This window comes from Aplidium turbinatum, chromosome 15 (genome assembly GCF_918807975.1).
Source record: "Aplidium turbinatum chromosome 15, kaAplTurb1.1, whole genome shotgun sequence".
In the NCBI taxonomy this organism is placed as follows: Eukaryota; Metazoa; Chordata; class Ascidiacea; order Aplousobranchia; family Polyclinidae; genus Aplidium; species Aplidium turbinatum.
The window spans coordinates 14,124,958-14,269,136 of NC_137486.1; the positions used below are offsets into that span (position 1 = coordinate 14,124,958).

The 144,179-nt window shown below is 36.9% G+C and overlaps 7 protein-coding genes across 9 annotated transcripts in view; 4 read left to right on the forward strand and 3 right to left on the reverse strand.

Annotated features, from left to right (window-relative positions):
* The first annotated feature begins 11,378 nt into the window (after positions 1-11,378).
* On the forward strand, positions 11,379-17,359 carry LOC145784349 (uncharacterized). Of its 2 annotated transcripts, XM_082596152.1 has the most exons (4): positions 11,379-11,652; positions 12,744-12,884; positions 13,738-15,103; positions 15,416-17,359. In XM_082596152.1, coding segments are annotated over exons 2-4 (1,599 nt in total). In that variant the 5' UTR covers positions 11,379-11,652; positions 12,744-12,882; the 3' UTR covers positions 15,647-17,359. The 2 variants fall into 2 exon arrangements, with proteins under 2 accessions (XP_082452278.1, XP_082452277.1); XM_082596151.1 differs by lacking the exon at positions 12,744-12,884.
* Positions 17,360-20,159: 2,800 nt separating this feature from the next.
* LOC145784112 (potassium voltage-gated channel subfamily A member 2-like) lies at positions 20,160-45,752 on the forward strand. Of its 2 annotated transcripts, XM_082595867.1 has the most exons (7): positions 20,160-20,271; positions 27,987-28,099; positions 28,446-28,648; positions 40,119-40,300; positions 40,915-41,587; positions 44,238-44,760; positions 45,671-45,752. In XM_082595867.1, exons 1-6 carry the CDS (start codon positions 20,240-20,242, stop codon positions 44,712-44,714), a joined length of 1,680 nt encoding a protein of 559 aa, XP_082451993.1. In that variant the 5' UTR covers positions 20,160-20,239; the 3' UTR covers positions 44,715-44,760; positions 45,671-45,752. The 2 variants fall into 2 exon arrangements, with proteins under 2 accessions (XP_082451993.1, XP_082451992.1); XM_082595866.1 differs by lacking the exon at positions 45,671-45,752 and having other exon boundaries at positions 44,238-45,525.
* Positions 32,042-36,377, forward strand: LOC145784111 (zinc finger MYM-type protein 1-like). Its single transcript, XM_082595865.1, has 3 exons — positions 32,042-32,171; positions 32,768-34,464; positions 34,686-36,377. Exons 2-3 carry the CDS (start codon positions 32,940-32,942, stop codon positions 35,312-35,314), a joined length of 2,154 nt encoding a protein of 717 aa, XP_082451991.1. The 5' UTR covers positions 32,042-32,171; positions 32,768-32,939; the 3' UTR covers positions 35,315-36,377.
* Positions 45,753-46,209: 457 nt separating the features above from the next.
* LOC145783989 (complement receptor type 1-like) lies at positions 46,210-88,094 on the reverse strand. Its single transcript, XM_082595749.1, has 41 exons — positions 87,995-88,094; positions 87,389-87,474; positions 73,881-73,976; positions 73,367-73,481; positions 71,800-71,931; positions 70,726-70,818; positions 70,154-70,291; positions 69,663-69,789; positions 68,572-68,769; positions 67,602-67,799; positions 67,172-67,369; positions 66,691-66,888; positions 66,313-66,513; positions 66,030-66,227; positions 65,172-65,372; positions 64,767-64,964; positions 64,312-64,512; positions 63,954-64,151; positions 63,254-63,451; positions 62,503-62,703; positions 61,422-61,619; positions 60,928-61,128; positions 59,935-60,132; positions 59,421-59,621; positions 58,933-59,130; positions 58,572-58,772; positions 58,258-58,455; positions 57,205-57,405; positions 56,592-56,789; positions 55,554-55,754; positions 54,967-55,164; positions 54,216-54,416; positions 53,561-53,758; positions 53,192-53,304; positions 51,188-51,388; positions 50,236-50,424; positions 49,653-49,838; positions 48,934-49,045; positions 48,520-48,671; positions 48,167-48,330; positions 46,210-47,060 (listed from the first exon to the last, which is right to left on the reverse strand). The coding sequence occupies exons 1-41, from the start codon at positions 88,092-88,094 to the stop codon at positions 46,875-46,877; spliced, it is 7,170 nt and encodes a 2,389-aa protein (XP_082451875.1). The 3' UTR covers positions 46,210-46,874.
* Positions 88,095-97,392: 9,298 nt separating this feature from the next.
* Positions 97,393-114,134, forward strand: LOC145784471 (lysosomal protective protein-like). Its single transcript, XM_082596292.1, has 11 exons — positions 97,393-97,697; positions 98,530-98,638; positions 99,412-99,549; positions 99,856-100,020; positions 100,593-100,772; positions 101,113-101,268; positions 104,541-104,674; positions 105,103-105,178; positions 105,457-105,549; positions 112,861-112,965; positions 113,197-114,134. The coding sequence occupies exons 1-11, from the start codon at positions 97,486-97,488 to the stop codon at positions 113,278-113,280; spliced, it is 1,452 nt and encodes a 483-aa protein (XP_082452418.1). The 5' UTR covers positions 97,393-97,485; the 3' UTR covers positions 113,281-114,134.
* LOC145783990 (uncharacterized) lies at positions 113,323-131,469 on the reverse strand. The gene is made up of 16 exons (XM_082595750.1): positions 131,305-131,469; positions 127,985-128,164; positions 127,247-127,408; positions 126,893-127,063; positions 124,272-124,379; positions 123,901-124,061; positions 123,512-123,660; positions 123,155-123,272; positions 122,009-122,110; positions 121,435-121,557; positions 120,789-120,852; positions 120,302-120,398; positions 120,087-120,123; positions 119,512-119,665; positions 117,930-118,267; positions 113,323-116,804 (listed from the first exon to the last, which is right to left on the reverse strand). Exons 1-16 carry the CDS (start codon positions 131,467-131,469, stop codon positions 116,105-116,107), a joined length of 2,829 nt encoding a protein of 942 aa, XP_082451876.1. The 3' UTR covers positions 113,323-116,104.
* A 3,058-nt stretch (positions 131,470-134,527) lies between these two features.
* The window catches only part of LOC145784260 (TBC1 domain family member whacked-like), a 12,291-nt gene continuing 2,639 nt past the window's right edge, over positions 134,528-144,179 (reverse strand). Inside the window, exons 5-9 of the mRNA XM_082596048.1 lie at positions 140,712-140,777; positions 140,302-140,491; positions 139,721-139,875; positions 138,947-139,126; positions 134,528-138,275 (exon numbers count right to left, since the gene is read on the reverse strand). Of these exons, the coding sequence (XP_082452174.1) occupies positions 137,955-138,275; positions 138,947-139,126; positions 139,721-139,875; positions 140,302-140,491; positions 140,712-140,777 (912 nt within the window). The 3' untranslated portion in view covers positions 134,528-137,954. The remainder of the gene's footprint in view (positions 138,276-138,946; positions 139,127-139,720; positions 139,876-140,301; positions 140,492-140,711; positions 140,778-144,179) is intronic.

The window sequence follows — 144,179 nt, forward strand, 5'->3', positions numbered from 1 at the left end:
GAAGCCAATCTTCGTGTCCACCTTCAGGCATGCCTTGCCAAAGACACAGTGGCATGCTCTTGAGCGGTGTCGAACCGGCGTCCTTTCGAGCGTCGTTCCAGGGCTCGGGGCCAGAGCTTAAAGGATGGTGAGACGACGCTTGTCGATAGTAGAAGTGCAGCGATCTGAAAAGAGTGGTTTGCGTGAAGTTTGCTGAACTTTCCTGGTCAAGGTTCGGTTTTTACAGCTTTGATTTCACATTGTCGTGTTATTACAGGGGTCGCTTGAAGGTGACTGTTTTCCCACCAGGAGTGAAAAAAGAACTCAATAAGACTCCAACGCTTCATCCGACACCGGCCCCACTCAATAGGAATGCTTCTGCAAGGAAAGGCATGGGTGCAACTCAATTGCTTGCACATTGACGTCGGACTAAATATTGGCGCCTACGCAAGTATCTAGCCAGAATCACTGCCAAAAAAAACAGAGCCCCTCGATCCTTGGAGTGGCAAAGAAGAAAGGTTCAAACAAAGACGAAAAAACATGCGATTGAAAATATTTTTTATCATCAGAAGCTGGCATTCTTAAAAGCGAAAATTTTATTGTAAAGTTTATTTAACCTATAACTTTTGAAACTTGCAGTCAAGTTTACCAAAATAAATTTTAGTTGGGCCATAATTTTTTTTTGTGACATCCACAAACATTTGGACGTTTTGAAAGATCTAATAATATTGACGTGTTCCAAGGTTCAGTCTGATTACTGATTAGTAGAGCTAGCTGGCAGTCTGTAAACAAAAGATGAGTAGAATTTTATCTATTTGTAGTAGCTTATTAGGCTACATGTTTGCAATTTTGAACTTGTAGGCCTACCCTAATGTATAAAAAAGCGAGGAAATCACCAACCAAAATAGGCCTATCCTAGTTGTATTAAAGTAAATTGTCGTAGCTTTACATGGTTCTAAAGAGCTATTGACGCCAAAAATGTCAAAACCGTTATTAAAATGGCTAAAATTGAAATAGTTTTTGAAAACATAAATTGTGACCTATGATATCAAAAGTAAAACTAGCACGTAAGCTATCCTGTAAACCAACTCTTGGATAAATTTGTTTTTTATCTTCTCAAGACACAGGCCTACTTTATAAATTGCCTTCGGCGATGCGAAAAGAGTGTTGCGACCATTCCAAAGACGAATTTACACACAACTCGAGATACTGCAAAGACAACTACCCGATGAAGCCCAGAAAGATATATTTGACAGCTGGGTCTGTTTTTTGTGTTTTCTATACTTTTCAAGTAACATTCAGATCTCTAATTCAAATTGATAAAAAATGCTCCGGTGTGAGCATAAGTTATAGACAAACTAGTCACAGAGTTGGATCAGTTTTAAGAAATACCAAAAGCAGCAATTTTGCCTTAAATTTGGACAAAGTCAATCAGGAAAGACAAATTTTTGTGTCAGTTTTGAACAGAACTAACTATTTTTCTTGTGGAGATTTTGATAAACTTCCCAATACCACTCAAGCTATCACAGAGAATAAGATTGGTAACCGAGGCATTTCTTTTATGAAAGTTCGTGTTGAAGGGATCGTTGTTTCCACAGTCTTCAAGCAAGCAAACAGGTGAATGCCTAATAATTCATTAAACTCACTAAGTCGTAATTTGACAAGTTCTCATCCAGAATTATGTTATTATTGTTGCGGAAACGTTAAAAAGATATTGCTCCAACACAAATATAGATTATGTTCAGCCTAGGCTATGCGTTGTAGCTACTACTAGATAGAAGTTACTAGATAGATGCTGTAACTAACTTTCTATTGTAGTCAACAGTCAACTGGTAATCAAAGTTACAATGAAAGCTTAACTTTTGCTTCCACATGATTGAAACCTAATCGGAACCTGTCATCGGTTCCACCAGTTTGCAAATGCTACGATTGTACGAGAACGTTCTAAGAAACGCCAGCCAATGTTGCAGCTTTGAATATGGTATTTTTTTAAACTTCGCCAGAGATAGCCTAACCTGGCTAAAACATGTCGGATAAACAAACAGCTAGTTAGGTTATATTTTTTCGGGTATAAACCTATATATTTAACAGTCTAAGGCAGGGGTTCTTAACCAGGGGTACGAGACCTGTGCCTAGGTGGTGCGGGGATGCTGAATAATTATCAAGGTTTGTTATAATATGACGTAAGAAGCAAAGTTGTTTTACCAGGTTTCAACAAAAATTTCGAACTGTAGGCGACTATTACTTTTCAGCCAATCCTAGGAGGGAGTATGAGAACTGGTTGGTAATTTCAAGGTGGTGTCGACAAGGCAAACGGTTAAGAACCGCTGGTCTAGGGCCTAGGCATTGGCGTAACTTCCTTCAAGTAAAAAGTTATGGCGAGGGAAATAATGCATTATTTTTGACTCTACTAGCTTATTAAAATACTAATAAACCGTTTTTAAATTTCTATCAGATACCCTCCTGGCAAGCAGTGGAACACGTTCGCGGAACAATATAAATTTAACACTGCAAAACGAGAAATTGAGTTTCTCATTAAACTACAAGGTTTACCTGGAATACCACGACTGTTTGGATTTTGCATTACTAACACCACAGCAAGGTAGTCTGGTAAGATAGTTGTAACCTAATGAGAATTTAATAAAACAGCTCTACTATTTCAATGACTTGTGTCAAAATAGTCTTTGCCGTAAAGGCTTGCGTTTGAATTTGAGTCAACAAATTGTTTTTAAATGGCTTTTCAAAATTTTTTTTGGTAAAGTTGGGCTTTCAAAATATTTCAAAAGGTTACTAGTTTTTTGGTCTTGTGTTTTGGTCGAAGTGTTGGTTTTTGCCTATTTAAGAAGATTTCATTGATTGAGAATCAAGCAATGCCAGACAGCAGAATGCATCATTTTTACATTGATTCAACGTCTGAAGACGTTCTGAGTTATCATCTGGGATGATAACTCAGCTGACCAAAGTGGTCCAGCAACGCTTTGTAAGACAATTTTTCATTGAGCGGTATCTAGGCCCAATAGATAAAATATTTTTCAAGAAACAACACTTTCAAAACAAAAACTTCACGAAGACCTTCTTCTTGTCAAAGAAAAAACACAGTGACCAAGTCTGCGCTAATAGCCCAGTTCAAAGTCTCTACAAGTAGCCTGTGCAAAATTGCAAGGGCTAAGCTTCCAAGATGCTTTCTCCGTACGAAGATTTATATTCCCACAATCAGCAAAGCTTTTGCATGTGCTTTTAAACCAATTAAAAAAACTAGATACCGTACTACAATATTGTTAAAACTTTAAGTTGGCATGACATTTGCTTTTACTGGGTGACGTCAGTCTATTTGTACTTCAGGTATCTTGTGGAGCGTATTTATGGATCCACACTGTGTAATGACAATGGTACCACAGTAAATTGTTCTAAAGCAGGATACTTGGTCAACACCGTAGCTGGGGCATCAAATCCTAAGCTGGCAGCTCTTAGGCTTGCATATACCACCACAAGGTTATTCAAACTGCTAGGTAATTATTAGATTCAACTCGCATTTGTGAGTGACTTTAGCAATGGAAACGCCAGCAGGAAAAAAAAGCTGAGCAGCAGTTCAATACGAAATTGGACTATAGCTTGCTGCAGGTTTGAATTGCACAAAAGAAAATACTAAGCACTAAGTTAATTATCGTTTGTCATTGGTGTCTTAATGAAGGACAGTTGTTTACTTAGGTTTGGTGTAGACTGTAGAACCTTTGTCCTATTCCGTGCTAGCTGAACGCGCTCACCGTTCAGGCACGGAGCGCACAAATAATAGTAGGGTTTAACATCGAAACGGAAATTGTAACACAGCCAACAAATCAGTTTTTACAGTTACTCAATATATGCAGACGTTGAATTAACATAAAAAGACTGATTTTCTGTTTTTGAACAAACACGATATTACTTTTTCAGAGGAACGAGAGTTGTTTTATGAAGATTTATCTGGAGTGAACTTAATGTTCACATCTGAATTTGAAGTTTTCATGGTGGATCTGGATTCTTTAGTGTATTACAATCAAAGAAGGTAGCCCAGTAAACATAGCGCAATACTGTAACAAGTAGTTTTGGCTAACTATACAAAAATATGTAACGTTGCTCTAAAATTTCTACTTTAGGCTCCTAACTACCTCTGTCAGATGGTTTGAACATGGCCATGAGCAATTAAGTATTTCCACCGTTTTTTAAATTATGGATGACCACTTAAATAAACAAAAAACTTACAATAGGCCTTTTTGTAAACTAGGCTTATATTGTCCATGCAGATGTTTGTTTATCTGTAATTTCAAGACATGACAAATCGTAGAATAACTTACGATATAAAATGAAGCGTACTGCACAAAGCGTATTGCACAAAGCGTATTGCATAAAGTGTATTGCACAAAGCGTATTGCACAAAGCGTATTGCACAAAGCGTATTGCATAAATGTCTATTGCACAAAGCACAGCAGCGTCAATGTTAGTGTGACGACAAATAACCAAGAACAAACAACTGCACAAGTAATGACAACGAAGTTTGCAAAATTATTGCTCAGATTAACGTCGAAATTGCGATGCACTAAAGATGATCACTGCTCTGGCCCGGTCGGTAATCTGTGGGTGGAAAGATCATTGAATGCTAGAATACACACCAAGTGCCTTGATTTTAAAGGTTTTTGCCAAGATGAAAGATGCAGAGGATTCGACACAGCGTTGCATGCATGTGGAATTGCTGATTGGTATATTTGCAAGTTAACAAAGTAAGTTGTATACAAGTAAAATTTGAAAGCAACATTTATTTCTGCCCTAATAATTTTTTTGCGTCTGTTTTTTCGTTTTCCGTACTGCTTGAGCTTGTATTGTGAGTATTAAAAAACTGGTAAACATTGCATAATGGAAGAGCTTACTAGGCTACACCTCTTCGTCGTGTTTCTAAAAAATCAATTCAGCTTTGGTTTTAGCCAAAAATAAATTGCTTAGATATTATTAAATTATTATTTTCGACGTGTTGTGCGCAGGGAGTCGAACCGTTTGATTTTTCCGGTTCGGGTCCGGTTCTGGTTCAAAGATTGTTTCAAAATTTGGTTCAGTTCCGGTTCAGGTTTGAAGAAACTTAAAACCGGTTTTATAACTTCCGGTTCGGGTCCGATAAAATTAGGCCTAGGCCTACTATTGCCCAACTACTAACTAGCCCAATTGGGCGTGAAAACCGCAAGGTTGGCAACACTGATGTCAACACTGCTTAGCTCAATTAACTTGCCTTTGTTGTTTGTTGCACAAGTTACAATCAAACTATATTGTCTATGATGTCACAGAACAGAAGTTGTTTACCTCAAAAAATTCCTCTCCAAAGCATCGTTTCTTTTTTTTTTTTTTTTTTTTTTTTTGCAAGCTGCTCCACAACTTTGGTCTTGCTTGTTGTGTAGCCTTCTATGTTGAGCTGCAGAATGGTGGGGCGTCTGAACTTGCTATCAATTGCCCCTTGCAGCTGTGCCGTCCGGGTGGAGGCTCTTTGTTGACAAATTTCGTTATCTTGTGTTACGGAATAGGCTATAATTCATCCGTACAATGTGGCCTCCAAGATAACAACATGCTACGTACAACTTCACTTACCACAATGCGAACAATGACGTAATGCTGGAGTGAACCGCTTTTTTCAACCGGTTCGGGTTCGGTTAGGGTTTAAGCTAACTCAAATTTTCGGTTCAGTTCCGGTTAAGGTTCAGACAAAATCGCACCAAAACCGGTTTACAAAAATCTGGTTCGGGTTCGGTTCGACTCCCTGGTTGTGCGTCTAGTTTAGTGCAGCCATAGATTCAATACGCCATTTTTACAACCTAATCAACATTAAACATATACTGACAAATTGATTGGCTTCAGTAATACAGTGCATTTAATATTATTAAAGTTTGGCCTACCACTTGACTGATCATTTCACTGATGCGTTGTTAAAGATCACTGGCAAATTGGCATGATTTTCAAAAGTCAATATACAATTATTAACTTCCTCTTATTAAGCCCAAGGTTTATAGGCTCACCCACTTATTGAGCCTAATTTGGTCCGTTCCGGAATTACTGACTGCATAAAAATGGCAGAGAATCGTCTCCCTCTTAATAGACCCACCCGCTTAATAACCTCCAAAGTCACCCGGTCCCGAAGTAGGCTTAATAATCATGGACTACTGTAGGCTACTATGTAGGCCTAATGGCTACATTTGAAAAGTAATATACTGTAGAAGCTTATCACTGGCTTATTTTAAATTAAGAACTTTATTGTTTGGAATAACTTGGTGTTTGTAAGGATACTAAAACTGTAGTTTGCTTTTTACGATAAAATGCGACTGTGTGACACGTACTTAAATTATGTTTTTTCCTGCTGTTCGTCTCCACTAATTACTTACAGTCGTCAGAAATTGCCTTCTTGCATCATAAAACGAAGTGATTTGTGATTACGGAGAACATGTTGTACCACAATGAAATTCTTTGCGTTTGAGAGAGAATTAGTTTGGTCAACATCCATGAAATCGCTTGTTTCTTTCTATGTTTCAATTCTACAAAAGTTACTGATAAACTAATTTCAATTCACACTACATTTTGCTCAGTTTTATTCTTAGTTTATATATGTTTACTTTCAGCGTTGATGTGTTTGTATCTTCCAAGCAAAAACAACATAGCGTACTTGCCTGTCATACTAAAGTTTCGCTCTCAGACTTTAGTTTTTTACCAAAACGTTAGAAGCTGTTTAAAGCATATGCCAAGGCAATAGTTGTTTTCTGAATAAGTAATTATGTAAAAAAAAAATAGTAGCCTTTCAAGTACATGTAGCTCCATAGCCTACAAAGTGAAATTTGCATGACTTTTGACTCTTTTTTATTTCTTTAAAAAGAATGTCTAAAAAGACATTATTGAAACTAACTACAGACAGTGGCCAGTGTTTCCATCTTCCGATCTCTAGATCGAACTCAAAAGTCCTGCATTTTCAGCGCGTTGCTTTTCAGTTTTATAACATTTCAAGTATTCTATTACCTTGCACTGACTCGAATAAAGTCTTTGACTTTTATAGTCAGATGTCGAGTTTGTGTTTGCTAAGTTTTAGAGCTAAGCATATTTTGCATATTTACAGGATTTTCCACGACTCACCAAAGATATTGAAGCAGTATGAGTCTGTGTGCAATTGCATGCAAACGCCCGATCCCAAACTCAGATGCTCTTTTGCTGAGGCTACAAAGAAACTCAAAAGTGTTCTTCTTTCTCATAATCCTAATGATAATTTAGCTAATGCAGATTAACAGAAACTGTATTGTACTGTATTTTTATGGGCTATATTTATTTGTGAGTGAAATGTTTACTTTTCGAAAGTTTTATCACACAGGAGACGTATTTAGACATTTAATCACTAGAAATGTTTGAAACGAAGTTTATTCGTTCAAGGCGACAACTTTTTCGCGTGAAGCATCATTCTAAAATAATTTGCGATTTAGCCTTAATGCGAAACGCTTAGCAGAATTTTAAATGATGCTCATTAATGAAAGACACCAAGCTTTGTTTCATGACAAAATATAAATAGCCTAAGTCAGTTGATTTTTTTTTTAAGCATAGACAAATAAAACCTAACAACCGCAGCATGCCGTTTGCTCCATGTCAAGCAAAACGAAATTGTTTCAACATGTTCTTAATATTAAAGTGTGAATACATTCTATTGTTAGATTCATTGCTCTGTAACACTTCTAAAATAAAAACATAAAACCATTTCGCTTTTCGGTTTTTATAAAATATCCCAACCAGCAAACTGGTTCATTTTTAAATAGATTCAACGACATCAGATGTTGAATTATTGTTAGCAGGAACACATTTCCATCTGTTCACAGAGCAGCGCTACCATACGTTGACATTTTTCTGCTGTCAAAAAAGCAAACGTCTACATTTTTTATAACATTGAGATACAATCTACCAGAAATGAGCATCCATGACAGATATCGGACTGTGATTTTCTTTACAATGGCGTTGAATTTCAGACGTTGCTTTCTTATGGTATTTTTGTTATTTTTCAAGTTGCTGTGGCAATGGTAAACAATGATTTGATCAAAATAAAACATAGGAAAAGTCACAAGAGTCTTTACACTAAAAGAACAACTGATATTTGCCTACTTGGAACAATTAGTACCTTCATCAAGTGTTGAAAGTATGTAACATATTGTGCACTTGTCATAAGCACAATTATACCAATTATGTTGCTCCAGCACAACAAGTAGGGGCTTGGAAGGCACTGCCCGCTTTCTATGACTTTCACCTGTTCAGTTTGGTCATTAAGCGTCTTAAAATGAGCTGATACAAAACGGAATTGTACCACTTCACAGTTTTTCCGCTTTTTCCTGATTGCTCAAGCATTCGCACCTGAGAAGTTAGCAAGGCAAAATGCCACCCTGTTTAACGTCTTGTGTTTAATTAATAAACATATTTTGCAAAGTTTTAAAAGATAAAGCTTTTTTTATCAAGTGTATTTATGAAATACAGTTAGCGGGATTGAACTACAAAGCATTGTCATGCGCATTTGCTCTCTAATTCGAAACTTTTGAATTGATCTCTTTGTCTTTATCTACCTGATCTTTTATTCTATAGAATAATATAATTAACCTCTTACCATTAAACAAATTTCTTGGGTTGACTTGATACTGTACGCCAGGGTGTACGGCTGTACGCTATGAGCACTTCACATGATGCTTGATCATTTAGAAATCAAACTTTTGCTAAAGGTTTTAACAGGATATAAGCTATGGATTTATTTTGTTTTTATGATTTAAAAATGTTGCGACTTATGTGTTTAAATTTTTGTATAGTCCCGATTACACTGAAAAGAAAAAAATGTACAAACTGGCCCTCACCGAAGAAGCGGCCAAACCAATGAAACACAAACATATGCTAAGACATTATTAAAACTTGTTTGGGTCACTGGTCAAACGAACCATCTTGATTTCAAGAAAGAAATCTGATTGGTTAACTAGTTAAACATTTTTATCAATCAGTTAAAACATCATACCTTTCCATTTTTGATAGTAGTCATAAAACAAGCGGTTTAATTTTTCGAGAAATTTATTAGCGTTTTGAAGCACTCTTGGTCATTCAGGTGTTTGGCAGCTGTGAGCAGCCGCTAATAGTCTTCAACAAGGTATACACTTGTAAAATATATCTTCATGGTTTTACTATACACAACGTTCACTTGACAAATTTTAAGCAACATGGCTTGTTGCGAAGAATGTGGAGTATGGCTTGCTTTACAAGGTGCATAAGACACCTAAAAACAGAATAAACTACAGTTGTGCTACGTTGAAAGACGTTAGTTTAAGTTTAACAATCCGTTGCGATTGCTCAGTCGGTTTAGCGACTTACCTTGTAAACGAAGAAACATTAACCAAAAATGGTTTGACTCTGGAGAACAAGCAAAATCATCCCTCTTGCAATCTTGGTGATCAGGTCAGCGTCAGCGGTTGAAAGCTTTTACAAGTGGTATGTGAATTTGGCAGAATTAAGCTTCTAAAAAGGCTTTGTCAGACCTAAGTAAAAGTCTCACAATTAATCGATCAATTAAAGCGAAAAACAAGCATATTATTACGGTCGCTCTGCAATGACGTCAATGCTTCACTATATAGGCCTTTAAAATTTCATGCAAACGAGGAAAGAATCTCTTAATCAGAGACGTCCAAAAGCAACTGGGGGCGGGGGGGTGGAGCAGAAGGTGGACCACAATGCTCGTTGATGTGCATCCACCGATAAGCATTTAGAACTACACTTTCAATTTAAATAAAATAAAAACTTGTTTCCATTTTTTCGCAAAGTGTATGCTATGCCAATGTGCTAGTAATAATTTTCGAAGTGACTCCAATTTCGTATTTTTTTTCATCGAACTCTGATTTCAGAGGAGCTCAAGCGTCATCTTTCAATCAGTCTCGGCAACGGAGGATAGCACTGCGATGCATTTGCTTTACAATTTACATGATACGCTTTGGCGTCATCAAATCATTCCTTGAAACATGATGTTTTGTTCTGCCCAACAACGCTATCTTGCGTTTTTATTGAAACTACAAACACATAAAACGATAGTGAAAAACAACTTATTTATCTTTCGCAAGAGGAAACACAACTGCTGTGCATTCCATCAATATTCGGGTGTTTCAATCCTAGACCAGCAAAACAAAACAGAATGACGAAATAGCGTGCCTATAATGAATGTGGCTGATCCTATCAGCTACAACACTTGTGAGTGACAATTACAAGACAAATATGTCGCGACCCAGCGTCTGTGTTGTTTTTTATGCAAAACACACAACAGCCAAATAGAACAATTGATTTTTACGGCTTTTCTTTTGCCGGTTAATGTTTTACAAAACGATTCATACGATTACAAAATTGAAGTTCAAGAAAGATTTTCCTTTTATTTTAAAACGGATTCGCGCCGTAAAATCAAAGCTGTTTGGAAGAAATTAAAGCCATAAAATCACACAACTAGCCGGAAGAGGGGGCCTGTTGTTTTAATTTCCAGTTCTTAACGTCACTCAGAATAGAGCAACCTTTTGTTGAATCGGCAGCCGTGACACGCGACATGTTGACACTTGTATTTAGCTCTCTTGTTGAAAGCATTGAAAAGCAAGTCGTCCCTGAGCCAAGACGGAAAATTTGGACAGCATCACGACCCCAAGGCAAGAGCCAAGATGATTTGTGGCATTTTTATGCTCCGGTTGTTTTGATAAGCCCGACTACCAGTCGGGAGCTAATATTGTCTGTGGCGAGGCATGTCCAATGAATATGTCACTTTAATGGAATGGAACAAGGGGATTGAATTGGATAAGTCCGCGTGTCCGGATTTTCACTTACGACGGCGCGATACCTGCATTGGTTTTGTTAGCTTCATAAAAAAGGTTAATAGATTCTATTGAATATTACTTTTAAGTGTCATTGTGCCTTACTACAACATACTTGTTAAAAGCTATTACTCTCGCTTCAAGTTTTTCTTCTGTTTCTGAATGGTCGTTCAAGGCAGTTATGAACGTAAATATTTCTGAATACGAAGTATTTTACCGCAGTTATGAAAAGCGTACCTATCAGTAGGGTTGACTAATTAAGGTTGCTGGTCTATTTAGCATAAATTAGAATTAACAAAAAAAAAGCGATAAGTTTATTTTTAGTATAATAACAAACAGAAAAACTTCTATGCTACGTATGGTTTCTTTCTGGCACAATCATGAGGGACAAAAGTTTTGAAATGGAAATTATACAATAGGGTGGAGTGAAAGAAAAATCTTGATTTTTCCTCTGTAATAGCGATTTTAGCTTTGCAAATTTTAGCTTTTTAAAATAAAGTTCACGTCTGCCCCAAGCAAGTTCAAGATTACAAGGGACAAGAAGATTAAATATCACGATCTGCTTCAGAATTTTTCCCAAGCAAAACCATCGCATGTGACGTCATAGAGGATGCTTCTTACGATTCAATTAGTCCATTCAAGCAACATAATCGTTAATATGCAAAGAACCATTAACCACGATCATTTGATAATAATTTGTGCTGAATGTCTCTTTAACTTACAGGGCAGATGTAGCTTAAGTTCAAAGTTGTTTAGTAGCAGATTACTGTTACCCCGCAGTGTAGATAATAAAGAAGATGCATTTAGAATCATGTTCATTTATGTAAGTTTAACCGTTACGCTATAGACTTATAGAATTTAAGTGAAAGTGGATGATTTTGCATATTTTCTTAATTGGGGAACCAAATTCTACCTATGTAGGTCATTTTGCAGTAAGTTCGGGAAAGGCTAAGGATATATAACCGAAAGTATATTAAAATTTTGGGCTTCCAATGTTTCTTCTGGTACTCTATGTGCCATTGGTTGTGATGGTGCAAACGTAAATACAGGGAGCAAAGGAGGGGTGCTGCAATTCTTGAAATGGGCCTGAAAAAGCCATTGCAGCGGTTTGTATGTCTGTTGCATTTTAATGAATTACCACTGAGGCACTTAATGCATTATCTTGATGGAGTTATACATTTGGTCCACAAAGTTTTTCTGACTCCATTGGTAAAAAAAAACTTGAAGACTGACAGTTTACCAGTCGCTGAGTTTGAGAGAAGGGAAGATAAACGATTTGAGTCTTATAAACGTTTCTTTCCTTATGAAAACGATATTTCAAAAATGTTTCTTATCTTTGGCCGATAATGTCTTTTTCATCTAATTTTCTTCTAAGTAATCCAACATTTTTTCAGGACTATTTTTTCGCTCTTTCGGCGCGAAATTATCGCTAAGTATGCCTTCAAAATATCTTTAATTGCAACGTTTTCGCTGGTGCCGCTCAAATTTAGCTTAAATTTCATAAATATACTTAGCTACGTTGCACTCTTTGCAGGTCACAAGATGAAATTTGGCTTGAAAGATGTTTTCTCCCCCCTGCAATTTTTCTGCCAACGCCCATGTATTGTATAAGCTGATGATTTAAAAAGCGTTTACAATATTTGTATGTGATCAAAAGTAAACAGGCAACCGAAATCTCACCATTGTCGTTAAAAAAAAACACTTTTCTACTGTAGTTTGCTTTACCTTCATTGCACATACTTGCTTAAACTGTGCTGATCAACTCGTGAAAGGAACAGAAATGTGAAAAAAATATCTTAAAATCTATGTTTTTTCTTGTCAGTTGATAGTATACATGCAACAAGCCTTCTACAAGACGTATTTTCCACTGCATTGCAACGATTTATCTGTAGTTTATAACTCTGATATTGTTAGATAGAAGTACCGAAGGTAGAAGTTAGATAAAAGTGACGATCTGCTAATTTTGATGACGTCATAGCTCCAAAATACCAGAGAAAACTTCAATCGACTTGGGGCAGACGTAAACGTTGATCAAAATCGGAAATATTTTAGCATGTAAATACACTTACCAGATCACAACTTTTAGTAACTATTATAATACAGATTAATTCTATCAAGTTAAATTTTTGAAAAATTCCAAAACAAAACTTCGTTCCTAAACTTTTCATCAAATTTTCCTATAATTCAACTGATGATCCACTGGGATGCCCGGTGTGACAAAACATTTTAATTTATTTAATTAAATAAACCGATTCTTCTGATTTGGTATGATATTGTTTACTTTATTTAAATTTTTGACCTTATGTTTCATTCCACCCTATTAGGCTATACAATGTGTGCATTTTTTGTTGTACATAGATAGTATTGCAAATATTACTTAATTTGAGTTAATGTTTCAGCATCAGTTACATATTTCACAGCTGTAGTATAACCATACTGAAGGAATAATGTAATACTTTGAGGTTTTATGTAAAGCTTGCTCTTACCATAGTGAGATTGGATAGGCAAAGTTTAACTCTAAATTTGTTCTACTTTAAGATAAATAAATTGACTTAAACAGCCGCTGTTTTTTTTTTTTTTTATTTTAAACTCTTAAAGTTATTCGGTTGCATCTACGGAAATAAACATAAATTTTTTTTAATTAAAAGTTTATTTTTAACTTATTAATTTGTTTATGGTGACTTTTATGGTTCTTATATTATAATGCAACATGTAGAAAATTAATATACAGTACTGTAAATCAATTTTGTTTCTAGGTTGTAATTTTAAGCAGATGAATTAAAACGCAGTGTAGTAATACAATTGAGTAAAAAAGAAATAGATAAATGTTTGGACCACTTAGCGGATTTGCTAACCCTCGCCTTGCAATACCTTCAGAAAGTTTAGCGCTTTCTTTGAACAATTGCAGGCATTCTGTTTGCAACTCAGTGAATAACTCAAACAGTGAAGGATCAATTTCCGGGTCATCTGAAACTGGGACGTCTCATCAAGCAACAATGCCACCTGGTAAAAAATCGATTGAAACTATGTCATCACAATTTAGTTTCCTTCCTCATATGGAGCATTTCGCTTTAAACTTGATGAAAATGAACGAAGGCAATTTAAAGTCGTTGAAAGATCGTAATAGTTCTTGGCCAACGATGCTTTCTCATAATTTTTCTCATAAACAATTTGCTGTGGCTTCCAACGAATCTGGGGTTCTGCCAAACTCTGAAGATGAATTTAAAGTCGAACGCGGATGCAATAAAATGGAGAGTCGTTCTGATAGCGTAAGAAACATCACATATCTTCCGAAAAGAAGCCATATCCAGGAAAACACTGAAAGAAAATGTAACAAACTTTTCACTACTGTACCTTTGCCGCAAGGAAATAAAGTTGATTGGAATACCCTTTCACAATACAATAAAACACCGCCACCTTTTCTAAGCCCACCGCTTGCATATCCATTTTCACTCCATTCTCCGGCTATACCTATCAATTCAACCGAGCTCAAAAACAAGAGTTTCTTATTTGCTGACCAACCGGCCGTTTTTCCGCCATGGTGGAAATTTGAAAGCATTATGCTTGCCAATCACATTCTAACCACCCAGTATTTTCAAGCTCTCACAAGGTGTAATCAGCTTCCAGCCAGTGCAGCTAATATGCCTTCCAACGTAAAAAGATATCACACCCCGAAAAAACAAACGTTTGAACGAAACAATGTTCCTTTGAAAACCGGTGAAAAAACAAGAAGTCAAAGTTATCCGGAATCAACTATATTGCCAGACGTTTGTGTGCCTTCAAGCCACAATATAAATTTTGGCCGAAGTATCAGTGAACAAACATCTTGTCCAAGAAGCTCAGCACTCACTTCCAATAACGGTAATCTAAATTTTTGGCCGGGAAATTTTCCTCATGAACGAAATGTCATGCAAGTCCAACAAGGGCACAAACTGTCCGCCAGCAATAACAAACTTGAAAAAAGAGATCATCCTTCATCTAATAGCGTTTTGACGCCCCCAGCAGAAAATAATAATTTTTTGAGTCCTTCCTTTCCTTTTTCGCAAAGCTTTGCCATTCCAGAACATTGCAAGGCATCACTTGAATTCCAACAAGGCCCTGCCTCACTGCAGGATTTCAAAGTATCCATCAATAAATCTCAACCGACTAATTTGAACTCTTTCAAAGAGAAAAGATCGCACAGATGCTTCTATTGCGGAAAATTATATTCACGAAAATACGGTTTAAAAATACACATTCGCACACATACCGGGTACAAGCCTTTAAAATGCAAGGTAAGATATTACTTTGTTTCTACAAAATATGTTTTGTAACATACCGAACAAAACAGAGTATTTTTTAAGTTTAAAAGCTGCTGTAGAGTACTGGCCAAATTTATGTGACTACATTTTGGAAAAAAAACTTGTCCGTTTCTAGAAAATGGAAGTCGCGGTTGAGCAAAAGCTATTTCATCTAAAGTATGAAAATCTTTTAATAAATCATTAAAATTTTATTTAAATTTGTTTAAATAAAGTCCATAGCTGCCATGTTTATATATTGCGTGATATTCGTTTGTAGCCTACGTCATTTTATTTTGTTTCTAACAGATATGCGGACGACCTTTTGGGGACCCAAGCAATTTGAACAAACATGTTCGCCTGCACGCCGAAGGAGATACTCCGTATCGCTGCCAGTTGTGTGGGAAGGTCTTGGTCAGAAGAAGAGATTTGGAACGACACATCAATTCACGCCATCCTGAAAAAAAGACTTCTTTTTTCATTGGCGACCAGCTCGAATGCCCGCCGGCTGATCCGCGTTTGTGGTCGGTCAAACAATGACGCACTTTTCCGATCAAAAAATTAAGATGCCAGGCTGGAAACAATGCCAGCTGAATACATGGGCTTAACAAATGACTAAATGCACAAATTATTCAAATATTTATATTTGAATTGTTGGAAACAAGGCATATAGGCCTAGCAAAATATGACACTACTGGTGTAATTATTATCTACGTTTTATTTAGGAGCAACATGGTTGGAACGCCTGGTTAATCTAATCAAAAAATAAAGAGCCCAAAATGTAGATACCAAACTCATGTTCAGCAAACAAACGTTTCGAAAACTGTACTGTCTTCATCTTCAGTGTTATAAATGTGTACTAACACTGAAGATGAAGACAGTATAGTTTTCGAAACGTTTGTTTGCTGAATATGAGTTTGGTATCTACATTTTGAACGTTTTATTTACATTTTTAAGTTCTGTAAACAAGGCATAAACCAAACGTTTTGCTGCGTTGCCTGAAACGGGGTAATACAATTATGGAAAATGTAAATACTGCAGTTGTTTCGTACTTTGTTACGCACATTTCACATGTGAAAATAATATTATAACCCACCTGGCAGTATAGCTTACAGCCAAACTTTTGGTCTTTGTCGTTTTATTGTTCAACACACAGAGCGCTGGTGAGCCATTTTTATCAAGAGACACTTTTCAGAGCGCTGTGTGAGTATTTCCATAACTATACGTTTACAATCCCTGTTTGTTTAAAGAATAGAATGTATTTTGCGTTTAAGTTAATATTCTATCACTTTGTTACAAAACTAAGTTTTGCAAATATTTTCACGATCTCCAATGTGTTATCGTTTTTAATTTGTTTGCGATTATCGAAGTCGTCTTGACGGACAAATTGCCAAATAGCCCATACAAGCTTACTGGAAGGTTATCTGTTCAATTCAACTTACAGTATCTTTCCCTGTGTATAAAGCAAAACTGGATATAAACTATACATATTTTGATTATTTGCTTTGCATCTTATTAACCACTTGTGCTGTCCCACACAGAAAATCAGACGTTTTTACATTGATTCAACGTCTTCAGACGTTGATTCAATGTAAAATATGGTTGATTTACGTCTGGGATTAGCTTAGTAGTGGATTTTTTTGCTATTTTATACGTTTACTTTTGGTAGTAAAAACCATTTAATCAGGATCACTCTCGATTAGTCTGTTAGCAAATGAAAAGCAAATATAAAGTGTACTAATATTCATCAGAACAACCCCGAAACAGAACAAATCGGCTACTAACAGAAAATTACGACCAAGTATAAAGGTTTAGTTTTGTCCCTACACAACAGCTAGCCCCCCAGTCTCCTTACCACTGTATCCTCCGAATGGTCCACTGCCAAAAGACTTCAAAATGCGCCCTTTACAACAAATCGGCTAGACAACCAGTGTTGGTACTGACTAATAACAAAGTTAATGTTGAAATGTATTTGGTTTTTTATGTTCTGTGATTATTGTGCGTTTCATTTTCTCATCGAGAGCACGACTTGCTTTGATTTCGAAATGAAATGAAATATTTTTACTTTGAAACTCAAATCGATTTCTGAAACGAAATTTCGACTCGTTTTGACTCGAATCCTTTAGTTATATTTTGCTTCACATTTATTTTTGTAAAAAAATCGTTTTATTTCGAACAAGTTTTTCCAATGTAAAATCTTGTTCAGCTAACCCACATAATTTTTTTTTCAAAACATATGCTTAGTTTGAGACATCCACGTTTTTACAAATAAAAGCTTTTTTGCGGAAAAAAGTGTTGTTTGCTAATTTAATTACACTTACAAATAGAGATTTAAAACTTTAAAACAATAAACTTTTTTTTCATATTTAAACTTTTTGTTAAGATTACATAACACCACGTCTTGCTTTCCAAAACAGAAATTGAAAAGTAATTTAAATTTTAAGTCACATCCGGTATCGCTTTCATTACAATGTTTGTGATGTGAAACAAAAACTTACTCAGATCGCAAATTAACCGTATTTTACATTGACTCAACGTCTGCAGACGTTGAATTAATGAAAAAACGGTTGATTTGTTGTCTGGGTAATTCTTCACGTTAAGTTGAGCTATTTATGGTACAAATGAAACAAAATGACGTTTTGCGACCAGGTTGGCACAAACCGTTTCCCTATTGATCGCAGGTGATCTATACTTGCTGGAGGTAAAAATTTGTTTGGCTCCAAAACTCATGAATAATGGACGTGGAACTGAAGTAACAGTTGGATTGCGTTGGGCACGTCTCGCATGTATTAAAAACTCTATTTTTTTCAACAGTTCAACATTTACATGTGTTTAATCAACACAAAAACGGTGCACCAGTTGTGCATCGGCGTTTTTCTACTCTTTTCCTTTGAACTTGTCCAAAGTTTTTTCTTCTTTTTTTTTCCTTTGCTTGTGTGAAACTGAAAACCACTATTTCAACTGTGGATGTTGAAACGCATTACGTTCTCCGCAGTCGCGCACGCACTAACATAAAAAATGAAGAAATCACAGAAATCAATAGATTGATTCTGAGGAGCAAAGATTAGACTGAAATACACGGTACAAGACCAGCAAATCTTTTGAAGCATCACGCAATAAGAATTAAATACAGATTATACGTAAACAAAGATCATAAGTTGTAGTTATAGCTCTTTAAAGGAAGGTGGTTATGAGCTGAAGGACCCCACTGCTACAGACTTGTGTTTTGCTAACAAACAATTTTCAAATTAACGATGTCACAAAAAAGCAAAATCAATCGTACTGGTTTACCAACTTGTAAATCAGGTAAACACAAACAGCAAAATCCAAAAGTATTTTCCTTGAGGGACAACGAATCTTCTATGACTGTGTCATTGTTTAAGTAAAAACTGGAAACGCTTTATTTTGATTCAGGCCGAAACATTATCGACTTCAATAAATTCCTTCGCGTACCGATTTTCCAAAGTAGTTTTGGAATTAACTCAAAGACGAGTCGAGCATAGCGAGTAAGATGCTGGCCTGGTCATGTTGCTACTTAATTAGTTTAGAAGAGAATTAAATTAGAATTCCCTGAGCTCACATGTCGTCTCCACTTTGATGAAGCTCACAATCAGTGAGCATTTTAGACAATAGGCGGTTTAAATAAACAAATAAGTAGGAATATTATTCCAGGCGCTCAACAAGCAACAGTTTTCTTTTGCAGGTTCCCTTCCAATGGGAACGCAACATCATTGAGAATAGAAACATAACTAGATGAAAAGAAGAACTATTTTACTTTTGTAGCACTGCTGATTTAATTAACGAGAAAGGAAAAGCGAAAAATACTAAGTTTTTACTGCTACTCAAACGTTTCTTATCTTGTAGTTTTGGGCATCTTCAGATGACGTGATGTCATGATGCCCAAAGCGATTTAAAAACAAGATGTTTTTTTGTTCACAGTACAGTACAACATTTCACACTAACCCGAGCTTTTAATATAGTTTTGATAAAAAACCTACTTGGTACGGACTCTAACAACAACAGCTGCACGTAAAGTACTGATTAGAGGCTTTGCATTGGACGATTTCAAAGTCATTCGCTTCGTTCTGCACTAGTTTTATGGCACGTAAACGTCACCATTATCGATCACAGTCAGATGGATGCCTTGAAAATAGTTGATTTGTCAGGTTTCGACCGGTAAGCTTAATTCAGGAAAAACAAGGAGGTTTAACTTCGAGTAGCAATAATCTATTATAAAAATATGCATTGATAAGATCAGTTTATTATCAAAACAGTTATAATGATGAGTGGTGAATTGCCTTGTTAAGATTCGTGCAGTGTTCTTTTTGACAGCAAACCTTTCGCAAACAAATTTATGAAAACTTGCCTGAAATGTGTTTCAACTAAACTTTGATTAGTTTTCTTCTTCATAAAAGCTAAATTAAGTCTTATCATAGCCATATCATGCAGGAGCAGACAAGGTGCTAAAATACTTCCAATGTTGAAACGAGACCCTTCTGTTGAAAAGCTTTCCTTCCAGATTAGGAATATTACACTAAACAGTTAATTGGCCGACGTCACTAGAGAATAAGAAAATTGACATCAAACTTTTTGTAATTTTGTGCTGACAGTTTGATAGACAGTTGATATACGAGCTGGTAGTGGCTTGGAAGCCTGCAAAGTGGAATGAGCCAGCTGTTAATTTGAAACGCAGTAATCCACAGGTATCAGGAGCACGGCCAAATTGATTTGATCAAACATTTCTTAGCGTTCGCTTTACGTTCAGCTGACGTTTAAATTTTTGATGTTGTGGGATGCATGCCTTTTCAGTTTCTATTTTGCTTCTTAATCGTTGTGGAAGTTTGCTGTCGCTATATGTTGTTTACAGAAGCAACAAATGATAGAAAAACCAGGTGTTTTTTTACTTTTTACTGCTGAAACAACTTCATAGTTTTGTATCGCAGAAAGTAATCGCTTTTATTGCCAAGCTACCGCGAATTGTAATTGTTAAAAATTTATAGTAGGGGCTAGCTTGTAACATTTAGTATGTTGTACTTTCCCCAGCTGCTTTTGGAAGGTTTTGAAATTGGTCGTTGGTTTGATAAACTAAAAATCTATTTTCTATTGAACACTGGTAATTTTGAATAAAACGGAATGGAAGGAGACGTGAATGAATGCGGCAGAAGGTAAGATGCTGTAGCCTGCTGGTTCAAATTTTTCTTTTGTACGTTGTCGTACAAACGTAAAAGAATGTGCAATATGCAGTTGCATATACTGTACTGTACATGCAGGCCTACTGTACAGTGCAACCTCAAAGAGTATTCTTGCAGGAGCGCATGTAATATGACGTACTATATAAAGAAAGATAAAGCTTTGGTGGACAGCTCACTTAGTTGTACCACAGACATATAAAACTGAGTGATTAATGTTACTCAGTTTTATAATATGTTTGTGGTATTCAAAATAAAGACTAGCTTACAGTCACAAAAGTCAGCTTTTCTGATATTTCTGATCCCTGTAGTTGGTGCCCCTGTCCTGCCAAGACACAGTGTTGAGTTTTCGGTAGGGGTTATACCAAGAGCTTGCAGGGTGTCCGTCAGATCACTTCTATACACATTGACGCTTTACCACATGGCTCAACCAACATGCAGAGGGGTCATACACAGTGGCGACTGGTGCTGTTTGTGAGCAGTGGGGCTGCAAACGATTTTGCGTGGGGTCCGGGGGTCTCCCCCCAGAAACATTCAAAAAATCGCATTAAATTTGGTGCGTTCTGAGCATGTTTTTACCCCAAATTCTGAAAAAATGCTATCAAACTTTGTTAAAAAGTTGATGTATTCCTAAGCTGCATTTAAAAAAGCTAACAGTATTGCTTTGGAGACAAACTTTACTAGTATTGAGCTCAGTCTTGACTAGCCTAGCCGTTGCATACAAGGTCAAGTGATTTTGAGATGCCCTAGCACTTCCTATAACCTGTTGAATACCCTAACTCTACAGCTAACACTTCTACATTCATGGCTCATCGCTACTCTGCGAAATAATAACTAACTTTAAAAAGTCTGTAAAGTTATTCGGTTAGGTGGGGCTGTTTTCCATGCAGCCTCAACAGATTCAAAAATTGCTGTAAAATGCCAAAAGAGGTGAAGATTCAAGGATAATTAAAGCCAATCTAAAGCCAATCAGAGCGCTTGAAATCCAGAATCTCGGGCTGCAAAGAAGTTTGCCCAAAATCGGTGTTGCCAAACGAAACTTTTATTATTTTAATTTTCGATCCGAAATTCTTAAGTGAAAAAAGTAGCCGGGTCGGACAAACACAGAGGAAAACATATTTTCCCTCTTCTTTCTTTCAGGTGGGGCGGCAGCCATGCAGCCCCATGGCACGAGCCGCCACTGGTCATACATATCATCATGCTGAACGCAAAAAAAAATATTGTTTTCACTCGAGGACAATCAAACCTTTGGAATAAAATTTAGTAGACATTGCAAACAAAAGTTGAAAATAAGATCACCTATCCATGGATCTTACCTTACGGCTATTGGTTTAAACACTTAAAGTGTGTTCAGAAAGTACTTACGCAATTCTGTCACTTCAATCCTTCCGAAAAGACCTGCAAAGAATATTCAAGCGGTTTAAAGAGTATCCAAAAACAGATCCTCCCAAACGTGGTTGTAGATCAAGTGTTGGCATAGTAGAAGCTTTTCTATTGGCAAGTGGTTTCGTAGATCCATATTTCTATTAGCTTGACTAAGTTGACTTAGAAACTCAAACCCCACGCGTTTTGTTTAACCTCACAGTCATGAGTCATCATGCCAATATTCTATTTCATGCATGGCCAGAGGGAATTATCTAACTACATGCCAACGAAACCTATGCTATTCAACATCATCTGTAATCTATATTATGTGATGTAAATCACTTCGTGTTATATATTTTTTCACAGACTCACTAAAAGTTTTTCTGTATGCAGTTCGGTTACGCTAATTAAGTCATTTCTTTTAACTGTTTAAGAGCAAACAAGGAAACAGAAGACATTCAGGATATTTTATGATTGAATGCAACAAAGTAGGCTAAACTGCACTCTTCTTTGTTAGAACTTTTTGGTGTGGCGGAGTTCTATCGTTTTACCCTCTTCAGACTGAGGATGTCCCAATTATACTACGTGACTACCAAAAAGTATTCAAAGCAGTCGCGCTAGCACACTTTTCTTTCCAAGCATCATATTCGTAACAATTAAATTTGCATTTTTAAATACAAATGTTGATTTGCGTGGGTAACTTGAAACGCGCAACTGTGTCAAAAATACTCCGATCACCCTTTTTTTACTCCAGAGACCTTCAAATTTTTCACAAAATTTTCTGGTAACAGTGGAAGCATATGCTTACTGTTGTGATGTATTGCTTACTGTAGCAACAATTATCTTGAAAACGGGAAAAAATAAAGGCTGAATATTGACTACAACAAAAACCTTTCAATTTCAGTCTAAAAAAACAATTATTTTGGGAAGTTTGGTTGAAAAGTTATGAGTTAGAGTTAAAAAAAAGGCTCTATACCAAGCAATCCGCCATCTAAAAAAATATGCCAACTCAAAAAAGTTCAATTCGTGGCATAACCTTAAGCTTGGCAACTGCTTCTATTGTGTTAATCGAGCAAATTACTAAACACATTTGGTCGCTTTAGTGGAGTTAAATTTGCATTTTCGGACAACCTAGTGAGTGGTCAAGATCTGGAACCAAGGCGGTTATGTTATTCTAACAGAATGTAATGTAGGTTATCACAGAAAAAAGTCAAGACCGCCATGAAGTAGCCGTAATAACGTTGGTGTCTGGGTACTTGGGTGGTTCCACTGGCCCACTGGTTCCACTGGTCCAACCGGGGTTCCACTGTAGTGTATGTGTGAAACCGTTCCTTCTCTTCTTTAGCTTCTTCATGCTCACACGTGTTTAATTCTTACCATAATGACAACTAATAAACACCTTCGTGATTGGCTAAACTTATGTAAAATTTCAGGAAATTTCTACCGCTTTTTTATCAATTAATAACATAAAAAAAACATGTTTATCAGGTTTGTGCAGCAACTATACAAGAGCATTCATCTTTATAACGTAGATTAATCAATGAACGTAATCTTGCAAACTACTGGATATATGCCAAAACCTTGAGTTAAACAAAAAGATAAGGCCACGAGTAATGACTCCACTTGTGATACATGAATGTTTGATGACTATATTTCATTTCAGTACGTAAGAGCGCAATTTTGCGATGCAAAAACAATTAGCAATTACATTATTCGACATAAGAATTCTTCTAAAAACGTTTAGACTTTTAACACACTTGCAAAATTCAAACATTTCTTTTTTCTCCATGGCAAAGTAAAAGATAATGCAATGTAAAACTAAGGTTTCAAAATAAAGTTACAACACAGCCTTCATCACTGTTATGTACTGTTTGTCCATCTTTTTCAATCATCACAAATTCTTTTTGACTAATGGAATTAATATCTTATGTCTCGTAGGCTACAGCTCAAGTGAGCAAAGCTGTTTATATTTAGCCTTCATGGAATTTTTACAATTTCTACCCGTGAAATATTTCTCGTACTTTTTTTGATAATAGTAATTGATCTGATAAAAGTTTTTATTCTCCTTATAGCCTAGGCTACTGTCTGACGTCACAAAAGATTAAAAGTGCACTTACGTACTGGTGATACATTTAAAAAGTGAGTAGTGTGACAGTTCTCAGCCTAAACCGCGTTTCATCGTTACCTCCTTTCAACATCTCATCAAACCGCTATAGTATTTCATCTATAGTTGCTACAGTGTCGCTGTTTTGTTAATACTTTTTAAAAAAAGCATATACTGCTTCTTCAGTGGCATACCTGAAAAAGACATCGTGCCAAAGCAATATTTTAATACTTTTTGAGGTTTATTTTAACTTTAAAAACGTTGAATAGTTTTGTGAACAGGCAAAAGGTATATTTGATGTCGACAATTAATCCAAAAAATGAAGCTACAAAATCAATCCATAGGTGGATTTACGGTAATGAAAACTGACACAGCGTTCAAGCAATTCCCTATTCCCAAAGGCTCATCTTCTGAAATCAATTTCGTGATAAAAGCAATCATGAGACAATCCCAGAAAGTAAGGATCGATTAGATGTCCAGATTGACCTGTTGTCATTAGCTTAACTTGAAGACGATTACAAAAAATAAGGCAGAATAATACATTAGCTATAAGCATATCATATGTTTGTGATTGAAAATCAGGACGCTTCAGAACAATCACTTGTGGTGAGCTCTAAATAAGTCTTTAAGACAATTTTTCAGTCACTTTCAAAGCAGGTTTCATTGCCCGTTTCAGATTTCCAGGATATAAAAAAATTCTCTAATTTAAAATTTTTGTCTTCAAAAATCTTGAAATTTCTCAACTGGTAGGCAATCAATCACCAATTAACCCACCACTGCACCAGTTGCCTGCTACAATGGCGTAGGGCAGCGGTTCTCAACCTGTGGGTCGCGACCCCAACTGGGGTCATTTGAGGCCTTCTGAAAAGTTTAGAATTTCATTAGTTTAGAAATTTAGAAAGTTAACCTTTAACAATGGGCAGCTCACCACAGAGTGCATCGCGATTTTACTAGAGTCTAGTAAAAATCGCGATTTTACCATGGTTTGTCTAGTCTAGTTACTAGTAACTAGACAAACCAGACCACCCTGGGCAAAAATAATGCATTTTTTAAGCAAAAGTTGGACTTGAGGTCGCAATTTTTGTTGAAATTTGTGAGAAAAAAGTTATTTTCCTAATTTACTTGACACACCATTTGCCCTTACTAGAAGCCCATTCACCATCAAAGTTGAGGACGTTTCTGAGAATGCACAAGAGGAGTTCGTTGAACTCATTACCAGCGATGCAGCAAAAACAGATTTTTCTTCAATGTCAGTTACCAAATTTTGGATCAAAAGTTTGCAGTCATATCCCGTTCTGTCTGAGATCGCATTGCGCCTGATTTTTCCTTTTCCAACAACATACCTTTGTGAAACAGGCTTTTAAAGCTTGTTGAAAAGGAGCGATCTTCCTGGCGTCAGCACTACCTGACTACTCACTATAGAACAGCGAGCATTGTGTTTCGCTAACCATACCGGTGTAGCCTCCACACTAGCCATCAAGACTTTTCCAAAAACATGTGTTTCTCGGCAGTCGAGTGTAGCAGGAACTCAGCGATAGACACGTGTTTCGCCCATGAGGCTGGGCTCATCAGTACCGCACCACTAGTTCCACTAGTTCAACTAACTATGTGGCAGGAACTAGTGGTGCGGTACTGATGAGCCCAGCCTCATGGGCAAAACACGTGTCTATCGCTGAGTTCCTGCTACACTCGACTGCCGAGAAACACTTTTCAAGCTTGTTGGTTATCAAATCTAAATACAGGAGCAGACTTGATGCAGAAGATGATCTGCGTTGTGCTCTTGCAAAGACTGCTCCAAGGATTTCAGATCTGGCTAAAAAGAAGCAAGCACAGCCTTCTCACTGAACAAATTGTTGTGTTGATTTGTTGTGTTGTTTATTTATTTATTTTGAAGTCAAATGTAATATATAGCCTTGTAGCCTACTAGTTAGCTCCAAAAGTGCAGTGAAGGAGGATCAACCCAACTAATTTTATCCTTGGGGTCACCGCAACTTGGCAAATGTTATCAAAGGGTCACGGCACCAAAAAGGTTGGGAACCGCTGGTGTAGGGCGTAGGCTAACAATTGCCTTCACATACGAACAAACAAGGTCACGCATCACTCTTCCGAAAGTTAGCTAAATCGTTAAACAGACAGCCTTCCTTTCAGTGACTTTTAGCCTACCTAGTAAACAGAATAATTCCAGAAAGATGATTATGATTACGAGAATATATATGTCTTGTAACTGAGCATGAGCAGGACAGTTTCATCTTGATTCTTTTCCATACTTCTAGGGAAATTGAATCAAAGATCAGGCCGGATATCGTGGCCTACAGTTTTGAAGCTGTCACCAGGTGCTTTCACTTACGGGTAGCCTAAATTTCACAATTCAGTTTACTGGGCATACAACAGTAGTTGAAACATCTTCAGAAATGCATGCAAAAATGTCAGCAATGCGTTTCACATGAAGGACTTCAGTTTAAAAATAAATACAGTATACCCTTCAACACCGACTGTTGCTTTCTGGCAGTGAGATACGTCAGAGGTCTCGTTTTTTTTGCAAGTAACTTTAGCAAGAGTATGACGTATTTCTTGCTGTTGCTTTCTGGCAGTGAGATACGTCAGAGGTCTCGTTTTTTTTGCAAGTAACTTTAGCAAGAGTATGACGTATTTCTTTCTGTTGCTTTCTGGCAGTGAGATACGTCAGAGGTCTCGTTTTTTTTTGCAAGTAACTTTAGCAAGAGTATGACGTATTTCTTGCTGTTGCTTTCTGGCAGTGAGATACGTCAGAGGTCTCGTTTTTTTGCAAGTAACTTTAGCAAGAGTATGACGTATTTCTTTCTGTTGCTTTCTGGCAGTGAGATACGTCAGAGGTCTCGTTTTTTTTGCAAGTAACTTTAGCAAGAGTATGACGTATTTCTTTCTGTTGCTTTCTGGCAGTGAGATACGTCAGAGGTCTCGTTTTTTTTTGCAAGTAACTTTAGCAAGAGTATGACGTATTTCTTGCTGTTGCTTTCTGGCAGTGAGATACGTCAGAGGTCTCGTTTTTTTGCAAGTAACTTTAGCAAGAGTATGACGTATTTCTTTCCAGTCAGGTAGGTTATTTGTCTTTTTTCTAATCAAAAAAATCTTTAGGAATCGAACACAGAGTCCAAAATTACATTTACCTCAAGTTTGGGATCAATACATTTCTTAAATCGAGTTACCCCCCAGGCAACAAATCAGGTATTTTTACATTGATTCAACTTCTTCAAGCGTTGAATCAATGTAAAAATGACTGGCTTGCTGACTAGGCTTGCTGACATTTTCGGTCAAAATCGAAGCAACGTAAAAGTTTCACAAATTCAATTCCAACTGTCTCCCCGGTTGAGTATATTCAATGTACGATTGTACTCATAGTTGCAAGGCACTTCGTTTCTGCTTGGCCAAGTGGACTTTTTTATCCGTCTTAAAATCTATTGAGTCGGTGAAGAAAAACAAATAATTCGTATTGATTTTACAACTGAAACGAAGCTGAAACTAATAATTCTAATAAATAAACGAACATGGTTCTTTTGTATCGCAATATTGCAAGTTGGATCAATACGTGTTTGGCAAAGATAATAGTCTTTCTTTATTTTGGATCCCACTACGTTTTCATTATCATATGTTGGTTTGTTGTCAGAAATTAGTTTTCATGGTTGCAAAATTGCCTGCGGAATAATTGCAAACTCAATTCAAATTTCCGACAAAGTAGCAAAACAAAAACACAAAAGAATTGAACTTTGCTGAAGACATCTCAAATAAATTTATTTCAGATGAAGACATTCACTTAATTTGTTATATAGAAAACAGTTGTTGGCATTGTAGAATACCAATAGCGGTGCACTTGTCTCTCTATCTGCAATAACCGCATTTTAGCCATCAATAATTTAAGGCTCATCGTGCTTTAGAAAAGTAGCTTCTCTCATCGCCCGCTTAACACATTCCATCATTTTTTGGTCAATGCAACGTCTGTAAAAGTCGAATCAACTTAGAAAGTGAGCTAGGGTATTGACCGCACCTGTTATAATATGGAGAGTGGCTAAATTTTTTGCTGCTTCCAATACTTCCTTAATTAATTCTATTGAAGGCCCTCTAAATAATGCAGTTGAAGGTAACATACACCATTCCAAGGAAAAGAATGCTTTTTATTTTCAAAGAGTTTGTACATTGTTCCTTTCTTTAAAAACAGCGTGTACTAATATTAATGAGTTTGTTACAGGAGCTCTTATCCATCTCGATCATTCCAGCTACCGCAGGAAGATGGAAGCGCTCCACTCCTGTCAACTTCCGTCTGCCGGAACAACAGCATCTACTCCCCAAAATCAACAATATGTAAATTATCTTTGTTTAACTTGAAACAGTCAATGAGATCGTAATTGGTAACTCAGAGTTGGTCAGGGCGGATTGTTCAATTCGGCCTTAGATTAAGATAGGGCTAAATTTGAACTTGAGTTATGATTGTGGATATATTGATATCGTAATACTAATATTGTGCTAGTTTATAATGAGTGACAGATGTTTGAAATTTTTTTATTTTTAAATTGCATTGGCGTCTTCTTTTATTTTCTTCGAAGGCTTGTTTTCCTCCGATTTTACACGATTTAAATTTTAAGAATTAGAAAAAACATAAAACTTAGTCTTAATCAGACTACCTCTTTCATTGTGAGCATTGTTTTAGCTGACGATGCTTGCTGTAACGAACGCGTCACCATCAACATTGCTGGACTTCGGTATGAAACAATGGACAAGACACTGAGCCATTTCCCCCACACTTTGCTTGGAGATAAGGCTAGGAGGTCTCAACATTTCGACCCAATAAGAAATGAATATTTTTTTGATAGAAACCGGCCTTCGTTTGACGCAATTTTATATTATTACCAGGTACGTATCAATTGGTAAAATTAAAATGCTCTTTAAAATTAATTTTAGTTGAATATTATCCTTCTTCATCAGAAACAAAATACCATGTACTGATCTTCATTTTCACAAGAACGCAAGACTCTTTTAATCCATTTCAAAGATTTCATTTTGCTTCAAATATTGAAAATGGAAAAATTTTACTTTGAATCCATCTGGAAGTTTTTTTTTGTTTTGTTGGCTTATGCCTTATGCAATTGACCAAACAAACCTCACATTTGAGCCATGCTCGTCATCTGTCTGGTACGCTTTTTTTTAAAACTGAGGCAAGTTAAGTTTGGTTACTGTGAGTGTTACTAGCAAATGAGCAATGTTTTATATATATTTCTTAAGTGGCAAATTTGACGCTCAAGTATTTTTCTTCGTTGTCTCTCAGCAATTTATCTGCTCATGTCAGTTGACTAGTCATTGGTAGAGGGCTTGTGAACTTTAACCTTCTTTGAAACTTTTACCCCTTTTGTGTGATGTCACGACTTAATCATAATATTAAAAAGTAATAAGATTAATATTGATTCAAGTATAATAACATCGAAAATAAGTGGAAGAAGTTTGAAGTACACACGCTCCTCTGGCTACTCTACGAGTTGGAATATCTGTGTCATAAGCCTATTTGTTCTTGTAAATATCATTGGGCTTCAGCGTAGATATAGCATAGCTCTTGGAAAAGTGAAGTTAAGGAAAGAGAGGTTGAAAACTTTTAGACCCTTCAATGAGTTTGCCGTTTGAGTGTGAATTTCGATTGAGGAAAGTTCTCCTTACAATCAATTCCTGATGTAGAGGAACAACTTTTTTCTTCCTCTTTAAAGTAACGGCCTGCTTCATGCTCACTTTTAGAGGCCCGAGGCATTGCAGAAATTGGCAATAACGAAAAGACATTGGCTTGTATAGCAGATACACAAAACATACACAACATAAGTGCACTGTGAACACCAGCTACTACATGGATTTATTAACCAAGTTATGAACCGAAATAACAATTGCACTGGTTGCAACAATTGGAAAATATTGCTTGAATTGCTGCCTCATCAGCAAGAAGAAGAAGATAATTGTGTTGGCCTAATTATTTACAACAACGATTCTTAAACATTTGATTGAGAATTCGTTACAGTGCATTTTCTCAGCTGAGCCACCGAATTGATGAAAAGTAGACTACAAGACAGGTTTGCGAGCCACTTGTAAAAGTAACGAATACTTTGGAACAGTCCTAAGCACCAATCGACTGTTACAAGCGTTGTAAGGAAAGAGTTTCCAGTCTTGAAATCATCAAAATATTAAGCAATCTGTGATAAGCTCGTGGGCTAGGTTGAACCGTTTCACTTGCTGGATTTGGCCCTCAGTCCTCAAAAAATAACCTAAAGGACTGCCAGAGAAAGCAAATTACAAAACAAATTATGGATTTTTATATTAGTCTATATTAAAAAAAACTTTTTTTAACCAAGTCTTGCATAACTGGAAGACAAATTATTAAAACTCAACAATGCTAAACTGTCTTTGATGAAAGCTTTTATTTCTTGCACCTCGACGTTTCGATTTTTTTACTTCACAAAATCCCTTCCCACCAGAGGCCGATAGACGACCAATCGAGAAATACCAATGAAAAAATCCAAATGCCACCAGCATGCTCTTCATGTACGTAGATTATTTCAAATATTTTCAAAGCAAAATGCGGAATATCGATCTTTGTTTTAGATAACGCTGTACGTTCAAAGAGTTTTTGTACTTCTGTAATTGAATTATTATGGATTATTCCGCTTTGTACACCTAGAAGGCAACTGGCCTTTTTTGGCTTTTGGTTTACGAAACAAATAAGGTAAAGTGCCAATAAATCCGTTACATTTTAAGTAACAGAAAAAGCTAATGCATTTTATTTCTTGTAAACGAAATACCTGCTTTGGGTGCTTGTTAAAAATAACGTCAAAGCCGCATTGATTGACTTAGAGGGTTTCAAAAGGAATGAATTCTAAAATGTCCAAAAGTTCTTCTACGTGTATTGATTAGTATTACTTACAGTAGCCAATATTATGTGTTTTGCTTGTTCTTAATATGACAGATTGACAGACATATAAGTTGGCATTTAGTGAGTAGGGGAGATGTGGTACCAATCAGTGGCGTATATTCAGGGTGTGCAAGGTGTGCACTGCACACCCCAAGAAATCCAAAAAAAAAAGAAAATTTCCATCGGTTGTCGATGTTCTTTACTTTTCTGATATTCTAACATCTTGCTGCATGCTGATTGCTTTCTTTTCAATTGCAAAACTCGTCCCCTTCTAATTTTAATACTCCAACGTTTGAGGTCATTGCCTTTAATTTTTTTCGGTCATTACCTTTAAGCTTTAAGCTGGGTGTGCACTGACACCTTGGCGAGTGCTATTTAAAATAAACAATTAAGAAAAATGACGTCACACGGCAGCTAAAACAGCAATGGTTTTAGTTCAGCTAGGGTGTGCACTCGCTGATTTGCACACCTTGGCGCGTCATTGGGGGAATCCCAGGCAATAGCAAGTTTTAGCTTGTTGGATTAGAGTTTGAGCTATGGTTTGAGGTGATCAGAGTTGGAAACAAGATAAGATAAAATGTTTTTTATGCACCAAGTGCCAGTAAATTAGGACTAGCTTGTCTGAATCTGCAACAAAGCTTATGGCAACAGCCAATATCATTGATGCACCATTCTAAAACAACATATCTAATCGTTTTGTAATTGGAGTGTTTGTATGTTACTGGTATTGTACCGTACCTTATTGCTGAAACACCTTAATTATGTAGCAGGTGCCAGCTGACTCAAAGTCGCTTTCTGTGTCTCCTGGTTTGTCTCACATTAATTATTGCCTATGTTTGTTTCGTCTTGGGTGTACCACCGGTACGGTATATAATATATATATTAAAATGTGAAGCCAATGAACAAAATGATAGCCTACCGGTAGGCTACTGATAATAAAAAAATTGGCTAGTGGCTAAAGCTGCGTTTAGACTACATGCGTTTTTACTGCGACAAATCGCATCGCTCGATACATTCCACGCGAGTGTATTGGAGCGCTTAGACTGCGTGCGTCTTGTCTGCGGTGACATGCGGTTTGTCGCAGACATTTGGATGGGCTTTGACGTACCGTAACGCAATGCATCCTAGTATACGTCAGTCTAAGGTAGCCTATGTTTGTGAAAAGACGTCAAAGTAAGCTACTTTGATGTGAAGTAATGGCAGAAAAATAGCTTTCTACTGCAAAAGTAAGTTATTAGGCAGATTTTAGCCAGAAATAAAGGCCTTTTGCAAATGTTTTATTGTATTTTTAGTCAAAGTGGATGCCTTCTAGAATTCAAGGCAATTTTGTGTGCCAAACTTAACTCTTGTTTCATTCATCTAGCTCTACGCCATAGTTTGAACTGCATTTTTTTAAATGCATTGTTAGCTTTCAAGCCAGTGATGATTTTGCAGCAATCTTGATCACCATCTTTACTGTGGCAAGCCTTGGAAATTTACCGGTACCAGTAGGTATGTACAAAATGAAAATCAATCAATCATTGGTTTATTTTTTGGTATTACAGTATATGTACTGAACTGAGAGAGGAAGGAAGCAAAAGATCTTATATGAGGTCAGCTTCCATCCTGTTAATATGTTACAGGAGATGTTACCAATAAAAATTAGTTTAAAAAAAAGAAGTTTGATGCATACCGGTACTGTTTAATACATAGGTAGCCTACCGTACTTGAATATCAAGTGACTACTTGAATATCGAGTTACTAGTTAATGTATTTTCAAATTGTGAGGAAAATGATCATCTGAAATGCACCAACTACCAGACCTATCATACTGTTAAGTTTGTAAAAAAAATATTCTCTTATATTATTCTTATATAAAAACATACATACGTACTAGTCAGAGAACATTGCATAGATATAGACAACAACATACAGCTGCTGTATTCACTATCTGCAAATGGACATAAACATCATAATGGCATACTTAGATAGGAAATTGTACTTTGTGGACAAAAAAATAATTTCTTTTTAAAGTTGCCCATATTACTATGAACATAAGAACTATATTTATGTGAATCCCTGTTGATGACAAATTGATGTTTTTTCAGATAGAGCTGCTGTGGAGATGCATTGACTCGTATAAACTTTAAATCCTTGACTTCCAAGATCATCGGTGCAAAGTGCTGTACCAGGATAAAGAATTTGAACTAGTCATATCGTTTGTACACTCTACAAGTATAGTAATTTCAATAATATTAATAAATTCATAAACAGTTCAATATGGCAATTTCTATATCATCATTGTTGGAAAAATCATTTTCATCACGATCATTTGATGAAAAGCTTACCATTGTAGAGAAAGGAAAACCAAAACCCGTCATGCCAAATTTAAAAACAAACAAGTGCAAACAAGGAACAAAAACAACAGTGCGCACATTTTCTACATCCAGATTTGAAGAAATATCTTGGCTGACTGGTTGCAATATAAAGAACAAGTTGTTTTGTTGGCCTTGTATTCTGTTTTGTACTGAGTCTTCAATTTGGAATAAATTGGGTTACTTTGATCTCAATCATTTGACTGCCGCTGTGCGAAAACACGAGACCTCAAAAAGACACCTTGAAGCTTTCTTCGCTTTAAGTACTTTTGGACGACAACGAATAGATACTGCTTTAAGTAATCAGAGGTTAGAAGAAGTGTCTCGTCATAATGAGAATGTAAGAGCAAACAGAGAAGTTTTGAGAACTCTGATCAATGCAACTTGCTTCTTAGCAAAGCAAGAGCTACCTTTTAGAGGACATGATGAGTCTGAAACATCCAACAATCGAGGAAATTACATTGAGCTTCTTGACTACACAAGAGGGTATGATGCAGTGCTGAATGGCCATCTTCAAGCAGCCACAGTGTTTAAAGGAACTTCTCCAGCTGTTCAAAATAGTTTAATTAAAGCCATTGCTGATGTTATGCTTGACACGATCAAAGAACAAATCGATGAAGCAAACTTTGTTTCTATCATTCTTGATGAAACATCAGATATTTCGACGAAGTCACAACTTTCGACAGTAGTTCGGTATGTACACAAAGGAAAAGTTTATGAAAGATATTTGGGTTTCACTGACGTAAGTGCAGATCGTACTGCAGTTGGATTGATGGAGCATGTTGAGAAAGTTGTGAAAGATTTCACACTGGAAGAAAAATTGGTTGGACAAACCTACGATGGAGCAAGTGTAATGAGTGGACAGCTGAGTGGATTGCAAAAGCGAGTTTTAGATAAGTACCCAAAGGCCTTATTTGTTCATTGTCATGCTCATGTTTTGAATTTAGTTCTTCAACAAGGCCTTCAAAGTATTCGACAGTGCCGCATATTTTTAAAAACTCTTTCTGGCTTAGCTGCTTTTTTTACTAAATCTTCAAAACGTACCCATGCTTTAAAGGAATTTGTGCAGCGTAGATTGCCAACAGTTGCTCCAACAAGATGGAATTTCACCTCACGTTTATCTAGCACTGTCAAAGAATACAGATCTCAACTTAGTTTATTTTTTAATAGCATTGTGGAATCTGAGAATTGGGACAATGATGATGTGGTGAAAGCAAGAGGATTTTTGAATTTTTTGGAAGAACCTCAAACAGTTTTTTTGTTGCATGTGTTTGCTCAAATTTTTGGACTGACTGATGTTTTGTATGATATTCTACAATGCAAATCTTTTGATGTCATGTATTGTAAAGATAAAATTGATGAAATCCGTGTCAAGCTCCTTGAGGAAAGAAATACTGGTTTCAACTGTATTTGGGATTCAGCTACTTCAGGTCAGAAAACTGTTATATATATATACAAGAATTAGACTAAACTTCGATTACCGTACTGATAATGTATATTATACATTTTAAAACTGACTACCTCTCCTTATATTATTATTAGGTAGGCTGTAAGTAAACTAGGTACTTACCCTGTATGTTTAGTTTGAGACAACATGCTTTTGTTTAGATTGACACAGTCACCCCAGTAAGATTTTCCATTTTTATTTCAGACTCAAGTGATGATGGTCCATCCAGGCGTCCAAGACGTAATCAAGATTTTGATAATGAAACTAATAAAGTCATTTATTCATTGCTCTATCAGGATATAATCGACAGTGTTTGTTGTCAGATCGATCAAAGATTTACTGCTGTCACAAAATTCGAGTTTTTTCAACTGCTGTGCTGTGACAAGTTTCCTGAATTCAAAAAAGAATTCCCTGACCATTTAATGACAAAATTACAAGATATATATGGAGGAATTTTCGATTATTCTCGGCTTAAATCTGAACTTCAAGTTGTGTACTCGCTGCCAGAATTTTCGCAACAAACTGTTCAAAACATGTATGAGTATGTTCATCAAAACTCTTTAAGTTCTGGCTTCAACGAATTGTTTAACTTAACGCAGCTCGTACTTAGTATTCCCAGCACTACAGCATCGGCAGAACGAAGCTTCTCAGCTCTAAAGAGAATACATACCTGCTTGCGTTCCACACAAGGACAAGAAAGACTGAGCTCGCTCAGCTTGCTTTCAATAGAGAAGGAACTTTTGCTAGAACTGAAGCAAAAGCAAGCTTTCTACGACGATGTAATTCAAAAATTTATTGCACAAACAAGAAGAATCGAATTATGCTATAGATGAATTTTCCTTCTGTAGTCGAGGTGTTAAACATTTTCGTTTTTACTAAGTAGTACGGCGGATAAAAGTACAGCCGACCAACATAGCAATCGACTTTCTTGTTTATTACACTGGTCAACACAACTTTTCTTGCTTGGAGTTTTTTAATGGATTTAGGGTAACTTTGAGGTGCCGAATCTGACCTCAGTTTTTCCTGTCACGTCAGGTTCGTGAGATATGATAACAGCAAATTGTTACTTTTGTTAAAAGTGGAAGATTTGACGTTGCGTTTATTGCTCATACACATTGTGCTATATCCAGAAATCCAGGTCATGTAGTACATAAGTAGCTGAAATACACCCACCCACTATAATTTTGATACCAATTTGTTTTCTAAGCAACATTATTAACCATCCAGTAGTAACAAGTCAAAAGGGAGGCTAAAAGTATAACTGACCCCACCCCCGTCAATGTTTTGCATGAAATCACAAAGATTTAAACAGGCTTATGGCAATGCTTGTTCAGTAACCTTATTTAAGCTGTTTTGGCCTATCTAACACTAACCTTTCGTTATAGCACTGCATATGTTGGTGGTAAACGCAACGCCAAATCTTCCACTTTTGACAAAAGTAGCAATTTGCTGTTATCATATCTCACAAACCTGACGTGATGGGATAAATCTGAGGTCAGATTCGGATTCAGCACCCCAAAGTTACCTTAAATCAGTTCTCAAAGCCTATGCAAAAAAAAATGTTTTTTTTGTTGACCAGTGTTATCGAGTTGCTTTGCTATTGTTTTTTATTTTAACTTTCACCTGTTTTTTTTTAATTCGCTTGTACATTTCTCAAGGTGTTGCAACTGAACTGAAGTATGTGACTTTAGAAATGCAACTTAATGTTTGATATTAAGTCTCATTCAATAGGCGCTGTCAAATACATATCTATTTTGTATTCTTCTCCATTCCGACAACATTAGTTTTGTCAATTCTGTTCATGTTCAGAATTTGTGCTGAAAATGCTCTCAGAACGCACCAAATTCAATGTTAAATTTAAAAATTTTCTGGGGGAGGCCCCCCAGACCCCCCGCTGTTGCTTTGCCGTCACTGAACACCCTGTCAAAGTGGTCACGGTACGCCACTGGTACCAATGAACACCCATTTTTCTGATCCTTGTTAAACACTGAAAAAAAGCCAACAGCACTTTGCTTATTTCACAAACGAAGCGTTATATGATGAATTTATTTTTAATCAAAAAAGAAATTTTCATTTTTCATTTTTTAGTCATTAAAATAATATATTTGAAAAAACAAACAAATGTTCATTGGTCCCCACCCTGGTGGGATTAATGAACAAGGTGGTGGGATCTATAAACAAATACAAGCCAACGTCAAACCTACGCAAGTTAACATCAAACATTGAGATTTTACAATTAACAAATTAAAACATAATAAGGTACAAGCAACTGTTCTTATTTAGACAAACAAACTGTTCATTTCGTATTGAATTTTAGCAGGTCCACGGGGAACCTCATAGCGTTGGCCAGTCTGTTGGTGTTGGAACACGAAGAGGGATTAGGCAACACAGTAAGAACGTCTTCATTCGAAACGAATGCCAGGTCTTCTGTTTCGGGCAACTTGAATCCATTTTTTACTTTCCTGTAGAAAGATACTTCAAAATCGTTATCGTCAATGGTCCCACTCCGAAGCCTGTTCATTGGTCCCCTTGTCAGCCATGTTACATAAAATGAAGTCTGTAGCTGAACCTGTTAAAGTTTATTCCTTTTCAATTCCTATAAGAAACTATCATTCTAATGTTATCTACCCAGCACACTAAGAAGGTTTTTTTAACTTACAGTCAGAGAGTAAGAAAACTTTTCCTGGCACCTCTAAATTTTACTTTTGCAACACAAAACTAAAGTAAGTGGATTTTTTTCTCCTACTAATTGTCGACCAACTTGCAAAGTAACTCATATCTACACGTGGAGCAGACCGCAAAACCACGTGACAGTGACCAAGCGTATCACTCACACACAAAAAAGAAAAAGGCATTGTTCATTGATCCCAACCTGGTCATTGGTACCACATCTCCCCTACTTCAAGCTCTTTCTACACTATTTTGATAAATCCTAATATCTGCAACAGGAGTCAGGAGGTTACAGCAGCTGCTCTCATATTTAATTATACAAGTAAAAACTTTTAGAATTTGAAATTTACTACTGTGCTGCCAAGGAACAGAACTTAGACCATATTATCAACGATTGTGCCACCTCTTGTCCAACAAATGCAGCTCAAAGTCTGGTATGACAAGACCTAAGACTGGCTGCTTTCTAACTAACTTTTGGTTGTAGTTTCAGAAACAGGAAACGTCACCAATTTGAAATTGCGAAAGCATAAGCCCTTGGCCTCGCAGGCTCAAACAAAAAAAAGTAGGCTTGGATTCTGCTAGGAAAGCTAATCATGAGACTGGGAATCCATGCGATGCGAGTTGAGTAGGTTACAGTAAAAAACTATGGAAGAAGTAGGTGATAAATATGGAGACTCTGACCATAGGTATTAAAAAATAAACATTGCTCAGGTCATTACCAAGAGAAATGGATGTAAACCGACTACTTTTTGAGAAAATAATGATCGTTAAGATATGACATCAAAGACTAACTGATAGAAAATGCTTTGGTGATCTAAATTGCAGCCAAGGATATGTTACCATCAGAGAAAAAGAAATTACCGAGAATGAGTGAAGCTCATCTGGAAGGCAAACCAATTCAGAGACAGAAAATTTGTTCTACACAAAAACTATTCCAATTTTACGCACAACGAATTTTTAGCTCGGTTTCTTGATTTTCAAACCATCCTGATTACTATATGTTGTTGGGGTAATAGGATCCTGTTAGTTTCGTGTCAGTTGCATCAATTGAAGATAACATTTTCCATCTCACAAAAGCAGCGTATAAAAGGATGTTTGGAGACGTTAACCAAATGGAACACAAAGCCACAGCACTATCGCGAGTACTGGAACGCTATCTTTTGCTATCTGGTCAAAAATACAAGCGTTTTAAGCCCAAGATGATTCAATAGCTTAATTTTGTAACGGTTCGATACCAAAGACTGCTAAAGGTACGACCATACAAAGCGACGTATGTTGAAAAACAAATATTCAATAAACGCTTTCACGAAGACTCAAACCTCAAAACGCAACGTAGGTTAGATGAACGGCAAGTGGGCAATGAGGAATTTAAAAGAAGACAATAATTGCAAAAAAAATAAAACATTTTGTGAATTTATAAAAAAATGACCGTGTTTTGAATTGAAATATACGCTAGCCTAAATGTACATCGTACAAAATACCCACCAAAGAGTTGAGAAAGAAGGAAGTCATTGGACTGTGTATTTTCTAAAATACCATGCAAAAACATGTAAACCAGAAATGTATGATACATTTTGTAGGGAAGCTTAAAACTCATGAAAAAAATCAAATTTGATAGAAATCCACGCCTTATCCAATATCCACATCCATAAATTTTATTTGTATAATAAAAAAAAAATTTAAGCTTTGGTCATGATGGCCAGACGATTTTTTGGACTTTTTAAGCTTAAATCTGTGCATACGTGTACTGACATCATGATTCATGACATACAGTGTGCTCTCTTTACAAAAATCTTCAATTTTTTTACTTTTGTTGACAGGAATCATCGGACAAATTCAAAAACTACATGCTTTTGTATTCGTACTTCACAAAATAACAACTATGTATTTCACACAAATTTGTTACTTGTGTAGACCAACATTGTTATTGTTTTTTTTTTCTAAATAAGGCTTAAGACATCCTATATTTCAATCTACGTTGAGTCGAAGCATTTTCAAACTGCTAAATTAAACACAATTATCAAAATAAATGGTATTTCATAAGCTTATTGTCTGAAATCAATTACATTCCAAGGACTGAATACGTGGAGTACCGCTGTTCTTAGCAACTGACTTTTTTTGCGTTTCAAAGTGAAACAAAGTGTTAGAAAAGTATCCGTAAGTGCAGTGAACCACTTATCCGATGCGCGGTGTTCAAAAGACCCAATTTTAGGCTCCGAGAAAACCGAGTGCGGTTACAAGCTTTTAATAATTCAAAAGTTAAGCTTGTACGAACGTAGTTTGATCATCGATAACTGCAAAGTAAATAAATTGTTTTTGTACTCAGCAACGACTTTGTTGCTTAGGCATTCTCACAAGCCTAAACATCTAACACCACTTTTAATCCCACCCACACGATGATACTATTAATATTATAATCGCTTTCTTTTAAAACCCTATAAGGCAACTACTAGAAGCTACTACTTATCTTCTGACGGTACAACTTATCTTTTGACGATCTGCCAAGAACAGGAAACTTATCTCGCTATAATTCACTTGCCACTCATTACATGTACATAATTCTACCAGTTCCATTAATTGGTTTCACTGAACGTATTCGTTCTTATTTTGTTATTAACAATCACCTTTTTTCTTTGTGATATTAGAATTCATACATACAGTACCATATCATACATCACCTTATCCGCTAACTAACTAACTAACTCATTTTTCTTCAATAAAAAGCTTAAAGCTTCCGTAGTTTTCAAATGTTTTACGTTCCTCCACATATTGATTCTTCAGTCCTTCACATCACTTTGTCAAAAGTATTTTACCCGTGATACTTATTCTGTTATAAGCTTAAATCGGCTTCATAGTTTTTATAATTTTTTTGTATCTTACAGTGCATTTTGAGCCATAGATGAGCAAATGGTTTGTGTTTTTTTCTCTGTATGGTGACTAAGCTTTTATGTTTTTTTACGTGTTCAGAGCGCCGGTCGGCTACGGAGGCCTGTAAATGTTCCGGTTGACATTTTCACAGAGGAAGTCAAGTTTTATCAATTAGGTGAGGAAGCACTTGACAAGTATAAAAACGATGAAGGATATATCAAAGAAAAAACGAAGCCCCTGCCAACAATGGAACCGCAAAGGAGCATTTGGTTGTTGTTTGAGTAAGCTGAGGCTGCAGTTGTCCTACGATTGTATTCATTTCGAAACAAAAATTTATTGTAGCTCTTTAGCCTATTCAGTTCGTAAGTCATGTCTTGTTTTTTTTAATTTTTTAATTTTGTTTGTGTTATTAAATGATAATTTAGAAAAACTTTAGTTGAAAATTAGAAAAGATTGATCTTGGCTTTAGATTGTGTCATCGATTGGAAAATGTCAAAGTTTAAATTTCAAAAACAAAAGGTTTAACCACAAGTTAACCATCGTACAAATAAGTTGAAAAAGACGAACATTTTTTGTGTAGTGTCATTCACAATCTTTAACCGGATAAAAAAGCTTTTCTTTTTTTTTGACAAAGGAGCAGCCCCAACCTTCAAAAGTTTCGTTACAGTGCATAACAATCTTTCAGCAGCAAACCTTATGTTTTATTTTTTGTCGTACAAAAAGTCTTTATCAAAAACCTGAAGGGACAAGTTCACAAGAGCTTCATTTGCATAAAACATTATTTGTAGCCTACTTCACCTTTGTTTATCTGTATCTTTTTATATTGCTCTGTGGATGCCATGTTTGCATTGATTTTAAAGTCAAAGATTTTTATCATTTTCTGTTTGGCTTTCAGATATCCTGAGAGTTCCCTTTGGGCACGGTTGGTCGCAGTAATCTCAGTCACCGTCATTATGCTTTCCATCATATCATTTTGCCTTGAAACGTCCTTTCAGTCGAAAAGACAAAGCGAAAATCGTACAACAATCGACAACAGCTCCCACCAATCCATTACAAGAGGAACAAACAACAGCCTGAACAATACAGTTTCCAATGAAGGCAGCCGTTTTGACGACCCATTTTGGGCAATAGAAACAGTGTGTATATGCTGGTTTTGCTTTGAGGTGGTCGTAAGATTTTTGTGCAGCCCAAGCAAGATCAGATTTTGGAAGAATATCATGAATATAATAGACATTGTTGCTATAGCTCCATATTTCATTAGCCTTGCTACAGAAGAGTATCCAAAAGGTACAGAAAGTGGAAAGGGAATGTCACTGGCTATTCTTCGTGTTATAAGACTCGTAAGGGTTTTTAGAATTTTCAAACTATCCCGCCATTCAAAGGGTTTACAAATCCTAGGGCAAACGTTAAAAGCATCCATGCGAGAACTGGGGTTGTTGATATTTTTCCTCTTCATCGGTGTAGTCCTTTTTTCGTCAGCTGTTTATTTTGCCGAGATCGATTCAAAAGATACTAAATTTACATCAATTCCAGAGGCCTTTTGGTGGGCAGTTGTAACCATGACAACGGTGAGTAATTTTTACTGACTGCGATAAAACTTTTTTTCGCGTACTTATGTTTTCAAGAAACGTTTTTAAGATGCCAATGCTACGTATCTGCTAATATCATATACTGTAGAGCGTATTACACAAAAACCAAAACTAGCTTAGCCTATTATGCAGCAACCTTTAATGTTTACTTTATAAATCAATGAATTTGAGCAACTGTGCACCGGTGATATAGCCTACCGCATGTAAAGGAAGACGTTGTGATATTATTATTTCAATGTGGTTGCATGTGAAAAGGAAAGTGATGCGCATTGTCTAGAAATGGAAAGATAGCTTAAAATCAGTGGTGGGCACTAGTTACTTTCAAAGTAACTGAGTTACAGTTACAGTTACTTCGCTCAAAAAGTAACTAGTTTCAGTTACAGTTACCGTTTTTTAAAAAGTAACTAGTTACAGTTACAGTTACTAGCTACAGTTACTTTTCAAAGAAAATGGTTGCATATGAGTACTGATCTACAGCTACTCTTTTTTGCATGAAGTACAAGTTGAAAAATACATGATAAAGGGCAAAATGATACTTTGTTCGTAGCTGTTGCCTAACTACAAAACAGCGACCACTCTTCTAGCTGTCCACATACTATAATGCTTCTAACATTCCATAATCTAACCCCAAAACGTCCGCCTACCAAATATGAAACAATAATCGAAAAAATGACATGCACAGGACCAGTGCCGGTCTTAGGGTATTTCGGGCCCTGTGCAGAATATGCTTTGCGGGCCCCAATGACAATTATCCAAATCATTCAATTTAGTAGCGTAGCTAGGTATTTTGAAAGGAGAGGGGGGTTTGACGGCCGGCGTGCGAAGGCTGACGCGTGTGCACCGAAGGCGACCCCCAGCGGCAGAGGGTCTAGGTGGCCTCCCGCAGAAAATTTTGAAAAATTACTTTGAATTTGGTGCATTTGGAGAGCATGTTCAACAAAAATTTGGGTATGAATATTACTGTAAAATGGTGCTGTCCGGTGGCATAGCAAAAGGATAAGATCATCTTTTCTTTGGCATTTCTTAGAAATAAAGCTGAGTCTCTATGTTTTCTGCATTTTCTGAATTGCGGGGCCCCTAATTTGCTGGCCCTGTGCGATCGCACGGTTTGCACACTTCAAAGACCGGCACTGCACAGGACATTTCTTGATAAGCAGTAGGCCTAAGGGGTGTCAATATTTTTATACGGGTATCTAAAATGAACGAAGAGTCACAACATCAATTTCGTTTCACAAACATCAGTATTTCAAAATGTTGACTGCTAAGTCCAGCTTGGTTTGGCTTCAAAACGTCCTTTCCAAGGGAGAGCAGTCTTTCAACAGCAGCACTGGAGGGGATAGGGGTATTGTATCGCAAGAACAAACGCCTCATGGCGTCATTGGGGAATGCATCAGACGTAACCGCTTTTGTTGGGTTACGTTCGAGAAATACATTTAAAAATTTTGCGCACTCGCTTTCTTTTTTGTGTTTTCAAATAACGGAGCAAAAAAGTCATCTGCTTCATGCCTGTCAACATCAGTGTCGCGGTTGCTTGCTGCATCGTCGATGTTGAAATTGCTATGGTTCTGTAATAGGTTAACAATTTTGAGATGTAGAGCCGTCTTAATTTCTTCACCCTAGTAAAGCCAAGAAAGTCGGAATTGTGGGTGAAACGCAGCAGCTAATCATCAAAGACATGGCCAAATCTGTTTTCCAAAGTTTCCAACAATCTGGTAAGTAATGGCACGCAGACAGCCATCTTGATGCTGTTTCGAAGTTCTTATAGTCTTTTCCTCGTCATGCCCATATATGCATTCTCTTCTGATTGCAGAATGTCCAGTGATTGGCATATTGGTCGCATAACCAGTGGGGTTTGTTTCAGTCTCGGATACTTTAGACAGAAACTTATCCATTTCGACTAGGCTACTGAGTACTGACTACCTCATCTACCTGTGCTCAAAGTTACATAACCACAATCTACAAAAAAAAAATCGCTTTACAAAAAAGGAGAACCTAAAATTTCTAAAAACAGACAGCTTAGTGGGGGAACAAACAAAGGATTGTGGCGTCACAGACATCAATCCTTATAGAACACTGCGAAATCCTACCTCGCAGTTTACGCGGCCTCCTTTTTGTCGATGGTACACCGCAAAATCCTATGTTGCAGTTTACACAGCTCCTTTCTGTACACAACCTCGCTTCTTGTCTCGAATGCCTATAATCTCTTCCAAACAAATAATTTGACCTCTACAAATAAAGTGCAATAAACTGAAAAACAAACGACCAATTTTTGTTCGAGAAATCAAGTAACTGTAACTAGTAACTGTTGAAAAACGCTAAAATAGTAGCTAGTTACTGCTTATCGTTACTTTTTAAAAAAAGTAACGAAGTTACAGTTACAGTTACTCGAAAAGTAACTAGTTATGTAACTAGTTACTTTTTTAACTAGTTACTGCCCACCTCTGCTTAAAATCATCTCACTGCCCACGCTAAAGATCTTAATGCAGGTCTATTTTATCAGGAAAAACTGCTTTTCTCTTGACAGGCCGTTGGTAGTGTACGATATTTACCTATATTGTGTATTGTCTACTCGTATGTTTCAGGCGATAGCTTGTTTAATATTCTTGATGTGTTTTATTCATAAATTTAGGTCGGATATGGAGATATGGCACCAAAGACAGTAACTGGAAAAATAGTGGGCTCCTTCTGCGCAATTGTCGGAGTTCTCTTCATCGCCCTTCCTGTTCCTGTTATTGTATCAAATTTTAATTATTTTTACCATCGGGAAACGGATGCGGATGATCAGGTCAATTATACACATGTTAGCACATGTCCGCACATGTCCTCTTGGGGGAAGCGACCATCACTTTGCAGCTCAAGATCAAGCTCGAAAAGTGGCAGCAAGCAGTCCCTTGCAGCGGAAAATTCTTGCGACATGTATGATACTCCAATCATGCTTCACGACAAAAAAGAGACAAATGTTCTGTACGATATAAAAGAGGCAGATCTGGCTTATGAAACTGGGGATTCGGTGACAATTGATCTACCTTCAAGTCATAATTGCAGCAATAGAAATGCTATTAGTAATAATCATCCTCCCTTTCGGCAATTGGAAACTGACGTGTGACTCTTGCCTTCAACGAATACATAACAGAACGCCAAGACTGCACAAGGTTCTGTTGCTCGAAACTAAACTCAAAATTGTAGAGTACTACGTCAACAAAATTTGATTTGGCAGAAATCGTGGAAAAATTTAAGCTCACCATTTAACTAATGAAGTTTAAGCTACATTGACATTGATTTGAAACAAAAGGAAAAAATTGGATGTTAGAGCATTCATACGAGCGAAAAATGTTAGCATAAATTGGTGTGTAGCCTATAAACCTTTTGCCAAACTAAATTTTGTTAAAGCCATTGGGATGATTTTAGTCAAGCGTTGCTTTCTCATTGAATCTTTGTTCTTTTACAGATTGTATTTTAGTTGTTTTGTTTTTAGTTTTGCTTTTTTTCATTACCATTACTTGCGTGGCACATATTTTCTTGCTAAGTTTTGAAAGCTTTCCTTCAGTGTTTTCTTTTTGTCACAGAAACAGCTTGTATAGCCTATCGTTCAAAGCCTTCTTTGCTGTTCCTGCATGATGAGCACATCCTGCATTGTAAATTGTTAGTGAGAAACTACAAAGTAAAGAACATTATTGTTTGCGAATCAGTTTATCTTGAATTATGCTTTAAAGAAGTTTGTGGTACAATAACAGATGGTCCTTCAGAAATGCCAAAGTTATTTTGTAAATGACGAAATATTATGCCCAAGAAATCAAAGGTTTATTTTCAAACAAAAAAAAAACAAAAAAAACATGCACATAGAGCAAAGATTTGATTGAGAAGAATTCGTCATGTTTTATTTGACCATTGAACTATTTTCTTCTTAAAGTCATAACGCCGATTTTATTGCATTGGTACTTGAATTGAAAAGTAGTTTCAAAAATATACCCTGACAGAATGTCAAAAAATCTATTTGAATACAAGAAGTTCACATTTTTGCCAATCTGCAAAGCAGCAAAGGTGTTTTTTTATTCTGTTTAGGCAGGGAGCATTTTGGCCTGGCGATGTTTAAGATGTTGGGAAATTAAGAAACGTAACTGGACTTGGTATGTACGCGGCTTACTTCCAGAAAAGTTCTCCTTTCAGTGACACCTAACGTATGAGCGGACCGGATACAATGGTTCAAAGCCTCCACAAATATGCTCAAGATTAAGATCCAGAGATTGTGATAAATATCTGATGATAATGATTTCTTCTTTTTGCGCAATGTTGAGAACTCAAGATCGATATCCTTAGAAGGACTATACCTCACAAGTTTGATAATTTCTTTCCATACAAAATGAACTTTGTTAACTTACTTGGCTGATCAGTGATCACTTATCACCTGGAATCATTCAATTTACGGTTTTAGCATGAGATAGCCTGGAATCAAACTGAGATTTTCCATAAGCTGTAACGAATACAATAACCAGTCTGTCACTGAATCTCCACACACAATCCTTTAGGCCCTAGAGCTCAGAAATCAGTGTAATCACTTATGCGCAACTGAAACTGGCCAATCATACAGATCATGCTCGCGGTAATAAAATTTATATATATTTTTGGAAAAACGGTTCTTACACTTCCACATGAAAATCTTCAAATGAAATTTTGAGAACACCGTTGTGTTGGTTTGTCTATTGCCCAATTTTGGCTTAAATGAAAGTTGTGCAGTTACCTGCCTTGTCTTGTTGTCTGCTGAAACTATTCACTTCATGCTGAAACTATTCTTGAAACCACATTTGATATCAGTGTTAAAATAAGGTGAGGCACGAACTATTTCTCTGAGTCAGTAGTAGTGAACGTAAAAGCAGGTAAGGCACACACTGTACGAAAGCAGATAAAGCAAATTGATGAGTATGATCTAAGTAAATAAATGTTGAACGTACTTTTTAAAACTTTTAAGCTACAAGAATCTGTGTAGCCCGCATAAGGCAAGTTCTTGAGGAATCTAACAAAATCGTGAAAATGAAAAACAATACAGGAAATGAAACAATAGCTGGAATAATATATCTTCTGTTCGCTTCTCTTTAACACTTTAAGGTTGATGTTAGAACAATTGGATATAGCCTATATCGATGGTATGTGCTTCATAAAGATACTGACAACTCAAATAATATATTAACTTGAACGCTTTTGCAATGTTTGAACAATTACGATAATTTGAGTGATTTAGTTACAAAAACAAATTTATAATTAAAGCTGCCTAGGGTCGAGGATCATCTGCGCACGGTTCTCCACAAATTGTCTTGCTGATGCTTTCTACTAGTACAGAATCAAGACCTGCAAAGCCTGACGTTGCAAGAATGATGTTGTCAGGGTTGCCAGCTATTTGCTCGAGTTGTACGCCGTCCAATTGACCTTGTGGTGGGATGACACCAAGTACATATATCTAAAAACACATGATTGTTGAAATGAAGGAGAAACAAAGTTACAGAGCCTATCTTTTAAAAAAGGAACATACATATCTAAGACAGCTGAAAACGTTCTTTAAAGTTGATTGTGGAAGCCTTTAATCAAGCACTGAGAAAGCTTTTTTGCAAGTTTAATGTTGACAGTTTTGATACTTGCAGAGGATTTAAACCACTGACGCAGGCGCGGTAACCGAGTTTGGCAATAAAGTTTTTGCTTGTTGAAGTGTTCTTCTCTGTGAATTAATCCATCTACCAGGTACCGCTGAATGAAGAACTGTCCTTGAAATGCGTTGCTGAAGCGCACACCCCGAGAGTCGAACTAGCTCTGCTTGGTCTTATTTTTTGTTCACTAAGTTTGGTGCTTAAGCAACTGAGTGCAATGCATTTAAGTGGTGAGGATATACAGTGCGTAAGTGATTCGTCCAGTACTACCTTAAGTCAGGCCTGCAGAACTCAAACCATACAAGGAAACTGCTACACAAAAAACTATTATTCGTGGGCTGTATGCTAACGTTGTTGAAACATTTATATAACGTAACCGTTGAATAAGAGATATCGTCGAAATGGAAAAAATCGAACCAACATGTTTGAAAAGTAATCTCCGAAGGAGCATTCTGCAGTATCTCTTTGTTAGCCTATTATTTTTAAAACTTATTAGCGGTAAAGCTCTACGGTACTCAAAGGTACAAAGCATAACAGGTCATGCAAAATATCATGAACAAACATCAAAAAATCTCAAAAAAATGAAGTTTTATGACAAATATTACATCTTTTGTTGGAGACACGCTCGTTATAATTAAGCATGATGTTGAAACTTGGTATTTTTAGATTATTTTCTATCAGTAATCATCATTCAAATCATCTTGCGGAGCCACATAAAAAGATTTAAAGGAGCGAAGGCTATGTTGTGCAGGACTGCTTTAAGGTATGTGAGCTCCAAATAAGACAACAAAAACTTGCCAGTCATCCTTAAAAATTGCTGATTACCATAGCCTATGTCAATAAGCATGATGAACTGCAACCACATCTGATAAATCGAAACATCGGAGCATCATCACTTTTGATTTGGGTAATTTGTACTTACCGTAACTCCGCGATCACGTAAGTCTTGGGCTGCTTCCACGACACTGTCTTGAGCCCTGCCGTCGGTAATTACTAACATCACATCTCTTGCGTTCGCCCTATCTCCATTACGACTCTGGTAGATTACGTCTCTGGAATGCGCCAACGCTTGTCCAGTTAGAGTACCTGAAAATAAGCCGAGTAATGCGAGTGAACGTTGCATTAATAATAATGATGTGTGTTTTTTATATGGCTCTAGAGACTATCCATCGCACATATGCGTTGCTCTTCAACTCTTTACAAGCTAATAATACTACAAAGCAGCGTTACTAAAGTATGAAATGCAGCATATTGTGCTATTTCAAACATTCGTACCTCTTCCATCATATTCAATGAAATCATACTCTTGTAATAGACCTTCTCTATCACGGGGAAAGTCATTAAATAGAATCTGTGAAATTGTATCCACTTGATTGTTGAAACGGAAAACACTAATCTGAGTTGCCGTGGGAGATATCGTGTAAGATCTGAAAAGTGAATGGACGATTGTTAAATATGAAAGACATTCCAACGAGTTAGAGGAAAATGGTTGGAATGCCTGGTAAATGTAATCAAAACATAAAGAATCCAAAATGTAGACATTAGACCAAGTTATAGTTTTCGAAACGTCTGCTGAACATGAGTTTAGTTTGTACATTTTAGGCTTTGCATTTTTTTATTACATTCCAACGCTCTTTTAAATATTGTGTGCCGTACTGACATTTTAAGTTACACGTGGAGTAAACTTACTCAATTATAGTTCTAACAAATGCCTTCATTGTGTTCCAATTCTCTTGACCAATTGAAGATGAAGAATCCAAAACCAAGTTGAAATCCATTACAGCAAATGGTGGACAGTTTCCTGGGAATATACGATATACGCGCTAGGTCAGTGTAAAGTTCAAGAGGTGAAGGTTAAAAAATGACAATCGATGTAACAAAGAAGGAAAAGAAGCGTAAACTGCAAGGGAAAAAAAGAGTGGTTTACAAAAAGGAAAAAATAAAATGAAAGACTAACATTTTCGATAAAGAAAGGGCAGCAAGGAAAAACTGAATGAGTTGATATTTAGGTCTGTTAGTTCAAACATTTTGAAAACTCTACTTTCACGACAGATCCTCAATAACAAGAATATTGTTTAAAGTTGATTACAAAACCATAATGTTGGTATATCTCTATACGTAGCATAGGCTACTGACTTTGTTATTCAGAAACAGGAATGTTTGTTTTGATGTAGGTGTGTTGTGCTTTAAACTATAGTTTAAGTATTTTAAAAGTAGGCTACTCAATCTGGAATGATCAATGTCATCTCACTGCCCATATATGCTAACTTGCTTTTTGACTAAGATACCATTGACAAATGACAATGGATAAGTAGTCTATACTAGTAATTGCCCTTCATTTGTTAAAATTTCTCACTATTCATTGAATCTAAAAATATTTAAAGCGAGGCAACTGATTTTTCACTTACGTGCGCAGCAGGGCCTTGGTATACTCCAAGTTGTGTCATTGAGGCAATCGTTTTCGGTGATACTTCCTGGGAAGAGAATGTAGCCAGGATCTGTGCATCTAAACTGGCAATTGGCCGGGGCTGTCAAAGTCGCGTCATCACACTCGACTACACCATGAGGCAAGATTTGTTCTGGACATTGGTTAGCTGCAAAGTTGTAAACAAGAATTGAAACCACAATCTTAGCATTAATAATAATAATGTAATGTTTTCGTAGTTATTGTCGCTCTGCAGCTGCTGTCTTTTGGCAATATGGCTAGAAAACCCATATAAAAGCTAATATGAGTCCAAACTCCAAAAATACGAAGCGTTTTGTTTCAATTCTTCGTTCCAAAGAAAAACTTAGAACCGCAAAAGTACTCCTGGATTCCTCTTGTCAATGCTGCAGAGATTTCTACAAAGCTCTTCAAAATATCGCAGACAAGAGAATGCAACTTATCGTAAAATCTTTTTTTACACAAAGTTGAAAAGTTATATGGCCCCTATCGAACAAAAATGGAAGACGTCATACTTGAGTTTTTGGAATAATCAATGAAAAACTTACGTTGGCAAACTGGAGCAGGTCGGTCCCATATTAAACCTCCTGGAGATTCAACGCACACGGAGTAAAGTGGACCCACTCTAGTATGGTAATCGTCACAACCGTACTCGCACTGAGACCCCAAAAAGGTTCCATCTGTACAGGCTCTAAAGCCATTCTCTGGTGCTTCTGGGGCTGGCTCGCATCCTCTTCCTGCAACAAAAGTATATTTGAATTGATATTTTTCGACAATTTGTTTAATCAAGGATATACAACATTTTGTAAGTCACTTATTGAAGACAGTTATAAAGATTGAAGCCATGTGAAAAGACGACCTTTCAGTCTCCTGATGATGTCAAAAAATAATAATACAGTAATTCAATATGAGTGGTTGCTGTTGTCGACAATGTTTTTATGTGTTCAGTAAAAATGCAACGCTTTCGTCAGTGCATATTTGTTGTTGTTTAGCGTCTACGGTTATCACCAAGATGGCAGGTGTATGGTGCATGTAAAAAGAATATCAAACCAAGAATATCTCTAACGAGACACGATTTCTACTATTTTTTTGCACACAAACACCATCGAAACTAAGGAAACGAATTCTGGTTTCCTACATTTTCTTACTTTTGCAACATGGTTATGAAAACTGGACTTTGAACAAAAAAAATAATACACGCCACCTGAATCATCACAAATCTTTTGTATCTTACAACAGATGAAAATTTCAGAACAGTTAATTCGTAAAACCGATAGTAACAAGCGGTTCATATCGACCTAGACGTAGAACAGGTGTGCTGCAGGAAGAACAAAGCAACACTTTTCTGATAAAGCACACACACACTCACACACGCACGCACGCACACACACACACACACACACACACACACACACACACACACACACACACACACACACACACACACACACACACACACACACACATACACAAAGTAAATGAAACGCCTACAACACTTACGGATGCAAGTAGGTGCAGGGAAAACGGTCCAATCTCCTAATACACCACCCCCATCTCTTGGCACGCAAGTCGATGCTGGTTCTCCTTCAATCTCGTATCCAGGATTGCATGTGAACTCACAGTCGCTGTTGATCACATTGTCATTTGTGCACTCAACGTTTCCGTTGTCAATGCTGGTAAATGGTGGAAGGCAGACAATCACTGGAACAAAATAAAACCGGGGCTCATGGTAGCTTATTGTCATTTAGTGGTGTTGTAAATTAAAGTGTAAAATATATAAAAATTAAGGAAAGGTATGCTCAAACAGTTATCTCTATTAATAAAATATCTTATTTGTTGCATTATTTCATTTGGAACATAAACTAAGATAACATTTATACCAAAGCTAATAAGAAAAAAAGGAAAGATTAGAACAGGGGTGAGCAGCCTGCGGCCCGTGGGCCAAATGCGCCCGCAAAGCAAAAAAATGTGGCTCTATAGCCAGGCTTTGGTTTCTGGTCCGCGCCACAAAAACTTTTAAATGAAAAATTTATTAATCTAGTAAGGTTTTCAAAGGTTTTAATCGCACTACCCTAATTCCGTTTATGGACAATCTTAACTGTGCGTATCAAGACCTTTTGTACTTTACCAAAATGAGTTGGTTAAGCAAGGACGAGATGCTCAAAAGGTTTTGTGATCTGATGGTAGACATACGGTACATTTTTTGAAAATTATAAAGCTACAAGGACATGAAATGGAAAACACAAGTTGGTTGTATAATTTTTTTTTGGTTGATATAGTTACTAGTGGCATACGGTGACCAGTTTTTATAGGTGTTCACTTTTTTCAGCAGTCGTTAAGTACATTTGCTCAATGGCTGTTTAGTTTATAGCAAAATAAACTGATGTGGTATGATACCAATTCGCTATGCAAGCAAGTGTTTAAACATCTCTAGAAGAAAGTGAACACCAAAACAATGTTCACCGTTGGCTATACGCCACTGATAGCAACACACCTGAATTACCTCAACACAAAAGCTGCAGCAAAATAGCCAGTATGTGAATGACAGGTATGCGGAAAAAAAGTTGAGATTTTTAAAAGCTTGGGCTACATCTAAAAGGAAGATCTAGGCCACTTTTAAACTTTAAGAGACACTGGGCTGCTTCCTGAGGAAACAGAATTCGTAGGCTAAACTTATAACCTGTTAAATGACATTTTAAACTGCTTCAAATCTCATGAACAGTTATTTGAAATAATTTTCTTACCACTTCACACAACGTTGTTTATTAATTTGTTATTAACTAAATCTCTTTTTTATGGTAGGGATACTTGATAAGAAATGCAAGTTTGGCCCGCAGCCAAACTCGGATCCGCAAATTTGGTTCGACATTAAAAAAGTTGCACACCCCTGACTTAAAAAGTAGTAGCTTACTGTTATTTGAAGCTGTTTTCACATTCTTTTCAATCAATTAAATAGTAAAAAATTTTCTCACACTGCATTGATGTTTATTGTTTACGATTAACAACTATAATAGTTGGATATCAGCCTCCTAGTTATGAAAGAAATAATTCAAAAGTATGAAAGAATTTTAGACAGTTTTGTTTTTCGGTTGCATAGATGTAAAAAATTCAAAGCACATACAAGAAATTTTTCAAAAGGTATTGCAACGACACCGTTGCTTCAACACTAGCTAACTGAAAGTATGCCTCTCTCTTTAAAAAGAAAATCAAGTCTCTTGAAAGAAAATCAAATGATTTTCTTCGTAAGTGATCATGGAACCTCAGAGGTTTATGGAGAGTTCAAGACTAAGACAGATTAAAGACAGATTAAACAGATTAAAGACAGATTAAACAGATTAAAGACAGATAAAAAACAGATTAAACTTCCGAGGCAAAGTGTATTGAACCTCAGAGGTTTATGGACTCCGATTGAAAACCAATATTATACCGAAAATGATTTTTAGAAATCCAATTTTGCGTATGATGTTCTAACAAGTGCTGCCATTGCTTAATTAGTTGACTCACATTGGCAGGTAGGTGGATCGTTGCTCCATTCTCCAAACTCATCTCCATTGTTGTCATCTTCGCAAAGAGATTCTGGTTCTCCAACTAATGCGTAGTTTGCGTTGCATGCGAACCTGCGATAAGCAGAAATAAGTTATGGTCAAACTGTTTTCTCACCAATACAAGACATTAGAGTACTATTGTACAGACTTATATACATACTTACATGGATACAATTAATTTTACATGTAATACATAAAGGTAACGTTGTAACATTAAGACATTTCGCTTTCGTGTGTTTTGCCTTTTTAATTTGGCGTATAACTTATACTTTTATGCAATTATTCAAAAGCTCACTTTCGCCATAGAAATAATTTTCTATTGACTTACTCGCAGTTGCTGTCTTGGTTATTGGAATCTGAGCACTCAACTCTTCCGTTTTCAGGATTAACGTGAGGTGGTACGCAAGTGATGCGGATGCAGATGGGAGCTGGTTGAGACCAGACACCATCAGAGTCATTGTCGTTATTGTCAACACATTCTGATGAAAGGGATCCTCTTAAGAAAAATCCTCCAACGCATTGGAAGCTGAAAACAAATTGCTATCACTCTAGCAGTGGAATACTTGTAGACATGTCGCCGCATTGTTAGTTATTTAAATAAGCCATTTTATAGTTACACCAACTAAGAATTACATCTGAATACCCGATAGAAAAAAAATAACGTTAGTTAAACCAATCAGGTTTATAGACTGCTCACCTGCCAAATTTTATGCTTGACAAAGTTGACAAAAATAAGTTTAGACTTATGTGTATGGTTAGTTAACGATAAAAAAATGAGAAAACAGTTAATTGGAGACAGCTGATTTAGTTTTTGGACTTAATCAATGCTTAATTTAGTAACTTTTAAAAAATAGTCTACGCTGCATATTTGCTATCTAAATTAGAAAACTATTATATTATTACTAAATTTTATCTTTTCTTTTTGCTGTCCTATCGTAAAACAAAGCGTTATGTAGCCTAAATTTCGTTCTGATATATCGTACTTGCAAACAGTTCCAAGATTATTGCGTGGATTATTGCATCTAACGAGTCCATTTTCTGGATTTTCAAAATTTGGAGAGCATGTAATTTCCACACAGGTCGGAGCTGGCCGATCCCAAATACCTACAGCATCCCCATTCGCATCATCCAGACATATCGATGTATCAGAGCCGTCCAAGAAGAAACCAGCGTCACATGTGAAACTGCAGCAAAAGGTTTCGATGGTTTTTATGCAGCGATAATCTACAAGAAAAACTTTAAAAAAAATTTTACTTGTCACCTCACAGCGAAAACTTTCCATTTCTAACAATCTGACGTTTAGAAGTGAAAAGTTTTTTAAAACTGTTATTGCAAATTTATTCTATTGAAAACTTGCGACATTTGTTTATATTTTAGTGTAAAATTTATCTTGACTGACCAACAAATTTACTGCAGTTTAGGCTAACTTTAGCTGAATTTAAGCTTTACCACGTTATCTGAGCTGTTTAGTAGGCTATAGGTTGACAGTAACAATAGCGTAACATAGAGTTTACATAAAATAAAGCTCAAGCTCCAAACACAAGTTATGCTGAACATTTTAACCATGGGAAATGTACAACCTATACTCATACAAAGGGACAAGACATAAATTTTGTTGGTCTGTCCAATAAAATCTGATATCAAGCCATTCACAAAAACTGCATCTGCTGTTATTGCAACCTAATTGCATAATGAAGAATTCCGAAGTTAATTCACAAAATCAAGCAAACATACGAGCATTCGCTGTTCTCATTATTTGAATTCGTGCAATCCACGTTTCCATTTCTGGGATTTCGGTGAGGAGGAGGGCAAGTAATTCGTTGGCAGACTGGAGCCGCATCACTCCAAACACCATCAGCATTATTATCGAGATCGTCCAGGCATTCTGACGTTAGAGAACCGTCCAAGTAGAATCCGTTGTTGCAAGTAAATCTGTAAAAAATTTTTTTTAGATATATAGCTATTGATGGTGATTTCTTACGTTAAACTTTATCAAAAAAAACAACAAAAAAACAATAAAGCACACTGTATTGTGCTATGTGAACTTTATACCTACGTAGTATGTCAACAAATGTAACGGATAAACCAACTCAAAATGGTGAAGCGTTAACTACTTTTGCCTCCTATAGTGCAGTCCACATAAGTAAGCTTAGTCATCAAGATAACTCAAACAAATTGATTTTGAACATGCGAATTCTGTAGATTCACTGTCAAGCATATATGCTCTATAAAAGTAGCCTGCAAAGTAGTTCATTTCCCTTGGAAAAAGTCATTAAACAGCGACAGCAATTTCTTTCAGGTTTCATTCACTATTTTCTTACCTGCATCTAGTACCAAGGTTATTCAAAGGATCGTCGCAAACAACTGAACCATCTTGTGGATTTTCAAAGGCAGGAGAGCATCTGATTGGAACACAAGTCGGGGCATCTGCACTCCACACACCCAGGGCGTCTCCGTTTTCATCATCATTACAAATAGAGTTCTCTGATCCACTTAAGAAATATCCTGCATTGCACGTGAATCTAAAAATAAAGTTAATGGTATTAGAGTTTTAGCCATAGGCTGAGATAGTGGAATTGCACAGAGTTATCGTAATGTCAAATGTATTGAGTAAGACCAGTGTTTCACAAACTTTTTCGTGTCTACTACCTCTGTAAACAGGTCTGAGAAGCCTATAAAACCCTTAATTCTATAGCCAAAATCTGAGTAGGCCCTGCTATATTGCATGTTGCTTTCGTGGGGTTGATTTACAAAGAATATTTGGTTATTTTGATGCACATCACAGCTCTCCCTTTGATTCTTGCTCTCCCGCTTGAGAAATGTAGCTTAAGGTAAGACATGAAGATTTGTCAAGACAGATTCAGTGTGCAAATGCAACCAGTGTTCGATTCCAAACAGAATCTTTAATGCCAGGCACAACAGCCTACTGCATCAACAATAACAAAATAGGAAAAAGGGGACGGATTTTAGATTCCAGCATGTGGAAGTGAGAAAGTAGTTTAAATGAAGAAGATTTTTTTAAATCAGATAGGCTGCATTGGTATAGCAACGAAATAGAGCTTCAGTTTGTAGTTGGTTCTTTTGATAGTCTACTTCTACTTTATTGGCTTAACACAACGCTGAAGCGATGCTTTTGAACAAGAATAAACGGTTTGTAGGCCTACACTGCGTTCGACCAAAATCCCATCAGTCCACTCTAATACTTGCACTTGCACACATGTATTTCCAACTTAATTCTCATTTGATAGGTCTTGGTAGTTTTGATTGTAAAAAGATTTGCTCATCTTCAAAAATTAAGACTTGTTATCAAACAAATTCAATATAACGAAGGCCACTCTAAAAGCCATGCGTAAACCAACCCGCAATTGCTGTTTTCAAAGTTTGAGGCAGTGCAGCTAACTGCGCCATTGTCAGGATTTGTGTGCGGTGGTGGGCAGGTGATTCTGATGCAAACAGGGGCGTCATCACTCCAAACACCATCCGCATTATTGTCCAGATCATCTAAGCACTCAGACCTTGGCGAGCCACTCAAGAAAAAACCATCGTCACAATCGAAACTGAAACAAAAACACGTCCAAATAAGTAAAGTAGGCTGCAGCAAATAACGAATGACCAAGGTCGTCCACAACAACTTGCGAAGATAAGGTTGAGCTTCTAGCTCGTTGTTGTTTTAAAAATAACCGATTAATGATGAAATTAAATTAAACAAACCAACGTTTAAATAAGTCGCTTGTCACAAGAAATTTGGAAAGTTTCATGATGTATCGCGTGACCTCGTGTTTGACACTGGTGTACCATCATTATGTTCCTTGACGAGAATTGGTTGCAATGCGCCACTATTGCTCAAAATCATGAACTTTTCCTTACAACACTTTCATAACTTTATTTAGTCTATTTTGAGATGTTTGTAGTCCATCTTTTCCATCAATTTTCCCTTATATTGAAAGCTTCGTAAAATAAAAAGTGTATTACTTGCAAACTGTTCCAAGGTTGTTCAAAGGATCATCACATTGCACTCCACCATTATCGGGATCGCTGAAGCTTGGTGAGCATCTGATAGGAACACAAGTGGGAGCACGGTGACTCCATATACCGATCTCATCTCCATTGGAATCATCTTCGCATGTGGATTGTGGAGGTCCATCCAAGAAATATCCATCATTACAACTGAAGCTGTAATTGACAAAACGTTTTAAAGTAAAGTGAAACCATTGTACTGCGTTTAGATACACATGGCCACCTAAAGATACGGCCTGATTTGTCACATTTTGCAGAAATTTCCAGGTTTTTCTAACTTTGGGCGAACGTTTAAATAAATTTTTCTAAAATTTAGATTTTTACGCTTTCTTTATTCTTTTCCCCAGATGACACAATAGGTTTTAACATCCTCACATGTTGAAAAACAAAGAAAATTTGATTTTGAAGATTTCAATCAGACTGTTTCAATAACAGTCTGATTTTGTGTTTTTCAACTTACTTTTTCTCATTTGCTACGGCTTCCTCAAGGCAACAAAAAAGTTTTATGTCATTAGGAAACCGCAAAAAGTAAAAACATCTCAAAAAATGTCAGTCAAGCACTAGCAGTAGCTGTAATCAAAATCTGCAAAATGTGACAAATCAGGCCACATCTCCAGGTGGCCATGGATACACCAGGAAACTGTTTTAAGATCGTCATTCTTTGGAGCTTTGTACAGCGGTTTTATCATTTTACCATTCCACTTTGGCAATGTTTCCGCGTTTTATATTGAGAATGCATACACGGATATACTGTACAATGCATGGAATGTATACAGGGAATGGATGTTCAATACCATGGAAAGCAGACGCCAGCTGGTGTTTGTTATCATCGACTGATGTCCTGTTTCACTTCAACCTGACGTGATTTACAGGTATTGATTATGAACCATTACTTTTCTTGTCGGTTACTGTATTCTACCTTGGTCATACGTTTACTTTTGATAGAAGGTAATGCCTTATAGTGCAAGTAAGAAGTCCGTCTGGACTCATTCACTCAACAATCATTACCTGCAGACACTGCCTTCGTTGTTGCCAGATGTACAGTCAACCAAACCGTTGCCTGGGTTTACGTGAGGAGGTGGGCAGACCACTCTTGAGCAAGTCGGTGCTGTACTACTCCATACACCTATGCCGTCACCATTGAAATCATCGTTGCAAGTTGACCTTGGAGAACCTCTCAAGAAATATCCATCGTCGCAAGTAAAGCTAAAAAAAATCAAACGCTTAGAAATCAAGCACTTCACAAACTACAAGAACAAAAGCAGTTGTAATTTTGTTAAAATTTTCTACAAATGTTTCTGAACTTAAAATGATAGCAACACCTGCAAACTGTTCCAAGATTATTGACGGAGTTATTGCACATAATCGCGCCATTTCCTGGGGCATCAAGTCCTGGTATACAAAGAATTGGTTCGCAGGTTGGTGGAGGTTGACTCCACTCGCCAAATTCATCTTCATCTCCGTCATCATTGCATTGGGATGCCTCAGATCCGACCAAATAGAATCCAGCATCGCACATAAAACTGAAGATCACAAGATGGTGATGATAAAAGCATTACATACATTATAGGATTTTTAGTCTTTCTTACACAGCTTTTAGAAAACCTGTCCACAGTGAACCAAACCAGTAGCCTATACGAATCTCTGCACTATACTTCAAAAAGTTCCCGCGGACTGTTTTACCTGCAAAGACTTCTTTCGTTGTTGGAGTCATTGCATTGGACGTTTCCGTTGTCTGGGTCAACATGGGGTGGTGGACAAGTAACACGAGTACATGTTGGAGCAGGTTGATCCCATACTCCATCCGCATCATCATCCAAGTTATCAACACAAGTGGAGAGTGGAGTCCCATTCAAGAAATACCCATCATCACAGGTAAAGCTGAAAACATAAGGTATGGTGCAACTTTTAGCACGTATTTTCAAAGCTCTTCACGATAAAAGATGCAGTTGTTATGCGACTATTGATAGTATTTTACCACTTTGCACAAACTATTTCCTCATATTTGTAAAACTACAGGATCACAACGATTAAATCGAACAAATTCGATTTGAGAGGCAGAAATACCTTATTTTTCTCTCATTCTAGAAAAAAATTGGCCATCAGGGATTCCGTCACAAAAAACGACTGGTAGCAACACAACAAAGCAACATATAAAGTACAAGACAAACCTGCATTGCGTTCCGAGAGTGTTGAGCGCATTGTCACACATCACTCCACCATTTGTTGGATCGTCGAAGCCTGGCAAGCATCGGATTGGCTGACACATAGGTGGTGGTTGACTCCATACACCTTCAGCATCACCATTCTCGTCATCATTACAAACTGATCTTTCAGAACCATCCAAGAAATATCCGGCGTTGCATGTGAACCTTCAAAGTCAAAATGATCGTAAGTCGATACAGACATACAGTAGCCTACTGTAGTTATTGTAGAAAAAATTCTTCACATTTTTGTAGTAGCAAGGCTAATGCAACTTAGGCAAAGATTTACAAAGTGAATCAGTAGAAAAACTAGAAATAGATGGACAACAGGTAAGATTGAAAATGTTTGCAAAATTTTGTGTGATTTTAAACCTTTTTTACATCAATCAGTTGCATTCGATAAAACTGTAACATCAGAAATTTTAAACCCCCCAAAGTAAAATGTTACTATGAAATATTTAAACTTTTCAAGGCTACATACGTGCATCTGCTTCCTTCGTTATTTTCATCTGTGCAAAGGACGCCACCGTTCGTGGGATCCTCATGAGGTGGTAAGCAAATAACTCTAATACAAACTGGAGGAACGCTGCTCCAGACTCCATCAGCATCACCATTTAGATCATCTAGACATTCGGATGTTGGTGTTCCGTCCAAATAATATCCGTCGTTGCATGTAAATCTGAATGAAATAGACTACGATTATGCGCCTAAATAACGTTTTTATGATATTTGGACTTCAAAAACTGAGTGATGTTGGTACTTCAACAAATGGATAATTTTGAGATGCTGCATCGGATTTTGAGGTCAAAGTTTTTCCGTCGCGTTACTTTTTTGAGATATACTAATAAAAAGTATTCTATTTTATATTTACCAAATGTTAGACAATTTAAGTTGCAGTTACTATCAGCACACATAGTAGGCCTAGTATAAAAAAGTTTTGTGTGAAGAGGTGTAAAACAACTTCAATAAGTTTACTGGCCGTAATTTTGCTTTGATGTTTATGATTTGATTGCAATACACTAGCAAAACAGATACCGAGTTCTTGCTTCCCTTTTAGCCTATCTCTACTTGTTTTTAATAAATTGTTTCAAGCAAATGTTATCAAAATTGTAGTCTGTTGCCAATCTTTGCTATTCTCTACTGACGCTGGTTACTCGATAGGTTATAGAATGCATATGCGTAATCAACGCAACGTAGATTAGGTATTTTTTGACTAAACTAACAGTTTTGTGTTCATGTTTTGAAAACCTGACGTGATGGAAGACACTTAAGCTCAGACTATGGTTGATCATCTCAAAATTATTTAATTCAATCTTTAAAGTTAAAGCACTAAATTTTATTTTCACAAGCAATTGGACAAATAGTTATTACACATACGAAAACAAATGTCATGTTCTATGCACAAATAAGCATAATCCTACCATGAGGCAAAGTAGCTTACATCACTTGTACGTCATTATTTAGATTTACGTACGTGCAAAGAGTTCCAAGGATATTGCGAGGATTAGAACAACCGACACCTCCATTTTGAGGATCAGTAAATGCTGGAGTACATCTGATTGGAACACAAGTAGGTGCCGGCTCGCTCCAAACACCAAAAGCATCTCCATTACCGTCGTCATTACAAACTGACTCTGGTGCACCATCCAAGAAATATCCATCATCACAAGTAAAACTGGAAAAAAAAACAAAAAAAAAACAGCTTGATCAAAATTATACCGAATCCATATATCAACAATAATAGCAATGTAGCGCATCTTATAAGAAGTTAATTAAATCATTATACGTAAAATTTAAACGTATGAACGTCCTCAAATGTCTTGTACGGTTAAGCTCCAACCCCTCGAAAATGACTCATCACTAGCACCACTTTGTTTCAGCATAGCCTAAACATGCGTTTAAACTATGTACAAATTACATTCAAATTTATAAAAAGTAGTAGAAAGATCTTCATGTTGTAAACATCACCTGCAAATGCTTTCATCATTATTGGAATCTGTACAACCAACTTCACCATTTGCAGGATTTGTGTGAGGAGGAGGACATCTCACTTGAGAACAAGTGGGAGCCACGTTACTCCAGACACCTTCCGCATTACCATCCAAATCATCCTGACACACCGATGTTGGTTCACCATTCAAGAAGAATCCATCATTGCAGACAAATCTGTTTGAAGAATATCAGATCTAAAAAGTGTTCTCTACTGCAAGAGATTTTAGATGCACTAGGATTTTAGTTGACTATACATTTCGCTCTTCACAAAACGGACATCAAATCATTTGACTTTGTGTATAGGCTACTATGCTTTTAAGGTGGCGAACACTTAGTAGACGTATGATCGTCTCGTTATCTTTCTGTAAGTATGGGAACTTGTGCAACCTTAGCAGTGTATGTATAACTTGCATATATCAAACATATACTGTTTCTGTTTTTGACAAACTGTTGATGAGATTGATTGACTATTTCGCTCTCACGCACGTCCCGGTCCTCGCGTTTTGTGGCCTAGACTACTGATACGTTTGGCACATTATAGATTTGTTGTAATGGCAAAAAAATGAAACTGAACACTGAACAGTGAACAGTAGTCAACATAGTTTCTTCTCATCTTGTACAATCTTGATTTAAAATGCAACGATTATAGTAACCTGTATAAAACCTTTACAATTGTAGGTTGTTAGCCTATAAATTGAATGCATGTATTGTATACTACAGCAAACAATACACTGCGCTGATATCAAGCAGCTTAAATAAAAAGCAGTTCCGTAGTTCATTTGTCACAAAACAACTAGGCTATAGTTGGTGTAATGTGTGAGTCCTGCTTATATCACAAAACACATCATATCAGTTTTGGTAGAGAGGGGATTTTTTAACCATAGACAAATAAAACCTAACTACCAGACGGCATTTAACATAATAACATGAAAATAAACTATAAATTACAAACGTTTTAGGCCATACATCATATCAACTTAAAAATTAAATGAGATGTACGATTGTACGTGGAGAGAAACAATATGGTTTTTAATTATTGCATAACAACAAGACAAACCTGCATTGCGTTCCGAGAGTGTTAAGCGCATTGTCACACATCACTCCACCATTTGTTGGATCTTCGAAGCCTGGCAAGCATCGGATTGGCTGACACATAGGTGGTGGTTGACTCCACACACCTTCAGCATCACCATTCTCGTCATCATTACAAACCGATCTTTCAGAACCATCCAAGAAATACCCGGCGTTGCATGTGAACCTTTGTTTAAAAATGATTTCAGATAAAAAAAAAAATTATTGTAGGCAAATGTTTTATTGATATTTAAATGAAATTGTAAGACGAAAACACCACTGGAATTCATTGAAGCAGAATGTAAGGATTTTGAAAGATTCAGAATGAACGACCAATGTTCAGCGTGACCTTGAGTTAAAGAATTTTGTTTGCATTTCAGTAGCCTGAGTTTGTTTTTGCTTGGTTAGTAAAGATTTAAACTTTTACCTTACAATCTTAAACTTAAACGCTAAAGTTCAAACAATGTGTCTCAAAACGTTGTTTGTCTTAAATTTGGCCCCACGTGCTTGTTTGAAGAGAAGAGTAAATTTCGATTGGGTAATTAGTTGGACGCTCTCTACACTTGATTAACAAAGCTGAATGTCGGATATATCACCAAAGAAAAACACAAATTTGTTTAAAGCAACTGAAGTTTTGTTGGCTGTCTACCTTCATGTTAATTATAACTTACTGTAAAAACATTTTGATTTTAGTAGATACGGTACAAAGCAGAAATTTTAGGCCTATGGCTACATACGTGCATCTGCTGCCTTCATTATTTTCATCTGTGCAAATGACGCCACCGTTTGTGGGATCCACGTGGGGCGGTGGGCACGTAACTCTGACACAAACTGGGGGTGGTTGGCTCCATACCCCATTAGCGTCACCATTTTCATCATCATTACAAACTGATCTTACGGAGCCGTCCAAATAATATCCGTCGTTGCAGGAAAATCTTAATTTAAAGATAATTGCATGTAGATAAACCTTTTGCTAGTAATCTCATCCGGTTTAATGTTAGATTTGTAAAAGCTTGTGTTAGTTAAACAGTGATGTAGATCAAAGAACGACTTCATAAAATTGGATTTCAAATCTTTCATAACTGTCTTATCAATATGTAAGTTGATTCCTCTTTCAAGCCTAGCATGTTTGCAGCATCACAAAGACTTTAATTAAGATCAGCGTAGTTATGACTAGTCTAACCAGGGCTTAGCACAATCCTACAAATTTAATACATTCAACATTTTGATTATTATTTATCTCAGACACACTGATGCTGCATTGATCTTTAACAAATTGAATCAGCTCAATGTTTGTCTGGTTAAAGTCTTTACTAGGTTTAGTAGCTGTCTGGGATCAATACTGTGAATAAAAGTTTCATAATTTATATCAAAGTAACTCAGAGCATGACCTAAGTTTTTAGTTCTTTGAGAAATAGAAACGTTAAAGCTACATACGTGCATCTGCTTCCTTCGTTATTTTCATCTGTGCAAAGGACGCCACCGTTCGTGGGATCCTCATGAGGTGGTAAGCAAATAACTCTAATACAAACTGGAGGAACGCTGCTCCAGACTCCATCAGCATTACCATCTAGATCATCTAGACATTCGGATGTTGGTGTTCCGTCCAAATAATATCCGTCGTTGCATGTAAATCTGATTAAAAATGTACTTTTAACATTTTCGTCGCACAAAGAGTAGTTATTGCACATGTGACCAATATAACATTTGTTAAACACAAATACATGTAATAATTTTTTGACGATTTAAAGTAGCTTACATTACTTGTACGTCATTATACTGTAGATTTACGTACGTGCAAAGAGTTCCAAGGATATTGCGAGGATTAGAACAACCGACACCTCCATTTTGAGGATCAGTAAATGCTGGAGTACATCTGATTGGAACACAAGTTGGTGCCGGTTCGCTCCAAACACCAAAAGCATCTCCATTACCGTCGTCATTACAAACTGACTCTGGTGCACCATCCAAGAAAAATCCATCATTGCATGTGAAGCTGGAAACAATAACCAAACAAAATTACACTAAATCCATATTTCTCCCTTACCCCAAAAATGTTAACTGAGTAGTGTTCAACAGTTTTTCAAACAATGTGATAAAAAAAACAATCAAGTTTCAAACGGTTAAGATATCATCGCTTGTCCTACTGCGGATGAGCTTAAGTTTATAATTATGAGCAGCCGCACTTGTTTCAAAGTGGAGTTTAGTAGGCCTGAGCCATGTAAATGACTGTCGTTTTGTAAAGATCACCTGCAAACGCTTTCATCGTTGTTTGAATCTGTGCAGTCAACTTCACCATTTCTGGGATTTGTGTGCGGAGGAGGACATGTTATTTGAGAGCAAGTAGGAGCTACATTACTCCAAACACCATCCGCGTCACCATTTTCATCATCTTGACATACTGCCGTTAGTTGACCATTTAAGAAAAATCCGTCATTGCACTCAAAACTGTTCGAAAAAGAATCGAATAAAGTAGGAAGTTAGTTTTATTCAACTGTGACTATAGTTTTATTTTCATTCAACTACTCATTTTCTATTCAAATACTTTTTAATTTTGTTAAACAACTCTTTTCTCATCAACTACTTGTCAAACAAGTGAAATATTTTACGTGGTCGAAGATTTTGTATCTCGTGCTACTACGTTAGTATCTTTACTTGCAAGTGGTTCCAAGATTGTTGAAAGGATTATCGCAAGTTACTTCTCCATTTCTGGGGTCACTAAAAGCAGGAGAGCATCGGATTGGCACACAAGTTGGTGGTGGCTGACTCCATACTCCTTCTGCATCTCCATTCTCGTCGTCGTTGCATATTGATCTCACAGAACCATCCAAGAAGAATCCAGCATTACAACTGAATCTGGAAGACAGAATTTCTTACTCAGACCTATTGAGAAATCAATCACAGCCTTGGTATGAAATATAAACGCTATAAACCACAAGGTTCTTATCAAGAAAGACTTGTTTTTTAAATGAAAGTTTGTTAATGCCAGGATTCTACTTAGTTGTAACTTCTACTGGTTTGTGGTCAGAACGTCTTGTTTACAGTAATTTTGCACCATCTGAAAGTAATGTTATAAAACGCACACGTATCTTTGTTGGTTGAAAACGAAAACATTACAAAAATTTGTTTCACATTTCTTTAATTCAACTCATTGATCATGACCGTTGCCAATGGTAACTTGGGTGTTTGCTTCGGAAACTGAGACAGTCAATTGCTTGTGTACCGTACGATTAATTTGCAATATTATAATTTTCTTCTGGTACCGTATTGCAACCGTTAAATTTCCTAAGGCAATCATAATGGAGGAAAAATAGTCAAAAAATAAATAGCCCAAAAGTAGATACTAAACTCATGTACAGTATATTAAACTATTATTAAATTATTAGTATCTACATTTTAGGCTCTATTTTTTTATGACATAAACCAGGCGTTCCAACCATTTTGCTTCTGGGGAACAACAGGGTCTTTAAAAATCATTTATCACTATGTTGAATATTTTTATTGCTTTCTAACCTGCATGTACTTCCTTCATTGTTCCTATCTGAGCATATAACTCCTCCGTTTGTTGGAGCCACATGTGGAGGCGGACAAGTAACCTGGACGCAGACTGGAGCTCTACGATTCCATATACCCTCGTCATCATCATCATTGTCATCCACACAACGTGACCGTGGGGGGCCATCCAAATAAAACCCATTGTTACAAGTAAAGCTGAAAAGGTCAAAGAGTCAAAATACATCCAGGAAAAAAAATATAAAGTTTTTTTAAAAGACATTTCTTAGCAGTGTTTTTGTACCTGCAAACTGTTCCAAGAATGTTATTTGGGTTTGAACAGTCTACTGCGCCATTTAGAGGGTTTTCAAAACTTGGTGAACAAGTAATTTGTCGACACACTGGTGGTGGATCACTCCATTCACCAAGCTCATCACCATCTAGATCATCATTGCAAACAGTCCTTTGTGAGCCACCCAAGAAGAATCCACTCTCACAAGAAAATCTGCAAAAAACAAACAGATTATTTTTTTTTTCAGACGTTTTGACCGACAAATCATTTTTGTAATATTCATCAATTTTGTACGAAGATTTTTTTGCCCCTTTCATAAGTGCTGATGAAAAGTGCACATTTTAAAGGTAAAAATTTCAAGCTTAACTACGTAGGCTATCTATAACTTACGAGCAAATACTTCCAACGTTATTGGTATCTGTGCATTCTACCGCTCCGTTTGTTGGAGCGCTTTGTCGTGGACGGCAAATAACTCGTGAGCATGTTGGTGCTGGTTCATTCCATTCGCCAAGAGCATCATTATCTCCATCATCTTCGCATAGAGAAGTTGGTGAACCATTCAGGAAATAACCGGCACGGCAAGTGAAACTGCAAAAGGTGCTCAAAGGTTATTGTTTTGGTATTTACAAATTGTCATCATCCGTTTGTCTCTAGTAGATGAGACCTGGGGTTTGTCCCCGCTAGCAGGGGTACTCAAGTTATTGCAGCCCTTTCGCCGTGATTCCCGGTTTTGGGATTGATTCTATCCTGGTATTTACCAATTGGTTAAACAAAAATAAGTTAAAGTAGGTTGATTAAAATAGAATTAATAAATTAGGGTTTATCGTAGCCTATGTTTTGAGTACCATAAACTTTATCAGCTGAATGTTACCTGCAAAGACTTCCTTCATTGTTAGAATTAGAGCAATCGACATTTCCAAAACGTGGATTTCGATGCGGTGGTCTACAAGTGATCCTTCTGCACACTGGAGCCGGTTGGCTCCATACTCCATCGTCATCTAAATCTCCGTTATCTTCGCAGAGTGAATTTGGAGATCCATCCAAGAAATAACCAGCTTCGCATGTAAAGCTAGAGACAAAAGCATAATTGCAAAATTGTCATAAGTCCTTAATTACAAAAAAAATATTTTCAAAAATCTGTTTTAATGTAGTTGCTTACACTATATTTCATACAATTGTTTTAAAGCAGCTTCATTATTTCTTTGCAAATTTGTAGTATATGCCTTAATAAAAGAAAGAATCAAAATAAACTATCGTAAGCACAAAATTAAAATGTTTGTCAGTATAGTTCAAGATCTTACAGGCAAAGGCTTCCTTCAAGATTCTCATCTGAACAGGTCACTTGGCCGTTTCTGGGATTAGAATGAGGAGGTTTGCAAGTGATTCTTCTGCAAAGAGGAGCAGGAGAGCTCCACAATCCTAGACTATCCCCATCAAAATCGTCTCTACAGGTTGAGCGAGGCCTACCTTCCAATGAGTATCCAGGCAAACATGTGAAGCTGAGGAGCAGATACAAATAATCATGCCACATTTGCATTGACTATACCACTAGCTTTAGTACTTGAGCAATGTACTGCTTATTTGTTTGGTGTTTCTGAACAATAATGAAAGATTTTGCAGTTACAATTTTCTGTCTGCAGAAACGTATTTGTGATTACTGGGTTTTAATAGGAATAAAAAATGAAGTTGACCAAATGCGTGTATACTGTATATGGCTAGAAATCGTGGTATGCTATAACCTTGCCTGTATATACGATTAACGTTGACGCAGTATTACAATTTTACGTTGTTTACGTTTTTTCGACAGTAAATTTTATAAATTGAACGGTATAGTTTTGAAATGCCTAAGTGATATAGTATTCGTAGTAAACAATGTGCTTGCAAATTACGGTTAAGAAAAAGAGCTAAGGTTCAATCGCAATTTGGTTTCACAAAAAAAACATGATTTCAAGATTAGGCTAATCTCAATGTTTAAATAGTTTTTCTTCCGTTAACATGGACATTTTATGGCTTAGACACTTTTAAAACTGCATGCATCAATTTAAATTAGAGTCGTAGCTAACAAGATTGCCCCATAAAGGGGGGCAATCAATTGACAGAGAAAAAATATATGAAAATATAAAATAAATTAAAAAAAAAATTATGCTGACCAAATTAATTTTACAAGTGGGCGGGTACGTTCAAACTATTTTTTTCTTCCTAGCCTCAGAATGGTTGCATGCTGGTTGAAATAAACTACTTTGCAATCACTGTTAACACTGAAAACCTAACCTGCACACACTTCCTTCCAAATTAGAGTTCGTGCACTCAACTTCTCCGTTTCTTGGATTTCTATGCGGAGGGCGGCATTCGATTTTACGGCAAGTTGGAGCAGGAGAACTCCATTCACCCTCTGCATCCCCATCTCCGTCATCCCGACATGTAGATGAAGGTCGACCAGCCAATGTATAGGTAGCATCGCAAGTGAATCTGTAAACAATAACACATAACCATTTTAAGACGTCAATGAACCTCTAAAAATTAGACGTGTTTTGTGAAACAATCAGTACTCGTGCATTTTCTTCAGAAACGTTTTAAAATTATCACAGCTAAAAAATTGATTTCTAATTAACTTTTCTTTATATAAGATTAATCTTTCAAAGCTAATAACAAAGATAGGTTGCTTATATTGGAACGACGCAATTTCAAATATTAGCAACGTTCCAGTGAAACTAGAAAGAAAATTTTAGAGAGGAAAAAGCAACTGTTGGGGGGGGCAAGAGTATTTCAACATGAATTACAATGATATGAAAACGTTGTAATAGTGTTAAAACATATTTTTGGGGGTAAGCAAGATAAAAATTTTGGGAAGCGTTTGCCCCTCCACTCCCCCCCCCCCCCCCCCGTGGCTACGTCCTTGTAACATTTCCTGTGAGTGAAACGTTAGTTAAGGAAACAAATTTGTGTTTGTATCTTTCTTAGTCATTAGATGCATATCACAACTTCCGCCAGAAACAAAAACGATTGATGCTACTAACAATAATACTGAATGTTTTTCTAGCGTTGTATCCATCGCAGAATGCGTGGCTCCTGAACGCTTTACAAAGCAGACAGTGCCAATGCAGCCTATGGAGAAGCAATTGAGTACATTATTATTACCCAAATCTATTTTATTGCTGAGTGCTTAGCAGGATTAAGATTCAGTACCACTTTTTAAAAAATTTTGCTAAGACCCGACAGAGTAAACCCATGCCTACCGATTCAGAGGCGAATACACTAACCATTAAGCTAGCGAGCCAATCAAAATGTGGAAATTGTCACGTCAAGTCTCTTCAGTGTTTTCATTCAGTCAGGAAAAAAAGAATAAGGATTGCAAGACTTACCGGCAAAAACTATCCAAGTTGTTTTCATTGGAGCACGTCACTTGGCCGTTTTCTGGGTCACTGTGCGGTGGATTACATTTCAAAGCAACACAAGTAGGAGGTGAATCACTCCATCTCATAGTGCTCACTGACGGAAAGAAAACAACAGTTTTTTTTGTTATTACATGCCACATTTCAGTAGTTACAAAATTAATGGTTGGATAAAAATCTATTCACTTAATGCTAACTAAAGAAAAGTGTAGAAAGCGTTTCAAGTTTCACTTATACTCACATAGCCTTCTTAGGTAGATGAAGTACATTTTGCTTTCTGTTTAAATAATTACCGTATATGCTGCAAAACTTTCCAGTAACCAATTAGCCTAAATTTATTAGGCTATTACCGTAAGTAATATGACTTGTATTCTCGTTCGAACATTTGAAAGCTATGCCTTAATAAATGTAAAAAATATGCTTCTGAACCATGGTTCTCTTTCAGGCATTGATTTACTTACGGCATCTCGTCGTTCTGCTTCCTGACACACGGTATCCTTCGTTGCATCGGAATGAGCACAAGCTACCAAGATTGTTTCTGTCAGAGCATCCAACACGTCCGTTCCTGGGATGTCGCTGTATCGGGAGGCAGGACCTCGCTTTATTGAAACATATTTTTTACAGCAAAGTATAGATTAGAATATAGATTGATTACAAAGTAATTTTCTCACATGCAGATATAGAAGGGAATGATCTCATATCACTCTTGCTTTCAAAATTATTTTGCCAAAAAACTAAAATCATAAAAAATTTTCGAAAAAATCCATCATTTAAAAACTTCTGACAACTCCTGGTTACAAAAGCTGTTTAGAACACGTTCTGCTACATGTCAAAAGATCACCTAAAGGTTTGAAAAATTTATAAAAATCCGTGATTATATAAAAAAAAAAAAATACAAAAGGCCAATTCCAGAAACCTATCGCCTGGTTTGGACCAAGTAAAAGGATATTTTAATAAAGCTTCAGTTCCAAACCACGCTTGCATAGAGCATAGTTACAAGAGCTTCTTTTTTCTTGGGAAATAAAGCACTTACGTATACATCGTGGGGGAGGGTTGTTGAAAGCGGCTTCAGTTCCAGCGTCGTTTATTTCGCACACGCTTGAAATTTCTCCGATTAATGAATAACCTTGAAAAACATAGACAATGAGAGTCACTGGAGCGCTTGTCCCATATCTTCCATCCAACAGAGATAGAGAAAAATCTCCTTGTTTTGTACGATAAAACTAAGCACTAGCTGATCTCATTGTTAATCTCAATTGGAGAAAGATAAACCCTTGCTTTCGTAGGCCCAAACGAAGAGGACTACGCAGATGACGACTTATGGACCTGGTAATTATATAATTTCAGGCGAAACTGATCAAAGATCGGTGCGGAACGTCTAGGTTCATGAACAGATCTTTTAGATTTAAATTCTGCAGTTTTAAGTAAGTTTTACGGTCTTGCAATGATCACAGTAAACCTGTTGACTCATTAAAAAAAAAAAAATTAGCGCTGAGAAAAAGTTGCACATTAGGAAGTTATAGCTTTTGCGTTTGCACATATATTTTATCTGCTTGTAGGTTGGACAAGTGTTCGTTTTCTATGAATCAATGATTTGGGTTTCTGTCACCAAAACAATTGTATTGTATTATTTTTGTTTCTCCATGAAATACAATAATTGCTTGTTGCATAGCCACCTAAAGATACGGCCTGATTTGTCACATTTTGCAGAAATTTCCAGGTTTTTCTAACTTTGGGCGAACGTTTAAATAAATTTTTCTAAAAATTAGATTTTTACGCTTTCTTTACTCTTTTCCCCAGATGACACAATAGGTTTTAACATCCTCACATGTTCAAAAACAAAGAAAATTTGATTTTGTAGATTTTAGTCAGATTGTTAATTTTTCAATAACAGTCTGATTTTGCGTTTTTCAACTTACTTTTTCTCATTTGCTACTGCTTCCCCAAGGCAACAAAAAAGTTTTATGTCATTAGGAAACCGCAAAAAGTAAAAACATCTCAAAAATGTCAGTCAAGCACTAGCAGTAGCTGTAATCAAAATTTGCAAAATGTGACAAATCAGGCCGCATCTCCAGGTGGCCTTGCTTTTTGATTCTGAAAAACTCACCAAAATTGCATCTAAAGCGACATAAAGTTCCCGGTACAACAGTATTTTTGAAATCTTCTTCCATGGGAGCACATTCTTTACGTCCATTTCTGGGGGGTCGAATTTTAACACATTCCGGTGGTTCGCCAAGCGCTGAAATAGACCATACAATAGTAAAATAGTTATTTTGTTTCAATCGTGATAAAAAAAAAAAAAAAACTTAAATTGTTTTGATTTGATTTTGTTTGGAGATGGTGGAAACAGCTGATCGATAAGTGCCAGTAAAGTGAAAACAGTTAAACAAAATGAAGAAAATCATGCTTTCAAATTTATCAATAAAATGTTGCTTGCTTGTGGGTGAAATGCTCATATTTTGTTGATATTTAATACATAAATATTATTTTTAAGTAAATATTTTCACCGCAAGTACATTGAAGAATATTTTAATTATTATCATTTTATTTTCTCTTTTCACCACAGCAAGGTCAGTACAGTTTGTTGTGATGCTTGTTATTTTGCATACAGCAGGTTGCTGCGTGTCTTCTATACTCTAGTGTTTCAGGCGGCTAATAGCAGGCGATGGAAATGAGTTTTGGACTTCGAGTATAAATTGCTAGAAAGGGTATTTGTTGCTTACATTCAAGCTAAACGTTTTCCACTATATTTTAATTAATTGTTTGCAAAACAATAAATGATAATCAAACAGGATAAGTTTTGCAAAAGATGTGATTAACATTACATGACTAGACAATTTCAATGGTTCCTCCAACACGATTGTATTTTGCAGAAGTCTTCAAAAAGTTATTATTGATATTTTCCTTAAGTTAATTTCTAGGAATTATAACACCCCTGCTTATTAAATTTTCAACAAATACAAGCAAGACAAATTAATCCATCACACGTATCGTATATGCTTCCGCTAAGACAATTTATTTTAGTACCAAAGATGCGAATGCTTTCACTTCAGCGCAACTTTAACGTCGCAGTTGATAATCCCATTCAAAATCAAGAAAGACTGCCATCAAAAGGTGTGGTGAGCTAATTCGACAATAAAGTTTCTGGCGAAGTTATTCTCGTCTTTCGTAATTTACTCTTCAAACCTTGCGCTTATAACCAGCTTACAGTTAGACACGCACATACTCCTACCCTTTACACGTCCAAAACTTGAAAACGTTTTTAATACTATTTGTTGGTGTCAACCCTTTGTTTAATGGATTATCACAATGTGCATTTAATGGTTAAGAATAAAAAAAATACAAACTTTTGCTTCTATTTTGCTATAAATTGGTGAAGGTATTATGGAACTGATCAAATCTCAAAATCTTAAAACTCATCAAGCCTGACTTTTGTTTTTCACAATGTTAAACCTAAATTTAACACAAACCTAGTCCGAGAAACGCTAACCAACTTTAATTTTCTTTTTCAAAAACCATTCAAGCATTGCACACTCATCACAACTGTTCTAGCTAACTGCTTGACGTGGCAGCCTTTTGGAAGTTTCATGACTTTTTGCTGTGATGTTATGAATATAAAAAGCCACTAGGCTGGTATAGTATATTGTAGCCTATAATATGCGCAATGAGTTTACCACCAATGCAGAGCTCAGTGGGTCGATTACAAAGATCTTGATCGCAACAACACCGACAAACTGAGCTTGGCTTCTTCGGATTGCATTGTGATGGAAGCCATGCAGCTCTTGGATTCTGAAACGTAAAAATATTAAACATCAAGTAAGTCTTTATATCGTGTTAAGATTAATCAGTGATAGTTAAACTCTTGGATCTTGTGAACGATACTCAAACAAAGTTCTGTTAAACTTCTGTTGACGCACTGTCTAAAACTTAAATTGTCTGGGAGTTATTATCCTCCTGTGAACATGAAACGCTTAAATGCGATATTGGTCCACAGTAGATCTAAGATAAACTTCCAGATTCCAGGTCCTATTTATTGTAGAGATGATGAGTAGGCTATACAAAATACTACAATTAATTGAACCATGATTAAACGTTTTAAATAACCAATGTTCATCATGGTATCTTCGGTAAGCATTAAGCTCTAAAACAAATTACTAATCACATTTAGATCCCATTCTTCTGACATACCTGAATAAAGTTGTTATCACACGCATGAGGCTGTTTGCATCTTTTAAAGATCCTGTACCCGTCAGAACCTCTTCTAACTTCGCTAAAGCAATATAACTGAAATAATATTTAAAAAGTAAGATGAAAACCAGTGTCAACGACGCATCATTGCAGACTGTTATTGCTATAAAAAAAATCATGCCAGAACTGCTTCACGAACCCTGGCACGAGATTGAGATGACTTGCTTGAGACGCCATGAACCACAGAAGTGGTTATGTGAACACAACCGCAATTTTGAATAAAAATTTGGACAGCCAGTTCTAACTCACATAATTAATTGGTAATTTCAGTTTCGCTGACAAGGTGTTAAGTTATCAAAACAAACTAAAGGATTTCGTAACAAGGTGGTGTTTCAAGCGCTTTGCAAAACTATCCTTTTTAACATTGCTTTGCAATTTAGCAAGTTGTGCTAATTTCAATAAAACTACATCGGATAAACAGTGACAAAATAAGTATTTTTGTAACATTTTTGATGAACACAAACGTAGATCGTGGGTGTTCCTTCTACTGTACATCGATAGAATCCCTAAAGACCAGCTTTTCCTCCACGAATGCACAAAATAGTATGCTTACTAAAATACTAAAAAGTTCATTTGACTAGTAACATTTAATGTGGCATCAGGTCTGTCGCTAGATTCTTATAGGATTTGGTTCAAACTCCTGGGTAACAATTTCTAAGTATTTGAAATCAAGTGATCTCATTTTAAAAGCACACGTAAACAAACAAAAAAAACAGCTGAAGAACGGCATATACGTAGAATGTTTATTTTTCTAAGACCTAAAGTCGGAAAATAAAATTAAACAGTAGTAACTACCCTTGATTATGCATAAGATATTATCTTTGTGAGCTTTATGACTTTGAATATTGGTGCTTAAAATTCGATATGCTCCCAGTGAGTCACCATCAAGATAGTATTATTGAGTTTGACTGAATCGCTTTTGAAACTTTTTATATTATGGTTGGCCGAATTGTAGGTCAACATCATTCGTACACGCCAGGATTCTTGTCATTTGACCTTTTAAAAGCAGTAGATAAACTCCAAGTGCAGTTGGCTAAAAGGTATATTCGACTATAGTCACAACGCTTTACTGTACAGTAGAACAGTATCTTTTACATCATTCAATTACACTTATAAAAACATCTGTAAGGGCCTGATGTTGCTACCTCGAATGTACGTAACATAATAGCAATGATAGAAATGGTACAAAAATAAATTTAGATCGAAGGTGCATGATTATTACTGTTATTAGTTAATACTTAGGCCTACAGGCTACAGCTGCTAGTTCGCTGTTACCTCAATTTCGCAATGACAATACATAGAAATCGTCGCTGTGTTGATGACTATATCATTGAGTAACGGTTGTGCAGTTACATACAAAGAGTTATCAATGTATTACAATGTCAGATGATCATTTTGTATTTCAAGTATTGGTAACTACTATTATCTTGATAAAAAATGCTTTAAGCCAAAGTTTGAACAAACCTAAACGTCATTTAAAATTTCAATTTTTTGCTTCAAACAATTTGTAGGTGTTTTTTCTTTGTGCAGATTCTGTTGTAAGAAGTGGATGTGTTTTGAGCGTGTTCAGGTCTGAATAAAAATGTTTTGCTGAAGTTTTTCTCAGACGTAGGTTAAGAAGCAGTTTGTGCATTGGCTCCACCCTTTTTTCTCCACATGTTAATGGCATGATTAGGCCTGCATGTAAATGGCAAAATGGTCCAAATCATGCAAAACATATTCGTGATAAGTCATTACTTTGCGTAAACCGTTTAATGTTTTTGGACCGGCTACTTCACTTCGCACGTTATTTTAAAAGCTTATTGCGAGCAAACGTGCTGCCAGACGCTTTAACGTTTAATATAATTTTACTACAACGCGTTGTGGGCGGTCATGAAGTGGCTCAAACAATAAAAACGTTATAGGTTTTTGCTTGCAACAATGAATTGCCACTTAATGCGCCACTTTGCACGTTCAAATCTATTTCTGCAAATCTATTAAAAAGTGCAATTTTTATTAAACTCTGAAAACTATGATCCAAATGGTTTTAAGAGTCCAAGAAACGATCTAATTTAATTTGATACTTAACTGCATTATGGACATAAACACCGAGTGAAAAGCTATTGGATTATTATGAAAACATGCTTAGACATATGATATGCTAATGACTTTTCAAACTGCAGACTTGGCGCTTCGGTATGTAGGCTTAGTTACGATTGAGCTTATTTGTAACAAAACAACGTTTGTTAATGACAGTATCAACGATAAAAAATATGCAAACTGCGTCTTGAAAAAGGTATGCTTTTCTCTATACTGTATAACCTGCTGCACGTTCATTTCCCAAGCAAGTTAGCCTGCCGGCTAACTGCAACAGCCATCTCATGCTATGTCAGCTTTAGTAATTTTTCGTTCAGCTGAAAAATACTTGAAGTTGTCTTGTTGTGGAATAGCTCGATGTTGCATCCTTTAAATTTAAAAGTGATTTCGATCTTTTACTGATTTTGATAAATGTGTATTGTCGACTAAGACGATACCTGAACCGCAAGAGCTCGCGGTCCAAATTTTAATTTTATAATTTTTAAATATTCATCAAAGTCCAAAGGGGCACAAAGAGTGCCGTGTGTTCTTTTTTCCCTTTCTTGTAAAACCTGTAACAAATTTTGTTAGAAATTCCCTCAAATATTGAAAAGTACGTTACAGCCTTTTTGCACTGAGTAGGCTATGCAACGTGAAAGAGATTTTTTAAATATAAAAATCTGTTGTATAACATTCTGTAAAACAAATTATCTTGTCTGCCACGATATTTTCAGAAATATATTTATTCTATTTTTACTGAAGAATACTTTTAACCACGCTTTAAACCGATTGCGTTTTAGTGCAAGTTGTTTAAAAAAACATACATTTGCACTAACATGACTTTAATATTCACAGACGTTACGTCATGGGCGTGACCACGATTACTAACTGTTTCCGATGATCCTTAAAAGACTCAGTTCTCTCTTTGCACGTATTTAATCAAAAAGACAACTCTGTTATTCCGTTCTGTGCCAGGTATTGTTTTCAAAATGGGACCACGGTATGACTTGGTGAATGTTGACAAATTCATAGGATTATGTAATAACGGCAGTGATAGGCTACCAGAAATAACGCCAATCACCGAGCCAGAAAATGTTCAAGCAATTCAAGCTCAACTATTTAAACGTATAACAGTTTAAAATACTAAATTTCAATAGAGAATATTTGGCATTACGAAAATATAAGACACATTTTTATTATGTTTCCGTTCTTGTATGTGTTTGCTGTTTCACGTAGTGAGCTAACAGAAGAATTCCTTAGGCTTGATTTTATTGCAAATCATTTTTTCATATAAAAAACTTTCTTTCGTTTCACGTTGAATCGCATTTCATGAAATTAAATTTTGTTTCGTTTCGACGAAGACAATTTCCTTTCGAACAGCAGCCACTTATAACCTATTTTCAGTCTTCAGGTTTGAACTGCGGGTAAAAATTACAAAAAAGAAGGGTCGTGCCCAGTAACATCTATCGAATTGGCCCATGATACAAGCAGGGCAGTTGAGAGAATAATTTGGACCCGGTGTCAATAAGAAACCAGGGCTTCTCAAGCAAAAAATAATAAATGAAAACAAAAGAACTCCAAAGAATATGTGGTGTTTCCTCCTTCTCGTCCCTTCTGGAACAATCCCCGATCCAAAACTACCCCCTGGACTTTCCCACAGCTACAGGTAATGGATATAAGAGAATAAGGATCCGCAAAGACAAGCTGATTTACATTAGTTAACAAACAAAAATGAAAAAAGTAACTTCAAGACATGTAGCTCAACATGCAGTGAAATTAAGATTGAGTTCTCAATAAATGTCATTTGAAGATTAGAAAAAAATAACCAAACAAAGTTAACTGCAGACGGAGGCCAACTCTTTCAGATCATGATTCTCATCGGTGCAGCAAAACGTAGTCACGATTAAATACTGTATTGGTTATACTCTAAAATTGTGGAGTTTGAATTTCCGGGCTTTTATTGCTTTAAAACCAATAACCATGTTAAGCAAAACTATTCAAGTTCGTGAAATCACTATTGCCAAAAAACCTTGGCAGTCTGTTTCATCTTTGAGTGGAAATTTTAAACGAACTTACGATTTGCATCTAAGCCTATAACACAAAATTTTGGAAAACTCAATACAAGCCAAGCTAAACTACTTCCAGAAGTAGAACAATTCTGAAAGCCATTCTAAAAAATGAAAACATGAGATATTTTGGGAAAAAAGTGTGGCCTGTCAAATTTAACCTTAGCGATTTAAATCGTTTTACTTGGGGACTTAGCTTACTGACCGGAGCAACGATATAAATTATACTGCAAATCACTGTTGGTAGGCTACTTATTGTTTGTCAATCTCGGATCAGATCTTCATAAAATAAACTCTTCAATTTTTTCAAACGTTGTGACTCTTGAGTGATTGTGGAACAATCACAAGCAGTCATGTTGTCTGCAACACAACATCACTTTTCTTGCCAAACAGCATTAGTGACCAAACGTTGGTAGCTTTGATGGGAAATTATGTACAATATCAAGTAGAATTGTTTGAGATGTTTGGCAGTGCCAGTGTGGTCCTAGCTATGTTGCTGGCAATTCACTTTCTTCTTCGTAACCCAAATAGCAAAATCTGTCATTTCACATTGATTTAACGTTTGAACAATGTAAAAATGACGGATTTTGCTGTCTGGCAAGTCGTGTAATTGCAGTCATACTGTACCAAAACAGGACATCAAAACAAGTAAAATACTGCTCAATACGGTAAATTATGGTTTTAAGTTATTTTGTAGATACGGATTGATGCTGGCACTGCATCTCTCCGATAAGTTGTTGCAACAGACTAGGTCGTTTAAACACAAGTTTTGAAAATGTGAACGAAAAGCGAATTTGGGCTTTGAACAACAGATCTGCGGGCAGAAGCAAGAGATTGAATTCGATTATAAAAACTTCTTTAACCTTTTCTATTGTGTCGCTATCAGTTTCAATATTGTTAAAGCTATTTAACGGTGATTAGTGTTCAATTACTCGTGCTTGCCTTCTTTTTGCCTCCACAACAATGCTAATTTTTTCTGTTTTTAATGTGCAAGTCCTTTCAATGAAATTGCCGAGAGCAGTGTAATTTTTGTGACGCCAACAAACGATTTTTTTTATCTTGAGATCATTTGAACAATCAAAAGTTTTGAAGAACGCATGCAATTTTAACATCAACAGCCACTTTTAAAAATTTGTGGATTATGACCAATACCAAACTCACAACACCAAGTTTTAGAAGTTTTAAAATGTGGTGAATGTAGGGTTTTTGTTTTGTGGTCACTGAAGTCTGGCCAAAATATCATCATCATCATCATCATCCGTTCAGTCGTTTACGACTCTCGGTCACTCTATACGTCATCTTTCTCCACATCTCTCGATCCCACGCAGCCTCCTTCAATTCATGCACTCCCATACCACTGTCATTTACAATCGTGTCAAGCCATCTTGTTTTTGGGCGCCCCCTTCCTCTTCCTCCGCTCACCAAACCAAGCATGATGTCTTTTTCCATTGATTTGCTTCTCATTATGTGGCCAAAATATGAAAGTTTCTGCCTGACGATTCTAGCTTCTAGGGATATGTCCGGTTTAATTTGTTCAAGAATTTTCTCATTTGTTATTTTGGCTGTCCAAGGAACACGCAGTAACCTTCTCCAACACCACAATTCAAATGCGTCAATCTTTCTTCTGTCTGTTTTGTTCATTGTCCATGTTTCGCATCTGTAAGTTGCAATTGGAAATATTATAGTTTTGATCAGCTTTTTTTTTGTTTCTAATTTTATATCCTTGCTCTTCCAAATGCTATTCATTCCAACAAATGCATTTCTTCCCAGCGCTATTCTTCTCCTTATCTCTGGTGAGTTATTAGAATCCCAGCTTATTTTTGAGCCTAAAAATATGAATTCATTCACTGTTTCAATTTCTTGATTTTCGATCTTGATGTTTATGTTATCTGCTTTACCAGTTGTTATAATTTTTGTTTTTTTATAGGCCAAAATATCAATACAAGATTATTTCACAAATGGTCAAACCAAGATTTTGAGAGTTGTTATTGATGGGAATCTGATACATGACGTGACTACAGTAGGCTATAATTTGTAGCTATAACGGTTGCCTACGTGTTTTATCGCCTGTAATGAGCTTTGCAAACGGAGTGAACTGTGATCAAAAAAAGCCAAATAAAGCCTTCCAATTAAAACTATATTTTTAAACATTACAAATGACAAGGCGTGCCAAGTAACTCATGAATATCAGGTCATTCGGGCATTTACTTCTATAATACATTTTTCTTACCATGAGGAATTAAATTAAAGGCTAGTATACAGTAAACTGAAATACAGAAGTTATGATTGAGTTTTCATATTTTCGTTTCAGTAACGTTAGTTTGACGTTACAGTAATGTAACCTAGAACATTATTTGAACAAAATGAACATCAACGACTGGTAATTCAAGTAGTTTGTCTCATCCAAGTGCAGACGACAGAAAATGCCATTTATAGGCTATTACCGCTTCAACTGTGGGTTGAAAGCAAAGGTTAGTAAAACATGCGGTTTCTGTTAAATTTAAAAAATCGACACAGCCTACACAGAAACGCACACAAATGAAAAAGCAGACCAGTCATTTTTCTGTGGATCTCAAAATACTGCAGAACCGGTTTTTGTGTTTTTTCATATGTCAATATGACGTGACTTCACTATTAAAGGTAAGGTTTTTCGTTATAACACTATTGTATACCTAATATATTGTTATCTGGCCTTTAGATCAAATGAGGTTAGACACGACTATTCCTTTCGTCACAGAAATCAAGTCGTAACGTGATCAGATTTTAATTAAATAAATGTAAAAAAAATAAAAAGATTAACTTTGATTTGTAGCACTGAAGCTACTTCTGTTTTTGCTAACTTCTTGCTATTCGAGATGTGTTTACATTACGGGTCAATCTTCGCAAAGTCTTTCGCACGTTTGCACACGTTGACTTGATGTAAAAGTAGCCGGGTTTTTGTAAACTGCAAGTAAACAGCCTACTGTTCTACCTCCCAACCCCATCCCTTGGTGGAACTGCTAAACCTTACACACATAAACAAAAATCTTGTTTGGAAAAAGGATTGTAAATTGCTCAGCAAACAAACTTATAAAATTTTGTCACATAAATGTGATGACGACCTGGTTTTGCCGCGAATTTTATTTTTGTGATCTCCAAGCTTTGCTATAGAGGCGAAAAATATACAAAAGTGTGCTTGAGAAAAAAAGTATTTTTGAACACAGAACTAAGGAATGTTGTCGATAAAAGGACTAGGGTGAGGGTGGCGATTGACTATACTGTAGTAGACCGTAGGCTACAGTTGTCTCCCAGTCAGTATGAGAACTTGTGCAACTTTTGCGGTGTATATCTAACTTGTACATTTTAAAAATGTATTGTTCTTGTTTCTGACAAATAAACCATTAATAAATTGATTGTTTTAAAAAAAAGTGGAAACACTTTAGTGCAGTTATGTCCAGCCATGGCCACCTGGAGATGCGGCCTGATTTGTCACATTTTGCAGATTTTAATTACAGCTACTGCTAATGTTTGACTGACATTTTTTGAGATTTTTTTACTTTCTGCGGTTTCCTAATGACAAAAAACCCTTTTGTTGCCTTGGGGAAGCAGCAGTAAATGAGAAAAAGTAAGTTGAAAAACGCAAAATCAGACTGTTATTGAAAATTAACAGTCTGAATAAAATCTACAAAATCAATTTTTTTTTGTTTTTCAACATGTGAGGATGTTAAAACCTATTGTGTCATCTGGGGAAAAGAATAAAGAAAGCGTAAAAATCTAATTTTTATAAAAATTTATTTAAACGTTCGCCCAAAGTTAGAAAAACCTGGAAATTTCTGGAAAATGTAACAAATCAGGCCGTATCTTTAGGTGGCCATGGTCCAGCTTAAAATCTATTTGTCAATTTGTCAAAGAGATAGTATGTGGCCATTGAAAAGGTTTCGCTTTGATGTATGCAAAACCTAATACCGATTTGTTGTCACCATCCACAAGCTATATGGTAGTTGAAAAATAAGTTTCCAGAGCATCGTGAGATTCGAGAAAATGTCGATAAATTTAAGCAAGAGATGTCTTCACAGATGTGATATATTTTGCAGGAGATTAGATGGCTGCGTTGTGGAAATTGCTAATACACTAACATTGCAAATTTAAGTTTGTCCGTTTGTTGTAACAGCCACGTTTGTATTTTCGATTGTTGGCATCACAAAGTGTGGCATGTAGCTGGATTTTTAAATTAAAAAAATAGTTTTTTTTGCGGACCATTATAAAGAATCATGCCGGTATCACAAACCTTAACAAACCTTAACCGAGTTATGAACATTACTGTAAGTCAATGATACTTCATGAAATTCATCTGTGGAGTCGAAAAATCATTTCTTGCAATGTTTGATTTGGCATAATTGCTGAACAGTTTATCATATATTCTTTTTGCAAGCTCAATAAAAATTTAACTTTACTTTATAAACTATATAATGAAGTCAGCACCCATCTATGAGCAAAACAGTGAAACAGCCTTTGGTCCAGTGACGCATTTCAGTTGAACATGCATCTGCTCACAAGATTAAACGGCGTGTAGCCTAAAGTGGTGACGATGACATTCTGTTGATTCAAGTTTTAGACCACAAATACAAAATAAGTAGAACTTTGCGGTACAACCAAGACAGCAAAATTCGTTATTTTGATATTGATTCTTTGCCGACGTTCATCTCCAGATGTTGAATCAATGCAAAATTGACAGATTTTGCAGTCTGGGAAAGCACGACGGTGCTGGGTTTATTCGTATTTCAAAATCGTCAACCACAGACGTATGGTTGCCAGGTTAGTGTCTTTTGGTAAAGCTTATTTTGGTGAATGCTTTATAATTTATTTTTTTCTGCGTCTAAGCTGGATTATGTCATTGTATATAAACAATCTTATGATCATCAAAATTAATAACACAAATAGCTCGCACGTTGCCGGCTTCGACAGTCACATTATTTACAATTAATGATGAGTAGAGGGGTTACCTTTTTCGACCATCAACAGACATAGAGGAACAACATCACAATATTTAACATTACAACAAACAAAATTAAAATAAAGCAAACGTTTTCGGCTACGTTTTCTAGCTTGCAGCCGAAAACGTTCGCTTCATTTTATTTTTGTTTGCTATTATGTTAAAGGTTGTGGTGTTGCTCAGCTATGTCTGTTTATGATTACAATAATAAGAAATTCATAGAAAAGTCATACAGTAGCAGTTAGTGCATGTTTTGCTAACGATAACTCAACAGACAAAACCGGTTTTTCCAACTAAGCAATAGACTAATTTAATTTCTGATTTCAAAACGATATTTACGAATGTTTGCGGTAAGTAATGAACTGAGATGCAGAACCAAATCGTTTGCTGCCAAAACTGACAAATGCTAAAAATGACTAGATAAAATTTTCTTGCAATACAACAATGATATTTTGTATAAATTGTTGATTCAAATACAAGTTGCGTGTCTTGGAAACTACATCTTCAACTCAGACTTGTCAAAATTGCACGCATAGGAACGTTCAGTGGTTCTCATAAAAGGCGCGCTACTAGAATAAATTTATAAAAGTAGTAGGTCAACTATAGTATGCTTATTCACATAAAAGCGCACATGTGTTTTTCAGGACACTCTTAATATATTGCGGAAAGTATTTGAAAATGCCACATTTGCATACAAAAAATATAAACGCTTTGAAATATTAGAACGCATTTTTTACCGATATTTTTTAAGTCATATAACCCACAAATTGTTCAAACCTAGAACAGTGCATAAGCACTTGATAGAAGCGTTCGATTTATTACCCTGTAAAAATTTAGAAATTAAAGCAATAACCAGATTATATTTTTTAGCCTTACTTCATTATTTAAACATCTTCTGGCAACTCCAGTACGAAGACAAGCCGCGTTATCTCTCTTGTTAAAACAATGCCAGCAAACCAACCCTGGAAAACAATATCTCCATTAAATGAGCTAAAAATCTGCTTTATTTCCAAAGTGTAAGTTAAGAAAGACATATGTTGCAGCGAATACCTTGTCTGCCAACTGTGTTATACATTTTTTTAATTTAAATGTTACAAAAAAAGACTAAAAAAACATCGAGATTCTACATTGCATGTTGCACCATCATAAAATCAGCTCTGAAAACATAGTTTAGTCATAACTTTGAATTTGACCTTTGCAGATCATAGTTTGTAGCGCACCAACTAGAAAAGTAATGACGGGTTAAGTTTGATATAGAAATGCTTCTTCAGCATTTGTAACAACAAGGGGAAATCAAATAGTATTTCTCAACACGAAAGTAGAAATACAACGTATGATTACTTTGCTTTTTTCAAGTTTTTTTTTTCTTCTCTGAGTTAACCGTGAAACCTTAGCCTTGTCAACGTGGGTAATTTGACATGTCCAAACGTAAGTAATTTCGTAAGGTCGATGGTATCTCAAACGATATGTCAGTCGATATCTAATCAGCCCTTACACAAATCCATTGATACCATCACAGCACATCTTGTACATGTATGACATTTACGATCAAAGTTTGAATAAACACAATATTGTTTCAGTGAAGGATGTCATTTAAAAGTGGACCCAGACAAAAACTTGATTAAATGAGTGGGTCAGATAGTAAGCTGCAGCAGCTCTGTGACAGACTTAAAGGGCGTGAACGCAATACGCTTTAATTTGTTACTTTCACCTACCTAAAGAGCTAAAAATTTAACTTTGGCTATACCTAATTTAACGTCGATTCTTAAGTAATGAGTTGTCTATTATACCTCTATTTCTAAGTAAGTTTTTATCCTAGCAAACATTCTTTTTTGAAATATTTCTGGCTAAGCGTTAAATCGAATATCGTTTAGTCTTTCGTACATCGAAACTTTAAATTTCTATACTGCAAGTATAGGCCTATACTGTAATTAACAAACACAAAGGATTAAAACTTTTAAAAAAATATTTATGAAAAGCTGTCTTTTGAATAAAAGACTACCTCAAATTTTACATGACTGTTTTAAATCCCATTTGGTGATCGTTTTATGATTTATTTTTCTTCCAATTCAGCCTGCCTGTTCTGACGATAAAAAAATGTTAAAAGAACATAAAATTTATCAAAAAAATACGTTAAAAACCTAAATAATAATAATGAACTTCAATAAAACTATCGCTCACCATTAGCGGTCACAAACACGGTCAAAAGAACACTAGCAAAGAAAGCCTTCATGTCGTTTGGGGATAAGAAGTATCGACCAGTCAATCTTCTTAAACTGAAATGTCTGAGTGGATTTCTTCTTTATATAGAAGTGAGTGTTTCACGGGTTTGGCCAAAAGGCACAAAGCTTTGCTTCTGCCATTTCCGCAGCCACGTTTGTCTGCGCCAATCACAGAGCCCGAATTGTAGACTCGGGACTGTCTCAGAAGACACACTGTTTACCTTAGCTTTGTAATTTGTCATTTAAGTCTTGTGGTGCCTCAAACATTTGCGGTGATGTTGTAGCTTTGGTCTTTATGATATTGTCACTACAAGCAATATTTTCAACTGTTATACCTTGAGATAGTACGTGACTTTCTTTCTTACTAACTGTTTGTTTCTACAATCGAAAATTCATGTATCAAATGTTTTATAAATATTACTTTAACAAAATATCTTTTCATATTTTCAACATAACGTTAAATCATTGGCAATTCGAAAATCAGAGTGAAGCCAAGAAGATGAAGAAACAATACGGTTGCAGATTTTGATCAATTCCTGAGATCAATTAAAAACATAAATATACTTAAGCTGCGTTTTGGCATTGATAAAAATAATTCATAATGCGGTATTAATAAATATGTCAACGCCTGATTAGCATATTGAAAAAAATAATTTAGCTAAAAGCAAGGACTCTGCCAAACTTTGAAGGACATCCATTAGGGATACTTCTATTCAGATCACGCCGCTTCATGTGAAATTTTTCCATGGTGAGGAGCAATAAAACATGTTGTGTAGTAAAAAAACAAGTTCCCAGCCTCAAAGAGTTAAGTCTCAGCTTATGTACCGGTATGTGGGCTTTCCTCACAAGAAACGTGCATTATGTTGTTGCAAAGAAGATGCATTTTATTTAATTTTCGGGTCAGATGACTAGAAGTCCTCCAAACCGCTACCAGAACGGTATATTTAAACCCATTGCAATAGTATGTGATCTAATCCGTGACGCGACAATTTATCGAAAGACAAATTATCGAACGACAGTTCATCGAACGACAGTTTATTGAAAGACAGTTCATCGAACGACAATTCATCGAAACGACAGTTTATCGAAACGACAGTTCATCGAAACGACAGTTCATCGAACGACAGTTTATCGAAAGACAGTTCATCGAACGACAATTCATCGAAGGGGCTAGGGGCTAGAGGCTAGGGGTTAGGGGCTAGGGGTTAGGGTTAGGGTTAGGGGTTGGGGGTTAAGGGGTAGGGGGAGGGTTAGGGTTAGGGATTAGGGGTTGGGGGTTAAGGATTAGGGTTAGGGGTAGGGTTAGGGGTTGGGGGTTAGGGGTTAAGGGTTAGGGGTAGGGTTAGGGGTAGGGTTAGGGGTAGGGGTAGGGTTTGGGGTTAGGGTTAGGGGTTAGGGGTTAGGGGTTTGGGGTTGGGGGTTATGGGGTAGGGTTAGGGGTAGGGTTAAGGGTTAAGGGTTAGGGGTTAGGGGTGGTTAGTGGTTAGGGGTTAGGGGGGGGTTAGGGTTAAGTTTTAGGTTGGGGGTTAGGTTTTCGATTAACTGTCGTTCGATAAATTGTCGTTCGATAAACTGTCGTTCGATAAACTGTCGTTTCGATAAACTGTCGTTCGATAAACTGTCGTTTCGATAAACTGTCGTTCGATAAACTGTCGTTCGATAAACTGTCGTAGTACCGATCTAATCAGTATTTTTTATTTTTTTTTGCAACACTGATGAGACTCAATTATTATTTACAACCATAGGCTACATTGTTTGCTCTTTCGGCAGTCGAATGACAACATGTACATTACGAATATAAGTGACTTTTGACAACTGATGCATAACATTTAGTGCAAATAAATTAGCAACAAATGCCTATTGTTGTCATTACATGCTTTTGTATTTTAAATCCAAAAGAAAATATTCAGATTCCCAATCTATTACAAAACCTGGCCTCAAAAAAATAATTTTTTCTGCTCTCAAAAGACTTTTTACATTGGCGGTGAGCTCGTTAATTAATCTACAATAAAATATATTGACTTGAGCGTTTAAAAGTTTATTTCCAGCAAGCATCAACTGATCAATTACTAATAGTTCGTCATCAGTAACAAATCATCCAAGACAGCCACTTCATCTGGTCCAGATCTTCACCAGATCGGGTACAGATCTGACCAGATTTTTACCAAATTTGAGCCAAATAAAGTGGCTGTCTGAGCATGGATTTGGTGACTTGTAATCTGCGATAGACGGCGTATAGCTCATTATCACATGGAAATAGTTCCATAACATAATGCAGTAAAAACTAAACTTTTGTGTTTTGAAAAGTCGTCAAATGTACCTAGAAAAATATTTTCAGTTGCTTTATTTTATTTCGCGGATGTTTGAAATGATTAGTGTTGAATAACAGCCTATTAAATTCAGTTCAATTATTTTTTCATTACTGAAGCAAACATGCAGAGAATAAAATCATAAACACATTGCACTTTTAGCATGAATTGTGTGGACCTACCGGTAAACGCAACGGGAAGCCTAGTCAAAACCAGGAGCTGTCATGTCACACTGCCTTACCTATTTGGACTTGATTACAGCCTTCGTCTACCACTCTAGCATATCTTAGTTGGCGTGATTGGATGGCCGTGGGAGAATTTTTACAGTTAAAATTCATCAGGCCGAAATCAAGTGATGAATAATGGAAACTGAAAATGATGTAAGCAGCCAAAGAAAAATGTAAAACCAAACCAGTCTGTTGCATCCAACCTGTCGCGTCTGTGAACGTTACGCCAGCCAGCGCGGTGTGCTCACGTTTTGGCAAGTTCCTGCTCTGAGCATCAACTGAACTGTCCAATCTACTTCCCATTTTCAAGATTGATGTTTATCGCACAAAGCTGTGCTACAGCATCAAGTCACAAATGTTTCTCAAGTGTCAACACACCGGTGAACGCATTCGGTGTAACGCAGGCGCGCAAGCACGTACAGATAGCCTAGTTTTGTTCTTATTGCTGTGCAAGTATTGAGAAACAAAATCATGCAGAACAGAACAAGGCTCAATGCATTGTTTCTGTATTCAAACAGTTTTTTACTATTTGCGTAATTCATGTCCAATGTTGCATATGCCATCAGTCGGGGATCCAAGAGGGGCGATTGGGGCCCCTCAAGGCTACTTTCTGGATCCGCCTTTGTATGTCATTAACCAAGACCAAACAAAAGATAACTTTTGTGGCATGGTTCAAAAAGAAAACATAAACAACTTTTACAATTCGACTTCTTGCAAGTTAACAGACCAATTTAAAGTAATCGCTATCTTGAAATCGTGCAGATAGCTCATTCCTCCCAAAAAGCTTCGTCTGCTTCAGTCTTGTGGGCTTCGGCAATCTTGCCGTTCTAATGACATGGTATCAACTACCGCATACCGCTGTCTTGTAGAAAAATAATCATCAAATGTAACTGGTACGAATGTGCTTGATTTCTGAAGAAAGAATCACTCTAATACTACTGTAAACTTTGGCTTATGTATCTCACCAGCAGAAGCCGAGGGCATTGTAAATTAAATTTTATATTTAATTAATTACAGAGCTGGACACAAACCATCTGAACAGAGATTGGAAAGATTCATCAGAAGAATCAGTGCTATAAAAGTTCAAGCATCCACTCATGTTGCACTGCTTTCTTCGAACAGGTCATTTTGTTCACACGGTTAGTTAGATTTCTTTCAGCATTAACACGGGCACATGCGTATTTTTAATTATTCGGAATGCTTCTTCATCTGCACGGTTGCATGTTTTTTTAGAATAAATCACAACTTTACAACTATATCACCTTGAATTAGATTTTAACTTCAAACTGCGGCATCAGCTAACGAAACTGATACACTTACAGTATTTAAGGTAGGGATGAAGAAATGCTTCCAATAAAACGTCACAATATATCTTCATTAAATTTTTCAGATAACAACTTGTAACTGAATACCGAAAAAATCTTTTGTAAGGGAAAGTTACGATTCAGCTGTTCAGAAACTGCTCAAGGCATGGTTGTGTTCCTGAAATGTTGAAGTTTATCACAACGTATAGGTTATCGGTTTACACTAACTTGTTCAAAATTTATCTTCTTCACACAAGTGTTAAATTGTATTGTAAATTAAAATTGAAAGTTTTAGATTTCTAAATTGTTCCAATGGTTAGAAAGAAATCGTTGAATGTGAGTTTACCCTGTGTGGATGTAATTGACTCTTGGGTTGTTTTTTTGTAACAAATAGAAAATAACACAACTATTAATGAAAACTATTGTGTACTTAGATAAATTACGTTTAATTTATGTAGTCTGCTTGCACCCACATCCTACATCGTTTGTTTTTTTGCTTAGGGTTTTGTTTCTTGATTTTGTTTTAGGCGCAATTTCATATTGTAGGGTGATTGCCTTCCTTATATACCATGCAATCGAATATTTTTCTTTGTGTTGCATCCTACTGTATTTATGTAATAAATCACTCAGTTTGATCTGCAGAAACGGTTTGCTTGGATAACAATACTGGTATGGTTAATTTGTTGTCGTTCTAAGTTACAACGGTTTGGTCTTTTAGGGACATGAGTCATTTTCATTTTTTATGACGTCGCTACTTATTATTCAACTTATTCTCACTGCCATATGCAGAAAAAGGAAAACGTTTTTAAACTGTACGGCATGACCGACATGGAATCGAACCCAGACCTACAGCACTAGAAAAGAAAGCGATAAGCACTGGGCGACTGACCTGGTCTTGGCCTTCTTTCAACAACTCTTTGCTTGAGGTTAAAAACACAGCAAAAACAATGTTGTAATAATTAAGCATCCAAGTGAAATCAATAAATAAAACGTGTTTGTATATACTGCGACAAGTCAGTTTAAGCACAAACAAGTTTGAGTTGGTAGCGAGCGTATATGATGGTCACACTTCCTTATAAGGCTGCGTCTATTGAAATCGCTCAATTAATAATAGGTATGTGTCTATATATTTAAGTTGATCTACAGGTTTATGTATAACGTTTAACGCTAATCAAGCTTGTAGACTAGAGTATATTTTAGCAAGCAAGATAAAAAAAGCAAAAAAAAAACTCACAAAACAAGTTTTAAGAGAAAAAACAACAAGTGGAGGCTGGTGTGACAGGACACAATTATCACGGTTCTACTGATTTAAACGAAAAGAAATACGAAAAAGAAACGTAATAGTAACGCAATTGTACCGACTAAAGTCACCAGAATGTTAATTTATATCATTATCACTGTCCCACAAAATCGCACAATAATTACATCTTAGCGCAGAAGTGAACCAAATTTGAAATAGTTTCATCTTGAGGTGAAATATTGCAAAACTGCATCACCTAACGTAAAAGTGATCATTTTCTTTGTGTAAATACTGTCACAAACAAGGTATTACTTTTGCAATTTGGCTCCAAAAGTAAACCGGGCAGTTTTTGTGATACGATCTGCGGTGTGTTCTATAGAAAAAACTTCAACTTATCTTCAAAGTGTACTGTAGGCATCGCACAAAGCTGCAATATTTTGGTAACCAAGTTGAAAACTTTTTTTACCATTTATTCTTGGATTACAACAAAGCAAAGACAATGGGTGGGGCAACGACAACTCGAAATTTGTTTTGTGTTTCTGCTGTTGTTTAAAGAATGAATTTCATTGTTTTATTTTGCTTGAGGACATTTCATTTAGCTATAGTTGCTTTAGTCAGATTCAATCTTCATAGAAACCTAAATTTATAACTGTAAAAATTAGAAAAATATTGTAAACTATAGTTATTTTAATGCGTACGCACTTTTTACACGAAATTTAAAAAAATGGTAGGCTACAAAAATAATATCATTCTCAGCATTCTTAAAGCAACTTTAAATTTTAGGATTTTTTTTTAGCTGGTAACCATGACTTTTCCTGAAAATCAACAATTTGTATTATAACTTTTCCAAGCAGCTCTAGTTCGGCTCTCGAGTTGTGCGCTTGAGCAACGCATTTCAGGACTGCTCTCCATTCAGAGGCACATAGTCGTTGGAATAATTTCCCTGCAACAACACTTCGACCTGCTATCGGAAAGACTTCACTCTGCCAATTTCGACAACCGGGCCTGCGTCAGTGGTGTTAAGCCTCTGCAAGTATGTGAAACTATCAGAAATAACCCATTAGAGGCCTTGTCAGTCCGAGAATAAAGATTCAACACCATCCACCAATCATGTAAAAAATACGCAGTGTTAAAGGGTTCATTACATATTGTAGTTTTTTTTTAAAAGTACACATTCCTTTAATTATTTTTTCCAACTAAATTAGTGAAAGACATTTTTTGTATTTATGTGGACTACCTTAAGGAACAGCTGATCTTTTAGTGTTTGGCAGAGATTGGAAAGTTGAATTTACGACTGCAAATTGCGCAAGAGCTCATTCTTCGCTGCACAATTTGACTCATACAATGACGCACGCCGAAAACTATCAAAAATTTGTCATAGGGTCCGGAGTATGCCAAGCGCATGGCACTGAAACTATTTCAATTTTTTAATTCTGTCCCAACGTGCAGTTGTGAGTGGACAAACCACACTTTCACGGTCACACAGACCCGCAGGCATAATGTGCTCTGCTGGTCTGGTTGCTTGGAGTTGATCAATCGATGGTTTCACACCCTTTTACGAAACTTGACGATGTGAAGTAGCCCTTCTTTCGTAGCATTTGTTCTCCCCTTAATTACATTTGCTAGTTCTGTTGTCTGATATTTAGGATAGAAATCTTGAAATCTTTACTCAATGTAGTGTGCAATATTTGGAATACTTTCTAAAAAAATAAACTTCTTTATTTTCTATACTTTTCTATACTTTTCGTTTCTGTGCTAAAGTATTTTCTTTCTTAATGCAACTTTCAAATCGTTTTTTTTTTAACTTAATAACGTTAAGAAAAAGATGTACGTGTTCAACTCTGTAACAATAATTCAAAGCATAAGAAAGGCTTCTTTAGACAAAGAGGCGGCTATACCGTATTAATGATGCACAACATCCACTTGAAGGGGTCTCTATCCTCCTTTTTCATGATAGCCCAACTTGTAGTTTGAAGCTAAGCAACGTTGCTGTCTTTCAATACTAGATAAATCTGTACTTGCTGGCAAAGTGCTAATTTTCTTCATTTCATCAGATAGCTGGGAGAGGCAGGCCATAACTTTCTATTAATGTTGATCATTTTTCAAAAATCTGAATTATTTTGCGCCAGCAACTCATTAATCGCCAAATCATATGTTGTTTTGCTGGCAACTTTTCAGTTTTGTGAAGACGAAGTATAGTAATGGCTCAACTCTGGTAAATGCTTGACAATCAGCGCTGTAAAATAGTTTGCAAAGAAAACAGACACAAAAACAAATAATTCACACATCCACAACTGAAGCACTTATGGTAATGTATTTAGAAAGTAAAATAACTTAAAGCAATTTAGATTAAAAATGAATAGTTCATATGCAATCTGCCAACAATGAGTGCATCTAATATCTGCATATGCGATACTTCTTTCTAAGTCTCACAAGCAAGCGAGAGAGTGAGTGAGTGAGTGAGTGAGTGAGTGAGTGAGTGAGTGAGTGAGTGAGTGAGTGAGTGAGTGAGTGAGTGAGTGAGAGTGAGTGAGTGAGTGAGTGAGTGAGTGAGAGTGAATAGTAAAGCAAAGATTTTTTTCAGTCTATGTTAATTGTTAAAGCTTGTCTCCTGTTGCACATTCCAATGTAAGGTACTTTATTTAAGGTAGCTATATACACTGAGCAAATTGGTATAGCAGGTAGTAAAAATTCATTGTAACCTTTCCTGTAAAAGTTAAAAAATAATCGTAATGACAAAAAGATCACTTGAAAAATGCAAAAAGAATTACAATTGCACAGCCACAGAAAGCTGTGAGTTAGTTCACTGACTGTCACATATCTTCAACCTACTACATTACCATATTATGAAAGCTACACACAAAATACCTATGGATCAAGCTATTCATAAAAAACGTTATTGTACATAATTATTTTTTATACATTTTGTTTGAGAAATTAAAAAACGAAATGCGTATTTTAGACAATAAGTTGCCTTATTCCACACAAAATAACATTGCAAGGGTTCAAATAGTTATTCTACGTCCATTTTTGGTCTTCAACTTTAATAAAACGCAAATTACGAAACTTTTACTATCGCACTTTTCATGAAGTTAAGATTAATTTTTTTGGCGCGATGTTCTCTGTATGTCAGTATGATGAATGTGAGAATATGGCATTGCATATTGTGAACGTGACAGTGCAAAACCTGAACAGAAGTTCTACATTACATAGCTTGAGAGGGCGCCACTTTGCTTCTCCGTCCTAGATCAATAAAAAATATTTTTGTTTGGTTGGTTGAACATGATTAGCCAGTTTTTTCGCTTTGCAGCTGATAGATTTCTTGTTATGTTGAGCTTAAACCTATCTTTGCGGTTGTTGCGAATACGCAGCAGGTGTCAAACAACGCTTTATCGTCATCAAGCGGACAGGAATATCTATAAAATGATTTTTTTTTGTGTTACTAGGGAAAACAATTTTCTTCGGTTGAGCTGCTGGGCCGAGGGTCTATCCATTTACTATACCCCCAGATTCACAATGTTCCGAACTATATTAGATGGCTACTAAAAAGCAGCCAGTCTTTGGTTTATCACCCAAGACACGCATACCTTTCATTTTATCGGTCCACATGATGAGATGGCCGTCTAGATTTTTTAGAGAACTTTTCACGAGGTAAAGAGATTGCTGACAATCGCAAAGAAGCAATAATTTGTCTATTTTTAGACTTTCCAAAAATATTACCATTTCAAATCCTTATTTTGAAACCATATAGTCCAAGTCTACGTAAGATACAAACAATTTGTAGAATAGTCGTAGACTATGTACCTGTAAAACAACTATCAGTCTAATATTTTGGTGATATTCATTAATGATATTTTGGAAATATCAAAGTAACTTTGTTTTTGTTGGGATTTTGTTAGAAATACCAATAATGTATAATACTTTGGTAATATTTTTTATGAATTTGGTTTGAATTTCATTCAGAGTCGTCAGATATTTTTTTAGATACAGTATTTTACAATGCCATAAACCGATGACTGACAATAACTTCACCCTATGTTGCCCAGGTGGTGCTGAATCAGCACTAAGTACTTCAAATTAGGATTGAATAGTATTATTCAAAACAAATACAATATTCTAACAAAGTAACTGCATAATAAATTCAAACGTTTTCGGCAAGAAATCTTTGCCCTTATATAAAAGTACCTAATACATCTAAATAAAAATAATAATAACTATAAATAATGGCAATACTAAGTAACTCAACAAATAACTGCAATACGTACTGAGTTAAGTAAACACACAACTGAGGAACAGATACCAAAGGTGGTAACATTTTGTTGTAACGTATACTAGAATGTAATCACAAGACAAGATTGCGAGATAGCAAGCAGTAACAAAAGACAATCTGAGAAAGAAGTTACAGCATGAAACAAACGTAATGCAATATAAAATCAATAGGAAAGTTGCCACTCCAGCGAAAAACTGCTTGGTTATATTACCATCAAAATCCGTTTTCCTAACTTACACGTAAGAACAAACGATCGTTTGTTGATGAGGATCCGGAATACCTGAACTCAAATTTAACAACTCAAAGTGCAATTAAAAAGCACATCGCTTATTATGCAACGTGCACTGACAATGTTTCGATCGACCAATTCAACATCATCTCTCAAGGCAGATCTGAATACCAGACAAAGATCAAGGAAGCCCTAAGAATCAAGCGCAATAATCCGTCTCCAAACAAGCAATGCAATTATTTGGCTGTGTTGCTCATAATCATTGAGGACACAAGTAGGCGTGTGGAAAGCGTTTGTGTTTATTTGAATTGTGTTGTATTTCTTGGTGTAGTAAAAAAATGTTAAACCAGTTGAAGTTACTTTGTTTTGTATGTCTGCGGTACAACAAAGCGAACTCTTTACCAAGGTTTTATATTTTAAATGCTTATTCTATTTTACCAACTTTTACCTGATGAGGCCATGCCTCATATGCTGCCCTTGGTCTTTGATCGCACGTCACTGCCAACCCTTCTTTGCGTAAACCGCTAGTTAAAATAGTTTTGCTATTCAAATCTTGCAAGATCTGTCTTTTTTACAGTTTTGCATTGATTCAACGTCTGTATAAGTAGATTTATAAAAAAGGTGGTTCTTGCAGAGTGGAAAATTCAATCAGGCGAAATCAATGGAAGTCATACAACGGAAATGTTAGGTCGGCCATGTTGGAGTGGCAGCCTCAACTTAAAATTACAAACGTCAATATTACAAAAAACTATGAAAATTATGAAGTACTTAATGCTGTAAAATTAGAACAATGAACATCTTGCAAAACATCATCACACCCAAGCCAGTTCCATGATTGAACCCATGATTTTCTTGAATGGGTTTCCGTGCATTTAATATGTTTACGCTTTCACGTTGAAATGCCTTCAGTAAAGAAACATGACATAAGATCAAATGAAATGATTAACATAAAATTTTAAAAAACGAAATGAAACTTGTTTACTGCTTATTAGACAGCGCAGTTGCATGCAAACTAGTAGTGGTGCTACAGCAGTGACAGTTGATCTATAATTGAATATTTTTTTTTCAAAATGTTTTTGTAAGTTTTCAGACCAATTTTTAGTGTAAAATACGCAGTTTTTTTCTGTGTTAAAATTAATTTAAACTTTTGTTCTGTAGTAGTAGGCTAGCAAGTAAATTGTTAAGCACAACACGCATTTCTTATGTTTGCACTTGATCGCCTCTACCTGTTTAATCGACATCTCGTTTGTTTTGACACGGAGGCTACAGTCTATTGTTTTCGCCCTGATGGTTAAAGTACAAAAACGAACCAACTGGTAATACTTGCAATCTAGTATGGGATGGGCCTCCTTTGAGATCTGTCCTTAGAAAAGGTGCTGCCCGATTTGAGAATTTTTTTTTGATACTTTGAAAGCTAAGGAGAAAAGAAATCAGAAACAGAAGAGCAACCGACAACAGCTGTACCTTGCTTTCCTTTCTGACTTAAAATGTTCAAACCAAACTTTCAACACTAAGATGTAACTTACTCGTCATTTAAGGTCTCACTGTAAATCAGAGATGTAGCCACGGGGGGGTGGGGGACAATCTTTTTCCAAAATTTTATCTTGCCTCCCATCCCCCCAAACAAAGTACGTTTTAATACCATTATAATTCATGTTGACTGACGTTTTTCCCCAATAGTTGCTTTTGCCCTCACAACAGTTGCTTTTGCCCCCCGACAGTTGCTTTTCCCCCCTAATTTTTTTTTCTACTAGGCTACATGACTGCTGTACACACCACTGCAAATATCATCATCTTCAAACGCGAATAATAGCCGAGACTCGTTAAATGGTAGTATTTAACAACACCACTGATTACAGAGCACATAAGCTAATCTAAAATAAGTTCCATTTGTGAAGAAATTGAGAAATGATAAAGTTTAAGCTTCGATTCAATTTTTTGTTTAATAAAATATAAAGATATTTAGTTTCAATCAATTTTCATTTTTTCTACTGAAAAACTCGTTTAAACTTAACTGATTGACAACAAATGCATCTGCGCTATATAAACCAAATCCAAACTATCCATTTCTATCAACAACAGTCAAGGTGTCGGAAATTGATAACCCATAAAAATATTTCTTTTTTCATCAACTGTGATAGCAACGCTTGCCGTCATTCATACGTCATGATATTTGCTTTGCCATTAATTTAGCACTTTTGTACGTAAATCCAATTGTTGTGACGTCATAGATGCTTTAAAAAGAAATCATGACCCCTAATCTTCAAATCCCCCTTAGGCTATGCCATAAGCTACTGTTTGTGTGCATCTGTCATGTTGTCACTACATCATGAGCTTAATGTTTTTTACACGTTAGCGTATTTTCTTTTTGAAAAAAATTGAAGCTTTGAAATAATTAAAAACATTGTAGCCTATTAGGCCTACATCGAAATATTTTGGTTCGACGCAAAATTACTTGCTTTAGATTTTTTCGACTCGTTTCGAATTAAGTATGTTTGAGAAAAAATTTGTTTTGTTTGGACGAAAAAAGTTCGTTTCGTACAGCTCTATTACTGTATAATTCAAAATAGGGAAAACTATAGTATCCAGTTAAGAAATCATTGCAGAACAGTCTACTGCACTGGTGGCGTCACAAGAACACAGCATTCAACATGATACTTAGCGCCATCTTGTGGTTGAGTATGGTTGTAACGTTGTCAAAAGCAAATCGGTCCAAGCAGCAAGTTGTGCGAATGGAGAAAACCTTCAACTGGCAAACTCTACCGGATAAGATCACTCATCTTCCTGGCGTACCTGAAATGCCGGCGTTCTCTATGTTTTCGGGGTACCTGGAAATTTCACCCAAAAAGGCTCTTTTCTACTGGTAGGCATGCCAGTGATTGGGTAAAGATTAATTTCATACCCTAATTGCATATTTTAGAGAGAAAAAATATGATCACATCATCATCATTAAATCACATCAAGATGTGCTTAGTTTTAGTCTTTAAACAATAACCAATTATCTCAGCAAATGTTTTTGAATTTTGTATTAATTTTATGATGGGACCATATTAGCCTGCTATCCATACTTTTCCTCAGTATTTTAATCAAAAAGCAAATGGTATAATCATTAAAGTGTTTGATTTGCTTCGACCTGGAGAATAACTCAGGCTTGCTCGATTAAAGGCAAAACCATACCAACTCAGAAATTCGGAATTAGATGGTCTACCAGTTTAACTAAAATGCTGCATTGAATACCAAACCAAATGCTATAGGGTTGCTTACGTTGGATGAACAAGGATAATTTTATATTGTAGTCTAAAACGTAAAATTGCTTGAAAGTAGCTCATGCGTCATGAGACTTTAGTGTTATCAGCGACATCAATATCACTGGACAAAAAACTTTGATGTTAATTTTTTTCATGCAACGTAAAGTCACGTTCTTGCAAAACCAACCAGGTACGGTACCTATTTCATCATGTAATTAATTGATTGATTGTTTGGCTTAAAACTGGCTCAGAATTTGGCTCAAGCGATCTCCCGGCTTCAGCTTTTATTTTGTACATTTTCTTTTAGCACTTTGTCAATAATATTATTGTACACCAGGCTGCTCACCAATATTTTTCTAGGTCTTTTACTGTATTGTCAGGTTAGATTGCTGAATTGCGAGTCGAGGATAAATACTCAGATCCACTGTAAACTATCATGTTATTCAGGTTAAATGAATGCGAAGACCCAACTTCAGACAAATTGATCGTTTGGTTCAACGGAGGTCCCGGATGTAGTTCAATGGATGGGTTGTTTGCTGAGCACGGACCATACAAAGTTAGGATATGTTGCATATTATTTTTGTTGCAGCGTAGGAATAGATAGATGTTTTAATTGATAAAGTAAAACAAACATAGGTTAAACAAACTTTTACTAACTTAGTTGCAAGTTAATATGACTTATGAACATCTTTTAAACTGCGTTGGAAGTCTTTAGAGTTCAGAGTGCAGTAGGCTATCCATTTTTTATGTTTTCAAGAAATTGTAAGAACTCATTTTTTTTTGCTGAAAAATGGTAAAAAATTGTAGGCTACTTAACAAAATTCTTATTGTTGTTATTTAAATTGCCAATTACAAAAACTAAACATTAGGTTATCTTAGTTAACTTCTCAAAATCGTTTATTTTATTTATTTTAAAAATAATTTCGAATAATTTTACTATCCCTTTTTCAAATAATACTTCATGAGTTGCCTAATGGATTTGTCCCAATGGCTCAGTAGGTTTAACTTCCGACGTTACGCATACACGCAACCGCAACAAAATGAAGTAAACGCTGGTCCGACTCTCGGGGTGTGCGCTTCAGCAACGCACTTCAGGGACAGCGCTCCATTCAGCGCATCTAGTAGGTGGAATAGTTTACAAGCAACAACAACAAGCGGCAAACTTCACTTTGTTACACTCGGGGACCTACGCCAGTGATTCAAAGCTTCTAAAAGTATGCGTAACTGCCAGAATTAAGCTTGCAAAATTTTCTCAGTGCAAAAGATAAAGTTTTCTAGCCTACAATAAAATCAAACCGCATTATAAAACCCGTGGCTTTTATATTGCAGTTTAACCCGGCGACTGGTCAACTGATAAAGAACTCTTACTCGTGGAACAAATTGGCTCATATTCTCTACATAGACTCGCCGGCTGGTGTTGGCTTTTCATATGACATCGAACCAAATGATGAGACAAACGATGACTTGGTGAGCATTTGCATGGGATCGATACGGGCGCCAGCTTTTAATATAAATTTTAACACAAATCTTCCATAGCAATTGTTTAATTATTTAAAGTAATTTCAGATTAACTAATATCATGCCTACATAAAGTTACGGTCTGCTTATCACATTTTAGACTTAGCAAGCTTTACCGATCGGCATTCACATGCATGCCTCTCGTCCATGTAAGCTTACAAAAATTCAGGATATTAAAATTTTTCCAATTTTCGAATCTTGCAGCTGAAACCACATTCTCATTCTAACTGTAAATCACAACGTCATTCTTTTAAGGTCGCTTTAGATACAGTACAAGCATTGAAGAAATTCTTTTCAAAATTTCCTTTCTATCAAACTTATGACCTTTACATAGCTGGTGAAAGCTACGCTGGTGTGTATGTTCCAACATTGGTCAACGCTATAATTGATGACAACAGCTGGATGGTGCCAAACATCAAGGTTTTGAATTGATTTTTTTTTCTACATTTTTCTTTCCGGAATTTTATTGCAGTAGTGTCAGCGTATTTTGTAGGACTACAAGTAGCCTAAGCCTAATTGTTTTTAGTTTAATTGACAAACGGTCAAATGGTAGTTAGCGATATCTTAGTCTTCAACAATAGAGCCATTAACATCGCTAAGATGTATTTGCTGGTGAATATCTAGACTTAGGAGCAAAATAAATGGAACGCCTGGTCAATCTACTGTAACTAAAAAACAAAGAGCCCATAGGCTAATGTACATACTAAACTCATATTCAGCAAATGTTTCGAAACGTATTGTATTCGTATGCTGAACATGAGTTTAGTATCTTCATTTGGTGCTCTACATTTTTGATTAGATCTAAACTTTTTTTATTAAAAAAATGATATAAAACTGCTGTGCATCTGTGCACATAACCTGACACTTTTGTAGTAGGCTTATCGCCGTTCAAGAAGTGATAACAAAATACGTAAACAAACTCTTTTGCTTTCAGATTAGTCAAAGTTTGCATTCCTTTTTATCCTATACCTATATAACATTTCTGTTTATAGGGCACTATTATTGGAAACGGTCTTTTAAATGAAGACATCAACAAACGATCCCTGATATATTTTGCTTATTACCATGGATTGTTGGGCACTACATTGTGGAACGAGTTGCAGAGATATTGTTGCGATCATAACGGCATCTGTAACTTTAACGATTTCTTTAATGAAGACTGTCAGTTAAAGGTAAGCTTAAGTGGTCGACTGTTACCGTACATGCGTTGTACAACCAAGTGAAAAGGTTTGGTTTATAATAAAAAAGTAAATCAAACGTAAGGCACAAAAAAGAGTTTTTTTAATTACTTTAGCACGCTCTTATAAGTTTCTTATCTTCTTAGCCTATTAGCTTATTGTAGCCTACTTCCTTGCTTACTTGCTGCAATTAATAAACAATTGTTGGAATTCGGTACGAGATAAATATTGTACGCTTGCTCAAATGCACCTTAGCTACAAGAACAACTTATTGTTGGACTGAGTCGACAAAAGATATAATTTTTTTCATTTAAGGCGCTTCATGTCTTTTTAGGTATACAAAGTAAATCACATCACACAAAATGAGGGGCTGAACCTTTACAATCTTTACGCCACATGTGCAACAGAATCACAAAACGAACTGAGAAAGAACTACCACGGAGCAAGACATTTGTTTTCAGCAGAACACTTCCAACCCTTCCGAAGCAAGGTTTGTAGGCTACATTAATGTTCTTACATTGTGTTTTATCAGCTATCTACTTTTTGAGTTAAAAGACATTGCCATTTTTGTGTTAAGTCGAGTTACGCAACATAGTCATTTTTGTGTTGTGTCGAGTCAGGCACCATTGTCATTTTTGTGTTGTGTCGCGTTAGGCAACATTGTCATTTTTGTGTTGTGTCGAGTTAGGCAATATTGTCATTTTTGTGTTGTGTCGAGTTAGGCAATATTGTCATTTTTGTGTTGTGTCGAGTCAGGCAACATAGTCATTTTTGTGTTAAGTCGAGTTAGGCAAAATTGTCATTTTTGTGTTGTGTCGAGTTAGGCAATATTGTCATTTTTGTGTTGTGTCGAGTTAGGCAATATTGTCATTTTTGTGTTTTGTCGAGTTAAGCAACATTGTCATTTTTGTGTTGTGTCGAGTTAGGCAATATTGTCATTTTTGTGTTGTGTCGAGTCAGGCAATATTGTCATTTTTGTGTTGTGTCGAGTTAGGCAATATTGTCATTTTTGTGTTGTGTCGAGTTAAGCAACATAGTCATTTTTGTGTTGTGTCGAGTCAGGCAACATTGTCATTTTTGTGTTTTGTCGAGTTACGCAACATAGTCATTTTTGTGTTGTGTCGAGTCAGGCACCATTGTCATTTTTGTGTTGTGTCGAGTTAGGCAATATTGTCATTTTTGTGTTTTGTCGAGTTAAGCAACATTGTCATTTTTGTGTTGTGTCGAGTTAGGCAATATTGTCATTTTTGTGTTGTGTCGAGTCAGGCAATATTGTCATTTTTGTGTTGTGTCGAGTTAGGCAATATTGTCATTTTTGTGTTTTGTCGAGTTAAGCAACATTGTCATTTTTGTGTTGTGTCGAGTCAGGCAACATTGTCATTTTTGTGTTTTGTCGAGTTAGGCAACATAGTCATTTTTGTGTTGTGTCGAGTCAGGCACCATTGTCATTTTTGTGTTGTGTCGAGTTAGGCGACATTGTCATTTTTGTGTTGTGTCGAGTTAGGCAATATTGTCATTTTTGTGTTGTGTCGAGTTAGGCAATATTGTCATTTTTGTGTTGTGTCGAGTCAGGCAACATAGTCGTTTTTGTGTTAAGTCGAGTTAGGCAAAATTGTCATTTGTGTCGAGTTAGGCAATATTGTCATTTTTGTGTTGTGTCGAGTTAGGCAATATTGTCATTTTTGTGTTTTGTCGAGTTAAGCAACATTGTCATTTTTGTGTTGTGTCGAGTTAGGCAATATTGTCATGTTTGTGTTGTGTCGAGTTAGGCAATATTGTCATTTTTGTGTTGTGTCGAGTTAGGCAATATTGTCATTTTTGTGTTGTGTCGAGTTAAGCAACATTGTCATTTTTGTGTTGTGTCGAGTTAGGCAACATTGTCATTTTTGTGTTGTGTTGAGTTAGGCGACATTGTCATTTTTGTGTTGTGTCGAGTTAGGCAACATTGTCATTTTTGTGTTAAGTCGAGTTAGGCAAAATTGTCATTTTTGCGTTGTGTCGAGTTAGGCAACATTGTCATTTTTGTGTTGTGTCGAGTTAGGCAACATTGTCATTTTTGTGTTGTGTTGAGTTAGGCGACATTGTCATTTTTGTGTTGTGTCGAGTTAGGCAACATTGTCATTTTTGTGTTAAGTCGAGTTAGGCAAAATTGTCATTTTTGCGTTGTGTCGAGTTAGGCAACATTGTCATTTTTGTGTTAAGTCGAGTTAGGCAAAATTGTCATTTTTGTGTTGTGTCGAGTTAGGCAACATTGTCATTTTTGTGTTGTGTCGAGTCAGGCAACATTGTCATTTTTGTGTTAAGTCGAGTTAGGCAAAATTGTCATTTTTGCGTTGTGTCGAGTTAGGCAACATTGTCATTTTTGTGTTGTGTCGAGTTAAGCAATATTGTCATTTTTGTGTTTTGTCGAGTTAAGCAACATTGTCATTTTTGTGTTGTGTCGAGTTAGGCAACATAGTCATTTTTGTGTTGTGTCGAGTCAGGCACCATTGTCATTTTTGTGTTAAGTCGAGTTAGGCAAAATTGTCATTTTTGTGTTGTGTCGACTTAGGCAACATTGTCATTATTGTGGCAACATTTTACTGTAATAAGCTTTCGGCACTAACGAGAGTGGAGTAGTCGTCTTTTTTTGCTGTTGCCTTTTTTGCAGTAACTAAGCCCACCCAATTTATTACATCATGAGTAGGTCTACACATAAGCGGCATTTTTCAATAACAAGCAAGCCGTGAAACGTACCAGGGTTGCACAATTAAGTAGCAAGTCTTATCCTCTGCCCTATACCCAGGCCCGGATTTAGGGGGGCAGTTGCCCCGGGCCCCCCGACTTTTGAAGGGCCCCCCTATGTGGTTAAAATGTGATTTTGTGTTATTTTTTTTCCTTTTGGTCTTTAAAGTTTCTGCAAAATGCTGTGCAATACTGGACTGATGCTACTGTAGACGTAGAGATGGTAAAATTTTTTTTGCATGGGGGCCCCCCGATCTAAAAGTGCCCCGGGCCCCCATCAGCTAAATCCGGCCCTGCCTATACCACCACCATAGTGCAGACAAGCCTGTATCTACAGTAGGCCTAAAGTTTTTTTTTAGTAGACTCGCCTGCAACCGGTTGTTTCTTTGAAGTAGGCTACCTGTAGGCTGTATCTGTTGGCTATCCTTAACGTTTCAATGGGTAGTAAGTCATGCCAGCCGTAGTAATTCGTGCCACCCCCTCAACTTCTTATCAACGAAGCTGATGTACAAGACATCTCTGCGGCTACTTGAGCGGACCATAAATGGAGTTCTGAATGGAAGTCAAGCGCCACCAGACTCCATTCGTTCATCCCCGACGCCGACACACGCCCCATCGGCCTGACACTATCAAGACAGGCATGGGTGCGCCTCAACCGTCTCCGTACGGGCGTCGGGCTTTTCCGCTCAACCATGCACCAATGGGGAATGGCCTCTTCCTCCTCCTGTGAATGTGGTGCCGAGGAACAGACCGCAGACCACATCATCAATGACTGTTCCATCTTCAAGCCACCTAACGGAGTGGAAGGTCTGCGTGTCATGGATGATGAAACCAAAGACTGGCTGCTCTCTAGTAGCCTTCCAGTGTGGTCCTAGAACATCGTGAATCTGGGGTGGTAAAAGGATAGACCCTCGGCCCCAGACGCTCACACGACGACGACGACGACGGTAGTAATTAATATTTAAAGCTTGTTAGAAAAATAAATTATTCAATAGTTTTCAGTGAAAATTTTGCTTTTAAACTTTTGTTAAAACACAGGAAGGGTTCTTTGGGAGTTCCAAATTAAAAATGGTTCCTACTTGCACTAATGCAACTTTTATCACAAACTATTTAAATCGACGTGAGGTTCAAGAAGCTATCCACGCAAGTGCCAAGGAATGGCAATTGTGCAAGTAAGATGTTGAAATACGTTGCAAGTAGGCTAGCGATCGCAAAATTCAAGCTAAGTCTTGCAGCACAAATAGTTTATGCAGCACTAAAGCAGAAATCAATAGCCTCTAGTTTACAAACAACGTAATGCAGAACTCTATTCCACCATTGCACTTAGGTATCTACAAAAAAAAAATATCGTAAATCACTCGTCAAATTTAAACTTTCAAAATGCTCGTTCTGCACAGACGCACAAGTTATAATGGAAATAATTTCGTTTCGAAATTTAAATTTGTCAAGTAGTCAGTAGGTCTTAAAAGAAAGCGATAAAACTTATGTTTTTTGAGTAGACTGATAATTATAATTAAGTTATTCCATGTGTGTACCACTGTACCATAACAAATTAGTTCACTCCTAAAAGAACGCTCAATAATGGTCCGTGATGTTGCAGTGAGACAGTGCTTACCTCCTACGTAAAGCAGTACCCGGACATGACGCAACCAATCAAAAAGATGTTAAACTCACTGGTAATTACTTTGAGAAGCTAGATGTTTGGAAATTTTTTGTCTAAGTTAACCTGAAAACAACTTTTTCAAGTAACACTTTTAACTGCTTTTTGTGACCTTTACTTTTTTGTCTTTTATCATTTGACAGACGGTTAAAAAGATTGTGTGGTTCAAATATAAAGCCGGTTGTAAGAGAATTTATGGGACTACATACATGAAAACACTATGTTTACTAACTAAGTTCCTCATCTATTTCTCTTTTGAAAAACATTGCTCAGCATCATTTAAAATCTTCTCAGGACGATATCCATGTGCTTCTGTACTTCGGTGACGTGGATATGGCTTGTAACCATCTGGGAGGAGAGTGGTTCGTTGATCAACTAAATTACGAGGTTGGTTAAAGATTGTATTGCAGACAGGGTGATATCTGATAATGTAGACTCACCTCAAGCCACTGGCGACAGTCGTAAACAAGATTTTGAAGCTACAATACTTTAACTGGATCATATTTTACGCAAATTGAAAAAAAAATGTGCAAGTTTTAATGAGTTATAGGCTATGCTACAAGTATATCCCAATTTTTCATATTATGAAGTTCACACAAGTCAAGTAGAAATGCTAACTAGGCTAAACCTGACATCATCAACATGTCAGGTCATCTCAAGAAAATGTTTTTACACCGTCAATTCTATTTTTCGCTGTTCTCATGTTATTTGTACCCTATCGATGTCTTTCTTTAAAACCATCCTGGTCACAGCGGTAAACCATAATTCTTCGTGGGAAAATTGTAACATAAAGTTCCCGGATCCGTTTGTCTGTACGTAATGACCGAAAAATAAACACACCTTCGAAACGTCTATTCAAAGTGTATTCCAGTAAAATTAGCCCGCGGCTATCGAAATGACTGGTGCAATGCCTACACCTCTAAAACTGTCACTACGATACAGATTACTTGGATAAAAGACGGAGAATTTGTCCAGCTAGCAAGCACCAAATAAACCAGTTAAATGTGCGACCGACTTCCAACAAACAACTTCGAGAATGAATCAGAAAAATTTGTGATAACTCAAAGGCGACGCAACATTTCATGTTTAAACCGGTTTCAACAGGATTGACACGAGTCTTACGGACGATGGTGCAATTTTGGCTCATGTTTTAGGAATTTCCATGACGTAATATTCAGTAGACCCGAACGGTTTCTACATGACGTTTGACCAGGCGAACAACCGTCTGTAACATAGCGGCCCCTAGTTATGACAGTCTGCATGGCATAACTAAAAAAGAATTGACGACAATTGTGAGCCAATGAATAAAAACACATGATACACAAATTGTTTGAATCACTCACGTTTAAGTTAATACGCAAATACAAAGGGCATGCAAAGAATGAACAGCAATAAGAATAAACACGACGATACATGAAATTAGTACCATAGGTATTAGGTACACGCAAAAAATGATGCTATATACAATGATTGCGATAATAACCGACTGTTCTGGGCTCAGACAAGTGTCGGCCACCGCAGACAAAACCAGGCTCAAACCCTAACACTTAGGTGTTCTTTACGGGGGCAAGGCACGAAATATCCCTCAACACATAGTCTACTTTCACTTTCCCCGTATTCTCATCATAGTTGCAGACGGCAACTTTAGCTCTACGAACCACAGGCTTCCCTTTCCTAATTTGTGGAACTACCTCATGCACCCTCCCAAGTTGATACTTCCCACGTTTACCAATGTCCTGGAGAGAACCTACCACTACAAGTTGACCAGGCTCCAAATTCTCGGCCATTTTTAGCCATTTTTTCCGGCCCTGAAGACCTGGCAAGTAAAAATCGATCCATTTACTCCAAAACTGCTGAGAAAGTGACAAATTGAACCGATAATCCCTTCTTAATTGGTCACGATCATGTGGTTGCCCAACAGCACAGTATGGGTCTAAGTATGGGGTCAAAAGTGAGGCAGGGGTGATGACAGTAAAATCCCTAGGGTCGTCACTCAAAGGTACCAAAGGGCGTTCGTTCACGATCCGAACGGCACTGCCTGTGTACGTAAGCAGTTCAATAAAATTGGGCTTTCGAATTGAAGAGTCCAAAATGTGAAAAAATGCGATTTTAAATTGTTTAACCATTGCCTCCCAGGCGCCACCTTGCGCCGAAGCATCACTAAACCCATGCAATTGATATGAAACAATATCATCCGGACTGCACACACCAGAGTTTGCAAAATACCATCTCGGTAACGAAAAATCCTTAAGCAGGTCCAAAGAGCGAAGCCACGACTCCCACTCTTTAACAAAGCTATCAGGGACCTCGGTGTCCCAATCAAACTTGTCTATCGCCAATTGCTGAAGTATAAGGCGTGCTTTTAGAAAAAATGGCGCTCCAAAGCCTAGCGGATCAAAATTTTGTCCAAGCTGACTGAGCATACTTCGGCGCGTGTGTTTAGCTAAGGGCTTTAAGGAACATGCGATACGCATCTCGTCAGACTCGGTTTGCCACACACAACCCAATGTCTTCGCTGATGGCAAAGTCATATTTTCAGTCTGAAAGTCAATGTCACGAATCAAAGGTGAAAGCATCTCATTATCCAAATTTGACAAGACAATCATAGCCTCCTTGTTAGCACTCCACTTACCAAGTTTAAACCCACGGCTATCAAACAAAGCAATTGATTCATGAGTGATTTGCTGAGCTTCCTCTAAGCTATCAGCCGAAAATATAAAATCATCCATGTACATATTATTTGCAATATTGCAGAGAGTCAATTCACCAGCACTGCTGGGATTCTGCTCGATCATTTTCTTTATAGCCAAGCAAGCGATATACGGGCTACTCTTTATTCCCCAAGGGTGTACACAAAAACGAAATGGTACCATCCTACCATTTTCAAGGTCATCATCTTCAAACCACAATATACGAAACAAATCCCTTTGCGACTCAGGTAATTTTATTTGAAAGAAGCATTTAGTCACATCAGCCATGAGACCAAATCTACCAAGCCGAAATCTAGCCAAGACATCTACCAGAGGGTTTAACAAGTCAGGACCCGAAAACATTACATCATTAACACAAGTTCCTCGAAATTCAGACTTGCCATCGTAAACAATGCGCTTTTTTAATTGTGACGTAACAAAGTATGGTAAATACCATTCAAATCCCTTGACATTTCCTGCTTCACCAGTACGCTCAATATAGCCATTTGATTTAAGATCTTTCATGGTGTCAGTAAGGAAATCACGAAGTTCAGGTTGTTTTAAAGCTTTCTTTCTTAAAGCAGCAGCTCTATCTGACGCCAACACAAAATTGTTAGGTAGATCAATATCTTCCTTCAACGGAACAGGTATCTCAAATCGACCATCTTTCAACTCAATATTCGGTTCAACAAGTTCTCTAGCCAACTTATCATTGCGAGACAATTCACAGGTTTCATTTTGCAACGTCAAATCCTGAATGACTTTATTCAGGTCTGCTATTTCCATATCACGAGACTCAATTTTACGCTGAAAGCCAGAGATGACATCCGACTCTGAAGACGTCTGCACTCTGCACACTTTAGCAACGCTTTCATCTAAGGGTGACTTACCACCACAAGCCAACCAACCGAGAGGAGTGAGCAAAGCATGTGGTTCACTACGATTTTCACCAACACGCTCTTTTTTTGCACACATCAAATAAGCGTTGTCGTTGCCAATCAGTACATCTACAGTACTACAATCATTCAAATGAAACATATTCACGTCATGAAAATGACGGAAACCATTTAAATCTTGTTTATGCGGTAAAGTTTTAACATCGTCAGCCCAAGCTGGGTTAACCACCGAAGTTATATCACAAAACAGAAACAGTTCATCTGTCTCTAACGACTGGATGTTGAGTTTGACAAGGTCAGCACAAGTAGCTTTCTGACCAGCCAGGGTATCCATTTTAAACGACGCTTTATCGTACGGTTTAAGATCAAGTTCACACACCAAATCACTCGAAACAAACGTCAACTGCGAACCAGGATCATGCTGACAATACACCAATTTCGATTTGCCAGTCATTGGATTCAAAACACGAGCAGCAGTAACGCGGTTAAAGGCTGCTTTAACATTTCCAATCTTAACATTACGCACAGGAACTCTGGCACGAGCATCATCTTTCCCAACCGAATCCAGAGAATCACGTGACGTCACATAAAAATCATGCAGAAGAAAATAGTGTTTCCTATCGTTGTTAGGCCCACACTTACGACAGTTATTTGCATGAACGCAATCCCTAACCATATGCTGGCGCAAACAATTCAAGCATTTGCCAGCTTTCACAATGACATCTCTCCGATCTTTAGGTGTCAAGCGCAAAAATTCTTTACAATTAGACAAAAAATGATATTCAACTTGACCACGTGACGAACAACAAATACATGCCAGTAGGTTTTTACGTCTGGCTTCACCACCGCGCGGTGCGCCAACAACAGTCGAGTACTGCGAACTCCCTGACATCACATCATCATGGGGTTTTACGGACGTCTGCCTAACCGGACATGAAGGCAATTTTCCTTTGCCAAACTTTTTAAATTGCTGCGACTCACCAGAATCGCCCATTAGCATAATGCTAAAATCAGTCGACTTACGCGTTTCCTCCCGTACTACAAATTCAAACAAACTCTGAAAAGTAGGCTCATCAGTGCCACCATACTGATCACCTAAAAAGTCAAGATAACGCTGCTTAGCGTCAAACGGGAGTCGCTTAGCCAAATCCAAAACAAAACGTCCTTCTAATTTATCACGCTGACCATAAGCTTGCGCGTAAAGCAAACACTGCGACAATTCATCTTTAAACTCTTTCAGATCACTGGAAGAGGTCGAAGTCAATTTGCTACCATAGCGATACTTTCTAATTTCCGGTTCTGCAAAAAGACCTCCACGAACCCCAAAACGCTGGGACAAGCGAGCTAACGACATTTCTATCCTGTCTTCCTCTGACAAGCCAGGGGTGTCAGAAACCAAATTAGCAATCGTTTGCGCAGCTGTCCTAACACAAGCTGCTTGTAACAAAGTCAAACGAGTCCCCTTAAAGGGCGAAGCTGCCATTAAGGCCGTAACACGATTTTTAAAGAAGATAAATGGCATATTATTACCATCGTAACCAATCAAGGCCGCCTTATCGAAAAACGTCCTACTATTTTGGTATTCAAAAAAGCAATCCTGCTGTTGAGAACTCGATTTAGCGGGAGAAGACAAGCTATATCCCTTAAGGGGCTGAGTGGGCTCAGTCACATGCACAGCCCGATCACGATCCTCACACACGTTAAAATCAGGAGACGCGATACGCCTCTCACAACCACCCAAATTACGTGTAGCTGGGCGATCCACAACTAGCGGCGCAGAAAACTTTGAAGGGGGCAAAGCATTACTGCTAATGGCGGCCCCGTGACCTGTACGCTCTGGGCGAGGAGTTCGGTTGTAATTCGCAGACCTTGGCTCTACAGCATTCGGAAGACCCTTAGCCGCGGCCCCGAGACCTCCTGAAACAGCTGGAAAACGTGTGGATTGCCCTGGTCCACTCACAGGTTGAACGGGCGTTTGGAAAAGGTTATGTAAATTAAACTGCGATTGATGTTCATTTCTGGAATGCCTAGAAGAGCTCTTCCTAGAGCTACGCCGGGAGCCCGCCTCTGATCGATATTCAGCTAAAACTACCTCTTTACGTTGTTCGGCCCTCAACTGAGCGTCTTTGAGTGCGAACTCAGCAGCTCTAGCTTCGGCTCTCGCGGCGGCCTCAGCTGCTCTCGCTTCGGCCTCAGCTCTCGCGGCAGCCTCAGCTCGAATGGCCTCAGCTCTCGCGATGGCCTCAGCTCGTATGGCCTCAGCTCTCGCGATGGCCTCAGCAGCTCTTGCTTCGGCCTCAGCTTGGATCTGGAGCTCCTCTCGTCTTAGCTGTAGGTTAATTTGTGCAACTATCCGAGACGAACTCTTAGACATCCTAGTGCTTACATTTGAGGCGCTATCCTCAGGATGTATGTCAGCATCCAACATATCTGAGAACTCACTTTCTTTTTGTTCAAAGATATTTTTTAACGAGTTAAATTCGGGATCTACCCTATCACGAAGTTCTGCCAAGATTGCAGAGTTAAAGATTGTAGTCAAAAGAGCATGGAAATGCCGTAATTCCTCTTCTAAAGTAGATAAGTTAGATCGAAAAATTAACAGTTCCTGCTTATCACTCAAAGAACCTAGGGCTACAGAAAGTTCCCCAATTTGAGTCAAAATATCCCGTCTAAGATGCCGGGCCTCTCGAACTGACTTAGCCTCATCGTTATTGGGTCCCTCCCCAGAATGGCCTGCCCGACCGCAAAGAACATCATCAGGCTTAAACTCAGTCGAGTCTACGGCGGTCGAGTCCTTTTCGCCACCGAGTGTAGACATATTAAATGTTGGGGCTAAATTAACAATTAAAAAAATTAAGTTACACAAACACACAAAATTATTAGGCTACAGTAGTTATAAAAAACTTAACTGCCAAGACCGTAAAAATACAAAAAAGAATTTAAATGCACGATACCGTAGCTGTACGGGTATGAAGTCCTAAAGTCCACAAAACTTGCTTGGATTCTTCCACTTGAATCTACAAGCACAGATGGATTGTCTTTTAATCTTCTTTCTTGCCAATGAATGTCAAAGTTATTTTTCTTCTGTACCAAACTGAGAAGAATTGTCTTTACTTTTCTTTGCTTCTGTAAGAGTGTAGACTACCAACCAACAAATCTTCTTTTATTATTTCTTGTACTTCTAAGTAGTTCTTCTGCACTAGCTGACAACAAACACGTCGTTTATTTTTATGCCTTCAAGTGCTTCTTGGCCTACCAGCTAACAAATCGTTTTTTATTTTTCTTGCTTTAATTTCTTCTTGACCTACCAACTGACAAGAACTCGTCTTTTATTTTTTATGGTCACAGCGGTAAACCATAATTCTTCGTGGGAAAATTGTAACATAAAGTTCCCGGATCCGTTTGTCTGTACGTAATGACCGAAAAATAAACACACCTTCGAAACGTCTATTCAAAGTGTATTCCAGTAAAATTAGCCCGCGGCTATCGAAATGACTGGTGCAATGCCTACACCTCTAAAACTGTCACTACGATACAGATTACTTGGATAAAAGACGGAGAATTTGTCCAGCTAGCAAGCACCAAATAAACCAGTTAAATGTGCGACCGACTTCCAACAAACAACTTCGAGAATGAATCAGAAAAATTTGTGATAACTCAAAGGCGACGCAACATTTCATGTTTAAACCGGTTTCAACAGGATTGACACGAGTCTTACGGACGATGGTGCAATTTTGGCTCATGTTTTAGGAATTTCCATGACGTAATATTCAGTAGACCCGAACGGTTTCTACATGACGTTTGACCAGGCGAACAACCGTCTGTAACACATCCTAGCACCATCTTAATCTTCCTTTGCTTCGAATCTCTAGGAGCTCACTGCGGACTTCTTTAACTCATCAGTTGCCCTTTATTCGTGGGCAGTCAAATGTCACTTCAATAAAACCTTTAACCTTTCTGATGGTTTCATTTTTGACCACATTGAGTAAATTTCTCTTCGTGTTTCATTCAACTGCGACCAGTGTCTCAGTTGTCGACTTTGGAGTGACCGTTGTCTGCGATCTTTAACCAGCCTTGGCCAACTTCAAAGAAACCAACTTAATTTCTTTCAGATAATGACGCCGAGACGATATTGGTTCGTGCCTGAGAGCGATGGCTCCATGCAGGTGGCTGGGTTCTACAAGGAATACGACCGTTTTACTTTCGCCATAGTCAAGGTTGGCAATAACCTTTTTAAACTTCCTACATACAAAAATAGCTTGGGTTCCTTGCATAAGTAACTTATTTTCCATTTGAAAAATCAAAACATAATTATCTTTAACCTGTCATTAAAATAAATATTAAGCCTAACGTTATTAAAACGTACTGCTGCTGAAGTATATTGGTTTTTTGAAATCCTTCAAAAACGAGCGACCAACTTAATTTTACGTGGTTTCTCTTTTGTCTAGGGCGCTGGACACATGGTGCCGGCAGACAAACCGAGAGAGGCATTTGCAATGCTGCAGCATTACCTCAACAGGGAGCCCTTATAAACATTCAAAGCTTCATTGATAACTACAAGTTGGAACAATATCGACAATGCTTGCATCTCTTTCATCTTTCAACCGAGACAGGAGCGACGATGATTATCAAGAAAATAATCACTTTTTTTGAAAATCACATAATAAATGCATCGGCAAAGTAATAACCGTGGTCAAAATTTCCTACAGATTTCATTTCACAGACAATAAACTGTTTTTCAATGCTTCCAAAAACTGGCGGAAAAATCACCAGCTAAACGTACAAAAAAGCTTAATGAAACTACCACTAATGGGATGCTTCAGAATGTTTAGCGGTTCAAGACTGAAATATGAAGAAAAATTGTCTTACAAGCTCTTGCAGTGATACTAGTTTTCGCTCGTTGGAACAGTTATAACTGCTATATTGTTATATATACTGATATATAACTGTCATAACTGTGACGACTGTTATACATTGGAACAATATAACTTAGTCGCTTAGTATCTCTTCATAACTTAAATACCTTGGATTTAAGGGTACGAAAGTTTCCCACGGTTAAATTCAATACAATCAATTTGTAATACGATCCAACAATTGTAAGCATACCAGCTGGAAGAGTTGCCTTTTTGCATGATTTCAACGTCTAGCGACATTGAAACGATGTAACAAGGCAACTTCTGGCACCTGGGATTGTCTTTCACAGTGGCCGGGCACAACGAAGGGAGAACTACATCATATGGAAAATTAGAAACTTCTTTCAAATAAGTGTAAACCCACCTTAATCTTCCAAATACTTATCGTTGAAACTGTTATCCAGTTGTACTCACAATGTTGAATTAACGTTAAAATGACGACAGCTTAAAAAACATGCGCAAACGCGAACAATCTACTTGATTCAAAAATGTACTATTTACAATACTGGGTGGGTAATTTGAACATGCACAAGAAAAAAATTATTGAAAACAAAATCCACGTGTTTTCGCGTTACAACTACACAGTTGCGCTTGTGGAATAACAGACGGTATACTGAAGATCTTGAAACAAAAAAAAATAAAAATGATAATTTAAAGTCGCTGGAACGTCAATGAAATTGTAAAGTCTCAAAGTAATAGAAAGCACCTTCTTGCAGCCGACGATGTGAAGCAAACAACTTGTGAAGAAATACAATACATGGTGCAAAAACAGGGAATGCGCTGGAATAATGAGAACCTATGCGTGTGACTGCTCTGTTGCATCAGCGAGCGAATTGCAGGGTTGTACTACAACGCTAGAAAAATCAAGTCCGTTTTGCGTCGATTCAACGTTTTCAGATGTAAAAAGATACCAATTTCCTGCCTGGACACCAGGCAATAAAAATCAAAATTAATGAAGAGTGAGCTATTATAACATAAGCAACACTTGCATTAAAACAGAAGCTATTTATATGACTTGTTAACCTTCGTTATCTTTAAGCGCTGCAAATGACTACAAGCAGAATAAAGCGTGTGCGGGTATAAAAGGCACCGAAGCATACAATTGAAACAATACAAGAAAACCACAATAAACTTGGAAATTGTTCACCATCCTCGACTGTGTAAAGACTTGCGATATTTGTCAAAAAAACGTCACAATGACGACAAAGGTTTCCTCTTGATTCAAATTCATTGTTACGATCTAATTACATCATTTGATGATGACATCATAAAAGTCAACGGAGGTCTGTGCAAGCTAGAAACAGATAAGTGACTGGCTATCCTGCAAATCAGTCTCTTTTTACAACAGTTCAACGTCTGTAAACGTTGAATCAACTTAAAAAACTGACAGTTGGTTGCAGAACACGAGATTTTGACATAAATAAAACGTTGCCAGACCTAGAGTAAATGAAACACGAAGGCGAGATATGAAATTGTGAAGCACAGTGTGCATCTTCAGACAGAAAATCCGTCATTTTTACATTGATTCAACGTCTCCAGACGTTGAATCAATGTAAAAATGATGGATTTTACTTTCCGGGCATTGAATCATCTGCAATAAACAAACAACTTTTGCTAGTCGAGCACTAAGCTGATAGACAACGCATAGTTTTAATACAAATTAATCCAAACTAAAAGGTGCAAAAATATTGGATAAATAATTAAATATGTTTTAGTTTTAGCGTTTTAGCGTCCAAGTCAAAATGTAATCTAAAGAATAAAAGAAACCTAGTGGAAATACAAGTGGAATTGCGTGCGAGAAAACATCCCGTTCATGTTCAGACTTAGGAGTGAAAAGATCCCTTTAAGAAATTAAAGATCAACACTAAAGCTATTTAAAAATTGAAAATAATGCAAAATTACAATTTATACATTTAAATTCATTCTCTAAGAACGCCAAACTGTTGTAAATTCTGCTCCTACGTATTGCAATTATTGAAATAAACAAATATATATTATATGAATCATTAAACGTACAGTGGCTTGTTATCGTATTCGTTTTTAAAAGGGGGACACAAAAAAAGGGAGACATAAAAAAAAGGATATAACACAGCAACAAAATAATCATCTACGCCACTTTTTGCATTGGCCTACACATCAAATCTGTCGGTTTTATACTTTGATTCAACGTCTGCAGACGTTGCGATCAACGTAAAAAAAAAACTGACAGATTTGCTGTCTGGGGATGTCTCTACAAAACATATGAATATAATGTTCTTGCTGATGATAAAAAAAGCATAAAATTGCAACGTAGACACAACGAGAAGATTAGAATGAAGAAAAAAATCATGTCAAACTGTTAAAGATGCTTACATTCTCATGAAAATGGATGTAATTTTACGTGAGTTAAAGATCTAGCTCTTAGATTACATTACAATAAAAGTTGTTGATGCGCAAGTGCACTTCAGACCCAATACGGCTCACGGAAATTATTGTTAGAAGTTTTCAAAAGATTGGCCGGCAAAGGAGAGTTTACGTTAGAATCGCTGGCTCCGCGATGGCCAGGGTGGTGTGACTTTATTTCGCCGTTAACAGGAGCCTCAAAACCCCGCGCTTTGACGGGCTGACTCCCGATATCATGATGTGATCGGGTGGACGCAAAAACTTCGTCGAAAATCGCAAACTGGCGCTGTAAGTCTTTCTTGGGCCGGTTTTCAATAGGAGCAAAAGTGGATTTGGAATTGCGCTGTGATCCGTTGTCTGGGTAACCGGACGAGTGCAGAGATGTGGAGTCTAAGTGCTGTGAAACTCGGATTTCTGGACTCGTTAACCCGTTAGACTTGTCGTCGTTATCAAAGTTAAATTTTCCTGAGTTCAACAAGAGGTTCAGTTTATCAAAAGGTATCGCCGTTCGTGGCTGGCGAATGTCCATGGGAGAGGAAGGGGGGCCTCCGCCATTAACTTGACCGTTCCCGTTCATCGCTAGTTTCTTCTGTTCAGCTTTGGTAATCTGTTGAATAATTTCATCCGACACCACAGTTGGTCTCTTAGACTTTTCGAGCGGCATTTTCTCTTGGTAAAAATCAAGACTTCTGCTTGTGGGCAAAGTCATATTAAAAGAAACAGGGGTGGGGATACGAGTCGGTCTATCGTATTGTTCTTTCCTGAAAACAAAGTGTGTATATTTACGCAGTGCCCACACATGCATGAATAATTTAACTGCCATTGTATGAATCATCCAATCGGTTGACAACTGCAGTCAGTTTCACGTTAGTTCAACATTTAAATGCATCAGAATTAGCATAAATAAAAATTTGAATGCTTAAAAAGATAACTGCAAAGACTAAACCATTCAATATTATTCCGTCCATTCAGCTTGCTTGTGAAAGGAATATTTAAAAACATAACTTTCAACGAAAAGATGACATCAAGGTTGGGTTCATGTCTAAACGCAAGTCGTAACATCATGATGTCAACGTTAGCAGACAGTAGCTTTCCGTTAAATTATTGACAATCTAAGATTAGTTTGAACTGGACAGAATAAGACAAAGACACATGACACCAGCGGCCAAGATTTCAAGAAAAGATTTTCGCAATTTTGTTTGAAGGATATTAGCTCGTGTTTGCCCATGACTGCGCAATTTATGTAGCTCTGTAATTCTTTAACTCAAACACGGTCGCTTTTGCATAAAAGCGACGTCAGATGGCATCAAATCAATGAAAAACTTTAAATTTATGATTTAAAGAGATCATCTTTTATATTCATTCCATGTTAGCCAAAGATTACTATGATGGAAGTGTTTCTATGCAGTTCAACGGTCAGCAAAACAATTCCTGAGCACATAATGACTTGGATTGAACAAGAAATACCCATCACAATACAGAACAAATAGACTGAATAAAGAATAACTAAAGTTTAGAGATGTGAGGTCCTCTTACGACACACTGCACGCAGACAACCAATGACATCAAACACACGAGCCAAAACTTTGTAAATCGGCAACTGTAGCAACATCGTTCATAACCGGAATAAACCGGTTCGATTTCTAACACAAGCTGGATTAACAGACTATTCAAATTTATTGTGTTTGTGTATTGAAAAAAATGATCATACACATACTGTTGTACTGTTTTGTACGTCTCTCAATACACCAATTGAATGCCACCAACGAAACACTGCGTGTTTTTCACTGAGACTACTAAACTTGAAAAACTTCTAAACTAACCAGTTAAAACCAACCAAAAATAAACCTTGATTGTATAATTAAGTAAGGTGAGAAACAACGTACTTCTCTTTTCTAGGCCTCGGCAGAGAGAAGGAATTATAAGAACTCGGTGGGGGTCGACTTGCTTTCGGTTCCGGTTCATTGGCTGCTTGCATGTGCAAGGCTACTTCGCTGTCTTCTGAGCTGGTATAGGATAGCAACCGCTGAGACTGAAAAGTATAAGATGAGTTTGAAAAACTGTATATCAACGTTAAAACACGTTTTGAAGACGGATGATTGTTTTGCATGCAGAAGCGTTGATTTTTATTCAGCACCGGTATGAAACAAATTTGAAAAAATGACATAGAAGCAATGTGGTGTGATGCAAATTGAAACAAGAACATGAAATTTAAACATTTTATCTTTTGAAATTTTAATTACATTATACGCTTCTGTACCAAACTTGTGGGGCATATTCTCAAGGAATATCACGTTTTATAAAATAAACTTTACACTGTCAACCACTTACAAACTCACACACAAAGTCACTACCGTGATGCCCTGTACCAAGCGAAAAGCAATGCGTATAAGTTTCACTTAAAAGTTAACACAATATCACGTTGTTTCAACGTCCAAATGACAAATTTAGTGTTACAACAACGGCATCAGTTGCCTGGCCGGATAAACTGTAATGTTGACCAAATATCAACCAACTGCCTGCTTCAATGTTTAGCCCTCCTTAAACTTGTGAAGTCGTGTAACCTGACAATGGCGCCCCACACGTCATTATATGAACAAAGGGGATTACTACGTACTGGATTATTTGCTTTACAAATACCCAAGCTCCGTCGTAAATCTGTCACGAGAACCTTCACTTTTACATCTATCTAACGTCAGTTGAAGTTGGATTGATGAAAAACGTTTTATTTTTCAGCTAGGCAAGTACAATCAACAAGCAATAAGTCAACTTAGTCAAACCGTGTAAAGAAGTGGTAAATATTAAAATCTAAACGCTATATTACAAACAGACCACACAATGGTAGGAACAATTGTTGGGTCATGCTCGAGCAAGTCACATACCTCTGCTTTGACAATAATCACAATTTTACGTTTATTGAAACAACATTCCGAAGTTCGAACTGTTTCTGTGCGTTTACAAGAAAAAGAAAGCCCAACTCTTTATCAACAGATTTTCATTAAACCAGAGAAGAGGAATTAAAGAAAGTACCTTTTACAGTGAATTTTAACAATCTTTGATTAAAGTGTTTGGATAATAAGAGTTAATCATGTTTACATTGATTCAACGTCTGCAGGCGTTGAATCAATGTACAATGACGGCCTTTGCTCTCTGGGAAGTTACAAATCAATACAAAATAGGGAAATATAAGGATAACAATTGCTTCATACAGTCAGATTAGTGAAAACTTAATTCCATTCTTGCAAATTGACTGCGACTGTCAATCCTTCTTAAGGGTTCAAAACACTAGAATATAATTAGCTGACTTGCTGATGGAGCAACGTGCAGCGCAAGTCAACAGAGGCTAGACAATTATTGAAAACATATCACAACAAAAAAGCAAAAGGCAACATTGTTTTCAATACAGTCGACAAAATTGAATCACAAACTTAATAGAATACGTCAATGCACAAGAAAGAAACGACTTACATCCAGAGAGCTGTCCACACTAGCTTGTCTTGGTGGGTACTTGGTGGCATTGTGTTGGACTGAGCGTCTGTTGTCGAAGGATTCCTTCTCAAAAGCTTGCAGCACGCCATGATCAGTGGAAACCGTTAGACGAGTCATGGATTTACTTCGAGGCCTGCAACAGCAAGTAAGGTGGACAGTTGCATTGATGCCACGAAATCAGTTACTTAATTCTTGCTCTTTACAGTCAATCGTCAACGTTGACTACGACTTAACGTTGACTACAGGCTTTCAGACAATGTGCAAACAGAAACATTTGCTGACTGGGATATAGTTGTTATTTGAGATCGACACCCCGAATCGTTGAGTGGTTAGTTTACAGACTGGCATCCATGGCTGGATGCTGACTGCAATCACCTCGAAAAAATTCTCTTTGAAGTTTCATCGTTAAATGACTCATAATCCGATTTTTCACACGAGATTTGTTGAAATCTGATGGTTTTAAACGCCAAACCTTCAAAGAAGGTCTAAACCTAGAGAATTTTCACTGAATTTCTATTAGAAAAGGTAGGGTTTGCCCGACAATGTCTACATACCCAGTGCTTCTTGCTGTGCTGGGTCTGGAAGACTGATCTGAAAAGAAATATCTGATGAAATGACTTGAAACTGTACATTAATCAATGTCCAAAAAGCTATGCAAATTTCAACAAGTCGCCTTTTTGAATCAACGCAATGACAAAATAGAATGTAATTAAAGTAAACATAACCATAAAAAGAAAAGTTTCAACGCTTTAGTCCGTTTCAAACTAACTTTGATTTGCTTGTAAACTTCTTCTTTGTCTCGGTGTCATTGCCCTGGAGAATTGTTCTTCGTTTCGGTTTGACGTTGAAAGAATTACTGAGGATTTCTGTTGCACATCATTCAAGTCATAACAAACTCAGCAATTGAAATGACAAATGCAATTGAAATGACAAATGACAAGCGCCTTGACAGTTTTTTTCTGCTCTTTCACAAACAGTCAAGAAAAGATGCTGCAGAAAGTGCAATTTGAGTAAAATGTAGCGGTAGCTAAATGAGAAAATTGCATAATTTTAAGCCAGAAAAACTTCCCTTGAAAATTTCGCTTCACCAGCAGCATCGTTAATACGGAGAAAAGCTTTAAATTGCAATTTTTCAACAATTCGCAAACTCCGGATTATATATGGAACTCATGAAAGGGAAAGAGAGTTTTTCTATAAGCTCAAAAACAACTGTTACGCAAAATTTAATCTCAGCCCACTCTCCAATGAAAACTTACGCTTCTGAGATCACCATTATCTGAAGATCGAGTTCGAGATCTTTCGTTCTCGGTCCGTGATGTCCTGAGTGATGCAAAAGTGGTGGATGAATATTCGTTATATGAAACTTTCTGACAAGCAAAACCAAAAAAAAAACGATGAAATGTGTTTTTCTTGTTATATCTTGTTTTAATTTATTTCTTTAAGCATGATTCTCGCGAGGAGAGGATGGGTGTCTATTGGATTAGTTTTATATGATGCACAATCCCAGAGCATAAATGTTGTTCAGAACAGCACCATAAGATTGTCAGACAGCATCTAATCGTTAGCCTCGTTATCAATAACAAAGAACACAATGCACAAAGTTGGTAAAATTTGAAATTTTGCTTCTACAGATGAACATAAGTAAGGAGGTCAATTCGTTCAGACAAACAACAACCCCGGTTGTATCACGATAAATACAGTAACAAAAAGGAGTTTTTAGCGTTTATTTGCAATGGCAGAAGAACACACAAGTATCCAACATTCCGATCTGAGTCATCTCCCACGATTGAAACAAGTTGCAAAATAGCAAGCAAGCAAGCAAAATGCATAGTCGTATGCAAAAAACGACCGCTTTTGTCCCACCCATGGGTATGCCCCTACAGTTGATAACGTTTACACTACCTCGGAGTGGACGTCCGTTGTACTTGGTGTGAACCTTTCTTATTGCGCTGTACAAGCAACTGGTCGTCCTGATGGATAGAGGTGGAGCCTCTGATAGGTGGTGTGCTCTTCGGGCGACTTAATCTGGAAACAATCGCTTATAAATATCAAGAAAACCAGCGTCCAGTAGCATGATAAGTAAGACACTGTCATCTCACCACAATCATCTAGTTACATCCAGTTTTATCTTGTTATATCTCGTTAATATACTATGTTGAACAAGTGGGTACTGAAGCAACGACCATTTTGCGTTTAAAACAAACAGCAAATTGTGAAAAGTATCATGAATTTGAACAACTTTTGAAGTTATCACGCGGCGCTTTCCGTCGCAAATCAGCCAGTAAATTAGACATTTTTGCATTTATTCAACGTCTGCAGACGTTTGCTGGCTGGGGAAGTGAATAGCGACACTAGGCTGCTCGGTGCACAACCACCAGATTAGTCAGATTTTACATTGATTCAACGTATACAGACGTTGAAAAAACGAACAAAAAACATTGACTTGCTGACCAGGGAAACAAAAGGCACAGGGCACCTGTCAAAGACGTTGGATTGCAAACTTAATCTATCCTTCTTGCTTTGGGAATTTTTCGCCACATTTCTTTGCACGTCATGTGAATGTCTTGAAGGTGACGGTCTGAAAAGAATCACAAAGAGGAAGCTTTAGTATTTTTTTAATACTTGATATGCAATGTTCACCTGATATGAAAACCACCTTTACTTTATTACAAAATAATCTGGACAAGTACATCGTTTTCTAAACCTCTTCTGTATTTCTAAACAACAAATCCTTCATTTTTACAACGTTTTTTACAATTGCATTCAACGTCTGCAGACGTTGAACCAATGCAAAAAACGACTGATTTGCTGTCTGGGTTGGCACGCACTATCTTTGCTGTGATGGTCAGATATAAAAATTGCACTGAATTGTGGTGAGTTTTGAGGCGATGTTGCCCACATACGCGCATCTCACTTACCGACTAACTACTCAAGTATGTTTCAAACACAGTCAAGTTTCGTCTGCACTGGCTGTTTGGACATTCTTTTTGATCGAAACACAAAACACATCTAATATTGGTCTTGCGATATAAAATTAAAACAAAGTATAATATTTTATAGAAAGGAAAAAAACTTCTAACAATTTTTGTGCTAAACACTCGTGAGCCAGAAGAGTTGACAAATATTTGATGTGCGTTTTGTTTCGAGTTCAAAATGAAACGAAATTCCATTTCTTTTGAAACAAAGTCAAGAAAAAAACTTTGCATTAAAACGAGACATTGCATAGTTCATCGTTTATTTTTTCTTTTTACATGCAGTCCTATTCATTTCATTGTTCATTGGCGTGTCGATGCTTAAACAACAGCTACCTTCTTCGAGACCCTAACACGATGAGACAAAAACTATTATTAAAGAAAGTCAGGCAATTTGAATGTTATCGTTCGGAGTTTTATCACAGTCAAAATAATGCAATAAACACATATCTGCGGTTGAGCTGTCAGCCACCGTCTGGATACAAGGAATTTTGATACTTGGCAAAGGTCGCTGTTTTCAACACAAGAGAAACACGATTAACATAACGCGAAGAATAAGCCGGGGTTAAATGGCAAGGATTTCACACACCGAAGAAAGGGTTTCAATTTCAATTGATTCCTCGAACGACATTCAACAAATTTCGACTGACCTCTTGTCTGAACTCGAAGTATCAGACGTTGTGCTTGAATTTCGTGACTGGGAAGCTGAGCGTCGATGCTTTGGCGGAGTTTTTCCGTGAGGCACCAATTCCGATAAATTAGTTGTACCTTGGGTGACATAGATTTTAACTTTTTGAAAAGCTTCAAAAATGTTTACAGTTTTAAAAATCTCCAAAAAGTTAACTTTTTCTTGATTGAATTGAAAAAAAAAATACTGTTAGGGTTATGCTTGTTTTCACAAAAAAAAAAAAACTGCTTACATGAATGTAACGTTTGGAATATTAGCTGTAAAAACTGTAAAGCAGTTCTAAAATAGCATTGTTTTAAACAGCACAAGGGTCACATACTTCGCGACATTCTGCCCGAAGCCGCAAACCGAGTGCTGGAGGGTGGAGCAGAAGATCTCAAAGGTGTCCCTGCAGAAGTCAGGGAACGTTGGTACTGACGCTGTGGCTGTTGCCTTGGCGATGTGGCAGTGCTTTGGCTGCGGCTGGTTCTGTATTGAAAATTTTTTGAAGTTGAAATTCATTTCATAAAAACGCAGATTTTGTTGCAGAAACCAGAGTTTTATCAGACACGTCCCAAAATTACAACAAAATACAAATGCTTTCCTCACACTTTAAAAGTTTCGTATGCACAACTCAGACAGCAAAATCCCCCATTTTTACATTGATTCATCGTCTGCAGGCGTTGAATCAATGTCAAAATGAGGGATTTTGCTCTGGGAAGCCACAACCCAATGTTTCGCATTGTCGCTTCAGCATGAGGGGCATACCTTGGTGTGACGGCCCGATCTGATTTGTGCTTCAGGCAGCGGCATGGGTCGTGTTTGTTTAGATAATGTTCCAACGTGTCCCATCCGCCACCGACTCTTACCATAACATGTTGACGCAAGATCTAATGAACAAAAAGTTATAACCATACAGATAACATTTCTGGTAACTTCAAATTAAAATAAATTAGTTCTAGTAGCATGAGTAGCCTACGTACTGATACAATGTTTTTCTTAGTCCATAACGGGTTTTTAAAGTTCATATGCACCGATTTGTAGCATTAAAATTTGCTCAAGCTTTACAATACAATGGCCTCAATGCAGAAGTTGCTCACCCGCATAAAAATAAGGTTTTCCGAGTCGCCGACTTTGTATTTTCCATCGGAAACTCTAGTCATTGGAAATTGACTAGGACAAGTGCACATCCCAAGAATGTATTGAACCTTTAAAAATGAAAGATCTATTCTTATCCGATTCGTTTTACACCACGATAACTGTAGAAGTCAACCTGCTAAAAAAGGGTTATCAAACCTTTTGCGTATCCTTGCGATGACCCTATGTGAGTAGGGAAGCCTTTAAAAACAATTCAATGGAATATGTACATGATTGAGTATACAAAATTCTAAAAGTAACTTTAACTACCGTATTTCAATTATCCCTTCACACTGTAGATATGGTTGGCGCTATTTCACAAGTAGATCAATTCTGGGAAGTGGTAAAAGACACACGGGTAGATTATGTTCAACTGGAAGTCTGGCACGAGAAACAATTTAAGTGCAAATACTACGTAAAACTTGCTCGTGTACCCACCCACTAGTCAGTAGTCACTACAACAATTTTCTTCGGGTAACACTGGGGTACTCGTGCCCCCAGTCTCAAAAAATTTTGAGAAAATATGTGATAAACAAATGAAAAGCAAACAAGGAGCTCAGGCGTTATCGACATTCAAGAATGTGACATTTGTTAATGTATCATAGCTGTAGTAGAAAGTTCCCTCATAAAATTAGAAAGTTCTCTCATAAAAGTAAGTACACCTGGGTCTTTCGCAGAGTGTACTGTACACTGTCCAAGTAGTGCGTTATCAAACAGCAGTAAATCACAAATGCTGATTGCGAAATGCAAATCAAACACATTGAGCACTCTCTTTCAAGAAAACATAGAAAAGTCTAAATTATATCACCAATAACTATTTCTGTACAACGTGCGACAAAACGTGTCCACACCACGTGAATTGTAACCTTTTTAACATAAATATTACGTAAAATATGATATCATACACACACCTAGCGTACTATTATCGTTAGAGCTGTTTGGAGCCAAAGTATGCTGTCAATAAAAGATGGGCAGTTACCCTTGTGTTTACAATATCGTGTGTTCATTTGTTATATTAACCATATGAATACAGAACAACTGGTTGTAGACAATTCAGTTCATCCGACAGAAATAGAATTGGAAATAGAGTATGTTATATTCATGTCCCACATAGAAAAAATTGTTCATTTTACATTGGTTGAACGTTTGTAGACTTTAAATCAATGTAAAAAGGACCAACTTTACCAGCTGAAATATGATAGATTCGATTATATGTTATGTATTCTGTTCAATTAGTCACGAATTGTGACGACCTAAAACCGAGACGGATTACCGCAGGATGTGCAACAAATGCCAAAACAGAATTAATCAAGCTCTGTATGTCAATACAGCAACCAAGCATCGACAACAGTTCTTGTTAAACTCAAGCTGTAGTCGAGTACAAACCCTCAATGCAAATATGACCAGAAGTACAGACACATTTACGACGAGTAGTCGAGACTTGAGATGCAAAAATAACGTCCCATTCATTGTTTCTATAGCGTCACACAATAGCTCGTTATTTATTGATGACTGTGATGTGCAAACGCATAAGACGCGGGTATGACAGGTGCTGTGCATACTAGTTTTATGTGAAGCCTGTTCAAGTTACATCGGTAAACAGCAAGTTCATCCCAATGAAAGACGTGTAGCTACCACATGCGGCTGAAGCCAAACGCAGAAATTCTTACAATAACCAAAAACTTCAGTGTGATATGCCTGGTAGGCTACCGGACTGCCATTGTTTAGTTTTAGTCACACCCAATTACGAATAATTTCACCCAATAAGACCAAGATACAGAAATAGTTGCTTCGTCCAACTGTAATCCAGTGAGTAACCCACTGTCCCACCATTTTACCGCCATGGCAATCTGTTTCTGTAACCCGTGAAACTTAAAACATCAACTAGTTTTCACTGCAAAATGCTTTGAAAAAAAACTTACGGTATGAAAAAGTTTTCAAAATACCATGTAAAATGCAAAGAATAGCAAAAAGTGTTGTTATCATTCTTACATTACAAAGTTCAAAAGCTCGTAAATCGCATTCTTTAATAATTGTGATAGACTACGATTTATCTACCATTGAACAACTAACACAAAAGAATGCTTTTGAAGTCATTATCTGGACAGAACAAAACCCTGGGCAAGATTATCCAGTATAATCCGCCTAGTACTGGTCCCAGACGAATTAAAGTTTAAAGAACTCTTGATACATGTCAGCTAGCAAAATTGTCCTTTTAACGCAGAGTGACGTAGAATAAATGTCACAAAGGTGGTTTCTGCAAGCTGACCAAATGGGCAAACTCAAATTTGGTTTGCTAGAAAAAAATCATCATTCTAACAACATCAAACAACAACTGATTGCGAATATTTAGTTATATTTGAAGATACTGGCTAAAAAAAAGCTGGTTAAACTTGAACTATATTGCTTCGTCCAACTGTAATCCAGTGAGTAACTCATTGTCCCACCATTTTACCGCCATGGCAAATCTGTTTCTGTAACCCGTGAAACTCAAAACATCAACTAGTTTTCACTGCAAAATCCTTTGAAAATAAACTTACGGTATGAAAAAGTTTTCAAAGTTCTACTAAATAACGAATCTTACCATTTCATCCAAAGACTTGAAGTCACAGGTGACTTTCTGTTTGGGCGGCCCTGGTGGTGGCTTGTTGTATTCCTTGGCAGCTTTTTCCATTTCAATTTCCTCATCTATTTCTTCTTCCATTTGGATAAGAACTGGAGCTGGTACTCCAAACTTACTTCCTCTTCTAGCAACCTTAAAACAGTTTAGACTTAAAGTGCATGTTCAATGCATTATCACGAAAACTTTATCACTGGTGAAACTTATCACACTGTGAGAGTGTAACCAATAGTACCTTACAAAAGTATAATTCTAGAGATGTTTGCAACCAATTTTCAACGGATTGCAGTATGATAATCAAACGCCTTTTTTTCATACCTCAAGTAAACACAAAATAACATGCTTTTCATTGCGTTTGAGAACCAAGTCATTTGTTTCGAACATAACTGCGTCAGATATATCCAGTTCATTCCGGCACCAATCAATGAAGTTTGCGACGTTATCACGAGCGAAAAAACTGCTTGCCCGCACATACCGCCCCTGAAACAAAACATACCTCTCCTATATATAACTCGGCAAACTGGATGCCGGTGCTGGTTATATAAAAATAAAAATCCATCAAATATATTTAACAGGCATCAGGATTACTTACATTTATAGCACTGAAGCTGAAGGCAGCTGTATAGTTTTCGAAACGTTTGTGTGCTGAACATGAGTTTAGTATCTAGGTTAGGAGCTGTTTATTTTTAGATTAGATCTTTATTAACCTTTAAAATAACTATAAAAATGGGACAGTCCGTACCAAGCAGTATGATTTACACAGTTAAGGCATCAAAATTAGCGCATAAACGCAGCACAGCAGAATTTAGACGTTTCATTTAAGCAGAAATACAAAATAGTTTTGAGTTTTGCTGTTAATTCAAAGAAATGTTCAACTCAGCGATGTTGACTTGTTTTTTATGTCTGTGATACAACAAAGCAAACATTTCACCAAAAGATGACAACAACATTGCTTTACATTATAGAATCAACAGTAAACAAAGCACAATCCTACAACTTTAACTATCAGATGATTAATGTGCCCACAACAATCAGCACTGATGAATTACGACCTACCTGATTAAAAGTAATCATTTTTGTTGGAAATTTAAGGGCAGATTTCCATGGCACTTGGATGTTGTTCTTTCTTATATAATCCGCACAGGTAGTGATGTTATTGGCATGCCTACACAGCAAAACGCCTGTTTCCAAAACTTTAAAGAAGTTTGCAACGTCTATATCCACTGCATAAAGTCCCTGTAAATAAGACAAGTTTTGATTTGTGTCTGAAACCTCACCATTTATTTATCTATTATACATGCAATCAAATGTACTGCAATAAATTAATCCCTGGTCAAGCTGTAACAGCTACAAATGCAAAAACAATAATTTTTACCTGATATTTGACCAAACAAGTATTAAGCTCAAAAACTTTGAAAGCTGCACTCAACTCAGTCCAGATTTACCTTAACGTATTTTTTTACCACTATAATATGACAAAAAAAATAATTGACAACGTCGGAATAAATGCACATTACCGCCAAAAATACCTTGTGATAGTTCAACATATTGTACATAAAAAAAGCGTATCATGTTATTGATTTCCTATTATTACCTGGTGAACAGTCTCTCAATTTTTATACGTCCACTATGTTACATCACAAAAATAAAAAAGCATGATGATGCTTTGTGTTATGTTTATAGACTTCAACATAATGGTTATACACTACACGAGCAATAGAGCCGAAGGCCTTTCATACATATAACCTGTGAAACCAATGTCTTGTGTGCACCTTGAAGGAGGATTTTTTATGTAATCAATGATCGTTAAGCAAAACAATAAACACTACAACTACAACTCAAAGCAGAACATGTTACATGTTTTCCTTGACAGCAATAACATTGAAAAAGCTTTATAAAATATATCATTATTTACAATATTTATATATATCATAGTATGTTAATAACAATGACAAACATTTTGTAAAATACAACTAATTTTCAAAAGTTTTCAAAAAAAAATCAAGTCATAAAATTCTTTAAAAGAAATGATTTATCAAGTGGCCTAAAACATATCATTGTTGTAATAACTGTAAACCTAGATCGTTATCGGCTGGGTGGCGGGTACAATAAGTCATTTTTTTCACTGATTATCACTCAACATTATAACAATAATTTACTTTGTGTTTATTGGAACAACATACAGTCATACGCGCCGACTTCCGGGGGGGCCGGAGGGCGGCGCCCCCCGTAAATTTATGGTTAAGGGGCAACAAAAATGGCTACTACACGTGGTGTTTCAAAGAAAAAATACTTCGCAAGAGATTTAGATCATTTAAACGGACTTAAAGAATGCCGAAAGCGAAAAACAGCCTACGCTGCTCTTGTCTCGATTTCGAAACACAGTTCCGTACTAATGTGAAATGACGAGTGACCGCTACTACCACAGCCAACCCGCAGCATCAGGCTAAAATAAATCGTTTGTATCTACACTCGTGAAACATCAGGAGAAAGATCTTGCCCCCAAAACAGCAGCTGATCGCATGGCTTTCTCTGGAACGTGAACTACTACTGAGATGCGCACGGCGCATCTTCCCGCGCGTGAGGAGCAACTTTAAAGTCAAAACGCGTGGTAGTGAAATAGCGAATGCGAGGTTGAACGTTTTTTCTCATTTCACGAGTAATCCAAACGTCCGTTAGATTTTTTGTGACTTCAAACATGAAATCGATTTTAGCAAACTTTACCGAGTTGAAACTACGACACAACCAACAATTACGTAAATACAGCTTGAAAATCATACGGTATGGAAATTTCAAAGTAGAGGGTAGAGTAACTTACGCTGCTGGAATAGTCACGTAACTATTCACGGCAATATTAAGTAAACCAACTAAATTAGACGCGCTATTTTCAACGAGGTCTTCCCGCTGTGAGATCAATTATGATTCAACAGAACACATTGTTTTGTTCGCAATTGTGAGAATTAAATCGAAAACCGATAAAAAAACGGTGTTTAATGGTCTTGGTCGCAGATATTGCCTGCATGAACGACGTCTCTTACCGCTAATATCACCTAGCCTAGCCAACCTGACATCATTTTATGCGGCCGCTAAGGTGTGACATCGACTTCAACGATCATGGAATGTTACGTAATAAAAACGATTATATCCTACACGCAAAAATAAAAAAATTGATCTCTTAAAACAGCTCCTTTTGCTGTTTTGTTTCGTGAGCTTTGCATATTGTTCAAAAGTGCATAAAGTTTAGAATTGACAAGGAATCATTAAATTTGAAAATTAAGTTTGAATCTACGCAAAAAAACGTATTCAAAACTTTACTTCGGCCGACGCCATTTCACAATCCGTAATCTACGTCGGCAATTATTTTGCCGCAGCAAAAATGCGTTCATTTTGAAAACTGCCGAGCTGGGGACAACAGCTTGTCCCGTGTATAAGTTCGGAATGGCCCGTTTCGGTGAGTCCGATCCCTTAATGGGGGATTTTTTCAATTTTTTTTTAAATTATTGGGTACCGTAGCCTAATTATCATTGCCGTTTTAGGATTAGGGGTTAGAAGTTAGGAACTCACCGAATCGGAGTCACCGAATAGTAGCAGACCCGTACAAGTTGCACCTGTCTTTTTGAGGTGAAAATCACCTGCGAAAATCTCGACCTATACTCGAGTATATACGGTATTCAATAAAAGACTATAAAGACTTTCGATAAAAAAAAACAGAAGAGAAAACACTTCGCCGTTGTTAACGCTTTGTAGGTAAGTAATTAGCAAAACGAGCGAAACAAGATTAATAAAACTGATAGCGGGTTTCCACTCTGCTTGAGATCATGATTTTTTGCGTTTTATTTCGATAACTTCACTGTCTTGATCGTTGTTATTTACTCGCACGAAAAGGAAATGAATCGGCTTGTTTTCCAACTGTTCCAATTATGAGCTAATAATATCAAAATTTTTACGACTAGGCGTACTGCATGCGTAAAACTAATCGTTTCCAGCAGCGGTTCTAATAAATTCGGTTTGCGACCTAGGTGTCAATATAAACAAGACACTAAGCTTAATCAAAGACTACTTTATTTGAGTAAAATAGCGTTATGGTTATGACGTCATCACCTTTCTCGCCCCCCAAGGTTTTTTGAAAAGTCGGCGCCTATGCATACAGTACACTGTGTTTGCATACGTAACACAACAAACTACTGAAAGCAGCAAAGACATGTAGTCATCGAGTCAGCTACTTGTATTATTTTGGTAGCCTGTTAAACCTCTTCCAAGATACAACCACATGTTCTGGAGCAGTGTGGAACCAACATTCTATTACGCAGATGTTTTCAACAGACAAACACTGACAAACAGTGCTACAGAAAAACTGTACAAAAACATTAACTAACCTTCAGCCATTCGCTAAGGTCTTCTCGCATGGCATACAGATATTCTTGGTTTGTACTGTATGGTCTTACACTCTGATTTGCAGCATGGCTAATAACTCGTTTACCACCATGATTTGTGGTACTCAGTGAGGTTAACAGACTATTTGCATTTTGAATTGTAGACATGGTCTTTTCAAATGATGTATATATTTCCCACAAAAGCTTTGCACAACTTTAAGGAAAACATAGCAAAGCACGTCAAACTTTCAAATATAAATTTGAGTAAGCTAGCAAATCAAATATATATACTGTAAAATAACATAAAAAATTAAAAGATGTAGCAAATATAGAAATAATAAATATAATACAGTATTGACAAAAAAAAATCAGGAAATTATATTGCCACATGTTTTGAAGAAGATGCAATAAGTTTGCTTGCCTTCATGTCAACTTAACCTCAGTCTAAATGTGATAACAAATATTTTAATGCATGACAAATAGCTATCACGCTTTCAACATTAACCAAATTCAGTTCTGTACCCACTAGCAGAGGTCGATTCTTTCCTTATAGTAATTATCTTCAATACCTTGCTCAATGCTCATAAAAAGATCACTAGACTAGTAGACTACACCTTGGATAGTGTTGGAATCTAGTAGCAGTTGATGTTAGCATCAAAGACAATAGCAGTTGTTTTAACATAAGCATGTGAGGCATAAAGTATTACATTGGGAGTTGTGGATTGTTAACTGTTAGGGATAAAACTTATATGAGTAGTTGAGCACATAGCAGTCATGATAAAGTTTAGGCACATTTTAGTGATATTGATTATACAAATATCTTGAAAAAATAGGTTAGATGGTTTCTGAATGTAATTTCTTAGTTTATTGCTTTTCTATAGCTTTTAATGAGCAACACTTCAACAAAAGATGTAAACAAAACACAAGCTATACTGCCAATGCAGCCTTATACTGTAGTGATTGAAACCATCTGAAATAATGTTCAAGCCACAAAAGACACTTTATTCATTTCAAAAATACACAGTTTCTCATTCTATCAACTTTTAAGTGCTGTTAGCGACCAATATCAGTAGCAACCTGTAAAATATGCTGATTGTAGTTCAATGCATTTTTTTGTTATAAAAACATCTATTTTGAAAATGAAATTGAGGACTTTTATAAAAACTTAATTGGCACTTCATGATAACAGTGTTTAAAAACATGGCAAATATGTACATGCAAAAGCTAAAATAACCAACTTATTGAATACCTTGCAGTTCGACCTTTAGCAAACCTGTCAATTAGTCAAAAAAACTTTGTCATATACCGTAGAAAATAATTCACAATTCAGGTCTTAAGTTAACCAAAAAAATAGAGCTTTACTTTTATTATTCTGAAAATATCACTTAGCTAGGCTACTCTAATTATTATTGAGAAAAACTTGTGAAAACCTACTTTGTCTTCAATTGCCTTGAACATGCAATGTCACAATAGTGCCAAGGTTCAATCATTGGTTTGAGTTTGATAGCAACTGAGCATATTTCACAAACTCTATTTGTTCAGCATAAAAAATTACCCAAACATTTCGTAGATAGTAGCATAACGTTCACACTCATCGTTTTCCTTCACCAAGCCATAGCAAAATATATTTTTAAAATTTAACTCGCAGCACGACCAGCCAAGTTTTACAATCACCAGCCATCACAGAATAGCGTCTCACCGTTGGATACGCAAGGCAACAACATGGGTTCAGTGGCGTCACGCTTCATCGCGTTCTTTCTTTTTTGCTCTTATAAAATCCTTGCAGTCAATCAACTTGTTATGTTTCAATAGCGCCACATATAAACAACAAGTACAGTAAATGAAAAGTAAAAACAATACATCGTAAGTTGTTCGTTAAATTCTCATCATCTGTTGGTTAGATTATAGCGCAATCAGGATGGTAGCCTATGCATAATCAATCAATCATTTTATTTTTCGTCATTAACGCGTCCGGGAGGAAAAAGATACTAACTACAAAAATCGATATAAACTTACCAGCACGTTAACGAACGGGAAAAGGTGGCAAAACCTTGAAAGGTTTAAAACGTGCCTGAATGAAAAATTATGTAGTACGGTAGGCTATCAGTAGTTAGCACGGCCACAAAACCCAATAAAACAAATAGCAAAAAATAAAACAAAAACAGAGAGCACACATGTAGTAATGAATGACAGCCTAATGAAAAGTGTTGTGGATTGAATTTGCCAGTTCCAATATTGATGTGGATGAGCAGTCATAATAATAATAATAGGATGGAGAAAGAAAACCGGACATAAAAGAAACCCATCCTCAGGCAAAAGTGACCCAAAAGTTTCAATGTGACCCAGGAGAGCAGGTGTTGAGCTCTTTCTATGGTTAGACTGCACAGTGCACATCACACAGTAGCCTAAGACGATTGAGTTTATTGTTTCTTGTCCTGGTGGGTAATGGAATGGATGAGCTGGTAGATGATGATGTCCTGATGGTGTTGATGAAGCTCTCATTCCCTTTTGATGAAGTTCTCATAATTGACTTCTCTAAGTAAAACTGGGGACTTTAACATATTGGATTCCGTGTCAAAGACATGAAAATGCGCATACATAGGCCTACTATAACTTTTTTTCAGCCTACATGCATTAATTTGAAATTTTTGTGGTTACTCCATACCTCGGTGTATTTTATACGACCAAAAGAATGCCAAACTCAAAAGGAAAGGCTATTTCCATATTGAGAAAGCCTCAGGCTCCCATCTCAATCGGAATTGTAGCACGCAGTTAGGGTCACAAAGACTGGCCGGTTGCAGTTTTTGGTCGTTGCCAAAATAGCGATTATTTCCTTCAATAAGTTGCACCGAAAAAGCAGACCACCTAGTATACGGTAATTGTTGCTGAAGTAGGCTAACCTGTTCAACCACAGACCTTGAAAAGTTTGGGATAAATATGGTTAATATAAAAAAGCAACTTAGCAATTTTTTCCAAAATTAGTTCACTTTTCCCAACATATAAGCCCGGATATAAGCACAAAGGCAAATGTAGTCCATTGCTCTCACTCAATGCGAGGTCTCTTAGTCATCCGAAACTAGTCCTAATTGCAGTTTAATCTTGCTGTTTATTTATCGAGCCATATTCTAATCAATTTCTATTTTTTCTGGACGGGTTCCCTTTCGCTCAACAAGAACAAACTCTCGGCAAACAAGACTTCAGAAGAACGATACACAACACATCAGCGTCAATCATTATTTTGAGTCTTTAAACGAAATGGTACTACAACATAAAACTAAACGAATGTCGATGCAAATAGATCAAAAGAGCTTCATTTTACTAATATATAATATCTTTTCGCTTGAGCAAACGGATTCCTTGCAGGGTGACATAAAAAGCATCTGAACTGAAATGCGGAAGAACAATGAATAGCAATGCTGCTTGTGCTTACTCCATTGTCTTTTTGCTACATTAATGTGCATACTGTAGATAAGACCTTACATTTTCATTCATTTTACTATCTAAGTTAGGGTATATTGTATACTGAAAAGTAAAATCGAAAAAATGCTGAAATTTACAAAACACCACATATACAGAAACACTCTATAGGCCTACAGAAAAGATCTTTTTGCTATGGCGTCCTCCAATTTCAATAGTAAGTTAAAAGGACGCTGCAGCTGATAATTTTTATCAACTATTATTCAGCTGCTACAATCAAATTCAACTTAAACGCCCGCATCAATATTAAAAAGCAATAAACCATAATTAAGCCTCACAGCCAATAGGGATCCTACGGTAAAATCATTTTCAAGATACTGTAATAACATTTACAGCAGCAGTTCTCGATCTGAGACCTACGGCCCATAAAGAGTCGGTAAAGGCACTGTCTTTGGAAAAAAAAGTTTTAAAAATTGTCACTGTAGAAGTCTAAATCACCTTTAAAAGTTGAGTGGACCCCAAGTTTGATAATTCTTTAAATTCTTGAAAGGAATCCATGCCTAGATAAATATTGAGAACCATTGACTTGAAATGAACAAAAAAAAAAGTTTGTAATGTATGTGAAATTGCGTTTCTGAAAAGTTACTCACTAGTAGGCTATGCAAATAATAAAAATATTGCCTTTGATGTTTCATTATCGACGTGCAATTGCGAAAAAGCACACTATAAAATAACCTTCACTGAATGAAAAATACTCGCATCATGAAAGCGTACTAAAAAATAAATCACAGTAACAAACGAACATCATCAAAAGGAATAAGGAAAGACTGTACAAACTGTACAAGTGTACAACTACAGTAGTACTTCATCTAATAATGAAAACAACGCGATTGAGTTGGTCTATGGCCGGTATGTGCTGCATAAATATAATACCAGTTAAACAATGTCTAACAATGATATAAAGCAACACAGGTCAGTTTCCACGCCAGCAGATAAACAGCCGCAAAACGAGGAAGAGTCAGCAAGACAATGCTGCAATTTCCAGATTAAATTGAAAGACCATTTACATTCGAAATTTCATCAACTTGCACTTTTAATTTCGTGGACAAACCAAAATCTTCTGTAATGCAAAATATACTTGCAATTGTTTGTTGTTGTTTTTTTAATACAAACGTCCGTCAACTTCAAGAAAAACACCTTGCCGTAAACAAGACTCTCTATATGGCCTTTGTAGACCTAGAAAAAGCCTTTGATCGAGTGCCAAGGAAGGTGATCTGGTGGGCCATGCGAAAGCTGAGTGTTGAGGAATGGCTAGTACGGATAGTACAATCAATGTACCTGAATGCTAGGAGCTGTGTGCGTGTTGGGGATGGGCACAGTAACACTTTCAAAGTAGGCGTAGGTGTGCATCAGGGTTCTGTATTGAGCCCACTGCTCTTCATCATTGTCCTGGAGGCCCTGTCACTCGCACTGCGCACAGGCTGCCCTTGGGAGCTGTTGTATGCGGATGACCTTGCCATTATCGACACCTCATTGGAGTCACTAGTTGACAGAATCGCCGCCTGGAAGAAGGGAATGGAAGCAAAGGGCCTAAGAGTGAACATGGGTAAGACCAAAATAATGATCTCTGGCATCAACCAGAACTCCCTAAGAAGATCAGGAAAGCACCCTTGCCCGGTATGCCTAAGTGGAACCGGTAGCAACTCTATCTTCTGCACCAATTGCTCCCACTGGGTCCACAAAAAGTGTAGTGGAATTAAAGGGTCACTCAGACCGGACCCACACTACTCATGCCCACGCTGTCAGGGCACAGCAAGACCAATAGATGGCAGGCCGGTAAGCGAGGTTGAGATTGAAGGTGGCACACTTGACGTGGTAGCTGACTTTTGCTACCTTGGTGATACCATGTCTTCTGGAGGGGGGTGTGAGCATGCGGCTATAACTCGGTGCAAGTCAGCCTGGAAAAAGTTTAGAGAATTTCTCCCTATCCTCACAAGCAAGCAACTTCCTGCTGCAACCAGAGGACAAGTTTACTCCAGTTGTGTGAGGAGTGTCATGCTCTATGGCTCTGAAACGTGGGCTACTTTAGCAAGCACCGTCAAGCGCCTACAACGTAATGACAGAGCGATGGTAAGATGGACCTGCCTGGTCGGGCCTGAGGACAACATCCGGTTTGAGACTCTGCTATCAAAGCTCAAATTAAAAGACATCAGTGAAGTTCTCCAATTAGGCAGACTGAGATGGCTTGGTCACGTTGAGCGCAGCTCAAGCTGGATCTCACAGGTCAGATGTGTCAACATCGCAGCACAGCGGGGTCAAGGTAGACCAAAACTTTCTTGGGAAGAACTTGTAAAACGTGACCTTGTAGCCCTGAACATGGACTCTGCCAACCCAATAAATCGCGAAGTGTGGAGGGGAAGACTTCGTTCTCGACAGACAGACAGGCCACACCCTCGACATGAGGATTAATTCATGGCCTGTATAATCTAAATTGGTTGATGATGATGATGATGAAACGCACAACAAATAAAAATTACTTTCTTGTAACTTGTGATGAAGCTCAGAAATAACGTGCAATTAAAACCATTATGTTTTTAGCATGATGAAGGGCCTCGAAGACCACGATTTATCAAATCCTCATGGAGCTTCGTATGTGTGGTTGAAATAAATACAATGCTCGTTGCGACCAGAGCAGACAAAATTTCAATTCACAGTAAATACACGAAAAAAATATAGATATTCGAGGACTTATATGACAAAATCTCGGCGAACAAGCATGGCGACATGAAAACATACACTCCGGAGAAAAGAATAGAAAAGGAAACCAACGAAAAAGTGCTACATTCGCTTGGGATGGATATTGGATAGCAAGTAAAGGGAATCAGAAAATAAAGCTGCAAAAGTAGAACCAACTTTCTGTTTACGTGATGCGGCTTCAGCATGATGTTTGTATTGAATACAAGATGCTGGTTTAATTCTTTGAATTATCTTGCGCAGATTTTAAATAAAAATACCACATTTCAATTAAAACACCTGTAGAATGCAAACATACGAAATAATTTTGCTGAAACAACAAAACGAGACAATATTGAGAGGACTGTATGTATATAATATTAACAAACTTAAAAACATGTTGCAGGAAAACCTAAATGAGCTTTGGAATTAAAATTAAACATACACACAACCGAAAGCAGCCAAAAGAATTAAGAGTTCGGCAAGAACATGATACGGGTTGTCTACAACTTAACCCCTTTTTGGGCACTGCTTTCAGGAGAAAAGTCGCCTGAGGACGACGCTAAAGATACCTTTGGTTTTTGTGCACCCAATACGGCTTCGCCAAGGTCGCAATAGAAAGTGTTATTAGAAGCAGAAAACTGATCATTGTCTTGTTTGTAGTCAGCACGTTGCACAGATTGTAGCGGCTGGTCAAGCTTCTGTTTGTGGCCATTTTTAGCTGGTGTCGTTTTCTTCAACTTTTTCTCGTTCTTTCTGACGCGTTCTTGCTCAATGGCCTGTTCCATCATTTGGGGAGTGTTGACACTGACAGTGTTCAGTTTCTGCGAACGATTTGCAGATTTTATTTGAAAAGGGCAACGGGTATTTTGACTGTTAGAATTCAAGTTTATTAAAATTTAAACTCAACAATCATCGGTGTCACCAGCTATGGCAACACTAACAACTAATGTTAAAATATGAGTGTATGTAGGGGGGATATACTATAAAGCCACAAGAATGCATGTCCTAAAACGTAATTATTGATCACCGCCTTGAAATGAACATGATATTTGATTTATCAAAGCTCTTTGGTGTCCAGCAAGATATTCCAGTTTTGACAATACCAAAAAAAAGAAAACGTCGCTCTCAGAGAATTAAAGCAACAGCCTAGTACAGTAGGGTGGGCTGAAAAACACTTGTTTTTAATTTCAAATAAGGGGTCTCCAAAAGCTGGTAAATGGACCTAAAGCTCATTTCCCAAACTTTTGGAGAGTGGCTCTCTAACGGCAGTGCCACCCGGCCCAAAAGGTCAAATTGCCATATCTCGAAAACTATTTTAAGCTGAAAGGGTCAAATAAAGCTCAAAAGCAGAAACACAAAGTTTCTATCTGGCACACCTATAAGTAGTACAGCCACAGCGAAGTTCAAAGCAATATTCTAAAAATATATTATACTTTCTTTCCTGTGGAACCCATACTGCTGTTCGACATGCTAAGATAGGCAATATCACTACCTTTTTACATTTCAGAGCAGCAGACGATTCATTGTCTTTATCCCGCTTGTGAGTATGTGTAGGAGTGTATCGATAAACACGCTTCACCTGCTTGGTCTGGGAGTTTTGCTTCTTACGAAGCTTGTATTGATGTTTGTGTTCCCTTTCCAATTCGTCTTCGTCAATTTTCAACTCTATTATCTGGAGAAAAAAATAAACATCGATTTTTTTCAACCTACTTTACTTCTCTGTTCATTTTACTTCAAAGAAGCCAGGTCTTTATCTCGAAACGTCAACCAGTTGTCTGCAGCCACTCCTTCGTTTCTCTCTGTCGTTGGCATCTTCGATTTTCAAAGTTTGTTTTGTCAGGTTATCCCTCACAGTGTCTTCCCATGTTTTCTTTGGTCGTTTTTTTTTTCATTTTTTCCACCACTACCTCATTTCAAACTCGGAGTGTAATATTAAAGTACCGTATTCGGTTAAAATATATTTGATTTTCTGTAGGTAATAGGTATACAAAATCAGTTAATATTTGTTGGAGCCATCTTCCAAAATGTCAAGTGGTCACAAATTGATGACTTCCTTCTGACGGCAGCTTTTTTTGCAGCCACACCCTTTCAATCTATTGCGCACCAGGAACACAGAAGTGTAAGCCTTCGCCCGGCTTTGTCGAGTTTTCAACCAATGATACTGCAGTACACGTTGCGTGAATGCAATACACGAGCAAAGAACGCGATAGTAAGTCGTGATAAAAATTAAAAAAACATACAAGAAACCAACTGCCAATAGACTAACCTGTCTGATTAGGAATTCGGGCCGCATAATTTTCATGTCAAATTTTTTCAAATATTCCAAAGTTTCATAGAGCCCTTGCAACTTTTTTACGATTTCAGATTTTCCCAAGCTTATTTTCAACAGGACAAGACCGCAACCAAAGATCACTTTCACACCTGTTTGCAATAATATAGCTTTGAAAAGTAGTGATTTTATTAACATGAACACAATGATTTAGGGCATTAAAACACAACGTTTTGAAGCAACTTTCAACCCAAGGCATCCAACCACTCGATGAAACTAGTTACGGATACATAATAACCTTCAATCGTTTTTGGCCGTTGCTACTTTAAAAAGCGATTTTTCAGTAAAAACTTTCAGACTTGTTAAAGACTGAAATTATACGCCCAGGAAACAAAAACAAATGCGCTTCACAAGCAGACAGAAACAAGCACTGACTAGCGGCTAGGTAAAATAATGCGCCTGACACAACGTAAATAAACCAAGAGCTGACAAGTGAGTAGGACACATTTTGTTAGGCACCGTATATAACCAAAGCATGACTCAGCAACTACAAGTCTACAACTTTGCCTGCCCCGTACCTTCACAAAAGAATATGTCCCATAAGCGTAACATGGAAGGCCATGGTAATGTACGTGAAAAAATACACATAAACCACTCTGTGCAGTAAAGCATAGGAGAGGCATGATGCTTTTCAAGATGCTTGTACGCGACGGGAGAGACCCGTCTAAGCAACCCTTGCATAACACTTCCATCTACCTGGACTGCTTCCTGAAAAGATCATAAAATTTTCACTGACGCTACAGTGTCTCGTACCACAAAATAAGTTTCAATCAATTACAGTTTAAAAAAGTGAAGAGAGAGAAATAATACGTTTACATTTTACATTACATATTATGTTTTTAGTACTTACAAATAACACGTTTACGTTCGATAACATTTTAGATGCTATAAAATCTGTAGTAATGCGTATTCACTGAGCAGAACTTACCAAGCCGGGACTGTAGTAGCCGGGAATGTAATATTCAAACGTAGCGATCATGCACCAAAATGCTTCCTGAAAACATAAACATGTGATCTGTTAGTAGTTACAATGTAGCATAAGCTTTGTGCAGATTCTATGACAAGAAACATTGCAATCACATATATATATGTCAATATTACTTGGTCGCATGATAGACGATTCCGCACGAAAAGGACAAAATTAGCTTCACCAAAAGTATTCGTCTATCCTTGAACACTAGGGTGGTCCAAAAAAAACTTTTTTTGTAAATGTTAATGTCTCACCCTAAAATATTGTTACCATTGATGAGAAAATGACATATGTGAATTTTCATAAAGATTGGTTGATATTTAGAGGTTGCTACCGGGGTTCAAAGTTTTGTCATTTGCCCCTATTTTAACGCTTCGAGAGGATATGATATGATACGGTAGTAAAAAATACAGTACAGTGCCATGGTATATTGCAAGAAAATATAGTTTAATAATTACTCTATAGTCTGTTTATAAACTCATAATGTGACTGTATTACAAATTATACTAACTGGTCTACATATACTAAATGTGCGACTTTGTATACTTGTGTTTAAAATTCAGAGACTAAATTTGACAATCAATAACACCTTTAGAAGACTGTAAATAAACTACATGTACAAATGTACATGATGTAAACTAATATACATAGTACATACATAGTTATTACTCTCTAAACCCTTGACAGCCTGTTTCACCCTGAAAGGAGGATCATCAAAAGGTCCTTATTCAAATAGAATCTATCTGAATAAGGACCTTCTGATGATCCTCCTTTTGGAGTGAAACAGGCTGTCAAGGGTTTAGATTAGAGAGTAATAACTATATTTGATTTAATTCGCTCTGCTTGACTTTGAGCGCTTTTTGTAGTATTAATAGTTTTTATTGTTTAGTACATACATATAGGAATTATTGCGCGAGGGTCTCTCTACTACAGTCTGGATATCGGTGATCAGCACGCGCAAAAGATATATACTGTTTTTGTTCTTCGTCACATGTGTGTAATATGTTGTATTCCATGATCAACGCCACTCCGCGCTCGTCAATATCATTTACAACCTTCATTTCACTCACAATTGCTCTCGCTCTTTGATACCCGTCATTGGTTTCCCAGTTATCTGGGTCTATCTCCAAAAATGATGAACACAAATTCAGGGCCTAAAAATCGGTTTGTATTTGATGTAACAAAATCTTCAAAACTTTTGTCTGCAATTTCTTTGTGGCCTATTACAGCTTTTTTACTAGGCTCTACTCCTTCGTCACATGTCTTTATTGCAGTTATCATCTTCCGTTTAGTAGCTGATGATACAGAATTATCAAAGAATGCCAACGCGATAAGCTCCTCTCCCAGGTACCACAAATGACACAACATCTTGTTCACTGCGGCCTTCGCCATCTTTAAATGAATATCCTTGTACTGATCGAGTTGTTGAGAAATGTGAGATGGTGCAAGAATCGGCGATGGGGCGACAAACCAAGCTTTCACATACACTTTCACAACAAACGCACAGATATTGTGCAAAGCGACATCCACCCTTTTAGTCAATGTGTACTGTTTTCGGTACATCCCAACTTTGAGTGCATAGATAGTTTTTGCCATCCTCCTGGCACGATGAAGGGCACCAGGACCAGGAGCCATGATTTTGATGCCATGAAAAGGAACTCTACCCAAGAATATGATGGTCAACTCAAGGAGCTCTCTGTAGTCGTCACAATGTTGCTGTATTAACCATTTTCATTAGCGAAGGTTATTATGGCATCTGCTACGTCTGTCACATGCTTTAAAGCCTCGTCGTCAGTTCACGCACATTGTACATCATCTTTTGCAATGAATGACCATTTCATTTGAAAACGCTTGAAGAGTAGAATGTCCGGACCAGTCGAGCGACTCATCGCGCATGAAAATATTGCCTCGAGAACTATCTCGTGAATATGATGACGGCAGGCCAAATACAACAAGTCTTTGGTTTTCAAATAAAATGGTATTTTATTGATTTTGTTACCGTACATCAAATACAAACCGATTTTTAAGGCTCTGAATTTGTGTTCATCGTTTTTGGAGATAGACCCAGATAACTGGGAGACCAATGACGCAAATCAAAGAGAGCGAGCAATTGTGAGTGAAATGAAGATTGTAAATGACATTGACAGGCGCGGAGTGGCGTTGATCATGGAATACAACATATTACACACATGTGACGAAGAACAAAAACAGTATCTTTTGCGTGTCGTTGCCGATCACCGTCAGCGATATCCAGACTGTAGTAGAAAGACCCTCGCGCAATAATTTCTGTGTGTATGTACTATGTATATTAGTTTACATCACGCACATTTGTACATGTAGTTTATTTACTGTCTTCTACAGTTGTTATTGAATGTCCAATTCAGTCTCTGAATTGTAAACACAAGCATACAAAGTCGCAGCGGTGGGATAGCGCTGCGGGTAAGACGCTCGCTTTCCAATTATGCAATCAAGGTTTGACTCCCGGTTTATGCTGGTTGTTGACAAACACCGCCCACCTCTACCCAGGGTGTAATAAATTGGGTGGGCGTAGTTGCTGAAGTAAAAGCGGCCAAGAGAAAGGAACTGGCCACTCTACTCTCGTGAGTGCCGAAGGCTTAGTATAATGAGAACCTTATCTTCTCATCCCCCGATGCTTGTATTCAAGTATGGGACTCACCTTTCCTTTACCTTTTACAAAGTCGCACAATTTTTATATGTAGACCAGTTAGTATAATTTGTAATACAGACACATGAGTTTATAAACAGACTATATATAGAGTATGGTAATAATTAAACTATATTTTTCTTGCAATATACCATGGAACTGTATCATATTTTTTACTACCGTATCATATCTGTATCATATCCTCTCAAAGCGTTAAAATAGGGGTAAACGACAAAACTTTGAACCCCGGTAGCAACCTCTAAATATCAACCAATCTTTATGAAAATTCACATATGTCATTTTCTCATCAATGGTAACAATATTTTAGGGTGAGACATTAACATTTACAAAAAAAGTTTTTTTTGGACCACCCTATTGAACACCATATATAAAATAAAGGTATCCAGCTAGCTAAATTTGGGGTCCACGTCTTTTAGGCGCAGACAGTTAGGCGCCGGTCAAATAGGCGCGCACATTGTGGCGTCTGGATATTTAGGTGCGGAGCACTGTGGCGCCCGTTCATTTAGGTGCTATTCCTGGTAAAGTATGCAGATTGTATCAGCTCAGATTTGGCAAAACCTAGTCGGGGTTTTGACAGAAAACTAAGTTACTCTTCACTCAAGCCTACCAACCGCTTGGTTATAGGCTACGGTATATTTTTTCAGAAACTTGAATAATTTATTGATAAAGCTTTCGCCGACGTAAACCTGGACTAAAAACAAATAAATGCTGAACACGCCCATTAAAAAAACAATATATTT

What these genes read in the sequence shown, in the direction of transcription:
- LOC145784349 (XM_082596151.1), top strand. Translation starts at nt 11,627, where the DNA reads ATGCATTTAGAATCATGTTCATTTAT. An exon ending in TTAGAATCATGTTCATTTAT is followed by an intron (nt 11,653 to 13,737) that starts GTAAGTTTAACC and finishes GAACAATTGCAG; the next exon opens with GCATTCTGTTTGCAACTCAG. An exon ending in ACAAGCCTTTAAAATGCAAG is followed by an intron (nt 15,104 to 15,415) that starts GTAAGATATTAC and finishes TGTTTCTAACAG; the next exon opens with ATATGCGGACGACCTTTTGG.
- LOC145784112 (XM_082595867.1), top strand. Translation starts at nt 20,240, where the DNA reads ATGGAAGGAGACGTGAATGAATGCGGCAGAAG. An exon ending in GTGAATGAATGCGGCAGAAG is followed by an intron (nt 20,272 to 27,986) that starts GTAAGATGCTGT and finishes AGTTTGTTACAG; the next exon opens with GAGCTCTTATCCATCTCGAT. An exon ending in CTCCCCAAAATCAACAATAT is followed by an intron (nt 28,100 to 28,445) that starts GTAAATTATCTT and finishes GCATTGTTTTAG; the next exon opens with CTGACGATGCTTGCTGTAAC.
- LOC145784111 (XM_082595865.1), top strand. Translation starts at nt 32,940, where the DNA reads ATGGCAATTTCTATATCATCATTGTTGGAAAAATCATTTTCATCACGA. An exon ending in TTGGGATTCAGCTACTTCAG is followed by an intron (nt 34,465 to 34,685) that starts GTCAGAAAACTG and finishes TTTTTATTTCAG; the next exon opens with ACTCAAGTGATGATGGTCCA.
- LOC145783989 (XM_082595749.1), bottom strand. Translation starts at nt 88,094, where the DNA reads ATGGGAAGTAGATTGGACAGTTCAGTTGATGCTCAGAGCAGGAACTTG. An exon ending in AAGCAGAACGACGAGATGCC is followed by an intron (nt 69,790 to 70,153) that starts GTAAGTAAATCA and finishes TCTTTCCGTCAG; the next exon opens with TGAGCACTATGAGATGGAGT. An exon ending in CATTGAATATGATGGAAGAG is followed by an intron (nt 48,331 to 48,519) that starts GTACGAATGTTT and finishes GCTTATTTTCAG; the next exon opens with GTACTCTAACTGGACAAGCG.
- LOC145784471 (XM_082596292.1), top strand. Translation starts at nt 97,486, where the DNA reads ATGATACTTAGCGCCATCTTGTGGTTGAGTATGGTTGTAACGTTGTCA. An exon ending in ATGAAGACTGTCAGTTAAAG is followed by an intron (nt 100,773 to 101,112) that starts GTAAGCTTAAGT and finishes ATGTCTTTTTAG; the next exon opens with GTATACAAAGTAAATCACAT. An exon ending in AAGGAATGGCAATTGTGCAA is followed by an intron (nt 104,675 to 105,102) that starts GTAAGATGTTGA and finishes GTGATGTTGCAG; the next exon opens with TGAGACAGTGCTTACCTCCT.
- LOC145783990 (XM_082595750.1), bottom strand. Translation starts at nt 131,469, where the DNA reads ATGTCTACAATTCAAAATGCAAATAGTCTGTTAACCTCACTGAGTACC. An exon ending in CAATCCAACGTCTTTGACAG is followed by an intron (nt 121,558 to 122,008) that starts GTGCCCTGTGCC and finishes GATTGTTTCCAG; the next exon opens with ATTAAGTCGCCCGAAGAGCA. An exon ending in AAGTTTACAAGCAAATCAAA is followed by an intron (nt 120,124 to 120,301) that starts GTTAGTTTGAAA and finishes ATTTCTTTTCAG; the next exon opens with ATCAGTCTTCCAGACCCAGC.